At 33.6% G+C, this 139,014-nt stretch overlaps 19 protein-coding genes, 1 long non-coding RNA gene, 1 other non-coding gene and 1 pseudogene across 34 annotated transcripts in view; 8 read left to right on the forward strand and 14 right to left on the reverse strand.

Annotated features, from left to right (window-relative positions):
- Window positions 1-2,033: 2,033 nt before the first annotated feature.
- On the reverse strand, window positions 2,034-2,162 carry LOC122723393. The gene has a single exon (XR_006350342.1). It is a non-coding gene; the product is annotated as a small nucleolar RNA Z247 (small nucleolar RNA).
- A 3,935-nt stretch (window positions 2,163-6,097) lies between these two features.
- Window positions 6,098-10,322, forward strand: LOC110611292 (histone-lysine N-methyltransferase family member SUVH9). Of its 2 annotated transcripts, XM_021751517.2 has the most exons (3): window positions 6,098-8,388; window positions 8,517-8,639; window positions 9,819-10,322. In XM_021751517.2, exon 1 carries the CDS (start codon window positions 6,299-6,301, stop codon window positions 8,315-8,317), a length of 2,019 nt encoding a protein of 672 aa, XP_021607209.1. In that variant the 5' UTR covers window positions 6,098-6,298; the 3' UTR covers window positions 8,318-8,388; window positions 8,517-8,639; window positions 9,819-10,322. The 2 variants fall into 2 exon arrangements, with proteins under 2 accessions (XP_021607209.1, XP_021607208.1); XM_021751516.2 differs by lacking the exon at window positions 8,517-8,639.
- A 498-nt stretch (window positions 10,323-10,820) lies between these two features.
- Window positions 10,821-15,275, reverse strand: LOC110610403. Its single transcript, XM_021750313.2, has 4 exons — window positions 14,909-15,275; window positions 11,903-11,973; window positions 11,303-11,438; window positions 10,821-11,126 (listed from the first exon to the last, which is right to left on the reverse strand). Exons 1-4 carry the CDS (start codon window positions 15,066-15,068, stop codon window positions 11,044-11,046), a joined length of 450 nt encoding a protein of 149 aa, XP_021606005.1. The 5' UTR covers window positions 15,069-15,275; the 3' UTR covers window positions 10,821-11,043.
- A 794-nt stretch (window positions 15,276-16,069) lies between these two features.
- LOC110611166 (probable leucine-rich repeat receptor-like protein kinase At1g35710) lies at window positions 16,070-20,662 on the reverse strand. Its single transcript, XM_021751319.2, has 2 exons — window positions 16,870-20,662; window positions 16,070-16,695 (listed from the first exon to the last, which is right to left on the reverse strand). Exons 1-2 carry the CDS (start codon window positions 20,138-20,140, stop codon window positions 16,343-16,345), a joined length of 3,624 nt encoding a protein of 1,207 aa, XP_021607011.1. The 5' UTR covers window positions 20,141-20,662; the 3' UTR covers window positions 16,070-16,342.
- A 971-nt stretch (window positions 20,663-21,633) lies between these two features.
- Window positions 21,634-24,548, reverse strand: LOC110612289. The gene is made up of 3 exons (XR_002487453.2): window positions 24,356-24,548; window positions 22,244-22,321; window positions 21,634-21,821 (listed from the first exon to the last, which is right to left on the reverse strand). It is a non-coding gene; the product is annotated as an uncharacterized LOC110612289 (long non-coding RNA).
- A 4,886-nt stretch (window positions 24,549-29,434) lies between these two features.
- On the reverse strand, window positions 29,435-31,103 carry LOC110612298. Its single transcript, XM_021753045.2, has 2 exons — window positions 29,853-31,103; window positions 29,435-29,756 (listed from the first exon to the last, which is right to left on the reverse strand). Exons 1-2 carry the CDS (start codon window positions 30,272-30,274, stop codon window positions 29,597-29,599), a joined length of 582 nt encoding a protein of 193 aa, XP_021608737.1. The 5' UTR covers window positions 30,275-31,103; the 3' UTR covers window positions 29,435-29,596.
- A 139-nt stretch (window positions 31,104-31,242) lies between these two features.
- On the reverse strand, window positions 31,243-40,663 carry LOC110612006 (glutamyl-tRNA(Gln) amidotransferase subunit B, chloroplastic/mitochondrial). 2 transcript variants are annotated; one of them, XM_021752622.2, is made up of 10 exons: window positions 40,507-40,663; window positions 39,356-40,045; window positions 38,832-39,041; window positions 33,867-34,007; window positions 33,550-33,753; window positions 32,923-33,120; window positions 32,477-32,545; window positions 31,867-31,983; window positions 31,697-31,787; window positions 31,243-31,612 (listed from the first exon to the last, which is right to left on the reverse strand). In XM_021752622.2, exons 2-9 carry the CDS (start codon window positions 39,986-39,988, stop codon window positions 31,707-31,709), a joined length of 1,653 nt encoding a protein of 550 aa, XP_021608314.1. In that variant the 5' UTR covers window positions 39,989-40,045; window positions 40,507-40,663; the 3' UTR covers window positions 31,243-31,612; window positions 31,697-31,706. The 2 variants fall into 2 exon arrangements, with proteins under 2 accessions (XP_021608314.1, XP_021608315.1); XM_021752623.1 differs by having other exon boundaries at window positions 40,419-40,508.
- A 1,711-nt stretch (window positions 40,664-42,374) lies between these two features.
- On the reverse strand, window positions 42,375-60,729 carry LOC110611315 (DNA mismatch repair protein MSH1, mitochondrial). 2 transcript variants are annotated; one of them, XM_021751556.2, is made up of 22 exons: window positions 60,419-60,729; window positions 59,666-59,798; window positions 59,473-59,570; window positions 59,083-59,158; window positions 58,802-58,921; window positions 56,648-56,695; window positions 55,892-55,956; window positions 54,598-54,683; window positions 54,299-54,463; window positions 52,814-52,923; window positions 52,594-52,699; window positions 52,436-52,511; window positions 51,944-52,002; window positions 51,041-51,108; window positions 48,854-49,027; window positions 46,819-47,025; window positions 46,318-46,574; window positions 46,057-46,200; window positions 44,988-45,048; window positions 44,018-44,317; window positions 43,208-43,939; window positions 42,375-42,906 (listed from the first exon to the last, which is right to left on the reverse strand). In XM_021751556.2, the coding sequence occupies exons 1-22, from the start codon at window positions 60,535-60,537 to the stop codon at window positions 42,679-42,681; spliced, it is 3,432 nt and encodes a 1,143-aa protein (XP_021607248.1). In that variant the 5' UTR covers window positions 60,538-60,729; the 3' UTR covers window positions 42,375-42,678. The 2 variants fall into 2 exon arrangements, with proteins under 2 accessions (XP_021607248.1, XP_021607249.1); XM_021751557.2 differs by having other exon boundaries at window positions 44,991-45,048; window positions 60,419-60,728.
- A 1,116-nt stretch (window positions 60,730-61,845) lies between these two features.
- LOC110612077 lies at window positions 61,846-62,834 on the reverse strand. The gene is made up of 2 exons (XM_021752736.2): window positions 62,210-62,834; window positions 61,846-62,116 (listed from the first exon to the last, which is right to left on the reverse strand). Exons 1-2 carry the CDS (start codon window positions 62,786-62,788, stop codon window positions 62,024-62,026), a joined length of 672 nt encoding a protein of 223 aa, XP_021608428.1. The 5' UTR covers window positions 62,789-62,834; the 3' UTR covers window positions 61,846-62,023.
- A 4,773-nt stretch (window positions 62,835-67,607) lies between these two features.
- On the forward strand, window positions 67,608-73,595 carry LOC110611160 (3-isopropylmalate dehydratase large subunit, chloroplastic). Its single transcript, XM_021751311.2, has 15 exons — window positions 67,608-67,769; window positions 67,895-68,032; window positions 68,321-68,491; window positions 68,983-69,135; window positions 69,252-69,320; window positions 69,407-69,523; window positions 69,752-69,826; window positions 69,954-70,031; window positions 70,129-70,224; window positions 70,297-70,346; window positions 71,939-71,993; window positions 72,151-72,282; window positions 72,806-72,853; window positions 72,973-73,131; window positions 73,254-73,595. The coding sequence occupies exons 1-15, from the start codon at window positions 67,719-67,721 to the stop codon at window positions 73,392-73,394; spliced, it is 1,533 nt and encodes a 510-aa protein (XP_021607003.1). The 5' UTR covers window positions 67,608-67,718; the 3' UTR covers window positions 73,395-73,595.
- A 143-nt stretch (window positions 73,596-73,738) lies between these two features.
- LOC110611159 (3-isopropylmalate dehydratase large subunit, chloroplastic) lies at window positions 73,739-78,151 on the forward strand. Of its 5 annotated transcripts, none has more exons than XM_021751308.2 (15): window positions 73,739-74,530; window positions 74,616-74,753; window positions 74,841-75,011; window positions 75,275-75,427; window positions 75,520-75,588; window positions 75,675-75,791; window positions 76,185-76,259; window positions 76,377-76,454; window positions 76,577-76,672; window positions 76,787-76,836; window positions 77,001-77,082; window positions 77,235-77,366; window positions 77,460-77,507; window positions 77,634-77,792; window positions 77,889-78,151. In XM_021751308.2, exons 1-15 carry the CDS (start codon window positions 74,480-74,482, stop codon window positions 78,027-78,029), a joined length of 1,560 nt encoding a protein of 519 aa, XP_021607000.1. In that variant the 5' UTR covers window positions 73,739-74,479; the 3' UTR covers window positions 78,030-78,151. The 5 variants fall into 5 exon arrangements, with proteins under 5 accessions (XP_021607000.1, XP_021607001.1, XP_043810964.1 ...); XM_021751309.2 differs by having other exon boundaries at window positions 77,028-77,082; XM_043955029.1 differs by lacking the exon at window positions 77,889-78,151 and having other exon boundaries at window positions 77,465-77,507; window positions 77,634-77,776.
- Window positions 78,152-80,820: 2,669 nt separating this feature from the next.
- On the reverse strand, window positions 80,821-83,269 carry LOC110611161 (auxin-responsive protein IAA13). Its single transcript, XM_021751312.2, has 5 exons — window positions 82,480-83,269; window positions 81,822-82,141; window positions 81,590-81,710; window positions 81,310-81,371; window positions 80,821-81,210 (listed from the first exon to the last, which is right to left on the reverse strand). Exons 1-5 carry the CDS (start codon window positions 82,854-82,856, stop codon window positions 81,161-81,163), a joined length of 930 nt encoding a protein of 309 aa, XP_021607004.1. The 5' UTR covers window positions 82,857-83,269; the 3' UTR covers window positions 80,821-81,160.
- Window positions 83,270-91,182: 7,913 nt separating this feature from the next.
- On the reverse strand, window positions 91,183-92,976 carry LOC110611179. The gene has a single exon (XM_021751344.2). The coding sequence runs from the start codon at window positions 92,735-92,737 to the stop codon at window positions 91,364-91,366; it is 1,374 nt and encodes a 457-aa protein (XP_021607036.1). The 5' UTR covers window positions 92,738-92,976; the 3' UTR covers window positions 91,183-91,363.
- A 477-nt stretch (window positions 92,977-93,453) lies between these two features.
- LOC110611903 lies at window positions 93,454-95,693 on the forward strand. Its single transcript, XM_021752462.2, has 6 exons — window positions 93,454-94,271; window positions 94,353-94,525; window positions 94,657-94,741; window positions 94,822-95,013; window positions 95,097-95,269; window positions 95,353-95,693. Exons 1-6 carry the CDS (start codon window positions 93,606-93,608, stop codon window positions 95,465-95,467), a joined length of 1,404 nt encoding a protein of 467 aa, XP_021608154.1. The 5' UTR covers window positions 93,454-93,605; the 3' UTR covers window positions 95,468-95,693.
- Window positions 95,694-95,976: 283 nt separating this feature from the next.
- Window positions 95,977-100,828, reverse strand: LOC110611902 (annotated as a pseudogene).
- A 1,185-nt stretch (window positions 100,829-102,013) lies between these two features.
- Window positions 102,014-104,606, forward strand: LOC110610775 (pentatricopeptide repeat-containing protein At4g02750). Its single transcript, XM_021750847.2, has one exon. It carries the CDS (start codon window positions 102,185-102,187, stop codon window positions 104,261-104,263), a length of 2,079 nt encoding a protein of 692 aa, XP_021606539.1. The 5' UTR covers window positions 102,014-102,184; the 3' UTR covers window positions 104,264-104,606.
- A 759-nt stretch (window positions 104,607-105,365) lies between these two features.
- Window positions 105,366-107,081, reverse strand: LOC110610777. 2 transcript variants are annotated; one of them, XM_021750849.2, is made up of 5 exons: window positions 106,945-107,081; window positions 106,717-106,845; window positions 106,161-106,262; window positions 105,978-106,070; window positions 105,366-105,822 (listed from the first exon to the last, which is right to left on the reverse strand). In XM_021750849.2, coding segments are annotated over exons 1-5 (606 nt in total). In that variant the 5' UTR covers window positions 106,946-107,081; the 3' UTR covers window positions 105,366-105,541. The 2 variants fall into 2 exon arrangements, with proteins under 2 accessions (XP_021606541.1, XP_021606540.1); XM_021750848.2 differs by having other exon boundaries at window positions 106,717-107,017.
- Window positions 107,082-109,569: 2,488 nt separating this feature from the next.
- LOC110610810 lies at window positions 109,570-113,771 on the forward strand. The gene is made up of 4 exons (XM_021750889.2): window positions 109,570-109,990; window positions 110,528-110,756; window positions 112,054-112,206; window positions 112,980-113,771. Exons 1-4 carry the CDS (start codon window positions 109,796-109,798, stop codon window positions 113,681-113,683), a joined length of 1,281 nt encoding a protein of 426 aa, XP_021606581.1. The 5' UTR covers window positions 109,570-109,795; the 3' UTR covers window positions 113,684-113,771.
- A 1,308-nt stretch (window positions 113,772-115,079) lies between these two features.
- On the forward strand, window positions 115,080-115,568 carry LOC110611417 (mitochondrial import receptor subunit TOM9-2). The gene has a single exon (XM_021751739.2). The coding sequence runs from the start codon at window positions 115,131-115,133 to the stop codon at window positions 115,431-115,433; it is 303 nt and encodes a 100-aa protein (XP_021607431.1). The 5' UTR covers window positions 115,080-115,130; the 3' UTR covers window positions 115,434-115,568.
- Window positions 115,569-116,648: 1,080 nt separating this feature from the next.
- Window positions 116,649-122,095, reverse strand: LOC110611416 (plasmodesmata-located protein 2). 3 transcript variants are annotated; one of them, XM_043955035.1, is made up of 3 exons: window positions 121,054-121,365; window positions 120,685-120,792; window positions 116,649-120,567 (listed from the first exon to the last, which is right to left on the reverse strand). In XM_043955035.1, the coding sequence occupies exon 3, from the start codon at window positions 118,798-118,800 to the stop codon at window positions 117,100-117,102; it is 1,701 nt and encodes a 566-aa protein (XP_043810970.1). In that variant the 5' UTR covers window positions 118,801-120,567; window positions 120,685-120,792; window positions 121,054-121,365; the 3' UTR covers window positions 116,649-117,099. The 3 variants fall into 3 exon arrangements, with proteins under 3 accessions (XP_043810970.1, XP_021607430.1, XP_021607429.1); XM_021751738.2 differs by having other exon boundaries at window positions 120,137-120,567; window positions 121,054-122,095; XM_021751737.2 differs by having other exon boundaries at window positions 120,137-120,567; window positions 120,685-120,798; window positions 121,054-122,086.
- Window positions 122,096-128,055: 5,960 nt separating this feature from the next.
- LOC110611213 (oxidation resistance protein 1) lies at window positions 128,056-131,778 on the forward strand. 4 transcript variants are annotated; one of them, XM_021751391.2, is made up of 8 exons: window positions 128,056-128,393; window positions 128,976-129,463; window positions 129,546-129,618; window positions 129,721-129,801; window positions 129,942-130,005; window positions 130,399-130,486; window positions 130,600-130,684; window positions 131,278-131,778. In XM_021751391.2, exons 1-8 carry the CDS (start codon window positions 128,265-128,267, stop codon window positions 131,314-131,316), a joined length of 1,047 nt encoding a protein of 348 aa, XP_021607083.1. In that variant the 5' UTR covers window positions 128,056-128,264; the 3' UTR covers window positions 131,317-131,778. The 4 variants fall into 4 exon arrangements, with proteins under 4 accessions (XP_021607083.1, XP_021607084.1, XP_021607085.1 ...); XM_021751392.2 differs by having other exon boundaries at window positions 128,976-129,368; window positions 129,541-129,618; XM_021751393.2 differs by having other exon boundaries at window positions 128,976-129,275; window positions 129,541-129,618.
- A 1,132-nt stretch (window positions 131,779-132,910) lies between these two features.
- LOC110611212 (pre-mRNA-processing factor 19 homolog 1) overlaps window positions 132,911-139,014 on the reverse strand; it is a 10,127-nt gene continuing 4,023 nt past the window's right edge. The window contains exons 9-18 of the mRNA XM_021751390.1: window positions 138,247-138,342; window positions 138,103-138,162; window positions 137,537-137,611; window positions 136,777-136,881; window positions 135,552-135,683; window positions 135,299-135,376; window positions 135,131-135,227; window positions 133,775-133,826; window positions 133,527-133,597; window positions 132,911-133,445 (exon numbers count right to left, since the gene is read on the reverse strand). Of these exons, the coding sequence (XP_021607082.1) occupies window positions 133,333-133,445; window positions 133,527-133,597; window positions 133,775-133,826; window positions 135,131-135,227; window positions 135,299-135,376; window positions 135,552-135,683; window positions 136,777-136,881; window positions 137,537-137,611; window positions 138,103-138,162; window positions 138,247-138,342 (879 nt within the window). The 3' untranslated portion in view covers window positions 132,911-133,332. The remainder of the gene's footprint in view (window positions 133,446-133,526; window positions 133,598-133,774; window positions 133,827-135,130; window positions 135,228-135,298; window positions 135,377-135,551; window positions 135,684-136,776; window positions 136,882-137,536; window positions 137,612-138,102; window positions 138,163-138,246; window positions 138,343-139,014) is intronic.

Consider the following 139,014-nt stretch of genomic DNA (forward strand, 5'->3'; position numbering starts at 1 on the left):
ATAGGATACTTAGTTGTGACATGAATAAAAGCATCATTATAATACCTGGGATTAGGTTTTCTTTGGCGTTGAGGCCGCTGTCCAGCAAGAGTAGAAGACACATGTGACGCATGGGAAGTTGTAGTAGGGGCCACTGCCAACTGCGTCGCAGCATTGTGTAATGCAGAAGATGAGGCAGCTGCCAGAGAAGGTGGCTGCTCAAGAACTGAATTTGCTGGAACTTCAGGTATTTGTAAAGCATTTTCAGTATGCTGGTGCTGCTCAGACCCAGAAACCGAACATGGCCGATCATTCAAAGGTAACAAAATCATTGAATCTTGAGACTGTGGAGGACCTGCGCATGGAGCATCTGAAAATAATGTAGAAAATTGAGTGACACTTGTGCAAACTATGGAAGGATACACATTGTCAACAAACTTCACATGACGGGAAAGGTATAATTTTTTAGTAGCTGGGTCATAACATTTATAAGCTGATTGTGTAGATGAATAACCTAAAAAGATGCACGGGTGTGATCGAGATTGCAATTTGGAAGTAATGTACGGACGTAACCAAGGGAAACAGAGGCAACCAAATGGTTTTAAACGATCAGAATTATGAGAACGACCAAAAAGCTTATAAAATGGCGTTTGAAACGCAATAACAGAGGATGGCAGCCGATTAATTAAATAAACTGCAGTGAGAAAAGCATAAGTCCAAAACTCAATTGGTAAGGAAGCAAAATGTAAGAGCGAAAGACCTGTTTCAACAATAAATCTATGTCGCCTTTCAGCAGTTCCATTGTGTTCGGGAGTGTGAGGTGGAGAAGTATAATGCGAAATACCACAAGATAAGAAGTGAGTTTTTAGTTTCTGATATTCTCCCCCATTATCAGTGAACACTGAGATTATTTTTGTGTGGAAATAATTCTCTACTAGCTTTTGAAAAGAAACAAAAATGTCATGTGTATCAGATTTCGTTTTCATTGGGTATAGCCAAGTATATTTAGTGAAGTGATCAATAAACGTAATATAATAAACATAACCATCAATAGACTGTTTTGTTGGTCCCCAAACATCAGAATACACAAGCTGTAAAGGTTTAGAACTGGTGAGAGAATTATCAAAAAATGGCAGTTTATGACTTTTGCTAACTGAACAAGAAACACAATGAAATTTGGACACAGACTTAGCTAACGACTCATGACCCATGCTAGTAAGAGCTAAACGAAAAAATTTATTGGAAGGATGGTCAAGTTTATGATGAAAGGCCGAAAGTGAAGACACACTAGCAGTAGCATTCAACTGTGGTTGGACACGACTTGTGGAAAAGTGGACACAGTAAATGTCATCAATATTCTCGCCCCGTAGAAGCAACGCCCCCGTGCGCAGATCCTTCACAACAAAATAAAGTGGAAAAAATTCCACAGAAACATGATTAGTCCGGCATAGCTTAGCAATAGAAATTAAATTCTTGCGTAAATTTGGCACACATAAAACATTCGGAAGAGATAAAGATGTAGATTTAGCTGGTAAACGAGTATTGCCAGTATGAGTAACAGCTAAATTTGTACCATCACCAAGTTGAACCTCTTCTGGCCCTCCATAATCAGTATAGCTCTGCAAAGAAGATGGATTAGACACGATATGGTGAGAGGCACCACTGTCAAACAGCCACTGTTGTGATGATGGATTAGCCGTAGTAGCATTCACAGAAGGTGTAGCTGACGTAGTAACTGACGTAGATGTAGAATCGGTTCGAACCACCATGTTATTTTCTCGAAGAAAACATGCAAGTTTTCGACACTCAGCAGCTACATGCCCAACATTATCACATAATTGACAAACAACAGCAGATTGATAATTGCCACGATTATGATTTGGTTGAGAAGAACGAGATTGTCCTCCACGATTCCTGCGAAAAGATTGATTTGAACGCCCATAGCCACCAGTTTGCTGGGCTTGCCGATTGCCTGGTCTATTCGTGTAATTAACAGTAGCAATAGGAGGCGAAGAATCAACCGGTTCCTTGTCTTTCAACGATCTCTCAAAATCAGTGAGTTTCTCAAATAAATCAGAAAAAGAAATTGCAGTTTCCCTAACTTTGATAGCAGCAACAATTGGACCATAATCATTACCAAGTTGAGTAATAATATGAACAATTAAATCATCATCACTCACAGGATTTTGTGTAAGCGCTAATTCATCAGCAATGGCGCGCATCTCATTCAGAAACGTAGCAACAGGTTTCGTGCCTTTTGGATTCTGAGCAAGTTTCGTTTTGAGCGAAAGAACCCGCGATCGCGAAACATTGGCGAAGCTTTGATGCAGTCGATCCCAGACTTCTTTAGCCGTCTCTGCTGAGGAAATCAGAGGTTGAATTGTGTCGGAGCAACTCCCAAGAAGAGCACTGACCAGAATATGGTCTTGTCGATACTAGAGGAAATATGCTGGGTTTACAGATCGGTCTTCGTCAGGAAGAAATTTGGATGGAGATTGTTGAGTTCCATCAATAAAGGAAAGCAAATCAAGCCCGATTAGCGTGGACTGGACTTGCTTCCGCCAAACAGGGAAATTTTCTTGAGTGAGCTTAATGGGAAAGTGGGTAGGTGCATTTAGTTGAACAACAGTGGTAATAGATGTAGAAGCCATAAGAAGACAAAATAGAGATCAACCAAAAACTCGTTAGAGTATTTTATGGCTCTGATACCATATGAAGATTATGTTTTTTGTATATCTGAACTGAAGTTTACAACTCTTTAAATACAAGTAATCCTTTAACTAACTAACATAAGATCAGGAACTAGAATCGGAAATATGAAATACAAATTACAAATGTGGTTACAGCTGTACATTATCCTTATCCTTAATAATGCGCACCATTATTAAGAGAACTATAAACATGTAAAACATTGGAGATGACTGCCTTAGTCTCCATCTGCACAAGGACTGAACATGATACCAAATTTATGAAAATTCACTGATTGGCTTGAAGCTCTTCATATTCTTATAAAATATTCTTCATTACAGTAACGGCAACCACATTAGCTTCAAAAAATAAAAAAGAATCATCCGTAAATAACAAATGAGATACTCACGGACAACCCATCTTCACATATTAGAAAAAGATAGAGCGATATAAGGTTCCCTTGTCTCAAACCCCTACTTGAAATCACAAGTCCCACCAAAGAACTGTTCAAATTTATCATGTAACTAACATTCGAAAAGCACATAAACATCCATTGAACCTAAACAACAGGGAAATCCAACGCCAACAACATAGCATTTAAATAATTTCAATCCATCCTATTATATGCTTTGCTGATATGGATTTTTAATACACAGTAACCCAAATCAGTCGATCTTCTATTTTTCAAATCATGGATAGTCTCAAATGTCACGCAAACATTATTAGTAATAAGCCAATTAGACACAAAAGCATATTGAATGATGACAATCAAATGTAAAAACTTTTTAAGTTTATTAGCTAAGACTTTAGACACAGTTTTGTAAATGACACTGCATAGGACAATCGGTTTAAAAAGCATTAAAGAAAACATTTAATTCTTGATTTTAAATAGACTTATTAAATATGAAAGTCAAAATTTACTATTTAATCAATATTATATTTAAAATTTTTAATTTTATAATAATAAATTTCTAACTTTTTAATTTTATTTTAAAATAATTTATTCAATTAAATATAAAATTTTAAAAATTTTCAATTTAATTATGATTATATATAAAATTTTTAATATTAATCTAAATTCTTTAAATTTTTTATAATTATAATTCACTCTTAAAATAACTTTAATTAATTTTAAATTATCTAATGTGTCATATTATGTGATATTCATTTATTTTTTAAAAAAGTAGTTAAATCTATGTTACTAATCATTTAAAGTTGACTATAATTATACCATTTCAAAAAAAAAAGTTGACTATAATTATAAAAAAAATATAATTAGAAAAAAGTTAAAAATTTTATATATAGTGTTAATTGAATGTAAAATTTTAATTTATATATTAATTAAGTTTTATATTAAGAATTAATTATAAACATAAATTTAAAAATTAAATTTAATTATTTTAAATTAATATTCATAAATTTAATTTGATGGTGAGTGAATTTAAATAAATTTAAAAGTATTAGATTTTATTTTTTTTAATTTTTAATTTTTATTTAAAAAAATTATTTTAAATTAAAAATTATAATATAAAAATTATTTTTCACGTCAAATAAACTTCTTGACATTTCCCTTTTACAAGTAACGATCAGGTGCGGACCCACAATACATCAGGGCACAATCCCCCACATATTCCTTTGGTCCTTTTAATTTTCTTTTTGGATAAAAATAAATATCTTATTGTAACTATAAAAATTGAGTCTAAATAATAACTATATTAATTTTATGGAATTAAAATTATTGTGCCAAAAATATTTTATAAATCAACGAAATAATAAGATTTTTCAAATAACAAACCAAATAATAATTAATGTGCATTATTTAAAGAAATATAAAAATATAAAAAATAAAATTTATATGCTTTCAATTTTTTGTAATTACTATACTTAATTTTGTCATATGTCGCTTACATTAACAAGAATATATTTGAGAAAATTATAAATTAGAATAAGAATTTATTTGATATATTTTAAAAATTTAACACTCTTATAATATTTAATTTGTTATTAATGATGTTTGATACTAATAATGGAATTGATTAACTTTTTAATTTTTAACTTTCTTAATATTTATTGCTGCTTAAATGCCAAATGCTAATTTAACAAAGCTTAATATAATTTTTTGTTGACATTATTTATTTATATCTTTAAATATTTAAATAATGTATCCTATTAAATTATATTTCATATATCTATGAATACAAAATTTTGAATTGTTTAAAAAAATATAATTAATAATAAATTTGTGTTGATTCGCATATATAACCGTTCTAAATTTATTATGCGTTATGATTAAAATAATAAAAATTAAAATATACTTTTTTAAATTTGATTTTCAATTTCGACGGATTGAAATGAGACATTATTATTATAAAATAAATAAAGTGATTATTGAATTGGTCAATTTTGCTATTTAGAATATTTTAAATAATTCAAATTTTTATTATTGAATTTGTTAATTGAGATATTCGAAGAGTTGAATTTACTTGGATGAATCGAGTTTAATTTTGGACAAATTTTTATTTTTTTTATATTAAACTCTTTTATATAAAAAATAAAATTGTGTTAATTATATTTTTAAAAATTAATTAATTTATAAATAAAAAGCAAATTTTTTATTTTTTTATATAAAATATAATAATATAAATCTATATAAATTTATTTATATTTTTTAATTAACCTTATATAAAATATCATAAATTGTTATGTTTTTAATTATTATTATTGTCATAATTACTTCATTAAAACATATAAAAGTAATATTTGAACTCTGATTTTCATTTGTATCAAATGCACTCTAAGAGTAAAAATATATCCTTTGCTAATTTGGATTTTTTAAAAAACTAAAATTGGATTGCTCAATGTAAATTACACAAGGATGTGGTCAAAGAAAAATCTAAAATTTGTTGATTCTTTGGCCTCGCCCGTGCCTGTCAATTTGCAACCGAACTCGGACATCTCACTTTTTTATTTTATACGTAAGCGAACCAATTTTTATTGTAACTTCATTTTTTCAAAGTGAATAAAATTTTATTAAAATAAAAATAAATTTTTAATATTTAATACTTATAAAATATAATAATTTAATTTTATATGCATGTGAATGTTAGGAATTTTTTAAGTGTTAAATAATTATATTTTATAAAATTTAAAAATTTATATTGATATGAAAATTAAATATTAAAAATAATTAAAACATTAAAATTTTAACCAACTTTTTAAATAAAAGTCAAAGATGAAAATATATATGTGACGAATTTTAAAATAAAGTTGCATCCACCCTTATTATTATGTTGGAAATATAGACCTCACCACATACAATAAATTTTTAATTAAAAATAATTAAAAAATTATTTAATTAAATAATTAATAATTATATTTAAATAAATATTTATAAAACTCTTTTTCATATAAAGCCATGATAATCGTGTGACAGCTCTCTTGCATTTTAAAGATTTCACGGTACAAATTGTATTTCCGGTTGTTTTTAAAAAATCCGCCATGAAAATACCTTCAGGCCGCCTCCTCTCTCCTCCTCAGCCTGTGCAAAAACCATGACAAAAACCCAATTTCATGTTAGCTCATCCTCTCTCTTTGGACCTCAAATTCAATCTGTAGACCGAAATTAGGGAAAATGGGATCTTTTGTCCCATTTCAGGACCTCAACCTCTCTCCATCTCCATCTCAATCTCCGGTGTCCGCCAACGACGCCTTCCTTACCCCGCCCCCTCTTTTAATCCCTAAGATTGAACCTAAACTTGAGCCGCTTGACAGTCTAGCTGAAACGCCTCAGCCTCAAGATTCTCAGGATACTTTGTTTCCCGATTTTACCCCTAACATATTCTCTAATTCCGAACATACCCCTCATTCCCAGTCCTCCGCTCTCTCCTCCTCCTCCGAAGATAATGTCTACTCTGAATTCCACAGAGTATCCGAGCTTTTTCGCACTGCGTTCGCCAAACGCTTACAGGAGCAGTACGGCGACGTTTCGGTGTTGGACCCAGATTCTCGCGCGATCGTCCCTGTTAATGAAGAGAATAGCCTTTCCTCCGTTGTCGTCACCCGGCCTCCTCGCCGATACCCTAAGCGCTCTTCGGAGCTCGTCCGCGTGACTGCCCTGGGGATCGAGGACCAGCGGTATTTCCGGGACGTATTTCGTCGGACCCGAATGCTATATGATGCCCTCCGCATCTTCTCCGTCTTGGATGAAGAGAAACGCCGTGGTGAGAGCCTCGGCCGAAGGGCCCGCGGCGATCTCCTCGCCGCTTCCGTGATGCGTGACCGTGGGCTTTGGCTCAACCGCGATAAGCGGATCGTCGGGTCCATCCCTGGAGTTGAAGTTGGGGATCTCTTTTTTTTCCGGATGGAATTATGTGTCGTTGGACTTCATGGCCAAGTACAAGCAGGAATTGATTATCTTCCGGCAAGCCAGAGCTCTAATGGCCAGCCCATTGCAACAAGCATTATCGTTTCGGGGGGCTATGAGGACGATGAGGACTCTGGAGATATGATAGTCTACACGGGGCATGGTGGGCAGGATAAGTTTTCGAGGCAATGTATGCACCAGAAGCTCGAAGGAGGGAATTTAGCGTTAGAGAGGAGTATGCATTATGGGATTGAGGTAAGAGTAATTAGAGGGTTTAAATATGCGGGGAGTTTTACTAATAAGATTTACGTTTATGATGGTTTGTATAAAATCCATGATTGTTGGTTTGATGTGGGGAAATCTGGGTTTGGTGTTTATAAGTACAAGCTATTGAGGATTGATGGGCAACCGGAAATGGGCAGCTCCATTTTGAGGTTTGCACAGAGTTTGAGAGTTAGTCCATTGAGTGTGAGGCCTAGGGGGTATCTAAGTCTTGATATTTCCAACAAGAAGGAAAATATGCCAGTTATGTTGTTTAATGATATTGATAAGGATCATGATCCTCTTTGCTATGAGTATCTGGTGAGGACAGTGTTTCCACCCTTTGCATTTAATCACGGAAGTAGTGGGACCGGATGTGATTGTGTTTCAGGTTGTACTGATGGTTGTTTTTGCTCAATGAAGAATGGGGGAGAGTTTGCTTATGATCAGAATGGTTTCTTGTTGAGAGGGAAGCCGGCAGTATTTGAATGTGGAGCTTTTTGTAAGTGCCCTCCAAGTTGCCGGAATCGGGTAACTCAAAGGGGGTTGAGAAATAGATTGGAAGTGTTTAGGTCAAGAGAGACAGGCTGGGGAGTTAGGTCATTGGATTTGATACATGCTGGTGCATTTATATGTGAATATGCAGGGATTGTCCTCACGAGAGAGCAAGCTGAGGTTTTCACAATGAATGGTGATAGTTTGATTTATCCAAGTAGATTTTCTCAGAAATGGGCTGAATGGGGAGATTTATCTCAGATTTATCCTGATTATGTGCGTCCATCTTATCCATCACTTCCACCTTTAGATTTTGCAATGGATGTCTCAAGGATGAGGAATGTTGCTTGTTATATGAGCCACAGTTTAACTCCAAATGTGCTGGTGCAATTTGTGTTGCATGATCACAATAATTTGATGTTCCCGCACCTTATGCTTTTTGCAATGGAGAATATTCCTCCTTTGACAGAACTTAGCCTTGATTATGGTGTGGCTGATGAGTGGACTGGGAAGCTTTCCATTTGCATCTGACTAGGCTGGAAGATTTGTTGGAACTTTTGTATGTTGTGTAGCACAACATCCTGGAGACATGACGTTTTAAGGTGAGTGTAACTACATTTTTACATTTCTATATCTAGTTGAACATGATTAGATTACATTACTTTAGTTCTTGACTTTGTCCTCATTAAAGCTGATTCTAGATTGATGTCTGCCTTGTAATTCTTTGCAGTTAGATCTGTTGATGATCCTATTTATTCATAGGACAGTTAGAAGTAGCATTCCTTACGCAACTTCGTAGCATAGTCTGACAAGTGGTAATGTATAGTTTAGGTTTGGCTACGATTTAATTTAGGTGAGACAAAGGAGTTAAAAATGTCTTATTTATGTCAAATTGCGTGCATTCCAAATATGTGTAAATTGTTGATATATATGTTTCTAAATCACTAGTTTAATTTTTTTGTTGTTTTTTATCCTGTAATATGCAAGTACTATTTAACACGCACATGCCCAGTTTACCTGTGCATAATTGTTTGGCAGAAATCCTTTAAGGCCTTTATGTCTCTCTAGGTAGAATGATTTTGCAAACTGTTTACTAATGGCCTATATGATGACTCATTGATGCTTCCAGCTTCTTCAGCGTCTTCATAGTTGGGGCATGAAGGTCATACCATGTAGCAATTGTTTATGTGCCTAGTGCATGTGCGGGTCCTTTATGTTGCATCTGCAATGGCATCCTGTGTTGAGTTTGTGCATATGCAGTGCAAGTGGTGCTCCTAATTGATTAAGAAACCCCATTTATTTCCTAGGGAAACTGGCACTAATCAATTTGGCAATGCAGTTTCCATGGTAGTTTTGGCTTCGTCCTGAATGCTGGATGCCATGTGATAGCCAGGCTGCTACTTAATGTTTACTTTCGATTTTTGTTTGGGTAATTTACACACGGTACACCAATTTAGGAGTTGTAACAGTAAACTACACTAAGCGGTATATATTTTATATCACATGTATAATATTTAATTAATTTTTTAATATTTTAAAGAAAAAATAAAGAACTTATTTGATTATTTTTTAAAAAATTAATTAAATATTATAAATGAGAGAAAAATATCTATATTTTTAACTTAACAAGTGCCACGACAACAAAATTAATATTATAAATGAGAGACAAATATCTATATTTTTAATTTAACAAGTGCCATGAAAACAAAAGTAATTTAGAAACCTTGCTATAAGTGAAGAGGTTTTATGTTACAGAATGAAGTATGCAATTTACTGTTACAACTCTTAAGTTGGTGTATCGTCTCTGTAAATTACACATTTTTGTTTTTGAGATTTGTTTGATGCTTGATTAGTTTGATAATGTTGAGTGGTTTTATCTGAAGCTACTAATGGATTTAGTTTGAGAACGTTATAGTTGTTATTCCTTCCTTGTCCAAACATAATAGAAACGTGCTTGGAGATATGAATATGGCAAAAATACTTGTCCTTCGCAGACATGTAAATTTGTTCTTATGTTGATTGCATTTTGCAGGTGGGAGCTGTTCAGTGGTTTTGCCAAAGTTTTCTGACACACTATTCTGAAATGTCTGGTCTTCGTCATTTTACCTTGAGAATTGATGCTGAAAATATCAATATGGTATCGGCATATAGATATCTTTCTATTTTCTAACTTTATCTCAAAGTGCTCCAAGGTTTGCAGGGTGGTTCAGAAATTGGTTTTCCTAGTTGTTTGGGGGTCAGTCTGGGTTCAAAGACCTGGAAATGAAAAATTTGAGGCTAATGTATGGATGCTGCTGTTGTGATATCACTAACACCAAAGAAAATGTAATCCTTTTCACAGTTTCACCGAATCTCTAGGAAGCCTTGCACTAACTATAGTTTGCCATAAGGCTTTTTGTAAGCTTGTATGACTACGCATGACTGTATCAACCTTTTGTACTTAAATGGCTTGTATATACGAAATTCAAAATTTATGATCTTGTACAGGAAATCTGTCAGTACATGCACACATATCAATGCCTGTGGTTACTTTCAATGATTTTGTTGGTGAGTTATTGAACGATTCTTTTGGATCTTATCTGTCATACTTCTTCAGGGTTTGCTTGGTCTACAAGAGATGATTTTCATTTTCAATTTTTAAATCTTGCGACGTAATGAATGAAATACGAATCCATTGATCATATGCTTCAATTTTCTTACGCCCTATAATTTGATACACGATAATTATACTCTCTCCGCCTCACTCAATCTGAAACATTTTTGCTTATCACACTCAAAACTATTGTTGACATATATCTAACATTAAAAAACATAAAATTGCAGGAGAAAAACTAATTGATTCTGAAAAAAATTCTAAAAAGTTTCAGGTTAAGAAGTATTTTCTTTTAATTTTGAATTTAAAATAGTTTAATGGCAGTTTATAATCTAACCATTTCATCGAAGCTGAACTTATTATCAGTTATTCGGGAAAAAAAAAAAATTCTATTATCTATTTATGAAATGATGAAATATCAACACTATAATTAAAGACATATGAAGAAGACTTCCAATTAAAAGGAAATTGGAAGTTGAGAATTAATTAGTTGTCCAATTCAAAATAACAGCTTTTAATTATTCAGTTTTCTTTATCTTGGATATAAACCGGTAGATTTCATATGAAATCAGGGTTACAGTATGTACATGTATACATTTTGTCATAACTTTCAATATAGAATCTGGTTTAAGTTGCACATAATCTATCTCATCAGAACATCCATTTATGAAGAGGTGCCTGTTCCATTCTTCTCCAGCTGTCGTAGTCTGGCTCGTTCCATCTTTCTTTTCCGCCATTCCTCCAGGGCTGAGGAATTGGTAAATGTTAGAAGTATCACCATGGTTAGATGACTAACAAAATGCATCTAAACATGAGATATCTGAGCGTTTTAAGGATAAAATATAAAATATCATAGCTTAGCTACCACAGAAACTAAGAAATCCAGAGATGTTAATGAGAGATGGAATGGTATGGCAAGTCACCTTTCAAGCTGGCAGCATCATTAATAGAACGGAAATCTTTTAATCTTTTGGAAAGATCAACAGCAGCAGTTTGCTTCGTATCTTTCTGTTGCACCGTTTCAGGTTCTGTATACGCTTCTTGTTCAATTTCCTTCACCTGCAAATGCACAAACACAGAATTCCCATGTAGAATCAATCCCGAACCATGAGGGTACAGAATATTCACCAATTTTTTGCGCTCATTTCAAGCAAAATGTATTGAGAGATAATCCAACCTTGATGAAACTATCCAATTCAAACTTCTTTTTCTCTGAATAAATAACATTTTTTAAAAAAAAAACTAGAAGCAAAAGAACATCTACAAAAAATTCTTTCATGTGGCAGCAATGTTGGGAGAGGTTAAGGAAAGCACGTGCCCATATGAGCACTAGCTTTCCAGCCATTGATTATGTATGGGGATGAGTAAAAATATAATTTCTTTATTAAAAATACCCATCTCTATGCTTAATCAATTGCTAGAAAGTTAGCGCTCATATGAACATGTGCTTCCCTTAGTCTCACCTATGAAAATTTCGTAACTAGTAAGCAAACATATTATAGTTTTAAAGCCACTAGCATTACTCTTTTTATCAATGCCCAAGGTTGCATGGCAAGGCGTATCTCCTCAGACTCCTTGATGTAGCTTAGCTGAGCTGCATTTCAATTTGACATTGGAACATGGTTATCTACATGTCAGTAGCTGAGTGACCTAGAAACATAACAAAGAAATAAAATGTACTGAAGACCAAGAAATATGATCAATAAGCTCAGTTATCAAGTAAAATTTCTAGAGTCAAGTCCAGCATTAACGATAAATAATGACACAACCACCTATGTTCAAGAACTATAAATTGACAGATGCATTTCAAAGTTGGCAAGTAAAATTTATGCCAACCAGAAAGTCCAAAATGCAGTGCACTATTAGCATGCACCAAATCATGAAATTCTACCATCTGTTCAAGAACTATAACTTGAACTGCTATATTTTCAAAGTTGTCAATTTATGCCGACCAGAAAATCTAAAATATAGCTAGCTATTAGCATGCACCAGATCACAGAACTTAAAGTGCATTATCAATTATTAAATTTTGCCATCCTTTGACTAAGGATTGTTGATAAATCCAATACCTAGTTTGGAGTTTGCAGGATGGATATGAGTGGGGTTGCAATATGGTAGATTACGTTGATTCTGATCATTAGTTTAATACATGCACGTGTGCACGGGTGTGGGTATGTGAATGTACGAGCAGTTGAGAAACAGGCTGCAAAGCATTTGTCATTAAAAATTTAAGCAGCAGAGTACAACTTAAATATGGAAAAAAGAAAACCCTATTCTAAGTAAATCTAGATAAAGATGTAGAGGCCTAGGGTAACTGAATACCATAAACCGATAGCTAATTTCCCATTTAAATAGAACTAGCGTATGAAAAGAGATAAAATTCGGATCAATAAGTTTCACGTTTTGGTACGCAAAAGTATCACGTTCTGGACTGTGCAGTTTGGAATGACATTTAGAGGGGCGCTAACATATTAGGTAACATTGTGTCATATCCAATAATACTTACAAGTAAATTGGGAAATAAAACGGCTTTGTCAGCCCATAATTTCTTGAGCATTACAATAAATAATATACCCTTTTTCATTAAATAAAGATTTAGAAAGTGCTAGTTTCCCTTTTATGACAATTTCTGAAACTGATTAACAAATGAGACCCAGCCTATATGGAAAGCAAAATAACTGGATGAGGCAATTTACTTGAAGGAAAATGGGGATTGATTGAATCAATTTCCAGATTAATCATCTGAAAGACTTCAATGGAATATATGTAGGTCAAGTAAAATCCATTGCTAATGCTATAGCTCATAACCATAAATATACAAGACAATATCAATTTGAAGGCGTTCTATGAACTGAATATGATCTAAAGCTTCAATTGGAGAACTAATGGAGCTACACAAGTTTCATTGTCAAGTAGAAAAAACCAATCCACCAATTTCCACATCTGAATTCTGAAACCGCAAAATCAAACCTTAACATAAGTGGTGATCCAATTCATCAATAAATAGATATACAGGCACCAAAATAGGCAAATTAATAAAACATCTTTATTTTCAAAATATATAATCTGAGTACACAGAAATCAGAAAACACAAAGAGTACCATTGTCAAGTACAAAAAACAAGCCACCAATTTCCACACCCAAATTCTGAAACCACAAAACAAAACCTTCACAAAAGTGGTTATGCAATTCATCAAAACCTTCACAAAAGTGGTTATGAAATTCATCAATAAATTGAAACACTAGAAAAAAAACATCTTTATTTCAAAATATTTCATTAATGTACCAAGAAATCAGAAAACAGATAGAAGTTGAAAAGGATAATGATCAGGTCCCTTATTGCAGCTACAATAGAATTACACACAAACAAACAAATAAAGTTCCCGTTTAAGCAAATACTCATTAACTAAATAGTCATAAAGCAAATGAAAGGATAACACTTTAGAAATCAATTTCACAAAAAAAGTAGTACCTTGAAAGAATACATCACATACTGATTGCAATATATTCTGATTTTACTTTAGCTTTATAAGTACTAGGATACAAAAATTATTTGGTGATACAGAAAAACCATGGAGAAAAATATAAACATCAGTTTTAAACTAGCAGACGTGATCCTAATATAAGACAAGAATAAATGGCCTCTGTCACAATTTAGGCCTAAGTAAACAATCAAAGAGAGAAAACTCAATTCTCCCCGATGCTCAATCTATATTGAAAATGTTCTGAGAATTCTGCACATGTACCAAACTGTCAGAACTCCCAAGCATCCTATATCAGGATTTCCATTTTGGCTGATGAGAAGTTTACAATGAATATGCATATAAGAGACAATAAATACATCTACATAGAAGCCCAGCCATAACATCTTGTAATGGAGTGTCAATGGTCATTCTTACCTGATATTTCAGTGATAAAAGTCATAGTACCTAGTTCATAGTTTGCGGGATGGGTATGAGTAGGGTTGCAATACGTTAGATTACATTGATTCTGATCATTAGATGTGCGCATGTGTGTGTTTGTAAGAGCAGAAATTAGTTGCCCACCAAGCTGCAAAGCATTTATCTTTAAAAATTTAAGCAGCAGAGTACAAATTAAATAGGAAACTTTCAATAAAAAGAAACCTATTCTAAGTAAATCTAGATAAAGATGTAGAGTTCTAGGGTAACTAAATACCCTAAACCACAAGCTAATTTCCTATTTAAATAGATTTAGTGCATAAAAAGAGATAAATCTGGATCAATAATTACATAAGTGGTTATCTAATTCATCAATGAAAAGAAACACAAGCATACACACACACACACACAAAAAAAAAAAAATCTTTATTCATAATTTGCAATCAAAGTACCCAGAAACCAGCATAACAGATGGAAGTTAAAAAGGATAATGATCGGGTCCATTAGGTTCTATTAGACACAAAAGACAAATAAAATTCGCGTTCAAGCAAAATTCCAGAAAATCCATTTCCGCCACTGTATTTGCTTACAGTAAAATTTGATGTCAAAGAAAGGGAGTGAGAGAATTACCTGAATTGAATTGATTAGATGAGAGCCTGTTGTTGCGGGATGAGGAAGAAGAGAGAAAGCCTTGGAGCAAGAAAAGGACAGCGATCACATTCAATACTGTAATTATTATAGTAGCGTTCTTGAAAGACAATCTCATCCGCCATGATTGGTGCACCTCCATTTCCTTCTCCTTCGCCTTTGAAAGTACCAAGAGGTTTTCACAATTCACACACCCTGCGATCGGGTTAAAAGGGTTTCTTCGTCTCCTGGTCCCGCAGAGAAAGAGAAGCAAGACACCCAAGTCAACTGATTGATGTCCCTATTTTTCTCCTGTAGGTTGACTCCTGTTTGTTCTGTTATCTGTCCGACGAAACAAGCTTTGTTTGCGGGATGGCCGCCGGTTGAATATTTTTTATACGGGCAAATTATTATATTTTATTAAAATTAATTATTCATCTTTATTTATTAAAATTAATTAAATATAAAATTATTTTTTTTCCAAAGAAAATGTTAGTTACCTTATTAGATTACACAAAATAGCGTGAATAGTTAAAGTTAGATGGATTAAATAATATTAATAATTAAAATTATAGAAATTAAATAATATAAATATTTTAAAAAAATGTTTCCTAATATTTTCTTTGAGGTGAGGATTAAAAGTTTAATTTTATAAAATATTAATATTTTAATTAACTTATAAAATAAATACCAAATAGTTAATTTTAATAAATACATAAATTTGATTGTAATTTACTGTTTTATATTGATGCAAATTCAGATATTCTATAATTACATTTAGCCTGAACTTAAATTTAATAAATAATATTTGAATTAGATTTAAATTCAGTTGGAATTTTATGTGTTTAATATATTATTTGAACACATTTTTGTAATTGATTAAACATAAAACATATTTTATTGAATTATTAAATTTAAAAATATAAATTATTAATAAAATAATAATTTATATTGATTATTAATTAAATTATTAAATATTATTTAAGTAATAGTTATATTTGGAATGAAATCTAGTAATTTAAGTATAAAGATTAAACAGATACAAATACTGAAAATTATTTATTAAAACTGGTTTTAAATGGAAATTAGCAATAACTAAGAACAAAATTCATAATGAACTGAAATTATTCTTTCTTCACTCTGACATTATCCTTTTCTTTATTATTTCAGAATATAATAATAAAAAGAAGCCTTAATATTCTTTGCTAGCTGATCCTGGGAAAATGTACATGGGAAGGTCTCTGAATCTAATGTTGTTTAGAGTTGTAAAATAAATCAAATGAGAAGAGCTTCACTCAAATAGGAGAACAAAGTTTACTAATCCATGTAGCTCTGGTCATTGTTTCAAAGCAAGATCAATCAAAACAAGAATTGAAAAGGGAAGATGAAGAGGAAAGCAAAAAACATCAATTATTCAGCAAATGGAAAATCGTAAAATCACAAAAGCTCTCCTAAACTGAACATTCGCAATGGCTTCCACAGAGCTCGCACTTGCACCGAGAGTTTTTGCGATATTTGTTGCATGGTTGGCCGAGACGCTGGATTGGCATGAAGGCAAGCAAATGCTAATTGCACAATAGAAAGTATTTCTGCGGCTTCTTTATTTGTGGGTTGTGGGAGGCGTTGGTCCAATATATCTTTCAGGAGAATTTGGCAGGTAGCTGATAGTGTTGATGTTGATAGAGACAGGATTATATCCCCTGGATGCCTTCCCATGATCACTTCCAGTGATACCACTCCAAAGCTGTACACATCGGACTTCTCATTTACTTCCATGCTGTAGGCAAGCTCTGCAGAGAACAATACATGTCTTAATTGTACGAAAACGATACAACAGCAGCAATAACAACAACAACAATAACTAAGCCTGAACCTGAAACTAGTTGGGGATTCGCATGAAAAAATAATTCTTTGAAGAAAATGAGAATATATCCGAATTTAAACAAATAGCAAGAGTAAATAACCTGGAGCCAAATACCCGAAGGTACCAGCAAAAGATGTCGTATGTGTTGAGTCTAAAGTCAAAATCCTTGCTGTACCAAAGTCGGAGATGTGAGCCTCTTGTTCCATATCCATCAATATATTGTTGCTTGATATGTCACGATGAACAATAGGAGGTGAGCAGTCATGGTGCATATAGGATAAGGCACTGGCCACCCCTTTCACAGCATTTATCCTCGTGATCCATTTCAACTCCTCAGCTTTTACCTTCTCCTGAAGTATCTTTCCCAAGCTTCCTCCTCCAAGGTATTCATAAACCAAATATGAGTGCTGTGAATGTAAACAGAAACCAAGGAGCTTCACAATATTTCTATGTTGAATTTTGGTTAATGCACAAATTTCACTTGTAAAAGCCTTTAAGCTGGATATTTCACTCCCCTCAAACCGGTGAAGCTTCTTCACAGCAACAACTTGATTAGTTGAAATCTTTGCTTCGTAAACAGTCCCACATCCTCCCACTCCAATACAATATTTGGAGTTGAATCGCTCTGTTGCTGCAATTATGTTTTCATGTACCATTTTCCCATCATAGCTGCATGCTGCAAATATGTTTTCATTTCCTGCTTCTTTGGCTTCATCTACGATCCTGGCTCTTTTGCCAACAATAGCAAGAACACCAGAAATGACAAATACAAGGGTTAAGGTGGTTGAAAGAGGAACTGCAATCAAGACAATTGCCTTCCTGCCATCTTTTCTGCACATTCTGCTGATCTTTGTACAAGGGCAAGCTGTAAAACCAGAACTGTTGCCACATAAACCTTTATTATTAGTCAATGCTGCCATTGGCGCCCAGCTAAAAGCTTTATTGTTGGGAAGTGGACCCTCTAATTGATTGAAGGAGATATCAACAACAGTTAAGCTCAACATTTCATCAAAAGTGGAGGGGATGGAGCCCGATAGTTCATTATGGGAGAGGTTTAACGTCTGCAAGTTACGCAAATATCCAAGCTCCAGTGGTATCTCTCCTTCAAGCAAATTGTGACTTAGATCGAGCATTTGAAGAGAGATGAACTTGACAATTTGAAATGGAATACTTTTACTGAGCCTGTTTTTGCTTAAGTTCAAGAACTGCAGTTTTGACAAGTCTTTCAGTTCTGGAATCAGTCCTCTGAGATCATTCGCTGCAAGGCTAAGATCAGTAAGCTTGGATAACGTTCCAATTTCTGGGGGAATATTTCCTGAAAGTTTGTTATTGTTCAATTTAAGATTGAACAACAACTTCAATTCCCCTAGTTCATTGGGAATCTTCCCTACCAGAAAATTTTCGGAAAGGTCAAGTACCTGCAATTGATTTGCTTTCCCAACCTCAGGTGGTATCCCACCAGAAATTCTGTTGTTGGAAAATTTCAAGAGGGTTAGATTATGACAATGACCCCAGTTTTTTGAAAGCTCACCATGCAACTTATTGTAGCTCAGATCAATGAACTTCAAGTTTGGGTATATGCCAAAATCTTCTGATATGTGTCCATCCAGTTGATTTCTTTCAAGCCCAACTCTGATTAAGCTTGTGCAATTCTTCAGGCTTTTTGGTATGGAACCCACGAAACTATTATTACCTAAGACAAAAATTTCAAGCGCTCCGCCAAGGCAAAGATTTTGGGGTATATGTCCGGACAACAAATTGTCAGCCAGTTGCAGTGATTTTAAAGATGTAAAATTATTCATTTCTTGAGGGATTGGGCCACTAAGATCGTTCATGAACAGCCTAAGGTCAGTAAGGTACTTGAGTTTTCCTAATTCTGGAGGAATTTGGCCAGAAAGATGATTGATCGATAGTTCCAACTCTGTGAGCTTGCTTAAGTTCCCTATGCTGGAAGGAATTGATCCAGAAATCATGTTCACATGAAGGTACAGAAGTGTTAAGTTGCTCAAATTTCCTATAGAAGCAGGGACAGGACCACTAAGATTGTTTGATGACAGGTCAAGCTCAACAAGAGATTGCAGCTTTCCCAATTCTCGAGGGATATTTCCAGAAAGATGATTATTATAAAGGTATAGAAATCTTATACTGCCTAAATTTGCAATAGAAGCAGGAATTAAACCTGTTAACCCATTGTCATTCAGTCCAATCCAGTTTAGTGATTTAAGAAATAGAACTTCTGGAGGGATGGATCCTGAAAGGCTGTTGAAACCAAGATCTAGAAAGTCCAAGTTGCTCAAGTTTCCTATAGAAGCAGGGATTAGACCTTGAAGACTATTAGAGTACAAAGAAAGCTCAACAAGAAAGGTTAGTGATCCTAATTCCTTGGGAATGAATCCAGTCAGCTTGTTGTTTGCAATGTAAAGCCCAGTTAATCTTTTCAGGTTAGCAATAGTTGCTGGAATAGGACCTGTGAGACTGTTGTTTGTCAAAACAAGCAAATTAAGCGATCTTAACATTCCTATTTCCCCAGGAATTGAACCAGACAGTCCGTTGTCATGAAGGTGTAGGATGGTAAGGTTGCCCATGCTTCCTATGGAAGCAGGAAGTTGACCAGTGAGCTTGTTGTGAGACAGAAGAGAAACATCGAGTGACCCCAACTTCCCAATTTCCCAAGGGATTGAACCAGAAAGTTTGTTGCAACGAAGGTTTAGAAAACTTAGTTCGGTCAAGTTTCCTATAGAAACAGGAATAGGACCTGTCAGACTATTGTGAGAAAAAACAAGCACAACGAGAGATTTCAACATCCCTATAGTCCAGGGTACAGATCCTGTAATCTGATTATAGTAGACAAGGAAGTAGCGAAGACTTGCCATCAAACCTATCTCAGATGGCATGCTACCAGAAAAATTATTGACAGCCAAGTTTAAGTAAGTGAGCTTGGAAAGGTTACCAATGTAGGAGGGAATGCTTCCATGGAGAAAGTTGTGCGACAGGTCAAGGCTGATAAGTTTAGGGAACAATGCGAAGTTGAAGGATTGTAAAGTACCTCTCAGACCACTAAAAGAGACATTTATATGTGTGACATTTCCAGACTCATCACAAGTGATCCCAACCCACTGGCAAGGGGAACTACTGATGTCAGTTTTGGTGTGAGTAGTGGAATTGTGAGGGACAAAACTCCAAGAGCAAAGGAGGCAATCAGTGGGCTCGTCAAGGTTGTCTTTCCATTTGAGAAGAGCTTCTGCTTCTTGTCCTTTTATCTGGGCAGCTGATTTATGAGAAGCGGAAGCTAAGACAACACTGGAAGAAAATAATAATACAATGAAGCTGGTAAGGATGAAAGGCAATTGTTTAATTAGTGAGAACGCCATGCCTCAGCTGTTGGGTAGGAGGAGGATAGAGTGCGTGCATTCTGTGGGTTACTAAATTATATAGAGGTGATGAATTAATCAAGTGTTTTTTATCTTTAAAAAACTTAATAAAACTTTTAGTTGGATTTATTTGGTTTTAATTGAAATTCAAACTTGAAAGTTAACAACCACAAAACAACTTTATATCACTAATATCACTAAGTCATAGTTTTTTTAAGTCAATAGATAAAGAGATGGAGATTAGGATTTGAACCTGACAGTTACATATGCCTTAACGGCCTAATCAGGCAAAGCCTAGACATCACTAAGTTATAGTTTACTAGTCAGTAATTAATTTTATTATTAATTTCAGTAATCATGAAACCTTGATTTAAATAAGAAAAGCACTTCATTTTGATTTTCCACTATAAGATAGATAGTGATATTTCAATTAGATTCTGAATAAAATAAACTCAACTTGACCAAACCCGATTAAAACTTAATTTTCAATTGGAGAACTACATTTTTAAAATGATCGACAACAATTAAATCTTTGTGCATGTCAAAATTAATTATTTAATTCTTAGTTTTAAATAATATTAATTAAAACGTTCTATATATTTGCTAAAATTAAACTGTTTAGCACTTTTGTCAAAGAAAACATTATCCAACTTATTTTAGACTAAAAAACATTTATATTTTTTAGTGTTTTTATTTCAGCTACATATATTATTCAATTTTTGTTAATTTTAAATATACATCCTAATTTTTCTGATAAGATTAAAATAAATTTAAGGAGTTTAATTTTATAAAGTACACAGATATTAGTAAAATAATTTAGAAAAATAAACTAAATAATTAATTTTAACAAAATACATTGACGATCAGTAATATACCTCAAGAATAACTAATACTTTGGCTTGTTCAGTCTATTTGATTCTTCTCTTAATTCATTCAATAACGGTTTGTATTTTGATTTGTTTGGTTCAGCTCTATGTAACAGCCCGGAAACCGGTACCCCTCTGTAACGGCCCAAACTGCTCGGCGCTAGAATCCAGATCGGCTTAAGGCCGTCGGGACCCGTAGCAAGCCTAAACTGAACTCTGTATATCAGATAAATCCCATACATGATCCAACTAGACCACTAGCTTTTGAAAAGTTTTTTCTGTAAAACCACCAGGCTTAACCTTAAAAACACTCAGACATATCAGCCTGAAACAGCCCCCAGGGCCTACACCAGCGATCCACTACCAAGCTCAACCTCCATGCCCTATGTCTGGAAACATAGAACCCACTCTCTTAAGGTCAGCATATCACAGGTTAGCCTTGGTTTCCGCTGCGGGTTAAGGGATTGAAACCCTTTCTTCCCTCACGGTTTACTCTTGGGTCAAGGGATTGGAACCCTTTCTTCCCTAATCACTGGAGTTTTATAAACACATCATATGTTAAGCATAGTTAGACACATTTCTCATCAAGAAACGTAAAACAGGATACATGCATACACCAGGGATTAAGCATACACCAGGCAAAGCACATTCTAAACCATAAACACACTAACTTACCATCTATTACATCATTTTACATATATCTTTTTAATTGACATCATGTCCACGATTCTATTACACAATCACAACCTGTGCTATGACTTCATTCTTTACTCTTGCTGTCTCTGACATCCCACAGCTAACTCTGACCTGCAAAACTGGGGTTAAGGGAAAGGGATGAGCTACTAAAGCCCAGTGAGTAGAAATAATGAAAACAGTTCATTCATTACATGCTTTCATGAAATGCGTCACTGCACAAATATTTCACATCTCGGATTTAGACATGACCCCAAAACTCCCTCTGTCGGTGCACGACCCCCTACGGAGCTCGTCACTACATGTACTAGCGCCCGGCCCCTACTACGGAGCTCACACAGGTCTTACCTAGACATAACAGATCTATGGGCTATTGAAGTCGCCTGGGTCCAATCCACATCATCCATAAAACAATGCAATGCATCATAGTCGTGATTCTAATGCAATCAACCTATTACATACTCATGAAACTCATGATGCATGAAATATGCTACAAATATATATCATTTCTCATGTTAAAAACATTAAGTTTAGTTCTACTCACCTCTGCTCCTCTAGCAGATACTGAACTGACTCTGCAACTGCTAATACTGACGACCTCCTCGATCTCTCAGGTCCAATCCTACACAAATGGACTCGAATGAGGTGTCAAACACAACCTAAACAACTCTTAAACAACTCTCCAAAGACCCCCTAAAAGATCCTAGAACAATCATATAAAGCATGTAAAAGAAAGCTGGACAGAACACTTTCGGCGGCAGGTTCGGCGGCCGAATGTCCTCTCCAGAGCCGAAACTCATGCACCTTCGGCGGCCGAATCTCTACTTTCGGCTGCCGAACCCTTTCGGGGGCAAGGTTCGGGGGCTGAAACACACTCCAGAGACGAAAGTCTTTAACCTTCGGCGGCACCTTCGGCGGCCGAATCCCGAAACTCAAAACTTTCGGGGGTGAGCTTTGGCTGCCGAAGCCACCTCCTCAAGGGGTTCGGCGGCCGAATGTACCTTCGGCTGCCGAACCTGAGTTCATCCAGAACTCAGCTTCGCCTTCAACCAAGCTCCTCAATCCTTTCCAACCCTCAAAACATGCATACCTCAACTCCTCAACTTACATATACTCTAGTATATACTCAAAGGGGGTAAAAACTACCTAAAACCCCAACACAACAACATAGCATAACACATCAACATACCTTTATCACCAAAACATCAAAAACTCACTCTTTACCCTATTCATGCAACTCTACCCATAAACTCCCATAAAACCTTCAGAAAATAGGGAAACAAGTTCAAGATCTTCACTTACCTCCTGTAAACAAGAAGATGAACGATCTGAACTTAGAGATATGGAGGAACTCTTCTTCAAACTCTCCAAACCTCACAACTTCTCTTTTTAGCTTAAAACCTTCAAAATAATATTAAAACCAATCAAACCTTTGCAAGATTTGATAAAAACATGAAGAGCATCCATGGAGGACATGATCTCACCTCTGAAAGTAAAAAGACAAGCTATACTTATCCATTTCACCGACTGGAGGCGTTTTATAGGGGACTGACCGCCTCTCCTTCGGCAGTCGAAACTGCATGCAAAACCATGCAACGTTCGGCGGCCGAACTTGGAGTTTCGGAAGCCAAACCTCAAGCACTTTCGGCGGCTGAACATTACCTTCGACGGCCGAACCTGCATTTTGCCTCCTTGGTCTCTTCTCTTCAAAACTCAATCCTAACCCACTTTAAACCTTTAAAATACTTAAAAACATCTTTGAAAACCTTTCTCTTACCCTTCTAGAAACCTCTGACATCCTCGAATCCCACCGGACGGTAAGAATTCCGATGCCTGATCTAGCCGGGTATTACACTCTAAATGTTCTCCCCTTAATTCATTCAATAACGATTTGCATTTCGATTTGTGTGGTTCAGCTCCGAATGCTCTCCCCTTATAACTATAAAATTTTTAACTCCCTCCACCCTAACTAGTAAGATCGAAACTTCAGATTTCAAAAACTACAAGCTACAGTATCCGTTTGACACCAATTTCCCCTTAATTTCTTCTAACATAAAATAGCCATTCTGGTATCCAATACTTAATAAAATATATATCTAGAAAATTAGCTTGAAGTTTTTCTACTTTTTAATTGTCATTGCCAGTGCTTTTATATTCACATCCACTTTATCTAACACACAAGAAAGATAAGCATTAATACAAAAAGCAAGTCTTGATGTTCAGTTTTGGACAGGCTGACGCGGCGTATTGTGACCTAGTGATGGGATTCACACGATAATCCCGACATTTTTAATTAAATCCTAGAAAAGACAGTTGATTATTCAAAGTTCAATTCTTAATCTTTCCCCAAAACTCTAATCCTACAAAACAAAGTTGTTGGTAGTTAGATTATTTCAGGAAAACCGTTTCAATCTAACCAATGAAAGAAGCATCATAAAGGACTACAGCATGCCTAATACCCACCATGAATTTGTTTCAGGTAAAACAACAAGCACCTTGCGAGCAAACAAAAAAACAAAGAATAAAAAGCAATCAAACCAAGTCCTACCAATCAGAGTGCAGTCTAGGTGATGAGATTTTTGTATTGGACTGCATTAATTAATTCAAAAGATTGCAGTCAGAAAAACTTTAGGACTGAAAATGGAAATACACTCACACGATAGCGAACCAGAGGTAAACAGGTAAAATGCTTGCTGATGGTTTGGCCCATATCAGAGCAGTCTTTGTTTCTACAGGCAGCGTTCGTTGATCGATTCTCGTCAAAAGTCATTGCTTGGGAAGACCCCGTAATGCACGTAGTTTTCGTTAGGATAAATAACCACAACTAGCATCAACTAAGTTGTATTAAAAGTAAGGGTACCGGCTAAACACAATTTTACACTTAATTATGTTTATAATTAAAAATTTTTAATTTTTAAATTTATTAGAATTATAATTAAATATTAAAATAATTTATTAAATTTGACTAAAAAATTTAAAACTTTACATTTATCACAATTATAATTATAACGTTGAATATTGATCTAAATTTTTTAAACTTTTTTTATAATTATAATCGATTCTCAAAATAATTTTAGTCATGTAAATTTCATATTATGTATTATTTATTTATTTATTTAAATATTTATTAAATACATATAGCAAATTTTTTAACTTTAATTAATCATATAATCTAAAAGTAACTCTTATTATTCAATTTTGTAATTTAAAATATAAAATATTCATTTTGAATGAATTTCTAAGTTTAATTAGTTTTAAATTAGGAATTTTAAAGTTTAAATTAGAAATTAATATTACAAAATTTAAATATTTTTAAAGGTATATAGTTAGTTAGATTATAAGAATTTTCTATTTTAAATAAATCTATAAATTTAACTAGTTTTAATTAAGAATTTTAAATTTTAAATTATAGATTAATACCATAAAAGTTAAATATATTTAAAGGTATATAGTTAATTAAATGATAAAATTTCTTATTTTAAATGAATCTTTAAATCTAACTTAGTTTTAAATTAAAATTTTTAAAAATTTAAATTAGGGATTAGAATAAGTTAAATATTTTTTAAGATATATAGTTAATTAGATTATAAATACTTTTTTATTTAGATATGTGGTTAATTACAATTCAAGAATTAGTTATATATATTTAACTAAATATTTATTAAAATTATTTTTAAAATCGACTATGATTAAAAAAATAAAAAAATTTAAATTTAATATTGAAAATTGTGGATATAATTATAATTAAATACAAAGTTTTAAACTTTTTAATTCAATTTGATAAATTATTTTCGTAATTAATTATAATTATAAAAAATTAAAAATTAAGATTTTTTAATTCAAAATTAAAAATTTTAACTATAATTATAATTAAATACAAAGTTAGCTATTTTTTCTAACTAATAGCCGTAAAAGTAATTATAAAAATGTATAAGTATGGGAATGAGTGGACGCTTTCTTCTTTAAACGAGAATAAAGGTTGTTTGGATTGGTGGAAAGAGGAGGGGAAGGAAAATATTTGGAGGAAAATAAAGTGGGAATCACACTTTTCCTTCCTTTCCAAGCAAGGGAAAATAAACGGAGGGGGAAAATAACATGTATACATCGGGTTATTTCCTCCCCGTTTTGGAGTGAAAGTCTGAGGAGGGAGGGGTAAAGTCCACCATTGGCTATGAAATTAGCTGTGCCCCAATTATCTATTTTAAATTATTTTTTGTTATTAGTTAATATAAGTGGTTTATTTTAATGTTGTACTTTTATAATATAATTTTTATTTATTCAATTCTGTTATAATATTAAAAAATTTAAAAAATATATGAATGACTGGATTCTACTGTATAGAATATTAAATACAATTCATAAATTTTTATAAAATAAATTAATTTAGAAATCTAAGTAGGCAACTTCAGAATATAATATTTTGAGATATCAGAGAATTTTGAAAAAATATATTTCAATTTGGACTAAACAGAATTCTTGCAGGAAAATGTCGCAATCAGAATGGCGGTTTATAGAAATAAGATGTCTCAAATATTCAACAATAAGATTAGGACACGTGCCTTCAACCCTAATGTCCTTAAAAGAACAGATGTAGCGTGTGGCAACGTCGGGTCTAGTAAGTTGGATGAGAATTGAAAATGATTGTTCAGAGTCTTAAAGATTATTCGTCCAGAGTCATATAAGCTAATCAAGTTAAATGGTCAAGTCATTCTCCATTCTTGGAACATCTGTAATCTGATAAAGTTTTATCAATAACAAATGAACAAAGTATTTCCACATATGGTATTCTTCAGTAACAAGGAACGAGGGGATTGCCTCACTCGAAGAGAGACTAAACCATGCCATAAGATAGTTTTCACCAGGTCATTCAGGCATTGGTCCCACTAAGTAAGGCCATAAGGCAATTTTCGTCAGACCATCCGGGCGTTGGTCCTACTCAGTAAGATCATAAGACAGTTTCCATTAGGTTAGGCCATAAGGCAATTTCGCCAGGTCATCCAGGCATTGGTCCTACTAAGTAAAGCCATGCAATTTTTATCAAGCTATTCGGACGTTAGTCCCACTAAGAATGGTCATAAGGCAGTTTCCGCCAAGTTAGACCATATGGTAGTTTTTGCTAAATCATTCGGGTGTTGGTCCTAATAAGTAAGGCCATAAGTAATTTCCACCAGGCCAGGCCATAAGGCATTTTTCACCAGGTCATTCAGGCATTGGTTCCACTAAGTAAGGCCATGAGGCAATTTTCGTTAGGCCATTCTGGCGATTAGTCTCACTAAGTAAGACTGTAAGACAATTTTCGCCAGATCAGGCCATAAGACAATTTTAGCCAGGACATTCGGGTATTGGTTCTACTAGGCAAGGCTACAAGGCAATTTTCACCAGGTCAAGCCATGAAGCGACTCTTGTCGGGTCACGAATTTGGGTGTTGGCCTCATTAATCGAGTCGTTTGTGCCAGACAGCTGAAAAGGCGAATATACCAACCCCCGAAAAGATAAAGAATGAAGGCGTCAAACAAAGAACTGGATCGGGTGAAAGATCCTTATTAACAAATCCTTCCAAGGTGTTTTACGATGAAAGGACGACAGTTTAATCCTTCACATTTAGCCTAGGTATTAATCCTAGTTCTTAACTATTTTGTGACTAAACGGGCATTAAAGAGGATACGTTTTAGCCCCCTTCGGTTGGTAAAAAATGGTGGCAACAAAAGCACACGAAACATTTATTTTCATTAAAGATTACAAGGAGTCAAGAAAGGGACTTGAATAAAGTCCCTGTTACATCAAAAGTATCTATTATATCAGAACCCTCAAAATCTATCCCATCATCTTATGGGAGGGAGCCGTCTGAAGGACTATGAGAAGAGCTATCTCTCCAAGTATCTTCCTGACCTTGCTCTCGGAATCAATCTCGCACAATCCAACCCCTTCTAGGGGTCGCGACACTGAAAAGCTATTATAATAGGGTTGGTTGCAGTCCTTAGCCAGTACATAGAGTTAAGCAGTGTGTTTGTACCTTCAGGAAGACCTGACTTCAGTTGCTCTTTGAAGACCACGATGATATCTTCCACATAGATTTGATTACCTTCAAAAACAGAAGAAGAAGAAGGCTTTCCACTCCTCTCTCCCATGAGAAACTGTCGTAAACCCAAAAGAAAAAAAAAAGATTCTTATACAATGAAATAGCCGACAAAGCTTTGAATGCGGTACAAAAAAAAAGGCAACCACTAGCAAGCGAAACGACACTTATGATCGAGATCACACCATGTGTCCTAAACCGGAAAGGCAAACGGTCACCTTCGGACCTAAAGAGTCGAAGACCAGCGGGGACCTCTGATATTACATAACATCCGCTCAAAATAAGTTATGAGTTATCACCACAAAACAAGGGCCACATAGCAAGGATCTGACATGTGGGAGATGTTATCCCGCTACGGGAAAGGGAGACCCGGACACTTTAAACACTTGAAATATTGTCAAGGCTCGCTCTCTCCTAATAGGCCAAATCTTGGCACAAGGTTACTGTTACCAAGCACATTCTCATTTTGTCTATGATTGCGGGATCATCAACCCATTAGTTTGCGATATCTATTATTAAGCAGCCGGCCACATCATAGCCGAATTTTCAGAAAATGTTATATTTATCTCTACCTTCTATAGTATAAAAAGAAAACAATTACAAAGACAAAAGTATTCTATCTCCAATACTACATAAGTTCTAAATAGTACATTACATTTTCTCTTTCCTTTGAGATATTGACTTACGTCAGAGTGGCTACCGTGACTACCTATTATCGTCTCACGCTTTTTTTTTCGCAGGTTCTAGCCAATCATAGTAAAAGTCCATTCCGACCATGTTATCAAACTAATCTCAGCAACATCAATAATAATAATAATAATAATAATAATAATAATAAATAAAAAAAATATCAATTTTTCACTTTAAATTCTATAATTCAGTTATATCAAAATAACACTTTAAAGTGCAGTTAATAAAGAACGATAATTTTTAGATTTTATTAGAAAATATTAATGTAAAATTTACACAAATTGAATTATAATTTTTAAAATAAAAATAAATTTTAATTAATAATTATATTTTATTTAACAAATCAATATTTTTTAATAATTTCTAAACATTAACACCATTTATTAATGATCCGTTACTATAAAACAGTATTTTAATACAAATGAAACAATAAACTTTAAAGTAATAATGGGTAAAATGATATTTTTTTTATAATAATAAAGAAAGAAAGAAAGTCGCATAACTTCACCTTCAAAAATCTTTAAAAAAAATAAAATAAAATTCTGACACTTTGTTTAGAGAAAACTTTCTGTCTGTTTCAAAGGTGACGAGGAGAGATGTTACTTTATGAACATGACTAATTGATTGCAAAACCTTTATCACTTTGTAATAATGTTAATTTGAGCACTATACTTTTATTTTTATTTATATATCATATTCATATCAAGTGCTCTCCCTAATCCTTATCCATTCAAAAGCTGCATATTGGATTTATTATTATTCATCGAAACAATAATCACTAAAAAAAATTATCAAAAAATTTTCACATTCACGAATTTAATCTGATAGTAACTGCATTAAAATTGAATCTCCATCTCAAATTCAAATTCCCTGATAACTGGGACAAACCCAGATATAGTATCACTTGATAACTAAGAAGAGATGGAAAAAAACAAGAATGTAAGGAAAAGTTCATGTGAATGGAAGAAATAGCAAATTTAAAGCAGTAACATAGATTTTGGATTATGTCATCTCAATAAACAAACTGATGATTAATCATCATCTGCAACTGGCTACAAATTGGAGCTGATGATGATGAAACATTTAAAAAGCTAGTAGGTAGGGTGGGGAATGGGATGATTGGATCATTAATTAAGCAAGAAGCCAGAAATTTTTCTGGGTTTTTGTGTTGATGAGATAGCCTGCATTTTGGCCTTTTTTCTGAACTCCAACACAGTTGCAATTGCTGTTCTCAATCAAATACTCTGCCATGTCAAAGGCCTTCAGTCCTGCGCTCCCTGGCCTTTTGATGCTGTTGTATGCACAATTCACAAACAATATAGAATTAAATCTCCAAAAATTTTATAAGTTTTTACTCATAGAATGATTAAGGATTATGAAAACTCACCCAAGCAATGCACTGGAGAGACTTCGACGTTGTCCAATAATGACTGCATCAACTCCTAATGTGTTGCATCTAACGAGAATGGCATTAGCCTTGTCTTTGTCCTTTACCTTGGCTTCCATTTGCATCTTCTCTTTGCGGATTCGGATTCCGGGCTGAGCAACCTCACACACCTGCTTCATTGCCTCAAGAAAATCAATATCTCCTCCTTCCAAGTTTGGAACATAGTGGGAAGGAAGACTAGATCTTCTAAGGAATGACAATGTGTTCTTCCTCCAAGAATTGGGACTCTCCACATGGAGAAGTATGAGCTCATCATTCTCAAGAACTACATTAGAAAGAGCATATTGAAGTGCAACCGCCGATTCGCGGGTTGGATCAGCCAAAACTATTACCTTTCTCGCGGGTGCGGTTTCACTTCCCATGGTCTGTGGCTGTTGCTATGACCATGAATGATCACGGTCCTCGTCGCCACTCCCACCACCCACCACAGACCAAGCTAGGGGGTTTAAACTTGAGATTGAAAAATGGTCTGTTAAAAAATGTGATCTGCATATTATGATTTTGTTATTGACAAGATATGAGCATTCTTTATTTTTTGCTAAATTTGGGAGACAAGTTTGTGCTTTGTTGTCTCTTGCTAAATCTGGAGGTTCTTTGTGTTTCTGCAACCCTCAACCCTGTGACTTGGTCAATACCCATGAATGAACCTAACTTGGACAGCTATTGGACAGGCTTAATTATAGGGAAGGAAAAACAAAATCTAATTCTTTTTTAATTTTATTAAATTAGGATAAAGAAAATGGATTTTTTTTTCTTTTGGTGTACAAAACTTCAGCTATATACCATTTTTAGCAACTAGCAAAGTTCCCACTACTAATATAACAGATGATTTGATTAAGTTGTAAACTAGTTTTTATTGGATATAAAAGAAAAATGCATTATTATTGTGTTTATTTTAGTGATAATTTGTAATTATTTAAATTACAGATGTTGAAATGTGAATATTCAGAGCAGAAAAAGAAAAAGACCAGTTTGGATATTCTAGGCTTGAGCAAGAAACACTAGATGGGAAGGGAAAAAAAAATTTCATCTTTAAAGTCCCTCCTTCAAATAGAGGGTCATCTTCTCTGTATGCATTACCAATGCTCGGTCTTCATTAATCTCAGCAAAAGACTCAGAAAACTTACCCACTAAAACGGGGAAAATTTTTAGACGCACCAGAATATACAATTTGATTTGTATATTACAATTTCATATTAATATATAAATCTCACCATATTTTCGATAATATTTCTTTTAATTTTAAATTACGTATCAAAATTATTACGTATCAAAATTATATTGGACGGGTGTATATAAGGAATAATTTTCCATAAACAGAGCCTAGTGATTAACTAAAGTAAAACACCTCAAATAATTTAACATGGAAAGTATCTAAAAGGAAAGAGATTACAAAATTGATATGGCATCAATTCATTTGAGTGCATAACAAGAAACTGCAGCTCAATGTTGACTTTTAACAGCAAAATAAAATTACAGGCAAATCCCAACTGCCTCTGTCTCTGTATTAAGTGATGTTCCTTACCACTTATTAAACAATAACAAGATGCTGTCAACGTCTGCTTGTGTTTTGAAATTTACTTCTCCTGTTAAGATAATGGCTCACAAGCTAAAAATTTTTACATTGCTTGCAATCAACAAAATCAAGCCATGGATCAGCAGTGGCTTCCCACTAGCAGGTCAAGATTAATGTTCTCCAGCTACACCAATGAAACACCCAGTTTTTATGATCTAACATGATACATGTACGTTTTGAGAAACAAATCTCTTAAGAAGATACCCACATGCGAAGTTTCAACTTTTGGCATTTAATTTTTCTACAAGGATCTTGTTGAGAAGCGCTGGATTTGCCTTACCTTTTGATACTTTCATCACCTAGAAATAAGTTCACTGGTCAAGATAGTCTATAAATAAACAAGGGGAAAATTAACATGAATGAAGTGAAATTTCAAACCTGGCCTGCAAAATAACCTTGCAGCTTAGTTTTGCCTGCACGGTATTGTTCCAACTGCTTTGGATTCTCGGACAGTACTACATCCACCAATTTCTCAATTTCTGCAGGATCCACAATCTGCTATGTTTGAAAAACATAAGAGACCTGTAATTAGGCTCACAATTTTCATCTCATCATGTTCTATGCAATTTTCTCAACAATTTGAATTTTTTTTTTTTTTTGCATTGATCATCTCCACTGTACCTCAGCACTAAATGGAAACAAAGAATAACTATCTCAAACTTACAGACATGTTGGGTTCATTAAAACAAGCTGCTCACTAAAGCTTGTTTTGAAATAATGAACCTGAATACAAGCCTTTCAGCAGACATGATAACTTACACTCAAAGAATATAGAAGAAAAGCTTCAATATGATCAGTTTGTTCCACAACAAGGTCTGAAAATAAATCGAAATGCCAAGCATCTGAGTTTCCAGTTTATATTATTAGTCACCAATTTATATACAACTTAGAAGCAAATATTGATAAACTAATAGAAACTATTAGGTTACTACAGAAAAAACTCAAATATGCATTTGAAAATAGGTTACCGGAGAAAAAAATAACTTGCCTGAACAAGGTCCTTTTCTTTTATCAGTCCCTTGACAGTTCCGCCTTTGGCTATGAGCTCAAACAATATCTTCAATTAACAAAAGAGAATTTTTATGAATCATAGAGAGAATGACATAGAGAATACAAGGTCCACTTCCACATTTAGCCTTTTTTAACTGCACTTCTAGAATGTTTTAAATTATGTCTCTTATACTTCACAAGACCCACTGAAAAGAAAAGAAAAACTAAAATTTGGCATTTGCAAGGTAATTTGCTGCATATCTTTTATTACTATCATGTAGAGAAATGGCGAGATGCAAAAATAATTCATGTGACTAACCAGGATGCTTCAACCTGAAGAAAATGAAAAATAAAGCTAAAGCAAAAGAAGTATATTGCAGCAATGAAATGGGATAATAGGATGTTATGTTGAATACATTGATTGACACTGAAGCAAGCTTTTACCTCTTTTCCTATCTTTCCACTAATAGTGCCACCTTTAATTGATGCAATCAGCTCAGCTAGCTCTTGAGGGGTAAGTTTGATCTCATTTATAGACACTTTTTCATTTTTCATGTAGGCAGCAATATCACCCATTATCCAGTTGGTAGCCAGCTTCACATCAGCACCCTTTGCAATGGTTGCATCAAAAAAATCTGCAACCTAAAGCATTCATTCAGAGATTGAAAATCCCAATCAGATCATTCTAGCATGATACCTTTTCAGGAAACATCACATTTCAATAACCATGAGAATTCAGAAGGCAATAAACATTTATTGAAGGTTGCTTCAGAGTAAGATATCAAAGATGCCAGAAAATTGTGTGCCACTTGCCAAGCATGCAGAAGGCCTGAGACTAACAGTTCCCATCTTAACTCCACGATTGCTATATGTTAATCAATACTGAGGTTTCTATAACAAAGTTCACGCGAAAATGTCATCATAATGAAATTCTAGAGAGTTAAGGGAACAGACTAAATTATTTCTTAGTGTCCCTAAGCTAGCATAACTTTTTTTCATAACTTCTAACAGTTATCCATAAATAGATGAAAACAAATTATGGATGCAAATAATATTATGATGAGGACTTACACTTATGTCATTTGCAAGGAAAAGAACATCCTGCATGCTCAGGCCCATGCTCTCATACCTCCGTCGCTTCATTTCTGGGAGTTCTGGCAAAGAATTCTGGATACTATCAACATAATCTTTTGTGATAATAACTTCTGGGAGGTCCGGTTCCGGAAAATATCGATAATCAGAAAGCCCCTCCTTTTTCCTCATTGAAACTGTTTTCTAGACAGAGAAAGGGTAAGGAGTTACAATTGATGGGCTAGAATATGCATATATGTGTGTGTGTATATATATATAACTGGTTGAACTAGAAAGAAAATGGTAATCGTATTAACCTGAGAACCTTCTTCCCAAAGTCTAGTTTCTTGTACAATTGAATCACCTTGGCCTTGACTGTGGAGGTGTACTTGCCTTGATATCTCAAAATCAATGGCCCTATTAATTGATGAAAATGAGTTTAAATTTTTTATCTCAACCTGCCAAAGCAACATAAAATCAAATATCAGCATCTACATATTATACACCAGGTATAACATCATTGATTCAGCTTCACAAAAAGTGCACAAAAGGAAAGCCACAGTCAGAAGAAGTAAATACTCTTAAGAGGAAAGTCCAATAGTCCTCTAAATTAGGCAAGCACAATGGTAAAAGTAGCACTTATGTCAAATAGGGCAGCTCTGGATACCCTTCAATCTATTAAATAACAGAGAGAGAGTTTTCAAGTATGTATGGATTTGTGAGTGTGCATGTAAGATAAAAAATATATGAAAAACAACTAACTATGTCTGGTAATTACTTACATTTTCTTAATTGGTGTTGAGATTATTTCTGTAAATAGCCTAGATTTGTAGTGGTAATTAGGGATATGATTGTGTGATATGATTGGGATATGATTAGGCTATAATTAGGGAATTAATTTATTTTCTTACCTAGTGTGTACCCCTGTAAGTAGTATATATACCCCAATTGGCTTGAGGGGAATAATCAAGTATTTTCTCTCAAATCTTCTGCTCTCTTTTTCTTCCTTTCATCAAAGTTTCATGGTATCAGAGTCAAGAAATTTGGTTCACCTTTGAGTTGCAGATCTGACATTTTGCTTTGGTGACTTTCTGGAAATCAGTTAGTCTCACCACCCAGCCCATTCTCCACGCCGGCCTCTGATCTACTTTCCGGCGAAGCACCACCTCCAGATGCGCCTCCACGCGCCACCTCGCACAGAACTGTTTCCGGCCACGCGCCGGCGCGTGCACCACTTTCCGGCGACCGTTTCACACCGGCGATTCTTCTCCCAGCTTTGCCCGGCGCCAGCGACCAAAGCCCAGTAGGTTCGGTCATCAGATCAGCTCGCCTTCACACGTCTTTCACCCACGTGCGGACGCATGCCCCACTTTCTGGCGACCGTTTCATGCCAGCGATTCTTCTCCCAGCTCTACCCGGCGCCGGCGATCAAAGCCCAGTAGGTGTGGTCGTCAGATTTACTGTTCACAGGCGTTCTTTTTGGAAGATTCGGCTCCTTTTTGCAGATTCGGGTCCCTACTCGGTCTCTTGTTGTTTCAGAATCTCTCTCGACATATCTGAGAATCAAAACACCCTCAATACAGATTCAGATTCAGTCTCCATGGCCCAATCAAATATTGTCCATTCTGGTAATTATTTTACTTATCTAACCAAGTCTTTACCCATTGGTTTATGGATCCTCGACTCTGATGCTTCTGATCATATCTCTGGTAATCCCTCTCTTTTCTCTACTCTTGTTTTACCTTCCACACCATCTAAAGTCACATTAACTAATGGTTCACAAACTCAAGTTAAAGGGATCGGTAACGTATATCTCATTCCTTCTATTATCTTGACTAATGTTTTATTTACTCCAGACTGTCCATACAGCCTAATCTCTATTAGCAAATTGACTAAAGATCTTCACTGTTCAGTCATTTTTACTACTGAATTTGTGGTTGTGCAGGACCGGAGTACTGGAAAGATGATTGGAGCAGGATATGAGTCACAAGGATTGTACTATTTTTCCACTTCTAACTCTCCAATTGCTTTTGTGTCTTCCACCTCCGCTGAACTCATTCATAGTCATTGGGGACATCCAAGTCTGAACAAGTTACAAAAATTGGTTCTTGGCCTCTCTTCCTTGCCTTCTTTAGGATGTGAGTCTTGTCAACTCGGGAAGCAAACTCGAGCTTCTTTTCCCAAGCGAATCAATAATAGGGCTAGTTCTATGTTTGACATTGTTCATTCAGATATTTGGGGTCCAAGTCGGGTTAGTACAACTCTGGGATTTCAATATTTTGTTACCTTTATTGATAACTATTCTCGTTGCACTTGGCTTTTTCTGATGAAGAATCGCTCTGATTTGTTCCCTATATGCTGAAATCCATAATCAATTTGGTGTTAGCATTAAGATACTGCGAAGTGATAATGCAAGAGAATATTTATCTTCTTCATTTACTAATTTCTTGTCTACTCAGGGTATTGCTCACCAAACTTCTTGCTCTTATACTCCACAACAAAATGGAGTTGCCGAACGGAAAAATCGGCATTTAATTGAAACAGCCCGCACTTTACTCCTACATCACAATGTGCCGTTGCGTTTTTGGGGGGAAGCTGTCCTTACCGCCTGTTACTTGATTAACCGAATGCCTTCCTCTATTTTGCAGCATCAAAGTCCTCATTTTGGCCTATTTCCTAACCAGAATACCACCCAGTTGTCTCTGCGTGTTTTCGAATGTATATGCTTTGTTCATGATCATACTCCTGGCAAAGATAAACTCCAACCCAAATCAGTTAAATGTGTCTTTCTTGGCTATTCACGGCTTCAAAAAGGTTACAAATGTTATGATCCTACTACTAACAGATATTTTGTATCCGCAAATGTCACCTTTTTTGAAACCTCTCCTTACTTTTCTTCTAGTCCAACACACAAAACTTTTGTCTCTAGCGCTTTGCCTGTACCTCCGGCTCCTATTTCTTCTTTGCCGCAAGTGTGTCCATCTCTCACTCCTATGCCACCTCTTCAGGTCTATACACGTCGGTCTCACCCATCTGCTAATAACAATGACATTTCTCTCCCTAATGCAGGTACTTCTAATGACTCACCTCCCGTTCCGTCATCACCTACTTCGGTCATGCCTTCAACTACAGCAGCTACTCCTCCTCTTGCTCTTCGAAAAGGTATTCGCTCTTCCTGAAATCCTCATCCCATTTATAATTTTGTGAGTTACCATCGTTTGTCTCCTTCCTATTATACTTTTGTCTCTGTTGTGTCTGCTGTCTCCATACCCAAGACAGTTAGAGAAGCATTAGATCATCATGGTTGGTGTAATGCCATGGTTGAGAAAATGACTGTTCTGCATAACAATGGAACTTGGGAACTGGTATCCTTACCACCCGGTAAGTCTATTGTTGGTTGTCGATGGGTTTACACAGTTAAGGTGGGACCTGATGGCAAAATTGATCGCCTTAAAGCTCGCCTTGTAGCTAAAGGTTACACACAGATTTTTGGGCTTGATTACAGTGATACTTTCTCTCCCGTAGCCAAAATAGCTTCTGTTCGCCTCCTTATCTCATTGGCTGCAATTAATCACTGGACCCTGCATCAACTGGATATTAAAAATGTCTTTCTTCATGGAGAGCTCGCTGAAGAAGTTTATATGGAGTAACCTCCAGGGTTTGTTGCTCAGGGGGAATCAGGCTTAGTATGTCGTCTTCGGGGCGCTTTTTGTATGGGCTAAAACAGTCTCCAAGAGCATGATTTGGACGATTTAGCACTGCAGTTCAACAATTTGGAATGTCTCGAAGTAATTCTGATCATTCCGTATTTTTTCGTTATAATGGTGATAGATGCATCTACTTGGTGGTCTATGTTGATGATATTGTCATTACATTGTCATTACAGGAAATGATCATGATGGAATCTCTCAGCTTAAGCAACATTTGTTCAGTCATTTCCAAACTAAAGATTTGGGGAAACTGAAATATTTCTTGGGAATTGAAGTGGCACAGTCTAAAACAGGTATTGCAATTTCTCAACGGAAATATGCTTTGGATATATTGGAAGAAACAGGCATGTTAGACTGTAGACATGTGGACACTCCCATGGATCCAAATGTTAAGCTTGTTCCTGAACAGGGGGAGCCACTTGAAGATCCTACTAGATATAGAAGATTAGTCGGCAAGCTCAATTATCTCACTATCACACAACCAGATATTTCCTTTGCTGTAAGTGTGGTTAGTCAATTTTTTTAAACTCCATACAGTAGTCATTGGGATGCAGTCATTCGCATTCTTAGATATATCAAAGGAGCTCCAGGACAGGGTCTACTCTATGAGGACAAGGGTCACTCACAAATTGTTGGTTATTCTGATGCAGATTGGGCAGGTTCCCCTTCAGATAGACGATCTACTTCAGGATATTGCATTATGATTGGAGGGAATCTCATATCCTGGAAAAGTAAAAAACAGAGTGTGGTTGCAAGATCAAATGCAGAAGCAGAATATCGAGCTATGGCTTTAGCAACATGCGAACTCATCTGGTTGAAGTAGCTCCTTAAGGAATTGAAATATAGTGATATTGGCCAAATGAAGTTGATATGTGATAATCAAGCTGCCCTCCATATTGCATCAAATCTAGTTTTTCATGAGAGGACGAAGCATATAGAGGTGGATTGTCATTTTATTAGGCAAAAGATTGAGTCCGGATGCATTTCTACTAGCTTTGTCAACTCAAATGATCAGCTAGCTGATGTTTTCACAAAATCACTTCGAGGACCACGAATTGAGTATATTTGTAACAAGCTTGGAGCATATGATATGTACGCTCCAGCCTGAGGGGGAGTGTTGAGATTATTTCTGTAAATAGCCTAGATTTGTAGTGATAATTAGGGATATGATTGTGTGATATGATTGGGATATGATTAGACTATAATTAGGGAATTAATTTATTTTCTTACCTAATGTGTACTCTTGTAAGTAGTATATATACCCTAATTGGCTTGAGGGGAATAATCAAGTATTTTCTCTCAAATCTTCTGCTCTCTTTTTCTTCCTTTCATCAAAGTTTCAAAAGGGACTCGAAAAATTCACACTTTTAAAGCAGGCTGAAAATTTACATACTTTACAAATGTACTGAACCTACTTTAGCAGTATAAATTACAATTCATGCCAATTCATGATGAAAACATAAACTTCTTTAAGAGGAAATTATAATCACTTGGAGCATTCCACTTTTGATCTCTGAAACACTAAAAACCACCCAGCCATTTCCTTGAGTTGCTTAAATAGAAGTAACTCACCTTTGTTCCAAACTCTGGTTGCCCATTTGGTCGAATTGAGACATTCACATCACAGCGAAGAGAACCTTCCTGCATATTGCCATTGCTCACTCCCAAATACCTAACCACCCTCTGTAGTTCTGCTGCATATTCTGCAGCTTCAATACCATTTCTCATATCAGGTTCAGAAACAATCTCAAGCAATGGTACCCCAGCCCTATTCAGATCAACCTGCAAAAGATGATAAACATTGTCAAGAACCCATCACTATGTAGCTTAAATCTTTTACCACATCTTAGAAACAAAGATTCTTAAATAACACTGAAAATTCCCTCAATCAACTGATATGAAAACCCCACAAATAGTGTTGTTAATAAATCTTAACCAACAATCACAGAACCAGTACATGAAATATATTAGATCATAAAAAAAGCACTGCCAGGGAACCAGATAACAATTATACATTCAAGCAAAGTGAAACCAAATATCATCATACATAGCAAGAAGTTAAGAATGTTAATGCAAACTAGAGAACAAGTAATTTCCTGTGAGTAACTTCCATTTCCTGAATGCAGCAGCTTTCCTGCATCCTCTTCCATGTGAACCCTGGTAATGCCAAACTTTCTATGTCCACCCCCAAATTCCACAGGGAGATCTAAATCAATGTAACCACCGGTTGCAATTGGTACATCAAACTGAGATATCTGGTATCCCTTTGGAAGGTCAGGGTAAAAGTATTGTTTTCTATCAAACTTTGAGTTCAAAGACAGCTTGCAATTAAGTGCAAGGCCTAATCTCACAGCAAATTCAATTACTTTAGAATTCAACACCGGTAAAGCACCAGGCAAACCCATGCATATGGGACAGATACTGGAATTTGGCGGAGCCCCATAGTTATATGGGCAGCCGCAGAAGGCCTTGGTTAAAGTAGAGAGTTGGACATGGGTTTCTATACCAATGATTGCCTCGTAATCTTTTGTGAGTTTATCAAGGTTTTTGGACTGCTTTTGTGGTGAAACTTTAATTTGCGGACTCCGCTGGTTTTCTCGACTAGCTGTTTGACTTTGCGTGGTGTTTTTCACAGTGCAGTAGAAAGCAAAATTCTTTCTCCTAAAGAATGCAGAGGGATATAGCAATAGAGGTTGGGTTTGAATGTGTCTGAACAATGTGGAAGCCATATTATCGCTTATTTACGCCAATTTAGAGAGTAGAAACCAACAATTCAACAGCTGGCTCTGCAAAACATCAAAGGGGTAATAAGTAAACAGTCATTGCCAAGAAAATAATCATAAAAATGGAGAGAAGGACACTAACTTATACAAAGTTCAAAACTTTGAATTTACTTTGAACACAAGAGCTAAAATTATAAGATACCCAGATGACAAATCTGGCTCAAAACAACTTGACAATGAGCAAGTATAACCAAATAAACAATGGAAAAACAAGAAAATCAAAAACACTGAAAACAAGTAAAAGAGCCGAATTTACAATGAATATATCAGCTAAAATTATCGCAAACCAGAGACAATTCAAGCTCAAAACACTTGAAAATGAGCAAATACAATTCTATAAACAACGTAAACACTAAATAGGGGATTCTTATGGTACCCATAAAGCGTTCCTACGTAAAAATACTGAAAATTAGTAAAAGAATGCACAAAGGAAGAAAGAACTGAAACAGTGAAGAGAAAAGAACCTGTTTTGGGGGCAAAGTAACGCTAGGACGAAAAAGAGCCTACCGAAAATCATCCGCTTCGCTTTGGATTTTGAACGGCGAACTCGGACCAACTGAAGTAAGGCCGGTTCGAATTAGTCAGTTACCCCGGTTCAGTTTCGGGCTCGAGCTGAACCAAAGAAACAAGTTTATCCTGAATTCTTCAAGATTGGGATGAATGATTAAAGATAAATTTTTTAATGGGAATAAGTTGAATACAAGTCAAATTCAATTTTTTTGGTAAATAAATTCTTAAATTTTAAGGGTTAAATATTTTTTAATTTAAAATATTAAAATTTAATATTTTAATTACTATAAAATTAAAATATATATAGTAAATATTTTTTAAATATAAAAATAAAATTTAATTATTAAAAAATATTATTATTTTAAGTTAGAATTTATTTGACTTTAAAAATAAAGTTTAGAAGATTTATTTGGAAAAAAAAATTAAATTTGAGTATAAAGATAAATTTAATTATATATTGTAAAATTTATTTTTTTAATTAATTAATCTTTTAAATCTTGTATTACCCCTCCAAAACTTAATAAAAATTTCTTATAGCCATAATAAATTTTAAATTTTATTAATTAATCCCTTAAATTTTAATTATTTTCTAAATAATTTTGAATATATGTGTATATATACCATGATTAAAATTGAAGTATCAAAGTTGATCGGTTGTTATCAAATGAACGCAAAAAGTTATCTAAATATGATTTTAAAATTTTTATATTTACAAATTAAAATTTAATTGGTAATTTATTTTTAAAATTAAATGAAATTCAATATAATAACTATAAATTCTATTTTTTCAAAAAAAAAACTATATATCATATTATCTTAAATTATTTTTTTCCTATTCAAATTTTAAAAAATTATTTCATTTATGTGTATAATTATACAAAACAAATGATTTTATTTCTCTTACAATTTTTAAATTAATTTATTTAAATATATATTTATCTTTATCTAATATATTTACTTTATATTTTACTATATTTTAATTTTTATGTCTCCTTTCAGTTATTATTAATTTTTTAGAAAACTTATAAATTTTTTATAATATTTTTCAATCAAAATCTTATAATTTAATTTTTTTTCATGTTTTTATATATAGTTACTAACATGTGAATTAAGTTATTTTGATATGATTGCTTTTAGTTCTAATTTTTTAGTAATTTTTAGTTTTTTATTTTTTTTTATTATCAACTGATTAACTTTGATTTGATAATTAACTATAAATTTATCGATAATTATTATTTATATTTATTTTTATGAATTTATTGATAATATATTATTATTTTATATTTAATTAATAAAATATATTTTTAAATTTTATTATTTTTTCATAATCTTAATTTGATTTAGCAAGTATTTTAAAGCTGATTAAAATTTTTTTTTCAATTTATTAACTTAATTTTTCGATTTATTTTTTTGATAAAAATTCCAATTTATTTATTTTTCAATTACATCTCACAATTGAAAACTTTTTTAATTATTTTAATTTAAAAAATAAAATCGTATAGAAATAATTTATTTAAAATTTTCGCTTGTAAACATTTTTTAAATAGATTTTCAGAGGCCAAATTACATAAAAAGTTCAAAACTTTACCATGTGTACATCTTGAAACATTTATTAGTAAATTTTAGCCCTACTTTTAAAATTTTGGGGCAAAGACAATTGCATTTTCTCCTAAATTATCTTCGACAATCTTAACAAGTATCATAAAATTTACTAGCGTTAGTCCCATGGCTATATAACCACTTTCTCTTGTGCTTGCAGCTTACCTATGGAGTCCATGTTATAGGATACCAAGTTTACGGTCAAATTTCGTAGAACACAAAATTGCAGAACTGGGGGAAATATATCCACTAGTGAATTTTAAATCAAATATACAAGCACAAGTTGTTACCCCGTAAAAAGCATCAATCTGTTGAAAAATTTACCCTGTCCAGTGGGTAATCTACATAATCTTGTTGGTAAAAAAAATCTACGTAATCTGGAAGGGAAGCAACTGACATCCAAACAAAATTGCTGCAACCACTGCTACTTAATCCTACAACATTTTCTACATACGAAAAGGGTTAGGAACCCATTTCTCCTCATCAAAGTAGCTTTTACAAAATGGAAGATCATGGCTGGAGAAGCATTAATGAACAGGCATACTTTCCAGGGAGAGATTGGTTGTGCCGAAATTTCGATGTTTACCATCTGCCACATTAGTGAGTTTGAAGCCTTTATTAGGGAGCTGGTTGATGAGAAGGGTTTCCAGTTGGCAAGCTATGCTTTTTCCTTGGACTATAAAATAAAGGAAGGAGGCATTATGCATCCCCTCCTTTGATCGATGCGCACGGACTCGGCCTTCAAGATCATCTGTCTGTGGTAACGTTTAACAAATGGTGCAATAAATTAGTATTCAGTTTATATTCAATAAAATCAAAGAGATGAATTCCATTTCACAGAGATTAATCGCAAAAATAACATACAGAAAATTATGGTTGATTAAGCAATCCATTGAAATAGTAGATAGTAGGCTACCACATTACCACATTTTCTCAGCAGAGAATGAGATGAGGATTACTGCCATGATTTGGCAAGACGCAGTTCATATCAGTGAAGTGAATTAGTTTGGCTGATGTAAATGATAGAAAAAGTAAAGGACAAGTTAAAGATAATACCACTCCAACGTACAGTCTCTTGTCAGGTCTCAGCATCACATACACACATGAAGCACCTATTGTTGATGGAGGCGGCTGCTCCCTAGCACCAATAGTAACACATTGCACAGCTAGAAGTTCTGATGTGCTCTTCTGTTTGTAAAGTTCAATCAGCTTCCTCTGGCATATTATGGTAATAGCACTCTCTACATCCTTCCTCTCTATAACTTCCACCTTTCCTGAATTGGTATTGTGATCAAGAGCTCCTGCTGTAGTTCCCCTTGGTGGAATATGGGCTTCATGGGAGCTGTTAAGAATCCCACCAGAATAAGACACTTTTTTTCTCTCTTCAACCCTTTCTGGAGAAACTTCTTCTGCATAAGCAGAAAAATACAAGTCTTCAGCTCTTTGGATTATTGTTTCAGGGATCCCTTCCCTCTTTGCTGTTTCAAAAGCAAGGCTTTCCCTGCAGATCCCATCTATCAACCTCCAAGTAGGTTTTGTTTGTCCATCAACATATTCGGTTGCCATTGCTTTGTATTCAGCGTTCTTGGTATCAAGTGGCAAATCAAATATTCCATGCAGATGGGTAGATACAATACCAAGACAACCAATTTTATCAAGAGTTTCAACAATGCTTCCAGCAATACAAGTCCCTTTTGCTGTTTCTGTCCCTCGACATATTTCATCTACAAGTACAAGACTTCTCGATGAGGCTCCAGTTATAAGGGACCGGATTTCTGACATTTCCATCTAAGACATCGAAACTACATAAGATGGATAATATGTGTTACCAGGAACCCTTAAATGACGCCAAAAACAATTGAATACCTGGAATGAACTTTTCCCATCAGCAGGACTATCATAAGATTTCATGTGAAGCATAATGGAATCAAAGTGAGGAATCACGGCTGATTCTGCAGGCATCATAAATCCACATATTCCAAGCAGTGCAGAAGCACAAATTGATCGGAGCAAACTGGATTTACCACCTCCATTCGGTCCTGTCAAAAGAACTAGGGATTGCATATCAACTGTATTCTGCACAGCACTGCCTTCAGCTGCTTCAAGCCAGTATGGAGACAGGCCAATTAATTTCATCCTATTAGCTCCATCCAATGACTTTGCATCCTACACACAAAATCAGTTGAGATATCACCAACACATAATATTCTGTGATGCTAAAATTCTAATATACATTGAGCACGGCTAAAATTAATGATGCTTGATGCTAAAATTAGTCTAGTACATATAATGAGCATGGCTAATTTTAAAGCATTCCTATATAGAAATCTCTGGAGAACTGCTAAAGTGAAAGAAGTTCAGCAATTAAACAACATATACATAAAAGTCATTGGAATTGTTCAAGTGCTTTGATATATTATAGTATATCATTCAGTTTTGAGTTATACAATTGAGAAAAAGTCTCTTATCTCTGAACTTAAAAGGCTTAGCAATGTAAAAATGTCTAGGCCCTTCTCCATTTTCAATTTTGTGCAGATCAATTCTACCAGTAAAATATAAGTGCAACTTCTAATACTATTACAGATAAGACAGCACCTTTGGGGCCACCAGTGTAGTGTGATCTATATCTGATTCCAGGACACAACAAATCACAAGAAAATTGTGTCACTTTTCAGAAAGCTTCAATCATGTTTATACAAAGGGAGAGAGGAAACAAAATTTGCAGATAATTCAAAAATCATTTTTTTGCATCAAATGTCAGTGCATAAATTTTAAGCATGTGACTATCATCCATAGAAAAACTTGACCTTCAATCAGACACAGATGAGATACACACTACCTTTAACTTATTAAACCTGCAAAGAGTGGGGAAAACCCATTTCCTTCGTCTCCCTTCACTGTCAAAGATCAACGAAGCCAGAATTAAAATATGGTTGGAAAATATCTAGCAGTGAGTGCTCAATCATAACTAAAACCAGCATCATTAACATACCAGAATATGAAGTCCCAAAATATTGAAAGAAAACTGTTAAATTTGGGCCAGGCCTAACCCACCCCAAAAGCTAGCTCAAAGGGGAGGAATGCCTATGACCCATATAAGGGGCACATTACCCCTTTCCACAACCGATGTGAGATTCAACACACCCCTCACACCCAAAATTTTTTACTGGTGCGTGGCACATTTATGGGGCGCCCAACATCGGATGGGAGGCTCTGATACCATGTTAAATTTGGGTCAAGCCTAACTCACCTCAAAAGCTAGCTCAAGGGGGAGGAGTGCCTATGACCCATATAAGGGGCACATTACCCCTTTCCACTTTCCACAACCGACGTGGGATTCAACAAAAACAAATGGCTTTTCTTATTGTCAATTATCACTCAATACACCAGGAATGACTTGTGGTTAAGCCTGGGAATATCAGCCTCTCCCCAAGAACAGCATCCCTAATCCTAAGTTTGCGTTCAACTTCAACGCTATAAGATATGGGGTTCCCTTTTGATTTCAGTAAAATGATATCCATATAAGAACTGTGAATTCACACATACTTGAAAGAACAAACTTGGCAAACAACATGAACTTGGTCGCATTAATTACTATATTACATCAAACAGATATCACAACTTTGTAAGCCGGTAAGAAGACAGAATCTAGTTTTATGGATGAGCTAGATCCTTCTGCCATAGACAGTAATTAAACTGACGCAAGCCAAAGGTACTTCAATATAGAGCTTATCCAATATAACCAAAAGACATTAGCATTCATCATTCTCTTAACTAACTGACAATATTTCACTGGCTTTGTGAAATAAATAGTGTAGGCAAAAGGCTTGAGCTTTTACTGTAACAGTTTATAAATGGTTACTTGAAAAGGCTATCCAAGAAATAACATGCATAACAAATCCTACCTCACATGAGCAAATAACGCCTTCGCAATAACAAGCAGCATTGCTGCAAAGACAAGGATATTGATCTTTGACTGTAACTCAGCAGATAGTCCCCTCAACAATTCCAAGACCTTTGCTTTTGCCCTGTCGCTTGCATCATGATACCTAAAACAAAGGTAAAAGAACTGCATTAATAAAAAAGTTAGAAGGCAATGCTGATTAAAATTGAAAAGGCCAATCATATTAACAAATTGTAAATTTTTTTTTGAAAAAAAAGCACACCTCATTAAAGCATCTTCCACCTTGATGGTAGTAAACCATTCCTCACCAACTTTTCTACCTTTAGAATCTATAGCAGGTTTAAGCTGTTTAATTTGTTCTTCCCCAGGGGTCCCAGCCCAAATTGATGGCGCAAACCGTTTTCCCTTAAACCAAACAGCTTCATGCTCTCGAGCATATAATATCTCTCCTTTGGGGCCACCAAGTGGGGCCGTGGTAGCTTTTATTCTTGAAATGATAGGAAGGAAATCTTCGGTGACCTACAGAATCAGAGGCTTAATGTAACTAAAGGAATATACTGCATCATTACCAAATAAAAGTTGAACACAGGAAACTATATAAGATAATATAAAAGCACAGCACATTAAAAAGTTGCAAACTATGCATGAAATTGATCTAGATCATCTGCACAGTCCACATTAAATAAAGGCATCACTTTACTTTTTCAATTTCATAGAATTTTCAGACTAGGATTGATGGCAAACTAGATATATGAGTACTTACTGCTAAAGACAAGGCCTGTGCTGCCCTTCCCACTTCTGCAAATTCCTCTTCTATATGGACCCTCTTCACACGACCTTTCCACAAACATTCCATATCCTCAAAAAATTCACTAGGAATGACAGAACAAGAGCTTAACTTTCGGTCAATTTCATCATCTACAGAGATCATTTCATGAATTCTACCATAAGCCCATTCACATTCATTAACCTGAAGGAAAGAAAAATAGTAAAGAAGATTAAATCTGACAACCCATGAAAAGTTAGGAGGATAGCAAAAGCAGCAATACTAAACATGCCCAAGTATTACCAATAATAAAGTATCAGCACACTGCAGCGATGTGTGCTGCAAAGTGCAAGATCGAAATTATGGATCGCTATCAATTTGGAAAAACTAGTATTCCAAAATGCAATCAACCATTGGTCGAGAATCATTCTCAGTCATACAAATTTCAAAAAGATGTTGTTCCTTCTACTATTATGCCGGGAATTTTTGGATTTGGATACTTTTTATAGCATGAGGATAGTCTCAGTTTGATAATTAACAAAACCAACTGATTTATTAAAAGGGATTCAGCAATTTTGAATGTCCAGCATTCCAACTCCAACCCATAGCCAAATCACAATCCCTCTCTGGTCCTTTCTGTCTCACCTCTCCGCGACTGACAATCCACCTTCGGCATGTATCTAACAGTTTATTAATCTCTAGCATTTTAGTTGACAATAGTGGTTCAATTTTTGGGTATCTATTAAATCATTTTTGCCATCTAAGTGGTAAGACATTTGCGCATGAAGCAGCTTGTTTCGTAGCCTACCAGCATCGCTGCCTCCTTCATCCTGCCTTGCAGTCTCGTGGTTACTGCAATTTGCATGGGTAGTTCTTAGTTTTGTGTTTATAGTTTACTAAATTCTTAAATTGATTAGTTTCAATTAGTTTTGGCTGCTTCTCGATGGGCATTTGATGAAGTTGAGCTTGTTGTTGATTTGTTATTCAGTGATGAACATGTGAAACAAAATTACTTTTCTGTAACCAAGCATTCTATTCAAATCAATATTTCGAATCGAATCGAATCAGTTTGCTTCACTTTGATTTGATTCCTCTCCATTCAGTTCAGTTTCGGTTAGCTTTTTTCATGGAATGAATTTTTTGGTTTTGCAATTTTAGTTTGGTTCAGAACCTGAACAAAACAACATGAAATCAAGTAAAGCCATTACATAACTGGACTGCGGGGATCGTTACCCTTTTCGTTGTTATAAGCCCCCCATAACTGGCAAGTGTAATGACCGTCACTAATAATTGATCCCTTCAAAAACAGGGTTTCTTTTTTTCTTCACAATCTCTATTTTTCACTCAAATTTCTCTCTTTCTAAACTTTCTCCCTTTTAAGTTAAGAATCATCACAAAATATCTCTATTCCATAGCTCTTACTTCTAGAAGCGAGTTTATTTTCTGTTTTCTGCTTTTGGTGGTAATAAGGTGAGATATTTTCTATCTACATAATCATTTTAGCTATATACTAAAGAAAGCCTAATGATGTTTAAGAATGATAAATTTGTAGTCTTTATTTGATGTATTTATACCTATTATGTAGTTGTGTTTCTTAGTCTTATTTCTATCCATCAATATCTATTCATTTCATAAACTTCACAAACTTTTTCCAAAAGAATTTGCATAGCACTATGCGTTAACATTACTCTATGGCCAATTGGCCATGAAAGGTCTACTTCGGTTACCAGTGACCACAAATGCAGCCGCAGCTGCTATTTAAAACCATGTGACCCAATGCCTCTCCCTAAACTATTACCAGAAAGAGGCAGAAGAAAACCTGATAAATATTGAAGGAGAATAAAAAATATCAACAATCTCCATAAGAGGAAGCTTGATAATTTTATGGAGAAAGCTTGATAATGACATAATTCTTGGACATTTTAACAATAAATTATCACCAGTTTTGTCTCTTAAATTGATTATTAACTTTATCCACAAGTAAAACATCATGTCTATGTTTGTTCTTAACAAGGCAGGACACTTCACTTACTAATGTTTCAAAGTCAACTTTCAAACCAGTTGCCACCCATGTAGGATCCATCAATGATTTTAGGATTTCACAAAGCTCAGAGCTTCTGTACATGTGCAATATTTCATCAAGCACATTTTTTATTCTGCAAAACTCAATATGATTGGCCTCCCTCAGTTCGAGTAACTTTACCAACTGCAAGACATGAAGATAAAAAAAAAATTACAGGAATTACATACACAAACATAATTTGTAGGGAGAAAATATTTATCCTTGGTGAAATAACAAGGAGAAGAACAATAATGATAAGGGCATAATTAACTAAGTTTCAAGTAAATGCTAATAGGAAGGAGGAATGAGAGAGAAACAACATGAAGAGTTAAAAAAGTAATGTTTTTACTTCAAGAGTGAACAAAAAGGAACAACATTGCAGAGCTCTATAAAATGCAACCTAAACAGATCTCCTTCAGAAAGTTGACACTTCTAGTTCTATATCATGAAGTTAATTTCTCCTGAAATTGAGACATGACAGCAAGGATAATAATAGAGATTTATAACTTACAAACAAAAGCATTCTACATATTCTAATCTACCTTCAGTAATTTGATGCCTGCCCCTAAGGAAACAGCTCATGAATGGAAGTGTGCAGCATATTAAGTGTTAAAATAGCATATTTTTACTGAATTTACGCCAAAGAACAGAAAACCTTGGGCTTTCATGTGCTAGATTTGGCTCAAAATTGATTCACGTCAACAATAAAAATTCATATAATTCTGACATTCACATTTGAGCAAACTAGCATCAACATCAGAACTCTAATAGCACATTATCATCTTCCAACTGGAACAAATGTTATGATAACTATGTTGATCGAGTAAACTGCAATCATGCAAAACACAGGATGTCTACAAGACAACATTGCAATACAAATAACAAGCATATGTTCTAAATTTCTGAACAAAATGATAAGGAAATTGCATTATTAGTCGATCAATTTAGTACTTATCGGAGAAGTGAGAATCTCACATCGGAAGAATACAAAATAAACGAAGAATAAACAAAGAGTATATAAGTCAAGTGGAACCCAAACCAAACGGCCTAAGGACATTTTGGAGAAGACTACAACATCAACCTTAATTAAGCCCCATTCTAGAGCCCAACACTCTCATGCAGACTTAGACCGAACCCATCATTAAATTCCCATTCTAATAGTGGTATTAGAGCCTCCCACCGACCTTGGACCTTCCGTAAACGTGTCACTCCCAAGGACCTCCCGTAAACGTGTCACTCTCAGCATGCAAACTTGGACTGAACCCATCATCAAATTTCAATAGTGGTATCAGAGTCTCTCACCGATATTAGGCCCCATAAATGTGTCACGCTCCAGTGTAGTACTGGGCGTGAGGAAATGTGTTGAATCCCGTATCGATTTAAAATGGGTTTCCCTTAAACTAGCTTTTTGAGATGAGTTAGGTCTAACCCAAATTTAAAATGGTATTAAATGCTCCACTAATGTTGGGCTTCTCATAAATATGTCACGCTCCAATATAGTCCTGGACATGAAGGGGTCGCAAGGGGTGTGTTAAATCTCATATCGGTTTGAGACTAATATGCCCTTATAAGCGCCTTAGGCATAAACTAGCTTTTGGGTGAGTTAAGTCTAGTCCAAATTTAATATTGTATCAGAGTCTCCTAGAGACTCCCATAAATATGTTACGCTCCAATGCCCGGAAGTAGTCCCGAGTGTGAGCGGATGTATTGAATCCCATGTCGGTTTAGAAAATGAGTAATGCTCCACGGTGTTGGACACTTATAAGGGTGTGAAACGCTCCTTGAGCTAATTTTGGAGTAAGTTAGGTCTGACCCAAATTTAACAGTTCTGAAGTTCAAGCAATAATAAAATTTCAAGTTTTCTAATTTGGTCATCCAGCTTTGTTTCATCAATTGAAAATTTAGCACAAGTGACCATCTTGCAGATGAATAACAGTTGAGTGACCAAATTGAAATAAATCAAAATTTAGTGAGACTTGCAAGTATTAAGCAGCCACTTGAGCATAACGAAGTTAGCCGAAGCTGAATAAGGTGTATTCCATCTGATCGCAAATTTATTCACAAAAAGGCATTATTAAGATTCAATACCAAACAACAAATAAGGAGGATCATATCATTCTTTTATGTCAAATGCCTCTAAAAGTAAGTGAAAACAACCTTTGCAGACGAAACGCAAGTAAATTCTGGAATTGAGCATGTTACATTGCTCATAAGTTTGCATGTTGCTGCAAAAGAAAAACGGTTCAGTATAATTTTGAACAAAGTAAAGAATATTATGAAGTACTACTATACTTGAAGTGTGCGTGTGCGCATAAAATATTATATATACATATATATAGGGGGATATTCGTCTTTGTTGCAATATGCTCTTCGATGTAACATGTTTTCCCACTAAGGTTTGCTCACTTAACTTTTTAACTAAGATTAATAGAGACCAATTAAGATCCAGCTAATTTTTTTTTTAATCAAATACTTCCAAACAAGCGAATTGCATAATTCATATTCATTACACATTTTACCAACATCAACCCATTCTTCTCTTCAAACAATCGAAACAATTTCTATTGAATTTCTCAATTACAATTTTCAGCAAACTTTTGAAAAAAAAAATATCACAGAGGAAAACAGAAGGGCACAAAGTATCAGATAGAAAATGAAAGAGAGGCAAAGTTAAGAAACAAATCTAACCATGGGAGACAAAGCATATTTCACCTTTAAAATTTGCATTTCTATCTTCATATACACAACCTAAAATAAATCTTAGTATTTTACTGTGGATTCCCTCATGAATCAACTGAAACAAACAAACTTAGAAGAGCTGAACAGGACATTAAATAAATTTGAAAATCACAACTGTGAAAAAAAATCAATTGCTTTGAAAAAGAGAGGACTAAGTAAGCAACTTTGCCCTATAAAATCATTTAACGCATTGAACACCAAATCGATTATCAGAGTGACTCAGTTGCACACTGACCATGTAACACTTCATTAATTGCAAATTCAATAACCAAATAAACAACCTATGTAACTAAAATATGCATCATATGACCCCAAACTCACCTTGAATTGTGGATGCAATTTCATAAGCAGGAGGGTTCAGTAGAAGATCTCTTATGTATCTGAGAAATAATGAATAAACAGAACCAAGAAGGGAAATATCAGTTCTATTGTACCACAAACTAAGAACAAATTCAGTACAAGAAGGCAATTCCATCAGACAATGAAGATGAAACAGTAACATCGGAACCTTCAAGAAAATTCTGAGACTGGAAAATTCATACTCTTTGAAGACCATTTCAGTTTAGATTTTATACTTTCATGATGACACCCAAGTAAGTAACTGAAATCAAATAAATATAGAGAGACGGAGAGAGAGACAGAGAGAAAGAGAGACAGAGAGACAGAGACAGAGAGAGGTCATTCTATGGAGAGAAAAAAGGGAAATAAACTCACTATGTTCATCTAAACCTACCAGCAAACAAAGTCAGAAATTTATGCAAATCACCAATACATTGGCTTTCAGAAAGAAGAAGATGAAAAATTCTCACTTACAATACAGGTAGACCCGCGCAACTTGATGGAAGTAACACCTTCAATAAACAAGGTATTCCTTCAGTTGGTATGACACCTGAAAGTACGGACCACTTGCTGTGAAATTGGCTAGCACTAAATAATTGAACATCAAACTGTCCAAATGAAGTTAAACAGACCAATTTGTGTTGCTGTTCCAAGGTGCAATGGACAGGGCCTATTTTCTGAAAGCACAGTGACATTTCTGAACACAACTCCATCATCAAGACCATAAAGCTCCCTGACCTAAGTGCAATAAAAGATTGCAACATGTAACATTGTCAAATATATTATGATGAGCAAGAAATAAACATTGCAACATCACACAAGTGCAAGAGCAATAAAATAATTTGATTGAACCTTAATCAGAAGCTCAGTGACAGGATCGCCTTCAAACCATTCAAAATGTCTGGCGTTGCATTCTCCCCATAAAAGACCACCTTCGCCATATTCTCCCCAACGACAAGTTCCTGCACAGAGGAATTGATGCAGTCTTATAATAGATGGTACAGTAAATTGTTAGATAAAACCTAATCTTGAGAGTTACTTCAGCCAAGGAAAGAGAAAAAAGAAATAGAGAGTACAGATTAAAGATTAGAAGAATAGAGAGAGCAGAGAATCTCAGAAAGAAAGGAGTATTTTGATTAATGATTCTGGAATACTCTTTTATTCCCAAACATCCCTCGGAGCAATTGCCATAACCATTTTTCCCTCCAATTTCCACTAACAACATCAACTACTATTCCCTCCAAAACCTGTAACTAACTCCACCACTTCCCTTCAGTTCTCAAAAGCTACTTCCACTACACATTTCCCTTCTTACTCCTATACCTCTTCCTCTTATATGTGATAAATTCAAGAACCACACCAAGGCATGGGGTAGAGAAGAGAGAGGACAGTTAGTCCAAGACATAAAATGAAAATTAAGATGCAAATATTCATGGCTAGTGAAGAATTGATGGTCAAATAATCAATTACTGCCACAGGTTTCATTCATATTTCTCTAGTAAAGTGGGATATTCATTACATAAGCATGCCTTGGAACAAAAATGCAATATGTTCCCCACAAATGAAAATATAGTAAGATTCAAAAGAAAAAGGTTAGTATATTTCTTTTCTTTTATGTCATGGTCATATTAAAAAGTTGTCAAGTTCACGATGAGAAACAATGAATAAAACCTCAACACACCATTCACAAATGTCAGCAGTTGAAACTTAATAAACATCAGCAGGATCCTGGTTCATCAACATAATACAAAGATTAATCAGATGGGATTTGGAGCAATTGGTAATAATTGATATACCAATTCATAGTTTTTAATCAGATGGGATTTGGGGCAATTGGTAATAATTGATATACCAATTCATAGTTATTTCTAGGCTATCTTCTGTTATTGTTAGCTGTGTGCTTCACTGAAAGTTGATGCATCAGAAATTAGTCCAACTAATAAAACATGTGTGTTCCTTGTATCAGGAAAATAAAAATGAATTGCTGTTTTGGGTCTATCTATATAAAGCTCAGTTGAACTAATAAAGCAATAAAAATGGAACCAAATAGTTTTCACGTGGTCAAGGACAAAAATGGACACAATTTGATTTTAAGGCAGATATCAGGAGAGAATCACCAGATACCAAAAGAAGTAACGACAGAAACTACAGAGTGGGAATAAGAACTTTGGCAATACCAAAGAGAAATTAGTCCTATTTACCATGAAACATCGTGAATTTCTAGTTTTCATCTCGAGATGCAGGAAATGCGAAGTTGACACAATTTATATGAAACTCATTTTTCCATTTCTAGAAAAATAACAGCCTTAAATAAAAGAAAAGAAAAGGGATACAAACCTGAGGAATTGTGTCTTAAAGATGTATTAAGAAATAGATGATGGTAGCGACAAGTGCGAAGCTTGGCAACCAAAGCCTCCTCAGTAAGACCATCCTCTGATGAATATGTTTTCATAGTCTCTAACACCGAAACTATCAAATAACCCCTTGCAGAATGAGATATCCCTATAAATGCCAGAGATATATTACAACTACAAGCACAATTATCTCTCCCCTTAGGTAGAGGGTGTTGGGACTTGGGAGGCATTAAAAATACATTAATAAAAGTCAATGTATTTAACATAGGTTTGTTCCCCTACCAACTACAGGCATTGGCTCCGGAAAGTCAAGATCATGATCTACCCCAACAAGTCCAAAAACGTATGGATTGCCTGGATGTGCATGCCTGAATACTTATGTAAACAAGTCAGAACCATAAATGAATGTCAAGTGTAGTAACAACAACAAAACAATAACAAGAATGACAAAAATAGTCGAACAAACAAGTTCTTTGAAAAAAAATCAGCACATTCAATTTTCAATTTCTGTGCTCCTGATATTGAAAAACTACTTCTTGCCAAAATATGCTATCATCAGTACAATATACTTTAGATATCCAACTAAAACATAATGTTCAGCACATGTTAAAATTCATATAGTTCTAAAATTAAAAGACTAGTGACCTCATTTCAACAGATGCTACTGTATTTAAAGCAATGAACCACAAAATTTATAATTTGGTTCCTTTTTTTGCATAAAATGCATGGAAACTCTTTTTCTTTGTGCAAAAATAACGAAACAAAAAATACATGGTTACTGGTTGCTAGTACAGTTCCCATTGGGAACAGGTCCTGATTCACATGGAAATTTTCACTGCAATAGATGTATTCTCCCAGTCCAGATTTCTTAGCGCTAATTCCTCCAGCCATTGCACCACATAATTTAATATAATGTGCTCAATCATGAGAGCTCCTCTATTTAGATGATGACTTCTCAAAATTATCTTTCTTGTTAAGAAATGCGCTACAAAATGATAATTCTAACAATGAATTCTGCTTCTCTTGGAATTATATTGTCCTTAAGCAGATGATCATGCTGCACAGTACTCCATTTTAATGGAATATAAACTAATAGTGAATCTCTTCAATTGGGTAAGCAGAACTGAATAATGAAATACAACCAAACTTAAGCATGTAATATCATTTTTAAGGATTTAAACTATTGATTTCCAAACATTAATTAAATTGTGATAGAAATAACTTTCAATCACTAGAATTAAATAATTCAAATACAAATGAACACAAAGCATTAGCAACATACATGGCAAGTCACATGATCTACACACCCAAATAAGACAGTTTTGGATAATTTCTAAATATTTATCTCAAAAAGAAGGGATAATTCCAAAACTTATCATTGTGAAACATGGTTCAGATTACAGTCCATGTGAAAATTGCTTCAGATAACCAGCAAAATATACTCTCTTCTGATTGTAACAAGAGATTTTTCTTTCAATTATCACAAAACCATATTCAACATTACCATCAACAACATGTACAAACCAATAATATAAACACAAAACGGAATTATACTGCAAGATTCAAATGTAATTACCCAGATATAAACCGGCCTTTGCGAGAACGAGCTTGGGTTGGACCCTGAACTTCCTCCACTATGGACTATGCAAACCAAAATACAAACATCATAGAACAAACTCATCAAACAGTGGAAATTAGATCCAAATCAATGTGAGCCTTAAGGCAAGCAAAAATGACTATCAAATTCATGAGACGAAATAACAGTTGTTTCCTAGACACTAAGTGCCTTTCCAGTAATCACAACTGCATCTAGGGCGCAACAAGAATATTTCCTTATCATACATCTTTTTCTAAGTTTCTCTATTTTCACTCATCAAGCAATCAAGAGTTCAAATGCGTTTTCCTTTATCAAAAAAAATAAATTTCTGATTTCCTCTTCTTACACATCCCTCCCCCTTCTCAGCATACATCACAATTCACATCCTATCAATTAGCACTCAAGATGTGCACAGCACACTACTACTTGCAAACTCATGCATTATTATTAAAGTAGGATATCATGCACCCTTATTCTGATAAACTTTTATCACTTCTAATTTTTCATTAAAAAATCTTCAACAGGCCACAAATGATGCATGAACTAACCAGTTGACAGTTCATAATATGATAGAGGACCAGACAAAGTTCATAATATGACAGAGGCCTATCATTCAATCTCCTATGCTATGTGAATAATTTTCGCTCCAAATGAAAAGGCTCACATTTTCTAAATTCATCTAAGTGCAAGTTCATTACAGAATGAGGAGTGCAAGCAGATAATTGCAATACGTACCACAGAATACCCATTTCGTGTCAAGTCATCTAAAGTTTGCCGAAGATTCTGCAGGAGCAGCAATTGAAAATGATAGAAAATATGACAATGAATAAAATAAATAGGACGCATCTCTTATTTTACCACAAGTCATCAGGCAGATTGAGGGGAAAAAATGCCCAAGATTTATTCCAAAAAATGCACATGGCTACATGGAGATGGATTATAAGATTATGCAATAAAGACATTCCTTCTCCAGAAGAAAGATTTGAAGCAAAAGGATATAAAAATAAAATAGACAGAAAAAAGTTGCTCGAATGCAGAGTTCCAACATTATCTTTAGGTAGGCCACAAATACAGCAATAAAGAATGAGGAAACAGACCTAAAAAAGAACTTCTGATGGAATAGGGAAAGTTAAAAAAAACTATCATGTAGTTTAGCACCTTTTCGAAATAAGGTCCTATGTTTTAATTTATGCCCGAAAGGCCCTTGTAGTTTCATGCCATTAACAAAATGGAACTTCTCCTCTAACAGCGTGAAATATTGTTTGTTACAATTTAATCCTCGATGTTTAATAAAACCTGCAGTTTAGTCATTATTTTACTTTTTTGTCATTGAACTTTTGTTTTATTAACAAAACAGCCTTGATTTAAACTTCATAATATCTAGTTACCATTCATCCCTATATGTTTACAAATTGATCACTAAATATTATACTTAGCTACAAATAAACCCTTATATCTTTACAAATTAATCTCCCATATTAATTAAATTTAATATCTTATATTTAAAAAATAATAAAATAAAAGTTAAACCAATATCTGATAATTCTTGTTTGCCCTAATTAAATCAAAAATTTAAATTAGCCAGAATGGAAAAGTTAGCCAGAAAAAAGGGTAAAGCTAGACACAAAAGGGGGTTCTTTGAGCTTGAATCTAGACGCATATTGTGTCTAAATTCTTTGATCTAATTTTTATTTTATTTTTTCAAATATAAGATCTGAAATTTAATAAACATGAAATATTAGTTTATAAAAATATAAGAGCTATCAATAGGTAAAATATAGGGATGAATTGTAATTAAAGGACTACTTTATTAATGAAACAAAATTTTAGAAACTAAATTTAAAAATATAATAACCAATTGTAGATTTCATTAAAATTCAAGGACTAAATTATAACTTACCAGCTCTAATGCTCCTACTCTTCATTTTGCATGCCATAACCGTGTAAACATGACACTTCACGGGATACGACATAGAATATGTGTCCGACACATATTCGAGCATTTGAACACTTGAATGATATATATTCTTTTCTTTTAAGATAAAGACCATGTATTAGATAAAATAGATATTTGGTTATAATTTGAATGATGTATTTGGTTATATTTTACCATCTATTTAAAATATAATTATTACCATATAACTTCATCTTTTTATTCTAGTTTATTTTATATAACATAACGAGTCGAAGCATCCAAGTCTAAACTTAGATGCATATTCCCATATTTTCTATTTAAAAAGTTGACAAGTCAGACATAGGGATATGCATCCATTTGTAACACCCATGTTCGAGCCCAAGTAACAGAGCTTACCAGTAATACTTAACAGCATTAAAAGGAAATGTCTCAATTTTCCAATTGCGTGAAACCATAGGAGCCTTTTTGTCATAAGTTAAATTATACAATTGTACTTGCAAAAAGCACTAAACCACAAGGTATTTTTTTCATTTTCCCAATGGAATAAATCTAGACTAACATATTATACATATACACCATATAAATATGTATGCTCAATAACAAATACTATGTGCTCATACACAAACAGGTACATGCGTGTGTACAAGGACCATTGTTCTTTGAAAGAAGAAAACAACCAAACAAGCCTGAGATCCACACATGCACATGCAAGTGCAAGGCAGTAATGGCTCATCCCATAAACTCAACCACATGAGAACTGATAATCTCAGTTAATCATGCAAGTAAGCTTAATTGGGATCTAAGGGTTTTAATTATCTATTACACATCAATCACTCTGCAGATTCTGCACACTCCCTTCTTCCAAAAACTAGGAAGAGCACAATTGTTCTTATATTCATGGAAAAATAAAATCATAAAACAGAACTTTATTTAAAACAATTGATTATAACATGTGAAAGGAAAAATTCAAATACCATGACTGGGCAGCCAGCTCTTGGAATGCTATCTGTTCGCAGTCCACCAAAAGGATTTAAACCAGCGTATTCAACAAGAATACAGGCATCTATTCCAATTGCTTCATAAAAATCCCCAACCTGGGAAAAAAATATTGTGTCTATCAATGCTGGATTATAGATGAATCTACAATGAAAGTTTAAAATATGCATTTTTCAAATGGACATGATTCATAATCATTTTGAATGTCTTACAGAAGAGAATAAATGGTGTAGCACTAATAAGGAAATAAGTCACATACTCTGCAAAGCAAAACCTCACGTGGGAACTTTGATTTGAACTGCAACATCTCCCAATTGAGGTTTCCTTCTTTCAGACTGCATAGCAAGATACAATAATTCTTCTAGAAAGAAACAAATAAATAAAGCTTTGACCAATAACCTTTCTCATTTAAATTCAGTATATATAAGCAATAAACTTCAAGCACAACTTAGCAGAAATGTGGGTTTCTTTTCCCTCATTGCAATCCTGTAATCTATAACTGCACTTCTTCAAAATGATCATGCATGTTGTTTTCAGATGATTACTGCCATCTCTATTAACATCCATCCAGGTTGTGCTTGCCAGACACAAAGAGACATGAGCATGCCACAAAACGTTAGAAGAAATCATCAAAATGAAAAGAATTTACCTCCCATTTTTTAAGTTTACATCCAAGCCAAGCAAATTGGAATAAATAAGCCTTTTAATCAGCTGGATGGTAGAAGGCTTCCTGCACTGCTGCAGCCTCTGCAACAAGATCCGCAACATTCAAGGATAGTACTCCATTAGAAATAAAACGTGCAGCTTATTATAAACTTCATAAAACACGTCAATCAGCACACCTCCTTCCACCAGATTATGTGAGAAAGATCCTTATCATTCAAAACAACACTTGATGCTTTTAGTTTCTTGATACCTCTTGCAGACACTTTACGTTCTTTGAAGCAATGAATTCTTTCAACATGTCTGCTCCTTCTGTTAATAAATATAATTTTACAATAGAATCTATGCCAAAAAAAAAAACGCAATAATAATATATAAACTGCAATTAACACTAACCCTTCACAACATGCTTTCCATTTATTACAAAAAATTTAAAGTACAAAAAAAAATCTAGTCTCTAAGCCAATTGTGACACAACAACCTCCTCATAGAAAACCCAGGACTTCTAAGGTATAAAAGCCCCTGACGTGAGTAAAAGTAAAAGAGAGCGCCAGTAAAAGGGGGCAACAAAAAATGAAATGAACGATTTCCTGATCACCCAAATGAGTACTATAATTCAGTGAATTTCTGAAATCACCCTGGCAAATAGCAAGGTGACCAATTGTTACAACATCAGTATATCTTAATCCAAGGAAACCCCTCACGTTATAATACATTTGTAGTTCAGTCAATATTAATTTTCGGCATCTACATTTCCTCTACCTCGTATCAATGAGAAATTATTAGCTTACTCAAATACACTACATCCTCCAATTCAAATAGCTCAAGGAAACACTAAAATTTATTTTTTAACAAAAAAGTTTTGTCGACACACAATGAACATCTGATACATGGACACGACTAATGAAAATGCAAATAAGTGGAGAAGTTACAGCAACAACGGCGACCGAGAAAAAGAAATGTATCTGGAAGCAGGGGAATGAAGAAGGAGAGAGAGGGACCGCCACTTAGGGATTAAAACGATGACGCTTCTCGTCGTTACCCAATACATTTTGGAAATTCCTTCAATATAAAGTTCCCTTCACAATCTGGCTCCTCTGGTTGAAGAACCTTGTGAAACAAAAAAAAAGGGGAGAACAGGTGAATTTTGCTATTTCTAGGGTTTTTGGGGAATTGAGCTTGCCCAGCCGATGTTGCTTTCTCCTGCTGCAGCTCTTCCCGCCACAGACGAAGAGAAATGGATTATTTTTGTTTTATTATCATGGGTGGATAATTATTACATGGGCATTTGAACGGTCACCAATAATTTTTTTACACTTACTTTAAAACAAAATAATTTTCATATTAAATTTAAATTTATGTGTCACCCTAATTTATTTATTTAAATAATTAATCAAATATAAAAACATTCGTTTAAAAGTCTTTTTTAGATGATAATTTATTCATGTTTCGTAATATTTCTTCATTTAAATTAAAAAAATAAAACTTATTTATTTTAACAATAATTTGATAATAAATTAAAGCGAGGAAAGAGAATATTAAAAATGTAATACAAAATTTATTGTTGTGTGTTTTTAATCCATATTAAAATAAGTATAGACTTATTTATGGAATGATATTAATAATTTATATTATATTTTAAATAAATTTATTGTAGTTATATTATCTATAAAAATAAATTTATATGTAAATTAGTGAGATTATTTTGGAAATTATTTTATTTTTTATGATTTTTTTTCAAGATATTTGTGTATTTTTAATTTATTTATGTTTATATTTTTTTATTTTCATTGTTTATTTTTTCATTTGGTATTATTCATTGATGAATATGAAGTTAGATTTGCCCAATAATTGTTTGAGCACAGTCTCAATTCTTCCACTCCTGAATTATGAATTGGACCAAATTATTATTAATATATGTGGCTTGTCCAACTTTAAATGTCGATAATACTTCAAAGCATCCTTATATATATATATATATAATTGAAATTAACTAATAACTAAAAAGCAATATAGATTTTTTTATTTTTTTCCTTTTGTTATTAAAAAAAAAAAAGAAGTTTGGTCTTAAATTTCCTAAAACTTATCACTTGTCATTAGTGTTTGTCCTTAGATTGATTTTGAACTAATCAAAATCGAGTCAAAACAAGATAGACTTGAAACCATTTTGAGATTGATAAGAGGTAGTTTAATCCCAACCTGGTTTTCTACTCTCAATGATAACTTTAATTTTAAATTTTTATCAAGCTGAAACTTGCATAATGCAATAAGAAGGATTTAAATAAATAAAATATACAGTATTTTTATATAAATTATTACAACATAAATTATAAAAATATCAAAAAAAATCAAACCCTAATCTTGTTTAAGGAGAACCACTAGTTCCAACACTTATTGATAAATATATATATATATTTTATATACATATTTATATATATTCTGCCAAATAATAATTTTAAATAGGCAACCTATCATAATTATAAAAATTTCCTAAAAAGTACAAAATAGAAGCAGCCAACACGCCAACACTTGCTGGGTTACATTTGGCTGCACAAATTGACAAGATTAGATGTAGTCTCAATACTAGCACCTGCAACTCCAATCATCTCTGCAGCTTCTCCTTTTTTGCCCTGAAAAACAAAGAAAATATAACAGAGATTCAATATCCACCAACTGTAAACAAGATTCAATCTCTAATTAATGTCTTTAATTATTTCAATTACCTGACCCTTATTTCTCTGATTCCTCCTGGCTTGCAGCAAGGTGTAATTATCAAGAAACAGAGCATCCTTGTGATGATTCACATTTTTATCTCGATAACAATTACAGCAAAGATCATAGGTGTTACCAGGACCATCGAAGCATTGAACGCAAGTGAAGTAAACTCCAGCAAGATACACTCTGCACTCATCACAGAAGAAAACCCTTTCGCTTGTGCATATGTAGTGGACAGTGATGAATTCATCGAAATCCAAACTGCCATTTCCGTCCTTGTCTAGCTTCTTGAAGAAATCAGAGGAAGCCATTGTTTTAAAGCCCTTCTGCTTGATGTTTTGCATGTATTCGTCGAAATTGATTTTTCCATCTCCGTCGGTATCTAAATCTTTGAAAAGTTTGGTTGCTAATCGCTTCTGCTTCTCTGACAAATTTGCATAATAAGCTTTTGCCGTCTCTGATATCTCCTCCATCTCGATGACTCTCTGGCGTAAGTGTGGCGGCTGGAATTGGTTTAAAGGTAAAACTTTTGCCCTCTTCCTCCACCATTTATTGACGTTTCCAATTGAAGCTTGTTGTGTATTCATCGACTAAAGAATTAATTATCTGAAAACAATTTGGCAATTGGAAGATTCCTTGTATCTTCTTCTCGACATACAATTGACTTGGTGAGATTGAATTTCATTTAAAACAAAAAATGTCATGTTCAAAGAGAGTTAACCGTAGCATCCACGGTATTGAATTTGTCTCTTCCACTTTTGCACTCTAGGTTTGAAGAAAGAAAACGGAAAACGTAACAAATCGGAACCAGAATCGAAATTGTAATCAACCGGAACTGGATTGCCGGCATTAAGATTCAGATCAATTTAATATGATCGGAAGCCTACCATACATACATTCTATAACAAAAACAAAATCATAATACGAACAAATCATTGACCTATACATGCATCATATTTGAAAACATAAAATTCATATTAGAACTCTTATCAAATGATTCAGGATGATCAACATAATATGTTTCAAGTTCTTTTCAAACATAACATATACTTAAAACTTTTACATATAAGGATCATAAAATAGTGATTACAATGAAATATTAGGGCAAAACACAATTCTAATCCACAATTTAATACATGTCGATAGTTATACTATTACAACATACTATTACAATAGACTATACCAGTAATTTAGTTAACTTTCCGAACTAACTCTAATCCTGCAAACTTGGGGTTAGAGGAAATAAATAAGTTATAAGAGTCTATTGAGCAGAACATAAAAAAACAGTTTAATAAAACATATGATCGTATAAATGCATCACAATACAAACAATTCACATCAAGATGGACTTGTCACCGGTGACTCTCTATATATTCCAATAGTGTTGGGGCCACAACAGGTGCTTCTCAATACTTTATCTTAAACATAACATGTCATAGTGTATAAAATGGGCAGCCCTGATCTTTCCATATCTGTCATAATATATCATAACATACTTGAGGGCTAGTGGATCATTCAACATCTATCCACAACAACAATAAATTATGTAATGCATTATATACATGAATTCTAATGCAAACAACCTAATTACATATACATGACATTCATGATACATGAGCATACTTAAAAAGTTTGATTTCTTTAAAATAACAGATCAATTCAGTTATACTCACATCTGGCTGACGCTCACCTAATACTGAAACAGTTATCTTACTGCAAGCCTCTTCGATCTCCCAAATCCGATCCTACATAAATGGACTTAAATGAGGGAGAGAGATCAAATATAATTTTTACAACGCTTAAAATAACCCCCAAGAAACCCCTATAAACATACAAGAATACATGTAGGAAAGTAGCTGAAAAAAGCTGGGCAAGAGGCTTTCGGCAGCCGAAGGCCTCTTACAAATCCGAATGTCAAAACCTTCGAGATCATATTAGCCCTAAAACATGCAGCCACCAAAACGCTTCCAAACACACATGCAAGGTTACCAAACTTACTCAAATATAACTAGAGTCACTAATCATCAAAGAACCAATGAAAGAATCTACATGCATTCATACAACGAGATGATCACCCATTCTCAAAATAAAAATTCTAACTCTAGAATTTAGAAGAAGGACGATCATGCACAACAACCCATTAAACACTTAATACACTTGTTGAAATCTTCAGAAAACAGAAGAAGAGGCAATGATTGAACTTACCTCTTTAGAGACACAAGGATACAGCAACCAAGATTTGGAGAAGAGAATAACCAATCTCTGAAGGGTCTCCAAAAATTAAAACTTCAAATTCAAACTCAAATTTTTAAAATCAAGGTAAAAACTCATGAATTCTTTAAGAGTTTTGAAGAAATTCCATAAAAATATAAAGGATAGTGCATGAACTCACCTATGCCTAAAAATGGAGAAAGAGTTCTCACATTTTCGGGCTGAAGGTCTTTTATAGATGACTGGAGGAGCCACTTTCGACGACTGAATTTTAAAACCTTTACAAAATCTTTTTTTTAATATTTAAAAATATTTCAAATTTATTTTATAAAAATCATATTTTACCCCTCTAAAAATTATAGTTTCAAGATTTTGAATTTTGATAAAAATTCCATGGAAAGTGAAATTTTAATGTCGAAGTTTAGCGGATATTACAGAAATAATGAAGAGAATATATATATATATTGTTTTTACATAACAACTTAAGGAGGAAAATACTACTAAGTAAAGTTTTTCTTTTTAAATGATTAATATTATAGCCTGTCTCTAAATTTTAAAAACCACTCTAAAACATATAAATCTTTATTTATAATTTTATAAAAAACTCTCACATTTTTTCTCTTATTTTATGAGATTATAGACTCTTTTTTCTTAATGAAAAATAACTTTCTCCTTTAGTTTATTTTTTATTTATTTTAATTCAATTTAAATACGAATTTAACTTTTATTAAATAGGAGTTATTTAGTATATCAATAATGGATGAAATATTTTTTAGTATTTTGTTCTATTGAAATTATTGAAATAAGTTTGAATATTAAATCATTTATAATTTATTGAGTTATGTTTCAATTTTTTGTTTATTTTTTTTATTATTTACTTGATTTTTTTTTCATTGAAATGGAGATTGGAGATTGAGGAAATAGAATATGAAATCTCTCAAATTTACTTAGATGCATTTATTGTTATTCATTATTAGACTAAATCTATGAATACGCATTTAGTTGTTTATTGATAACAATAAAGAGTGATTGATCCAACCAAACTATGAATACGCATTTAGTTGTTTATTGATAACAATAAAGAGTGATTGATCCGACCAAATACTTTGATTCGTGAATGGTTTTTGGATAAATTAACCCCATAGCAGTGGGTGATGTCTAATTCTAGTCAAAGTTAAAAAATTGTATAATTTGTTAGAACTTTTTTAATTTAAATATTTTTACATTTTTTCAAAATTTTAATAATAAAATGTTAATTTTATTTTAAAATAATGTTAATTGTGATTTTAATGATAAATTATTTCAAAAAAAATATTATTTAATCTTTATATTATAAAAAATTAATTAATTAATTTTTATTTTAAAAAATATATTAAAATATTTTTTAAATTTAAAAAATTTATTAATTAATATTTCTGTTAAATTTTAAAAAATATTTTTAATAGGAAAAATTAATAAGAATATTTTTTATAAAATTAAAAAATCTATTAATCAATTTTTTGAATCACAAAATTAAATAGTAAAATATTATCGGTTAAAACTAATGAAAGAATTAATTAATAAAATTATTTAAATATTAAATTATTTTAATATATTTTTTAAAATTAAATTATTAATTAATAAAATTTCTTTAAAATAGTAAATAGTAAATTTTTCTTATTTCAATAATAATCGTTAATTTTTCTCACTTTAATTATAATAGTAAATATTTTTTAAAATTAAAAATATAAAATTAACACTTTCTCATATCCTCATTTGGCATATATATATATATATATATATACATTACACTAGTTTGATAAAAAGAAAAAAAAAACCTTGTATTTCCCTCTTTAGGCATGTGAAGAGGCTTCTATTGAAGATTAGCTGTTATGTTTAGTTCAGACGCTTGTAAGCATGCAAAACCTTGTAATTTTCGATAAATTTATTGTTTATATTAAAAAATTAAATTTATTAATATCGAAAATTATTTATTATTGCACAATATGAGTTAAATATATTTAAAAAAATTATTATTTTTCTATTTCTTAAATATAGTGTAATTAACAGATTCATACTTCTATTTTTAGAATCTAATATTTTCATTTTTTAGGTTTAATTTTATCAAAATTAAAAATTTCTATATAAAAATACCGTTAGTGATAGAAAAAATTACCGAATTATTATTTTTAAAATTTAATATTTTAATTTCTAAAATTTAATTTCTATAAATTTATAGATCTCTCCCAAAAAAATTGAAGAAAAAAATATATTTTCATTCTTAAAATATTACATAATTAATAAATTTATCTCTTTATTTTTCGAATTTAGCATTTTAATTTATGAAATTTAATTTCGTCAAAATTCAAAAAAGAAATCTCTAACTCAATTTCCATAAATAAATAAAAATTACAATAAATTTAAGATTTAAATTTAACAAGAATAATAAAAATTTAAATATATAAAATTTAAATTATTAAAAATAAAAAATTAAAATTCAATAAAAATTATTTTTGTGATACCGCTCGTGATCAATTATTTTATTAAAAAGTTTACATTTTAAAAAATTTATTAATTAGTATTTTCATTAATTTTAATCGTTAAGTATTATAAAAAATTTAAAATACTTCTAATATGAAGAGATTAATTAATAAATTTTTTAATAATTTGAGAGATCAATTAATATTTTTTTTTAAATTATAGTAATTAAATAATAAAATATTTAATAATAAAATTGATTGAGAAATTAACTATAGATTTTTATATTTTTTAAAATTAAAAGAGTAAATAATTTTTTTTTATATTATAAAAATTAAATATAATTCTTTTATTTTATTATTAATAAAAATATTTTTAACATATTTATTTTTTTTAAATAGTAAAAATTATTGACATAACAAAATTTTTAAAAATTTTAAATTTTAATAAAATTAAAATTTAAGAATGAAAGTATTAAATTTTAAGAATGAAAAGATAAATATGTTAGTTATGCTATATTTTAGAAATTAAAAAATAATTTTTATAAAAGTAATAAATAAAATTATGAATTTATATAAAAATAAATATTTTTATTACAGTAATATTTATAATATAAATTTAAAATTTAATAATTATAAAAATGAATTTACTGCCATTGTCAAAATTATTACAAAGAAAATGCTTGACAAAGTATTTAAAGGTGGGCCCCAAAAAAGCAGGCACGTTAAGGCCACAAGTCGAAGGAGGAGCTGTCCTTTTACAGCCGCCTCAAAAACTTTCCGTGCATCCAAACACGGGTTTTGGAATTCTGGAGATCTCCCAACCTTAACCCAGCCACCCATCGTTGTCATGGCTTCCTCCACCATTCTCCCTGCCTCCTATTCCTTCTTCGCCAACAAGGTTAATACTGCTACATGTTCAAACATTTATCAGCATGTTTGTTTTATTTTTCTTTTTTACCTGGTATTTCAAAATGTGCACGTTTGACCCAATTGCTCTCATCTAATTTTCTTCCCTTGTTACAGAAGGATCTGAGACTCTCTGATTTCTCTTCAACTTCATCGCCATTGTCTATTCCCAAATGCAGGAAATCAATTTCCAAGAAAATTGTATCTGTCATGGCTCCCCAGCAATCAGAGCGCAAGCCTGCCTCTACTGGCTCAGTGAGATTCTTCTCATTTTAGTTGATTTTTTGTTTGCCTTATTTGAGGGTTTTTATTAATTTGCAGATTGAATTCTGTTTTCCCCCGTTTATTTCGTGTTGTTTGGATTAGAGGGTCTTAACCTTTTTTTTTTTTAAATTTTGATTAAATATTTCTTTTGAATCTCGAGGTTTATTCCTGCTTTTCCCGTTGATGTTAATTGTTATCGGCTTGTTTGATAGTTCTTTCATTTAAGCCATTGTCTTATTTCCTGGTCCGATAAATTTTTTTTTTCGGGTGGATTTGCAGGTGAAGACCGCAATGACAATGACGGAGAAAATATTGGCGAGGTCCTCAGAGAAGCCTCAGTTGAGCCCAGGTGACAATGTCTGGGTCAATGTTGATACCTTGATGACACACGACGTTTGTGGCCCAGGTTCCATTGGAATCTTCAAGAGAGAGTTTGGAGAGAATGCTAAGGTACTACCCCCTTTTTACTTATTTTGGTTGTCGATTAAGCTTAACTGGTTGGGTGGTAAGCAGTTAGTGATTTAACGAGCTCTTGATGTTTACTACTTGGGTAAGTCATCACATTCAGAAAAGTGGATTTTTTTTTATCACTTTTGTTTTGCAAAGCATTTGAATATGTAGTTTAAATAGAAACAAACTGCAAGCAGGAGAACTATGTACTTTCTCTCTCGTTGGTTAAAAATGCTGTTTTCCTAGGCCTGCATGAAGTGCAAGGTTATCTTGATTCCACGTGATGTCTGGAAAGCTGTTCATTTCATTAAGGCTAATGGTTTCTATGATTATGCCTTTTCTTTAAATTTTTTTTATTCTTGTTAATAAAATCTTCAATATTAAACATTGAGATTTGTATGTAGCAATTTCTTCTTTTATTTTGGTTTATTTACAGTTAGTACTTATGCCTTGCTTGGAGTACCTGTCTGACTTACTACTCAATATTGAAGGTATGGGATCGTGAGAAAATCATCATTATACCAGATCATTATATATTCACTAGTGATGAACGTGCAAACCGAAATGTTGATATATTGAGGGATTTCTGCCTGGAGCAAAATATAAAGTACTTCTATGATATCAAGGATCTTAGTAACTTTAAGGTGTGGTTTCGTGTCTTGACTGAAACTTTTTAGCTATTGTAATCAGAAATTTACTTTGCTCTCCCACTGGCCCTTCATGGACACTGAGACGGTCTTTTTGCTCCCTGAATTTGCAGGTTAATCCTGATTATAAAGGTGTATGCCATGTTGCACTTGCCCAAGAAGGTCATTGTAGGCCGGGCGAGGTGCTATTCCTTTACTATCATTCGTTGTGAAATTTTACCCTCATATATTGCAGACTCTCTCATTAATCATTCATTATTGCCCTCAGGTCCTGTTAGGTACAGACTCTCATACCTGCACTTCTGGAGCATTTGGCCAATTTGCTACTGGAATTGGCAACACCGATGCTGGTTTTGTATTAGGCACTGGGAAGCTCCTGCTCAAGGTCTGTAAAACTTTTCCTTCTTTAATGCCTCAGTTGTTTTAGCCTTTTCATTTCTTATATGTACATGGGTTTCATGCATTTCCTGAAATTTATGGATATAATAGCTTCACTTAGGTGTTAATCAGATGAAATTTGACACTGTTCTGTTAGGTTTAAATTTCTAAATGGTTTTTAATTTTTGATCTTTTGTTTCTCACTTATCAATCTATTCGTTCTTTAAAATTGCAGGTCCCTCCAACCCTGAGATTTGTATTGGATGGTGAAATGCCTGATTATTTGCTTGCAAAGGATTTGATTTTGCAGGTGAGTTCATTAAGATCTGAGACATTTGTTTGCTTTAGTTGGCACCAATTTATGCTTAAATTAAATCATACAGCTTTTCCCCCTGTTTCTGTAATGTGATATCTGAGAAAATTATTGTCCTTTGCAGATTATTGGTGAAATATCTGTGTCTGGTGCAACATATAAATCAATGGAGTTTGTGGGCACCACTGTTGAGAGTTTAAATGTAAGTATTTCTTTTAATACAATGTGTTGTCACTCAATTAATGTTTTCATTTTGCACTTATTTATATCTGATCGATTCTGCTTTCTGTGATGGTTAGATGGAAGAACGGATGACATTATGTAACATGGTTGTTGAAGCTGGGGGCAAGAATGGGGTTGTCCCTGCTGATAGCACTACATTCAAGTACCTTGAGGTATTTCAGGTGGATTCTAAGCCATTGCTCAGTTTGTTTTTTGCTTACAGTGTTATCTTTTGTTGTCCACAGGATAAGACATCTGTGCCCTATGAACCAGTTTATAGTGATGAGCAAGCAAGGTAGATATAATTTCTTATTCTTTACAATTCTGAGGGTTCATATAACTGACACTAATTGGAATGAGATTAAAGTTCAGTTTGCTCAAATGTTTTTAAGATCCGATTATAGGATTCCAAATGTCTTTGGACTTACAATAGTCATTCTTTTCTCTCAACCCATGTAGGAAGTTGATAGGCTTGCTTGCATCTTTATAGGTTGTCAACTGAAACAACATTAAACAACATGAGCATTCAAAATTTTGTTATCTTCCTGTCTTAAATTAACCACATTAAAACCTAGCATGTCAATTAGTTTCTGTATCCATTGGCATTTAGAGCACTTGATTTAGTATAATATGGAATTTTTTAAAACAAAATGAATCATTATGTATCATTTCGAAATACAACTATTCTGTTTAACTGTCACCTGAGGTAATTATAAATGTTTAGATGTATAATTGGAAATTTTAGGCGTTCTTCAGTTTTGACATTGAGCTATATCGCTGATTGGAAGTTTGTTTTGCCTAAAGTTGTCTTTGGAATTCACTTAAAAGTTCGGTTATTTGTTCATGGTTATATCATTTTGCTGAAACTTAAACAATTACTTCCTAAATCGGGGTGTTTGGTTTCTCGCGCCTTGAAAGTAACTATAACATTATCAGGTTGTTGTACTAGAATATTGGGTTATTTGTTTATAGTTATATCATTTGCTGAAAGTTAAACAAGTACTTCCTAAATAGGGGTGTTTGGTTTCTAGCACCTTGAAAGTAACTATAACTTTATCAGGTAGTAGTACTAGAATATAGGGCTGTTTGGTTATGCTTTCGGTATAGTTCTACTTATGACCCAGAATTGGAATCAAATCTATAACTATTTGGTTTTTAAGAAATAGACTTGGAACCAAACTTTGGTTCTGGTTTTGGTTTTAGTTTGGATTTCAAGTTTGGTTGCGATTGTAGTTCAACTCGTGATTTTTATACATGAAATTACAATATTCTTGTATTCATTTTAAAAGCGTAAAAACTATTTTAAATTTTTAACATCAAAACAATAATAAAAAAAAATAATAATACTGACATCATCATATCATCATAATGATAGTAAAATTATTATTATTATTATTATTATTATAAAAAAATATATCATGAGGATTCTTAATGAGAACTAATATTATATTATCTTCTACATATTTATTAATCAATATAGTTTTTAATTAAAAATTATATATATAATTAACAAGTAAAAATTATATTACAGGAATAACTTAGATTTAGTCATATAATTAAATAAGTACAAAGTAATTTAATGTATTTGGAGTATATATATATATAAAATAAATTTAAAAAAACATATATAAAATCGATTCTTCGGTTTAGTATGGTTGTGGTTCATATGGTTTATCTTTGCTTCTTGATGAACCAAAATGAAATCTAAACAGTAACTATAAGTTCAGTTTTTCTTATAGTAATACTTCTTTATTGGTTCCTATACAGCATTATTTTTTATTAGGACCCCAGGAAATGCAGAGTCTTAGTAGGATATTTTATTATTTTCTTTTATCATGGTTCTTTTGGTTTTGCATTTGTAGTGATATATTTCCCTTTCGCTCCTAGATTTCTCTCTGAGTACAGATTTGATATCTCAAACTTGGAACCATTGGTTGCTAAGGTATGTGATTTAATTTAGTTTCCCCTGTGTGTTTGTACGGTTCATTGTAAAGGGTGCTAAAATCGTGTGGACATCAATCGTTATCTGATCTTCGTTTTTGGCTTGATGATTTGTTTTTCTTTCATGAGGAGTGACATAGTCCATGCATTTTTTGCAGCCTCATTCTCCTGATAATCGCGCTTTAGCAAGAGAATGCAAAGATGTCAAAATAGATAGAGTATACATTGGATCCTGTACTGGGGGGAAAACAGAGGATTTTATGGCTGCTGCCAAAGTTTTTCTAGCTTCAGTAAGGATTGTGTATCTTATAAGTTATTGTTCTGGCTACTGGACTGTCAGTTGTGAATGAAGACTTTTATTTATGTTCTGCATAGATGAGGCTCGGCTTTTTGGTTTACATTAATTCCCTTTCTTTTATTGTAATTTAGTAAGTTTAATAAAGTCTAGTATCTTCTACATAAGAGCCTTAGTTGTGCACCTGCAGTAACTAATTCCCAATGTTACCATTTGTCATTTTATTCTAAGTAGACAAGAAATGTGAGGCATGCTTGTGGGAGATGCACACCAGAGTTTTTGAATTACTTATCAAGGGAAAATGTTTTGAGCATGTGCTCTAGCATATGGTTTGGGTTTTGTTGTATTTTGAAAAATAAAATAAAAAACCAAGAAAAGGGGGGTAGGGAAGGGAAGACAAATGCAATGGAGATATCTGGATTATTTTATTTCAGAACTGCAGTCTCTGATCATTTTCTTTAATTTTTTGCTTTTGGCTCCCCTATCAAGCTTATTGTGTCTATTTGATTCATGTTCAGGGTAAAAAGGTCAAGGTTCCCACGTTTCTTGTCCCTGCAACCCAAAAGGTTTGTAATTCTGGATAATGCTGCCTGTACTTTTGGGTTCCTAATTTGTGAATGACGATTTATAATGATGAGAAGAATGTGTTACAAGTTTAATTGTAACATTTTATTTTAAAACTCAGGTGTGGATGGATGTGTATAGTCTCCCAGTACCAGGATCTGGTGGCAAAACTTGCTCACAGATTTTTGAAGAAGCTGGTTGTGATACGCCTGCAAGTCCTAGTTGTGGTGCTTGTTTGGGAGGCCCTAAAGACACTTATGCAAGAATGAATGAACCAATGGTGAGCTGCATAATTTTGTTTCTCCCTTCAATCGACATTTGTAGTCATGGCTACTCCTGCCTTGTTTTGTATGCATCAACATGGGTACTCCAGTTAACTTTTACGAGGCTATGTGATTGCAGGTCTGTGTGTCAACCACAAACAGAAACTTCCCAGGGCGGATGGGACACAAAGAAGGCCAGATATATCTTGCTTCCCCATATACAGCTGCAGCATCTGCTTTGACTGGTTATGTCACTGATCCGAGGGAGTTCTTGGAGTAGGTTATTTACGTTGTATACTCTTACCATTGTTAGAATACTTCAAATGGTGGATTAGAAACAAGATAATACGAGTCTGTTGTACGAGGTCTTACAAATATCTGTGTGCGATAATTCTTAGGGGTTGGTGGTTTTACCACGCAAGTGCAGAGTTAATGTAAACCATTTATTTTGAGGCTAATTATATGCAGTAACATGGTAAAATGCTTGCACAATAAATGGTGGGACACGTTGTCCTGGATTTTATGTTGGTTACCATGAAAATGGAATTCTTCATCCGTTGTCTGCAAATTTGCACCTTTTTACCTTTTGGATGAGTTCACTTAAACGGCGATAGTTAAGAGAACCAATAGCAGCATCTTTGTAATCTGAATCCCTCCTGCTAACTAGCCAATGGAGACAACCATTTAAGAGCAAACCAGGTATATCAAAATAATGATTATAAGGGAAATCTTGAATTTTAATCTTCGGTGAGTAAACACAGACAATATTATCTACATGGTCGAACCTTAGTCATATGGCTACTGGAATCATAACCAAGTCCATACTCATTCCATTAATAATCTGAACAGAAATGGGGAGATGAGAAGTCGATTTGCATTGCTATTTTGGGACTTGTCTAATATATTTGATGGTTGACGGTACACAGTTACAGCAGTGAGAGAGAAACTAATAGCTAGGGCCGATCCATCTCGTTGATCGCAGTCACAATCTCGAAAGCCAACGGTTGCAAATCTGTTTCATGCAGTTATTCTTTGTAGTGTCGATGATGAAACCTCTGTGGACTATAATGGGATATGACTTGCTTCAGAATTATCACAACACTGCAGATATGTAATATAGAGCATCCCAAGAGACGACAAAAAAGGTTATCGTCGGGTGAGTTCAAATCACGTTGACAATATGGCTCGAGGTGATCCAGTAAAAACAGGGCATATGGACACAAGATCATACTCTATTTACTGTAGTAACAGAGCCGTATTCTGCCTGCTTAGCCGGCTCCTGCATTTCCAAGAAAGTGGCGACCAAAAGTTGCATCTCGCTTTTATTTCTGCATAATTTAACATTTGCTACCACTGTCAGTCAACATGGCTTCCTACACCACTGTCCCTGGCTCCTCGTCTTTCATCACCAACATGGTTAATACTGCTACATAGTGTTAGCTAAACTTCACTTCACGTACTGCTCACTGTTCACTAAGCTATGGTTATTGTTTCTGTACAGAACGATCTGGGACTCTCTGCTTTCTCTTCACGATCATCGGTATTTTCTATTCCAAAATGCAGGAAATCAGTTTTCAAGAAAATTGTATCAGTCATGGCTCCCAAGCAATCACAGCGCGAGCCTGCCACCACTGGCTCAGTTAGTTTCTATTTCTTAATTTCTTTTTTCATTGATTTCGAGGGTCTTAACCATTTCTTTAATTTCGAATATAACTGTTGAACTCAGGTGAAAACCGCTATGACGATGACAGAGAAAATCATGGCGAGGGCTTCTGAGAGGCCCCAGTTGAACCCAGGTGAGAATGTTTGGGTCAACGTTGATACTCTGATGACCCATGATGTTTCCGGTTCAGGTTGTTTTGCGATCTTCAAGAGGGAGTTTGGAGAGAATGCCAAGGTATCCAAACTTTTCCAATTTTCTTGGCTTGTTTGTTTAACAGGAAAATATTTTGCAGGAAATAGCAGGAAAATTGGTAAAAGGAAAACATTTTACAGCAAAAGGAAAAAATTAAGTTCTTTTTTAAAAAAAATGAATTCCTCCTCTCAAAAGAGCAAGTTATTCGTGCACTTATCATATTAAGAACTCTATATATAAACAAGCCTTAAGAGTTTGTCTTTTTGCCATGCTTGATTTAACCTACCTCACTTTATACCTTCAAGGTTTGGGACCGTGAGAAAATTGTGGTCATACCAGATCATTATATATTCACTGCTGATGAGCTTGCAAACCGTAATGTGGACATTTTGAGGGATTTCTGTCTGGAACAAAATATAAAGCACTTCTATGATATCAAAGATCGTAGTGACTTCAAGGTTTTGTTTTATGATTAAATGGTTGAATTATTAAATATTTTTGCCTATCGTTTTAGAAACTTTTATTTACTGGCCTTTTACTTGCATGGCAGGCTAACCCTGATTATAAAGGTGTATGCCATATTGCACTTGCACAAGAAGGTCATTGTAGGCCAGGACAGGTGGGCTTCTTTCATAAAGTCAAATTTTTTATCCTCTTACATATTGGAATAGGAACTAATCTTTTATTAATTTCTGTCCTCATCAGGTTCTGTTGGGTACAGATTCTCACACCTGCACTGCTGGAGCATTTGGTCAATTTGCTACTGGAATTGGCATCACTGATGCAGGTTTTGTATTAGGAACTGGGAAGCTCCTGCTCAAGGTTTGTAAAATTGGTTTTTCTTTCTCTAATGCTGCTTTTTATGCAACTGTAGCCTGTTGCATTTATTAGTTTTACATTCTATAGGAGGCTTCATGCACATCACTGAAATTCGATAGATATATTAGCCTCTTTTTTTCTTGTCTATTTGATTTCAACTAGGCTTAAACTTGAGACTTTACAGGCCAAGAGATGACTCTAGTACCATTAAACTAAATATCATTGGTTATTAGCTTCTTTATGGTGTTTTGTTTATGAATTTTGACATTCTGCTTTGGTTCATTTTCATTTTTAACTTGACAAGCTAAAGTTGCAAAAGATTGTTCTACTTTTGTTACCTGCTGTTTTCCAGTGAACATTTCTATACTTTTTTTCATGATGTAATCCAAATTGCAGGTACCCCCAACTCTGAGATTTGTAATGGACGGTGAAATGGCTGATTATCTGCTTGCAAAGGATTTGATTTTGCAAGTGAGTTTATTAATCTGAGTTGTGTGTTTGCTTTAGCAGCCATCAACTTAAACCCTTAAATGAAAAGCATTGCTCATTTTTCTGTTTCTTTAATGTGATATCTATATTGCTTCACAGATTATTGGGGAAATATCTGTATCTGGGGCAACATACCAAACAATGGAGTTTGTTGGCACAACAGTTGAGAGTTTAAGTGTGAGTGAAATTGAGTCTCTCTTGCTTATTACAACCCGTATTAAATCAATTTCCATCTGCAGTAGTTAATATACACATCAACAGATGATCTTCTTTGTGTTTCTGGTTTCTGTGATGGTTAGATGGAAGAGCGGATGACATTATGTAACATGGTTATTGAAGCTGGAGGGAAGAATGGGGTTATCCCTGCTGATGCTACTACATTCAAGTACCTTGAGGTATTATCAGAAGGCTTATATGTCACTGCTTAGATTTTTTTTTCCATTTGTTAAGGTATATATAATTGAAAATACTTGGCCTAGCAAGGGCTTACTCAGCTATGTTGTATACAGGACAAGACATCTGTGCCTTATGAACCGGTTTATAGTGATGAGCGAGCAAGGTAAATGTTGAATTTTATTACTAAATAGTAGTTTCTTATTTTCATAGGACCTCTGGTAAATAATTTAAATGGCTGATTCTCACCAGATAAGGATTAATATTGAATCAAGTTCAACGAATCCAACCCGTAAACCAACCAATGTGCATTTGGCTTTTCATTTGTAGTGACGCGCTCTTTCTTTTTGGCTCCAGATTTCTTTCTGAGTACAGGTTTGATATCTCCAAATTAGAACCATTGGTTGCAAAGGTCTGTGATTTTATTTAGTTTAAGATTATATATGTAGTTTTCATATTCATAGAAAGTATAGAAACTCCTGTAGACTTCCAATTATTTATCTGGTGTTACTTTTCTGTTTTACTGTTTTCGGCTGACTGCTCATAGTGCATATATTTTTGCAGCCACATTCTCCTGATAATCGTGCTTTAGCAAGAGAATGCAAAGATGTCAAAATAGACAGAGTATACATTGGATCCTGTACTGGTGGAAAAACCGAGGACTTTATGGCTGCTGCTAAAGTTTTTCTAAATTCTGTGAGAATTATTTATTTCTTGAGGATTTATGTGTCCTTTACATTTTATATGATTTTGGTTTCCCTTACCTTATGAAGCTCACTCTATGCACAGGGCAGAAAGGTCAAGGTTCCCACATTTCTTGTCCCTGCAACCCAGAAGGTCTGTAATGCCGGATCATAATGTGTTTCAAGTCTGCGAATTCACCAGTTACAAAAGGATACTGATCTAAAGACAGAAAGAAACTGATTTACAAATTTAACGATAATATATTGTAAAAATTTTCAGGTTTGGATGGACTTGTATAGTCTCCCAGTACCAGGATCTGGTGGCAAAACTTGCTCCCAGATTTTTGAAGAAGCTGGTTGTGACACACCTGCAAATCCTAGCTGCAGTGCTTGTATGGGAGGCCCTAAAGACACCTATGCACGCATGAACAAGCCCATGGCAAGTTAAATTTTGTTTCTTCCCTTCAAATTGCCACAACTGGTCCTGCATTATAGTTCTTGACGCGTACTACTGTTGTTAACTATGTGGGTGCAGGTGTGCGTGTCAACAACAAACAGAAACTTCCCAGGGCGTATGGGACACAAAGAAGGTCAGATTTATCTTGCTTCACCCTATACAGCAGCAGCATCTGCTTTGACAGGTTATGTTACGGATCCAAGAGAGTTCTTGCAGTAGCCTATTATTGTTCTGTTTTGCTGTACACCCATCTGTTGTATGGACGAGTAATTGATTTCAGTGTATGATTATGTTTGTGTACGTGGGATGTGCTGAGTTAATGTAAGGAAATTCTTGCCTAATCTCATTCTATTATAGACCTAAAATATATAGCCTTTAAAACTAGAAGTATATTAATTATATAATATTTAATTTAACTAGAATATATATATATATAAATGTATAAAATTAAAGATTAGGGAAGTGTATATAAGAAGATATATTACAGGTGAGAAAATTTAGCCTCTGACAGTGAAAAACATGCCTGGACTTGGGGATTAGAAATCTGTGTCTAAGTGGGAAGATGTTTTTGTTGGTGGTTTGGTTGTGTGCTTCATCTGCATGGGATAGTTTGAAGCCCATCCAAAAACATTGGGTAAAAAAGGACAAGAAGTGATTTATTTTGTCTCTCTGTCTGGCATGCTCATCAACCCAAGTCTCCTTCTAATTCCAGGAAAAAATTTCAGAAATTATGCAAGTTAATTACCAAAGTTTTAGAAGCAATCATGGGCACCTCACCATGCTGAACCACCACCATTGATTTTGAGGGCACATCTTTGATCTGGAATTGCCCCCCACATTTATTATTATTATTATTATTATTATTTTATAATAACCCATCATTAGTACCAAATCCCATCATTAGTGTTTTGGTTTGGTAAAAAAAAAATTGCTAAGTAAAGTTTATATTCATAAAACTAAACAAAAATCAATAAATTTAAAATAATAAAATATTTTCACTTATTCCATATATATAATTAATAATTAAAAAATTAATATTTATATAAGTACATACTGTTTTTTGGCTTTAAAAAATGGGTGAGTGATTAAATTCATGGCTTAATAGAGAAAAGATTAAAAAAGGACAAAGATAAAAGGAGCCATCATTCTTCATAACTACTATGAAGTCTTTTCACTTTCCTATGCAAAATATATGGAAACCAGCAAGAAAATTTTTCATAACGGATCCAACAAAGTTTTTAAAGAAAAGGAAAATACAGTTGTTCTCCAATCAATTACTAGAAAAAGAAAGTTTTTAAAAAAAAAAATCCAAAATGGGTCACACTATTAATCAACAGGGAGAATTCTGCAGTCAAAATTTAAATGATTGCATAATCTTTGGACAATAAGTTTGTCTCTTTTTTCAGGGCAGTATCTTTCTAACCAGATCACACTTGCTGCTTTAGCCCTTGGAAACCTGGTTTTTTACATTTCCCCCCCTAAAAAAGAAAGACACATGCATAAAATCAAAATAAAAAAAAACAAAAAAAACTATGGATGAGAATCCATAAAATGTTTTTATATGGTCAACATATAAAAAAATTTATTCATATGTAATTAAACTCAATGAAGTTTAATACCCAGAAAATATCAATGATTATATTATTATTTCTACTATTAAATGCATCTCTCTATATTTAAATAAAGGTTATAATCAATTAATTTCTTATCATAAAAAAAAACATTTTTCACAAAAACAAGGGTTAAATACTAATATGGTCATGTATGAAGGGTGTAAACGAATTAAACTATTCGTAAACTATTTAAGATTCAACTCGTTAAAAACTCGATCGGTTTCGACTCGTTTTCTAAACGAGTCAAGCTCGAACTTGCTTTTTAAGCTCGTTGAATAAACGAGCTGAATTTGAACTCAGCGTATTCGGTTCGTTTAGACTTGCGAGTTCGACTCGTTTTCAAATTTATGAACAAACTCGCGAGCTGACTCGTGAACAGACTAGCAAACAAGCTAGTGAGCAGACTCGCGAACAAACTCGTGAGCATACTCGTTCGTCAACACCAATTACATATCGATACGGAGGATTGTGACTTGTTTATAAAAGGACTAACCATTTTATATTTTTTTTCATTAGTTTTGAATTTGAGAGCTTTCAATTAAATAAAAAAGTTTAATTTAAAAATCTCTTTATGACTTTATAATTTAAATTTTATTTTTAATTTAAATTTATTTATAATTTAAATGAATTTGAATTATATTAAGTTTGTTTATAATATAATCGAGCTCAAATTCGAACCTAAATGAGTTCAAATTCGAGTTTTTTGAATGAAGTTTGAGTTTACTCGTTAATGTGATAAACGAGTTTTTGAGATCGAGTTTAATATTTATTTTATGAAGTTTGAGTCGAGTTTATAAATGAAGATCGAGTCGAGTTCGAGCTCAAATTCAAAATTTTAAATTTATTTTCTAATCGAGTCTAAACTTATCAAAACTCGGCTGAATTTGGTTCGATTACAGTCCTATGGTCATACCATCATTAACGGTTAATTAGACAAAAAACATCGTTACAAAATGGTTTTTGAACTCCTCTCTTAAATATGTTGCAAAATAGGACCAATTATGTAATTTTTCTTTTTCATTGAACTCCTCACAATTTCGAACGTTGGTTATTTCAGTACCACTAAATTAAAACCCGTCGATGCATGGAAAAACAAGACAACTTGAAATTAAGGCATCATAATGACAATAGATATATTATCAAGTACTATGTCTTATTGATGATGATCATTGATTGTTAGAACCGGCTGTGGTTGAAACAAATAGCAATCCCACTGCATAAAGCCAGAAACTGACTTGAGAAGAGCATTTTTTACTGAAATGGAAGGTTAGAATAGCTAGGAAAGGCTTGTTCAGGGTTAGAAGGTACAAAAAATCCAATGGTGACAAGCCACTCACTTCAACATATATAAAGAACAACAGAATGAGAAATTTCAGACATCAAAACCACACCAAACATTAAAACTGAGACCACTAGATTGCAGCAAACTCCACTCTAAATATCAAGAACTCCCATATTTACAGTATGAGAAAGCAGCAGTCAAGTGTGCAAAAGCCTGTGTGGCTGCACTGTATAAGAGAAGAAACTAAAAATGAATTATAACCTATCAAAATAAACAAAACTCTCCAGAACCAGATAATGGCCGAGCGAAAAGAGGAAAAAAAAACATTAAAAAAGTAGTGAAAATGCAATCTCAGTGGCATGTTCTGATTCATCAACTTTCTCTACTCTGTCTTTGTTTTTCAAACTATGAGTTTCATCTTTCTGGAGTTTGTAAGATTTTGGGCAGAGGTGATCCTAAATCGGCTTGCTTCTTTGTCTTTCATTCCTTTCTTGGAATCTTGGAGCTGCAATTCAATGATACATTAGTCTTAAAGTCTGAAGAAGCAACAAACTATTGGAGGACTAGCAATCAATGGCTTGGATGTTGATTGGCATTTACATACCAAGCCCATTAGCTTCAGAAGTTCTCATGATTCGGAGCCTTTTAACAGAGCCAAGGAACATCCTGAAAATGATGAAAAGCAAACAATGAGCCATGATGCATGAATTGTACTCATCAGTGTGCAACCTTAGCAGATACAATTGAAGGGTTAAATTGACTTTCACATCACAATTTCAATTGAAAAATGCATATTGCCTCAGGGGCTCCAAGCCCTTTTCCTTCTTTCGATTCTACAATCTAGCAAAAAACTTGACGTTAAAGGGGGAAAAAGGTCATCATACCGCCAAGGAACATCTCCGACGAGCATCCAATCTCCCTCTTTATCTTCATAAGTGAGTACAAACTCAGATGTGCCATCCAAAAGCTTAGAGGGATTCATTGCTTGCTGCTTCTCTCCGCCGCCTGATTCCATAAACACAAGTAGATATCAGAGTGGTGAAAAATTCAAACCCCCACCAAAACTGGCAATTGATAACAGATTTGGTTGTTCTAGTATTACAAATTTACACTTACCCATTGAACTGATGGCTGGAGTGGACCTGAAAAACATTTCTTCCAGGGTTTGTGCAAGTGTCTCATATGAAGCATGAGCATTCAAATCTACCTTTCTTCCAATTGGAACCCCATCCATATTCACTTTGACAAATCCAAGGTTCCCTTTCTCATTACCAGTAGCATTGGTCTTATTACTATTGCAAATTTTCTTCTTGAAAGAATCATTAGATTTATCTTTTTCATTGACTGACTTGTCTTCTTCAGATCTTGAAGCTTTTGCTTGGTTCACCAAGCTGTTAATCCTATAAGCCCTTATAGGAGGCCACCCCACAACCTGACTGCTCCCACAAAGCAATTTACTATAAGAAATTATTGGAATCGGTAGGATATAAACTATGAAATGACAGAGACAAATTACAATTATTTAACAAAAAAAAAATCCAGATAAATAGAATAAAAAATGGCAAATAGATTGAATTGAAAACAGGATAAAAAACAATAAAACAGGATATATAGCATATTGCATAGATTTTGTATAACCAGTTGGCTTACTATATCAAAACACATAAGAATACATAAAAAGATCAAATTTTAAATTTTCTCCTGACTTTTCTTATCAACCAAACAGAGCGATGAATAGAAACAAAAGAAAGAAGAATTTTTCAGTTTCACTAACCTGACAGAAGTAGGGGATCCACCCTCTTGGGAAACAGGCTCAGCAGCTCTTTTAGTCCCAGAAACAGCAACACGAGCAGATACTGTAGCATTATTATTATTATTATGACCTCTATGAGGCTGAGTGACCAGAGAAGGGAAATCCTTGGCTGTCAGGATTCTCCCACACTCACCCCATGCACTTGCCTTGCCCTTCCCTCCACCGCCACCGCCAATACTTAAACCCAGACCCAACTCTAGCTCAGCCTCTACTGGGTAAGAACTAGCCTCAGCATCTACCACCTCCACCTTTGACACAGTAGACTCGTTTGTTGAGGACCCAGAAGAACCACCACCAGCACCACCACTTACACCAAGTAAACCAAGACCACCTTCCATCTCCAAACAAGAAAGAGCCGCAGTTGGTATGTTCAATGTTCAAGAAAGGTTTAAAGAAAACGTTTGCAGAGAGAAATTTTTTGGGTGTTGAAGGCAGAGAAAGTGTAAGCTTAGGAGAGGAGAAAAAGGAGAGGGAGAGTAGGTTGAGAGAAGAATGTGGCGGAGGAAGTGATGATGATGGGACCCATGTGTCTGGTAGTGCGCCAAGCACTCTCACCACCACAGGTCCACAACACACTGTCAAATTTTCTGAACGTGATCATCATGTCTATTTAGAATCTGATTTTCTCTGTTGCTACAGAACATATGAATAATGCAAAACAAGTGAAGAAAAAAAAAATTGTTGACATTCGGTTTCAAGGAGCATGTTTTCTAAGTATTTTTCTTTCCCACCTCAAGAAAGGCTGCTCTGAATCCACATTCTCATCATGTGCAATTTCAACTCCTCATTTAACTCTTGTGGAATCCATAGTATTTGACTTAAAAAAAACCTGAAAGATCTTTTTAACACTCGTAGATTATCTTATGCACGACATTATTATTGTCTAAAGAGAACTTAATCCTCCAAAAAGTCAGAGGCTTAGTGGGTAAGGAATTAACAGGGAGAACATTACCCTTAATCTCCACTTTCTTGCTCAGTTAACAACAAAAAGAAAAAGGATAAAAAAACAGAGATGATAAGTATGAGGTGAGTGAGTTAATTAAAGAATATAAAAAGCAATTAGTTGAGGCTAAGGTGTGTGGTAACTTTGGCAAATAAAGCATAGGTTAAAGTGTAAAGGTGGAGTCTTTTTACAAGCAAAAGCATAATATTAACATAGGAAGTTGCTTTGTTGGTATGTGGTGTCTTCTATTTTATGGACAAACAGAACAAAACCTTGTTTTAGAAAGTTCAGACCTAAAGAGATGCATTCTCAGTGGAGAGTGGGCCTCCCCCATCAAAATATTACCATTTATTCACTTTCTTTTACATTTTTTTTATTATTATCATCATTACATTCCATCCCACCCACTGCAATCAACCTTAATTTTTATTCATCTTTTTATTTTTTTAGTTCATTTTTTACTACTAAGATTATTAATATGAGAATTATAATAAAATAATTTGATTTTGGGCTATATATGAGTAAGGGAGAATATAAAGCATGTAGTGGGAAAGTGTATGGAGTTGGAACAGAAAGGGACTCTATTCCGTTGCTATCCATAGAAGAGTAGGGCAACTGCTTTTATTTTTAGAGGGAGCTAAAATAATATTAAATGTGTTTTTATTTTTATAAAATTTTTATTTATAAATAAATTATGGGATAAATAAACACATGCTAATGTCCATTATATGTAAGTATATAAAAATTAAATTCTTAATCACAATATATTATTTTGTAAGTCCATACTCATTAAAAGATGTACAAATAATAATTATAAAAATATATATTCATATTTAAATTAAATTTTGTTATTTTGTAAATTACAATACACAAATATTGTTATTGTTTTATAATTTTTATTTTTTTAAAATTATTATTCACTTTTTTATATTATAATAATATATAAATTGATTATTATAATCATATTTATTTTATTTCATTTCTAAAAAAAAATTTAAAATATCTTTTTAATATTTAATAAAATTTTTAATGTATTTAAAGCTATAAATTAGAATTATTGTTTTAAATATATTTTTATAATAATGATATATCGAAAAGTTAATAAATAAAATTATATTTTTAAATATATATAAAAAAATAAAATGAATAAAAATTATAAATAAAAAAAATAAAAAATTTAGTCTTCTTACAAGTGCATTAAAATAAAATTAAAAAATTTTAAGTTCAATTCTCCTTAAACTCTTTTCATTCTATAATTTTGTCCGGTTTTCATACATATTAAAAAATATTATTTTTTTATTAATTTTTAATTGTATTATTTTAAAAATATTAAAAAAATATTTTGAAAATTTTTTTAAAAATAAAATAATTAAATAAATTTGTAATAATTAATTTATATATTTTATAATTTAAAAAGAGAAAATAGATAATAGTTTTAAATTAATTAAAATAAATAAATAAAAATTATAAAACAGAAGGAGAATAATTCTAATAGATAATAGTATTATATCAATGGGAGCAGACGAGGGATTATGAGCGTTGTTGGGGTTAATTAAGATGTAAGATGGAATATAATGAAGATTAGGATACAAATCCAAAGATTAGGATTAGGGATTAGGCAAGGTAAAATGGTTGTCCTATAGCAACGACAGCCGGACAAGCCGACAAGGTGGGGTGCTCAAATCACGTGACTCCTTTCTGCCATTTATCGCCACGTCATCCGACAAGCCGCGCGGCTCACCGGGGGACCAATTTACGTTTTCTTAATTTCGTTCCTAGTCCGAGACAGCTTGACGCTTTATGTTGTCAGAAAATTTAGGATCTACCTGCCTTCTCCACGCGCTACATTAGTACGTTATCACAAAAGGAACTTCACGTTCATATGCAAAAAATAATAATAATAAAAATAATAATAATTAATCTCTACTAATTAATATATTCATTAATTTTAATTTTTAAATGTAATAAAAAAATTAAAAATGAATTTTATTATAATTTTATATTTTAAATTCTCAAAAAAGTTTTAATTTTTTTTTAAAATTTATTATTTAATCTAAAAATTTATAATTAGTCTCCCAATTATATGAAAAAAATTCAAAAAACTACAATTCACTCGTCATACTTTATTGAATATTAAATAATTTATGTTATTAAATAATTATTAAAATTAATTAGTTTACTTCTTTAATAAAATTAAATAAAAAACACATTAAAAAAGCTAACAAATAAATAACTAATTTAAAACTGAAAATTTTTTTTAAAATAAAAATTAAAAATTGAAAGATTAAAATCTGAAATCTTTTAAATTTACTTAGATATATTTATTATTAAATTAAATTTGTGAGAGATGAAAAAATATATTTATAAATAAGAGAGCATTTATTTTCAAAAGAGATATATTTTAACTTCACATTTAGAATTATAAATTTATATTAAATATAAATTTGAAAATGACTTCCGAAATGATACTATTTTGAAATTCATTATATAAAGTTTTAAATTAATAATTAAAAATAAATGATTTAACCTTTGTAAATTATTAATAATATGTATTAAACCTATAATTTCTATAGTAAAATTGTAAAATAAATCAATCTCGTTTTATTCACATTAAAAAAAATTAATTAACCTAATCTGGTTCACTACATTCTTATATTCCCAATGGCAACAGCGCGTGAAATAGAGTAAATGGTGGTTTTATTACATATTTGATTGGTCGGTGCCTTCACGCCCCCTCATTTCCGGCCTTTTCCGCCCTTTTCTTTCCTTTATTTTATTTCTTTTTTCTTTATTACAGTCTCTCCTTCATCTCCAAATCAGGGGTTTATTATTTAAATATTGTGAATTAAATTAAATTTAAATTTAAATATTTTTTAAAAATATCAAATTTATAAATAAAAAGTATTTATTTATATAAATTATTAATTAAAATAAATGAAATTTAATAAATTTAAATTTTATTTGAATAATAATAATTAGATTTGAATAAATTCGATTAGTTTAAATTAATTTTAAATTAAATTTAAGTTGAATTTAAATATTAATAATATAAATCAATTTAAAATTTTTAAGATAGATGTGGATATTAAAGAAAATATGAAAAATAATATTATTTAAATTAAATTTACTAATATTTTTGTATCATACTAACATTAAAATAATAATATGTATATGATTTATTTTTATTTTTATTTCTTTATACATATCAAAATTTAGTACAAAGTTTAGTAAATTATATATATATGATTTATTTTTATTTTTTATACATATCAAAATTTAGTAAAGGAAATATTCAACGATTAAGAGACCAATTAAATAGAAAAACAGCCATATAAAAAAACAAAATTTCCATTGAATGATGTAATTTATTTGCATTAAAACATGAAAATAGAGACAAATTCATAGTTGCCTCTTTCTTATTTTGACACTTATTGAAGCTGAACTTCAACATTTGCAATGGCAGTGATTGTTCTTGCAAATACCTCCGTTAGTGCAATCAGCAACGCAGAATACCCAACACTTACCATCATTTTCGGGATTATCATCAACGCCGGCCTTGCAACTTCCAAGCTCATAATGCTCTGCACAACATTTTGATTTTCCAATTACTCCATTCAGATTTCCACATAACATCAATACTACACTCATCATGCACAATATAGTTTTCTCTCTACACATTTTCTTTTTCTCTACTCTCTTCAATCTAAATAAATAAATTTCTAAGCATACAAACATGTCTTTATATAAGCACTATGTTGATATCTAATTAAGAAGCAACTAATAATAACGATTATTTTCTCATTAATATTTTATATCATAATTCAAATAAATAATTATAATTCCTTTATTACTTTTTATTAATGTGGAATAATATCTCTTCTTATATATTATTAAACAACATGCCAATCTTTACGTATATTTCACAATAAATATTAAATCTCAATATTAAAATTTAAATAAATTTAAAGCAAAAAATATTACATCCGCTCCGATCGACTAATTCACAACAATCAAGATATAAATTGACTATTTTGAATTTTAAAAATAATAAACAGGTCCAACTATTATATTTAAAAGTAACAAAATATTATATTTGACATAATATCTAAATTCTCATATTTAATTTTTTTTAAATTAATCAAAATTATATTTAAATACAAACAATAAATTAATTTATTTAATATTTAAATATTTAAATTTTGTAAGAATGTCTTTATATAGGCAGCACATTCAACACTAGGTTAGGAATTACATAAATAAAAAATAGTATATATATATATATTCAAGTGAAAAATAAAAAATTAGTGATATTTCCTTTCCTGCATTACATTTCAAAAATATTTCATTTGGTTTCCATATTTAGAAATATTGCCTAATCAGTTATTATTTAAGGAAGTTTTTTTTTTTTTAATTACATATCCATATTCCTGATTTCAACATGAACATTTAAAGTTCAACTTCATAGTAATTTTGATTTAAAATTATAAGTAGGATATTTTTTTTAAAAAAATAAAGTTACTTAATATATGATTTATAAAATATTTAATATATTAAATAAAGTATGATTTATTTGCTTTAAACAAAAAATTCAAATTTACTCCACAATGTTTGTACTTTATTATACCTTATTTCTAAAATTCAATAATTTTATTAATTACTATTAATTTACTACTTTTTACTATATTTACTCATAAAATATTTTATTTTTATTTTGAAATATTATTAAATTTATTAATATAATCATTATATTAAAAATAAAATATTATTTTGCATTAAAAATTTAAGATAAAATATTAAAATTCATAAAACTAAAATTATTTTTATAAGTAAATAATTTTACAATGTTTATAAAATAATGATGCAAGGTATCAATTATTTTCTTAAAGAAAGAAAGCCCTTTTTCTATTGTGTTATATTAAGGATATCATAATAAACATTAAAAAACAATAAACTTGATAATTTAATATTTCTATTTTGTAAGTGCGAGTCAGTTTAATTAGTCCCTTTGGTTTACCCTTATTTTTTCTGTATCCTCCCTTTTGTTTTAGAGTGACGTGTCATGTATGATCGTTCCTTTTCTGTATTGTTAGACGATTATTTAATTTCATTCAGCGCCTGTATGGACTTGGTCTTGGATGCATAGGTATTTATAATCCTAATGGCCCATCAAATCGAGTAAGTTGGATTTTGATTTATTAGACTCTAATCGTATTAGATTGAATTTTGATTTCTTGGCTTTGACCATGACTAAATTTGTTAACTTGAGACTTAGATTGCGCCTAGAAAAATAAATTGGTATGTTAAATTATCATGAAATTCTGACCTAATTTTTTTTTATAGGTTTAATAGGAATTGAGTGTTGAAGATTCGACCGTTTTGTGATTGATAAATATTTATTATTAATAAAAATAATTGATGTTGAAATTAATGAAATTTTAAATTAATAAAAACATAATTAAATAAAAATATTGAAAAATATTGCCTAATAAATTATATTTCTTTTTTTTAAATTACATATCCAAGATTAAAGTTCATTTTCATACTAATTTTTTATTAATAATTATTAGATTTTTTTAATTACTTTTACAAACAAATTTACATAAAGAAAGTCTCATAAATATTTGAATCATGGCAGTGCATGCTTGTATGCTCTCTCACTATTTTTTTTTCCCTTTTTACCCTTTATATTAGGGCTTAGTAGCAATAATAAGAAGTATTAACAAGCAAAATTGAAAATGAAATATATATTTAATCCATTGAACTATTTGAAAATTTAATATTATTAAAATGATATATCTGAACAAATAAGTGCTAATTCAAAATTTTTTTATTATATTAAATAAAATAAGTATAAACAAATTAATTAAGAAACACTTTTAAATTACGAATGATTAAATTTAATTTATTATTAAAAATTAATATATTTTAAATTAAAATTCAAGAGATCATTTGTTTAGATATTTACAAGGTGACTCATGATTTAGTTTCTTATAATTTTTAAACTAAAAGTCATTCAAATTATAAATGAATCATAATTTGTTAAGTTTATAATAATAATTTGAATAAATTACACTGATTTTCAAATTTTAAAATTAAATACTAATAAATTCGTGTAAATTAAAATTTTTTCATTATTTTTACCGTTAAAAAACGTATAAAATTGTGCTTATTATCTTTTTTTAAATAAATAAATTATACTTAAATTTTTGAATTTTAATATAATTAATAAATTAATAATATAATTAATAAATTAATCTTTATATTTATAAAAATTTACGCTTGAATTTCTTTATAATTAGTCAATTTTCATTTATTATTATTGAAATATTTTAATTTTTATCTTTTATTTAAAAAAATAATTAAATCCTTATTAAATTTTATTTATAATATTTTATTTAATTAATTCTAATAATTTTATTCTTTAATTTCAATTTCTAAAATACTTCAATTTATATAATTTTAAAATTAAATAATATTAAATAAATATAAACTTTTATTAAAAATATTTTTAAAAAATTATATTTTTATAAATTTAATATAATTTTAAAACAACCTACAAAACTAGTATTATTTTAAAAAAAATCACTAAAAAAATATTTTTTAAACACTTTTAAAAATATCATTAAAAAAAATATTTTAAAATTTAATTTAGAGTGACAGATTGCTTCTAAAAATATTATTTTATTATTTTTAAAAATATTTTTAAAAGTATTATATCACATCAAATCAAATCAATTTTGAAAATCCTATTTTTAGTAGCGGTTTTTAAAATTTTTAAATGATGAAAAAATTATTTTTTTAAGTGATATTTTATTAAGATAATATTAATTTTATAAATTATTTTAAAATCACAATAAGTTTTGTAAAATATTTTTTAATTTACATTATTTTAATAATAAACCCCAAATCAGCTAGCCTCCTTGTCCAATTTTATTTGTTATTTATAATAAATTGTTTTATTTAAAAATTGTCTGTTATTTGAAAACATTAATTAATTAATTTTTTTTATTATACATCATAATTAATTTTATTTTTTTAAAAAGAAGCTATCTTATTAATTATCATTTCCTTTTTCTCTTATTTTATCATAATTTAGGTGATTTAATTGGTTTTTTAATCTATATACAAGAACTTTAAACTGAGATGGATAATTTAAAAAAAGAAATTAAATATTTCTAAAAACAAATGGAGATAAATAATAATAAACAATAATAAAATTGGAAAAGTAATTAAAATACTTAATTCCAAAGGAGTGCTAAAGATGTAATTTCACTTTTATAGACTTAATTTCATATAAAAAAATCATATTAATTAATTAATTCCTCATATTCTTGTTATATGATAATTATTCTCCAAAGAAAACTGGTGTAAATATGATATAAACAACAATTGAATATAACATTATATATAATTAGTGTGTTTTCAATCACTTTTTCAAACCAAAAACCTATTATTTATTCATAAATAATAATTTAAATATCTAAAAGTTTGATTTTAATAAAATTTAAATCCAACAAATAAATAAAATACACATTTAAATTATAAATTTTTTAATATAATTCGTATAAAAAAATGAAAATGATGAAAATATTTTAAAAAATTTGTCTTTTAAATTACAAAAATTCTCGTAAATAGAGAAGACAATAAATCGTTTTTGTTTTTTTTTTTATATTGTTGCTATAAATTAAATGACAAAAATTTTGTATAAAATAAAAAAAAAAAAAGAAAAGAAAAGAGAAAAATTCTTCAACCCACATCAGTTCCCCGTCATCCTCCCCTGGTGTTCACATTTTTAACATGTGCCCATTTCCCCCAAACCTTCCCTTACATGGAAGACCACAAACACGTCCAGCGCATTTTAGCAAAACGCAGGTAGTTACAAGACCTCAAATTGGGACCGAGTTAAAGAAAACTAAGGCTACTCAATGAGGAGCTTCGTTTCACTCGGCCGGATTTTTTCCTCGTGGAGGGTCCGCCACAAACAATGGAGCATTCGAAACTGCCTAAGGTAATGAAGCATGAAAATACCCCGTCGATGTCGCTTTCGCTGCTTCTTATCCTACGCCTAATTTCGTGTCCGCTGCACAAACTGCTGGATAAATCACTATGATCGTATGCAGGTGGGAGCTCCGTTCTCCATCTTTCCAATTTCGATTGGAGGCCTTCCATACCGCTTTCCAAGCTCCAAGAACTTATTATCTCGCTCTCCATTTCTTCAATCCCGGAGTGATTTCGTTTCCTTGCCACTTTCGCCGCCACCTCCGATGCTGATGGACCCAGTTCTGATTCGGATATAAGCGGCACGCCACCATTTAAATTCATCCTATTTTGATTTTCAAAATTCAATTTCCCAATGTCCAACTCCAACTGGTTGAATTTCAAGGAAGAAATATCGTCAAATGAACCATGGTGGTTTTTCTTTATAGTGTTCTTGCCGCCGGATATGCGAGACTTGTATTTAGCCATTGTCAATGCGCCATATCCCAATCCATTAGAAGTTGAATCAGGCTTGCTCTTGTTACCTTTCGTGTTAATCTCGGAACCAGTGATCATCGAGCTAGCATTTGAATTCTGTTTCTCATAAGCTGAGCCATTGACCATCGAACCAGCCTTCCTTTTATTTGTCGTTCTCTTAGGAACCATGACTGAGCCGATCATGGAGCTGGTGTCGCTCTTTATACGTCTCAACTCAGGCTTGGGAGTCCATGGAAGCAATAATTGGTTCTGCTCATCACTATTTTTCTCATCTTCTTTATGCATACGAGGATCCTTCTCGCCCATCAAATGACGGTAACCAATAGCAGAGGCATTCTGGGTGTACAATGGCATGCTTCGCTTAGAGGGGTCAAGAATCGCAACCCCAATGTTGAGAATCCCTTGAGGACATCCAGAGCGACGACGTACCTGAAGGGCAACAAAGCGCATGCCAAGCCGAATGTGGTGCTGACGGTGAAGTTGTGGAGGGGGAATGAGGTTTCCGACAGTTACGCGAACGGTTCCGACTTGAACGTCGCGGAACCAATTGACGGCATAGATCTCGATCATAATGGCGGATGTCTCACCGTAAAGAAACTCATCGTCGACGCGAAAGACAAACTTGTCATTCCAGGTGGGGTTGTTGTCGCTTTGATTATCGACGGTGGTACAAAGTTTGCGCTCAGGGTGAACCCAGGCAACCGCGTACGTCTTCATCTTACGAGATACCTTTGCAAGATTTTGGGCGGATATCATATTTAGCTCCAACAATTGAAACGGCGGAGTAAATCCACGGGACATCTTATTAAATTCTTTCTTCTCGATTTGAATTGTACAATAGAGTTTGTGTGGTGGAAGAGAAGGAGGAGATCATGGGTTCCACCCGCCGTCCAACGAGAGGACGACGAGGGAAGAAAATTCCATTAGGTGGAGATTGTGAGAAGCAAAGGAGGAAGTTTAGTTTGTAATGTTTATAATTTTATATGGTGTGTGTGTTTCAGAAATATTTGAGGACGAAAGTAAAGGGAAATAATAATTAAGAGTTTCATATGAAATATAGTAAAAGGAAATATTTTTTTTGGATGCTAAATTCCAAAATCGGTAATCACTCACCTTTGGGAAGAAATTTTACATTATAGCCAGTTCTCTCAATTGGGATAATCTCTCCACAAAGTCACATGCGTCCCTGCTAACGTGCATGGGGTGCAGTCACGTCCCATCTTTCTTCCATTTTAGATTGTCTAATATTTAAATTCATAAACTTTATTTTTTTTTCTGAAAATATTTACTTTAATGTTTTTATTAAATACTCATTCATGGAGATATTATTTTTAAAAAAAATTCATGTTTGCGCAAAATATCCTAATAAAGGTATAATTTTCATTTAAAAAATTGGATTTTCTTCGATTTAAGTGCTGAAATTAATAAAATAAAGAAAACTCGTCATGGGTTATAAAGATTTTAGACTTGAGGTAATTTCTTGGAACGTGGGTTGGATCCGAGACGTGTGGCTCAGACCAAATAAGAGAAAAGGAATCACATTCACATGGCTCTTGCCATCTTGTTAAGCTTTAACTTGCAAACTTACAAACCTTTTGCCCTTTCTCTTGCATTGTCTGATTTCAAGGACCTCAAGGGAGCTCAACATTTCTGTTAAAGATCCAAGATCATGCTTCTGAGGAGTTCATCACACCCTGCAATCGGGACTCTACTCTCACCAGTCTCAGACAGCCCTACTGAACTCAATCAAGACACAAGTAGTTTTCGGCAGCTCAGAGGATTTCGAAGAGCTTGGTCGGATAGTAACTTGGAAAGGTCACTGCATTCATCTTGTCATAAAGAAGAGCTTCATTGTTCAACCACACCCCATAAGTTCCCAGAAAGTCATAGCAGGACCATGTTGCGCAGTGCTCCTTCTTTGTCGATATTTAATGTGAATGATGTGGTAGAAGATCAAGATAATAATGGAGGAGAAAAGGAGTCTCTGATCAGAACAATTACTATTGGAGAGATGATAGAAGCTAAAGGTAGTGGAGAGTTCAATTTTGGAAATGAGCACATGGGGCTGATAGAGGAAGAAGGAGATCTAAATGGGATTGAAAATTTGAATCTTGAAGAAACAATGGAACCAGTTAGTCCTCCCTTGTATCTTGCTTCAGGTCTTGGGATTGATGGCATTGATTTTGGCGGCGGAAATGGCGGTGGCGTTGGCGGTTTTGATTTGACTTCGCCGAACTTTGATGAAAGTGGCGATCTTGAAGAGTACTATAAGAGGATGGTTGATGAGTTTCCCTGCCACCCTCTGTTTCTAGCAAATTACGCTCAGCTTTTGGAGGTGAGACTTAATTTTCGCTCTTTTTTTTTTCTAGCTTGTTGAAGCTAATTTTATGCAGAGGTTGTTTTGTTGGGTTGACAGTCTAAGGGAGACCTTGACGGAGCTGAGGACTACTATCATCGGGCCACACTCGCAGATCCTGAAGATGGTGAAGTCTTACTGAAGTATGCTAAACTGGAGTGGCAGCTTCACCATGATCAATGTAGTGCTTTGAGTAACTATCAACGTGCTGTTCTGGCTGCTCCTAAAGATAGGTGAGCTTGAGCTTGTGCCCATCAGGTCTTGCAAATTGAATTTCAATGGAATTATTGATGCTTCTTCATCAACACCATTGTCTTCTGCTCTGGATTGTCTGAAAACTAATCCATTAACTTTCCATTTTCAGCAATGTTCTTGCGGCATATGCGAGTTTTCTTTGGGAAATAGATGCTGATGGTGAAGAAGAGGCATTTCAGGCAAAGCATATTCAGGTGCTAGTGCAATGGATTATATGGCTTCTGTGAATGCTTCACCATGACATATGGGTTCTAATGGCTCCAAAATTTGTCAGGTTGAACAACATCCAACTTTGCCCGGCAACTCAAACACCAATCAAGAACCTAGGCTTAGCATCGATGCGGCTCATCACTCAGCCTCTGAAGCTGACAAGGGCAACAATCCTGAAGAGTACTACAGGAGGATGGTTGAGGAAAATCCTTCCAACTCTTTGGTTTTACGAAATTATGCTCAGTTTCTGTACCAGGTGAGATATAGATTTAGTGCTTCTATTAGATGGGCTCTGTACCTTTGTTATTCCTGAATTTAACCATTGTTTTTGAGTGGCAGTCAAAGGGGGACCTTCCAAGCGCCGAGGAATATTACTCGCGTGCTGTACTAGCTGATCCTGGGGATGGTGAAATCATGTCAGAGTACGCAAAGTTGGTGTGGGAAGTTCATCGAGACCATGGTAAAGCCTCAAGTTACTTTGAGCGAGCAGTTCAAGCTACTCCCGAGGATAGGTGAATATTATCATAAGTGGCTTCATACTGCAAGTGTTAAGGCTAATCATTACTGATTCTTGTCTTGCTGTTTCTGTTTCCAGCCATGTTGTTGCAGCATATGCTAGTTTCCTCTGGGAAACAGAAGAAAATGAAGAGGAAAGCACAAATTCTGATCAATTTCACTATGAAGGTTCGGTGACAACCGCTCAACTCTAACATGGATTAAATAAACAGCAGCAGGAACCTAATGCTTTACTCAAGGGTACAAATTCAGGCTGAGATAATCCACAACTGTACCAATCAGAAGAGTGAAGGTCTTCTGTAGATCTTTTAGCTGCTCTAATTAGTTTCCTGTGATCTGCACAAGTGACTTCTGACATGTTTGAATTACAATAAACATACCTACTCAGAATAAAACAGGATTCCCCCCATTTTAATTGCACAACATGGTAGCTGTCTCTCATAATAATTCTAAAAGAGATTGCCTGACTTGAGTGTTTGCACAAAAATCTAATCGCATAAAGACTGCAATTTCCAGTATAAACGGCTTACTATTTTGGCAGGTTTTTAACTCACCATGTCGTCTCAATTAAAAGAGACTCTTCAGTTAACTATAAATCGTTTCAACCAGATTCTGAACCTTGAAAGGATGGGAAACAACTTCAGGGAGCTTAATTTGTTGGTTCATCCATTGCCACAAATGGAAAACCTTAAAATGTTAAAAATGAACGAATAAATGAAAAAATATATTCAACTTAACTTCAGATGTAACAAAAATCAAACTAATCTAAAATTCAAACGTGCCTATAAGACTTGGATGTTCATTAGACATCAAAATGTTGAGAAACTGTGAAACAACCGTTGTATGCCTGCCACATCTAATCAGACTTATTGAAAAATATAAATTATATCATTTCTTTAAACTAATGAGGGTGAATGAGCTGAGCTGCAATTGATGGACCCAAAACTTCGTTTCTTCTTTGTTTAAGAAAGCTAAACTGTCTACTCTGATTGGTTTTGTCCATTTCTTAATAATTGGTTACCTATGAACCCTCTACCTTGGCGGGGACTTGGCCTATAATAACCATTTCCTCTTGATCTGTTATAGTCTCGATCACCTCCATCATAGCTACCACCTCTGCCAAAACTTTGACCACCAAAACGCCCCCCTGGAGCATCTGTTGGGTAGCTGCCCCTGCCTCTACCCCTTCCTCCTGTTTACAATATGCCAATCACAACAATATTACCAAATTGATATTTATCTAAATTAGTTCATCTACGTGCCAGTTGTTTCTCTTTCTGCAGGATTACGCAGGGATTGGACATTTAACACCATCTATATGCTACTGTCTGGCAGGGTGGGAGAAGTTACCAAAAAGATCTAGTAAAACTCATACTAGCATATTTTGTTATGAAACAGAGAGCAAAACATGATAACAGGAAATTGTAGCAAAAAATTCTGCTTTGCCAACTAGAATTCATAGTATCTTATATTGAAATTCTATGCTTCCCTTAAAACTCTAATGTTTGTCCTGAATTACAGCTAATCTAGAGAAATTTTCAATAAACTATGAGAGAAGGTGGGTAATTTCATTATAGCTATTGCATCCCATACTAAATAAATTCCTCTAAAATTAGAATTTCTTAGACAAGTCAGAAAGTTTACCAACAACACCCTCGAGATAATAGTAACAAGCACACTGCACAAAAGCTTATCCATTCTCAATAACCTAGCATTGACCCAATGCCACAGAAGTAGCCACCAATATAGTGATGTTCAAAATTTATCACTGGTACGGTAGTTATGTTTCCACTAACTCAGAAATAAGTGAATGAGGAGCATAATCTAAATATTAATAATGACAAGATAGGGAAAAAAATGCATACTTCCTGCACGTGATGGGATGTTGCTATTCGGCCTGCGCTCTTCAATGTATACTTGCCTCCCAGCAACATGTGCAGTACCAGCCTGAAGACATAATGTCATAGTTTTATATGCAAACTAGTAAATAGAAAGTACTACTACAGATTGCTAACATATAGGAACAGTAATAACTTGTCAGCAACAAGAAATTGAAATGATGTGATTATAGGATTCAGGAACTATGTTGGAAGAACATTTTTACAAGACGGCTTGGGATGCCTCTGTTCTATGCTCAAAGACTATTTCCAAAGAATTAGACTTCATCACTCATTAAACAACTTCTGAAAATTCAGAAACGACTCTCACAGCAAAGCAATTAACCATGAAACCAGTTAGATCCAGGGAAAATAAATTAAAAAAAAAAAATGGCCTTTCATTTACATCAGTTTACCTTTCACTAAAGGAGCGTGTCAGTTGAAAGAAGACCTCCAACATCAATTTAGAATATAGAACACAAGAAAAACTTGGAATTGGAACTTCAAGAGAGGATGTGAGAAATTTTAACTCAGTTTTGAATAATTAAAATGTAAAGTAAGACTTACTAACTTTCTCCATTCAAAAAGAAAAAAGTAACTGCGAACATTGCAGATCAATATCCAAAATTCTAAAGTTTGATAAACTAATTCTTTGGAAAAAAAAAGGCAAATCAGAGATGCTATTTTAAAGGTTATTAACATATAATCAGACCTTGACTGCAGTATGAACACCAGTCATATCTTCAAATTCAACAAATGCATAACACACACCAACATCCTGCATATAATTTTAAAAAAAAAAATTAGCACAACATATTTAAGCAGGAAACATTACTGTTAAAATGCAAACCAGGAATGAACCTTGCGACTTCGAATCACAACACCATCAGGTGAAATTTTGCCAAACTTCTCAAATTCCTCTTCAATTTCAGCTTCAGATACGGTAGTTGGCAAGTTTCTCACATACACAGACCTTATTTCATCTAAAATTTTCACATAGAAAAACAAATAAATGGTGAGTGCTGAAAGTTCATTTAAAAAAAATACATTTGCTTAGTTCTCTAAGCAAAAGACCACCACCCAAATGTCATTGGCAAAGCATAACATGCAAAGGATGACAAAAACTGACCTTCATCTTCCACAGCTGAAATTTCCAGAACTGTTTCTGATCCAGACCTTTCAAATGAATCTGATGCCACAGTTGCTTGCTCAGCAATGGGCTGTGGAGCATGGTCCCATTCTGGAGCCGGTGTCACATTCTTGCTAAAAGATGTCTGGGAAGCAACTGATGGTACAGATTGTCCCTTAGCTACCTGTAACTGGCAATGACAAATTAAAAAGAAAAGAGAGGTCAAGTTAAAAGGTTATTAGCAAAAATAAGATGAATCTCTAATTTATGGGCATGTTATGCTATGCATGAAATCAATGTAACTACCATGTAAAGGTGTAAAGGAACATACAATAGAAGCATAGGTGTGTTTCTGGGACTCTCCAGTAGTTTCCTCAACAGCCAGTTGGTGCTGTGCAGTATTCACTGTGTTTTGAAGTGAACCATTTGTATCTGCAGAACTTTCCTCCCGTACATTTTCAGTGTCAGGAACTTGCTGTAATTGTTGCTCTGAAAAACCATAGCTGTCAACTGGACCATTTTCCTTGGCTTCAGCAGAAGTAACAAGCTCCCTAGCCTGGATTTCTCCACCCAACAAATAATTTGGAACTGCAAAAATCATTCAAGTGGAAGAAGATAGGTTTTTTTTTTTAAATGCTTTTCAGCAGTTAACAAGTAACAATTAGGACTTTTCATCTAACTAAAGGACACTAGTTTACAAGTCTAAGATACCGGATGAACACATTTCAGTTTCTGCAAGTTATTCATTAGGATAACAAACCTCAACTACAGTCAAAACTTTAATCATAACCGCTGACTAGAAATATTTTCTTTTTATCTAGACATTAGTCATTGTCATTCCAACTCAGTAACATAAGCAATGCAGGAGCACAGGTTTCCCATCAAGGAACAATGATACCATTAGCTAATTGCTTCCTATATTTGTTTGACAAAACATGCAATATGAAAAAGAACTAGCTTTTGAATTTAGCAAATCAGGATGAATACCTAGCTCTGGAATAGCATTAGGAGCATTAAGTTTGGATTCAAGATTGTTCCGGGCTAGTAAGACAGCTAGATGATGGTGAATTTGTTCCTCATCAATGAAGTGAAAAACATCACTGAGAACAAAATAGCCCTTTTCCTGAGGTGCAAGAAAAAATGTTTCCACAAATTTCCTCCTCCTAGTGAAATCCTTCATTTGCACTGAGCCAGAACCATCACAAGAACACCTCCATTCCATGATTCCAAGGAGTGTGCAGTCCTTATCTCAATTCCAGCATAATTGAGTGACATAATAAGCGCATGGATTTGCTGGCAGAACAGAGAAGGGAATGGCAACATATTAGCCAAGTGCTCCACTCGACACATACAAAATAAACAAAAGTGCATGGAGTACATATAAACAAGAAAACAATATCCAAAACACTTGCTTTTATTTATTTGTTTATTTATTTTGTGATTAGGTAAGGGCAGCAAATAACCATTATTGTCGCGTTGAATACCATATCCAAAAAACTTGTTGGATTCTTAATATACAAAAAAGGAAGTCTAACCTCTTTTCAATTGGACACGTTATAAAATGACATCATTGTTATCTAAGGTCACCATGTGAACCCTATGGCACATCATTGCAAATGCAAAGCAATACAATGGTTAATCTACAGCAACCTGCATTCCCTACAATGTAGCAATCGTAAAGGAAACTAGTTTCCCTAAATATGGTCATGTTTTCACCAAATGCATTAAAATGAGATTCAAACTAAAAAAAAGCCCATTCATCCACGAAATCATAACTTATGTTAGTATATTTTGACAGCTAGAAAAATAAAAATGAATTTGGAAGAATACAAGATACAAAAATATATTAAAAACATAGAATTTCACATACAAGAAGCCAGTGACGCCAATTCTCACACTCTAATCTTCCACAAGTCTAAATAAAAAAAGAAATAAAAATCAAACTACTACCCGTTGAGATTTTGACAGTATATGAACTTTGGAGCAAACAAATACGCGTAGATAAATAAGAGAGAGAGAGAGAGAGAGAGAGAGACGAGCATTGTAGTGGCGTTTTCCCTGCTAGAGCCATCGATACGAAGCATAGTGCTGGCATCACTGTAGAACTGGTAAGCATATTCCGGCTGTTGTTGTAGTAACTGGTAGTACTGCCCCACAAAATACGTCCCAACCTACAAGTAAATTATATTTTCAAAAAATAATAAGGGAGAACTGAGAACAAAAACAGAGAGAACAGTGTAAGAACCTGAGCAGCAGTGACAGGAATGGGATAAGGAGTCGACATTTGAAAATGAAAAATAAGAAAACCCTAATCCGAAAAGCACAAACAGATCGAGAGATGACTCTCCTCTCAAGATCTGTAAAAGCACCACCACCAGCAGCAATAGCAGCATGAAAATCCCTGGATAAGGCACCTAGACATCTACTCTATATATATACATACAGAGATAATATATATATATATATATAGAAAGAGAGGAAGATCTAAGGTATAAATAGTATATGTAGAGTGAGAAAAAACAGAAGAAGAAGAAGAAGGAGAAGATGGAAGATACCTGGAGAGTAGAGGGATAGGCTTTCTCCCCTGCTTTGCCTATTGGCTTTTGTTTTGTTTCTTTCCTGTTATGTGTTTGGGCAACACTCCGCCTTTTGCCCTTTCTTTCTTTCTTTATTATTATTATTTTTTTTTTTAGCCGTCAATTCTTTTAATTAATATTTCATAAGTTAGATAAATATATATATATTTTAACTATCGGCAAAAACGGTACAGTATTGTGACTTGGGGGTGCACTAGTATAGCATTGTAATTTGTAACAGTGTAGCAATGGAAGGCAACGGGCATCTCTCATTAGTATTAAAAAAAAAAAAAAAAAAACTTTAGTTATTATTTATTAAATCCTGAAGGGGTTATCCTCTTCCCCATTTGCAAATTTTCAATAAAAAAATATTTTTTATGTTTTTCTTATGTAAAAATAAACATCCAACCATTTAATTATTTATTTAATTAATTTTTAATTTGCTTTTCATATCGTTTTGAATGTGTATTGCAATAAAATAATAAGATTGTAGGTTATTATTTTATCGAGGGTGAATAACACATTATTGTTATTATTTAATTAAAAATAAAAATTAATTTTAGCATATTAATTTTTGAGTAATTTAATTATGATGCATCGTAATAAAAATTTTTAAAATTATCATAATTCACGTCACACCATTTAATTAATTCATTTATAGTGTTATAGACTTTTAAATTTAATCTTTTCGTTCTATATTAAAAATTTTATAAAAATTTAATTCAATTAATTTTTTTAAATAATTAATAATTTTTTTTATATAAAAAAAATTATTCACATATCTTTTAATTTTTTAATTTAAGATTGTATATCTTTTAATTTTTTAATTTAAGATTGTAAATTATTTTTATCCGGTTATGAAAAAATAAAATGTGATTTTATTCTCTGCGAATGATGTCGCTTATATTGTATGAGTCTGAGTAAAAAATTTAAGTTCGTCCCTGCTCCTGGTATAATTTTTTATCGCTTTAAGTTAATGATATTTCTCTCATTTTTTAAAAAAATAATTATTATTTTATATATTATTTTAATTTTTTTACGTATCACTATTATTTAATATTTTTATCTTTTTTAATTTAATAATTACATTATTTACTTACTTGTAATAAGATTATTAGTTAGTACTAGTAGAATTACATGGTAATAAGATTCATAATTAGTAGAATTACATGGTAGAAAGAAAAAATTTAGGAAGTTCCCGAAATGCTAATTCATCTTCTGTATTCTGAGGCTCACGCCCTCACGGCCTAACCTGTCACCGTCTACATCAAATCCGGTTTCAATTTTCCCGCTTCTCCTTCTGCTCTTCCTTTCAGTAAATGGAGGAGTATGTTCTCTGTTTTTCCCTGCCGTGGCCTACTCAAACTCAACCGAGTTCTCTTCCTAAATTTCGTCAAATCACTCTCTATCTTAAGCCCAACAAACTCCCCAGAAATCCCCGTTTCCAAAGCACTCCCTTACCTAAAACCTCTCAATTCCAAGATCTCGAATTACATGAAAAATGGCCGCATCAACGAAGCCCAGGACCTGTTCGATGAAATGCCTCAACGAAATACCGTCACTTGGAATGCCATGATCCGTGGTTACTTTCAGAATGGACTATCCCACAAGGCGCTCAGTTTGTTTAGTGTAATGCCTGAGCGCGATATTTATTCATATAATATAGTCATTTCCGGATTGATACAGTGTTGTGATTTGGACAGTGCTAGGGAGATTTTCGATGGCATGCCATTTCGAGACGTTGTCACATGGAATTCGATTATTGCGGGTTATGTTCATGAAGGGTTGATTGACGAAGCAGTGAGAATATTTAATGGGATACCATTGGAAATGAGAAATGTGATTTCTTGGAACCTGGTGATAGGCGGGCTAATGAACGGTCAACAGGTTGATTTGGCTAAGGAGTATTTTAGACAAATGGATATTAGAGATGCTGTTTCATGGAAAATTATGGTTTCTGGATTTGCAAGAGTGGGACGTATTAAGGAAGCTCATGATTTTTTTGAAGAGATGCCTGTCAAAGATGTCCGAGCTTGGAACGCCTTGCTTGATGGCTATATGGAAAACCGGCGGATTGAAATGGCAGAAGTTTTATTTCAAAGAATGCCAGAGCGGGATCTGGACTCGTGGAAGTGTTTCATAAATGGGTTGGTAAGTTGTCAAAGAGTCAATGATGCTCTTAAGTTTTTCATGGAAATGCCCCAGAAATGCCAAAAGACATGGAACGGGGTTCTGTGTGGATTAATAAGAAATGGGCATGTTAAAGCAGTTCATGGATTCCTTGAGAAACTCCCATATGCTGACATAGTGTCATGGACAAATGTACTCGTTGGATATTTTGAAATGGGTGAAGTTAGCGGTGCTATCAGACTTTTTGAATTGATACAAATTCCTGATACAACTGTATGGAATGTCATGATCTGTGGGTTAGGAGAAAATGGCCATGGTGAGGAAGGTCTTAAACTTTTTGTTAGAATGAAAGAGTTAGGTTCATCACCGGACAAAGCTACTCTTACTAGTGTTTTAACAATCTGTTCAGACTTGCCAGCCTCACATCTTGGTGAACAAATGCATGCTGAGGCAATTAAAGCAGGTTTTGATCGTGTTACTGAAGTTTCTAATGCAATGATTACCATGTATGCGAGGAGTGGACACATGCACTGTGCATTGCTGGAATTCTCTTCTATGCCTAGTCATAATATCATTTCTTGGAATTCTATAATATGTGGATTTTCTCACCATGGATATGGTGAACAAGCTATAAAGATTTTTGAACAAATGAGGTTATCTGATGTTCAGCCCAATCACGTTACTTTCGTTGGTGTTTTATCCGCATGTAGCCATTCTGGATTGGTGGACCAAGGAAGATACTATTTTGGTTATATGAAAAACAAGTGCGGTCTGCAGCCAACCAATGAGCATTATACGTGCCTCATCGACCTTTTGGGAAGATTTGGACTTGTTGACGAGGCAATGACTTTTGTAAATCAAATGAGAAAAGATGGAATTGAAGTCCCTGCAAGTGTCTGGGGAGCTTTGCTTGGAGCATGTAGAATTCACAAGAACATTGGAATTGGTGAGATTGCAGGCAAGAGCTTGTTGGAGATAGAGCCCAATAGGTCTGGCATATATTTGATTCTTGCAGAAATGTACATGAGTGTTGGAAGAAGGGAAGACGCAGAGTACATTTTGAACCAAATGAAAGAGAAGGGAGTCAAGAAACAACCAGGTTGTAGTTGGATTGAGGTAAACAACAATGGGCATGTGTTTCTTTCAGGAGATAGCACGCATCAAGAATTCAGTAGGATTTGTTGTCTCTTAGACTTGCTCCATAAAGACATTGAGATTATGATTTCAAAATCCAATACTACTCTTGAACAATTTCAAGTTGCCCAAGATGGACCTTAGGGTGAATATTCTGCCCGAGTACCTAAGCTCTGTTTCATACTGAGTGACTCAAAGAGAAGGAATGATTAGTGTACAATAATAGACATCGATTGGAAGCTGAGATCAGATTTGGGTCTGGACACGAATTCTGCCTCCACCAGTCAAAGAATCCATTAATATATAATTAGACGGGGTTCACCAAAAGAAGTGACTGAGAACTTGCTTAAATGTGACCATACAAGTTTTGATCAACTCATCTTGAAACCGTGACGGAATAGATTCTCAACTCTTTTCTCTTTGAAAACTGTAAAACAGATGTGTATATTTGTTTACCAGCTATGGCAAATGCAAGGAAATTGGTGAATGCCTACCGCTAAGCTCAGTATGGAGAGCCAGGAGGGGAACATGATAGAATGTAATTTTTTTTTCCCCCGAAAGTCAATATATCGAAAAGGGGCGTGAAGCCCAAAAGGAGAACACCCAAAGTATAAAGGTTTTCAAGCCTAAACAGCTATATAAACAAGCCCAAAAAAATTAGATAAAGCCCACGCCCATAAAGATTCAAGCCCAGCGCAAACAATCTATGCCCTAGCTTGCCGAAGGCAGAAAGATTCTGATCAGTCCTCGCTTGGAACCAGCCGTAAGTGGGAGACCGAGCAAATCGTCGAAGTAGATGAGAAAAAACTAATAGAGTGCCTGATTGCACTCCAAAGTCATGCCAAAGCGCCGTAGAAACCACAGAAGCTACAACCATTAAAGATCAAAACGTCGTCTGAGCTGTGGAAGAGCGGACCGGCGCCGCAGAGAAGAAGGCAGCAAAACCTAGAGAGATTGTCTCTCTAGTTCAAACTAGAGAGAGAGGAGAACCCATTTGATTCTATATGATAGAATGTAATTCAGCACAAGATGATAGTAAAAGGAAATTTTTGTTTTGAAACATGAAATCTCTCTCTCACCAACCCTCCACTTACTTTTTGAACACACAAAAGCATCATTTTAATTAACGCCTACTTTCTTTCATAACCTTTCCACTGAACATGGAAATGGAACTATGGAAGCACCGATGATTAGCTGGCTGCTTTTGGAGCATTGGCGAAAAAAGATCAATTCTCAACTCCTAAAGGGAAAGAGAAAACTTAAATATTCAAGTAATATTCAGAAAGTGGAAGTAGGATAATCCTGCACTCACATTATCTCTACATGTATATTCATTTGTATAGAAGAAGTGTAATTTTTAACCAAGTCTGTGATATTCCCGAGGAAACAAAAGAACTCTGTATTGGTGACTTGACTAGAGGCCTAGTGCGTATGACAAAACTCTGGGATTCTTGCAGAACTCGGTTTATTATTTGTAATATTTCTTCTCTGGCTTGATATTTCAGTAGCTGACAATTTCTTTCCTTTAAGATTATTATCCACAGTGTCTTTGGGCTTCCATGTGTTCAGAGGACTTCCATCAACGGCTTGACTTGGGGCAACCTTACATTGTGCATGTCTACTTTGTACAGAATGATGATTCATCAAAGCTGAAGGCCGCACTGCTTTCACTCTGTTTTTATTTCCAATCACTGCGTCATTGTCTAAGCACCAAATCAGGAAATGCCATGCGTTAGAGGACGTTGTACCATGCATGTTGACTTGTGGATGAATATATATGACATGTATGCATAATGCAGGCGCCTAAAGAAACCATGAATTTTCAGTAAAATGGGTTACAGAAAAAAATGAAAATTACCGGGGCTAGATACGACAGCACGTGGACGGGGAACTGCGCTGGCTCTAATATTTGGTCTATCCTCCTCATCAGAATTGCTTTTCTTGTCTAGTTCTGTGAATTAAAGAGACTCACTTGTAAGAACCTAAAATGGAAAACGAAAACAGCTCCATCATGGGAATGTTGGGATAGAGTAAATTAAACCTTCTGAGGCAGACTCTATTAGGGTTGGCGGAAGTACTTTTGGTACATAAGTCTCGGGAATTCTGGCAGTGAGTGGCGCAAAAACATCTCGGTACTCCTTCACTGCACATGGCAAATTTCATTATGGAATATATGATCAAACTCCAAACAAACAGACAGACGCACCAAATTTATGAGATGTTGGGAAATTCTTAAACGCATTTAGGTGCATATACATTTGTAATTAAATATAAAAATTAGTTTGGGTAGTTAAAAGGTTTATGTTCTGGCAATTCATCCATGATCCATCACACTCATCCCTGGCTGTGACATATATGTCATCAGCAAGGCAAAGATGTGAGTTCTAAATTCAAACGCAAGGTGAGGTCTTGAGTTCCAACCCCTAAAGGCAAAACATCAAGTACCATTTTCATAATAATCTACTAGTCTAACATTCAAATTTAGGGATAATATGTTTTGAACCATAAAGACTTAGATAATAGATAAACAAAGATGGAAAACCATTTTAGCCAGGAAAAAGAAAGACTGATGTAGGATGGACAAGAGAAAGGACTACCTGGAAAACAAGAATCCTGTAATAAGAGAAACTGGATATCCTTGAAAGAAAGCAAAGAATTCCAATTATGATGATGCTCAGCACGTTGATCACCTTGGCCTTGTGTTCTAACCTTAACCTTTGGATACACTGAAAGAAAATTTGCAGAAGAAAACAAAATACCCATATCAGAAAACAACCAGAATTTTGTTATAATCTCTGTAAAAGAAAACAAGATCAAAACCCCACTTTTGTGGTTGCGTATCGAAGAGAGAGTTTATTCTGGTGGGTGTGAAGCTACAAATGGTGGGAGTGTTGCGATGGGAAGAAGAGAAGGAATCATATTTTGGTGAAACACTCAATTAATACACATGTTTAATGTTTCAAATGGGAAGAGCAGTGGCCAGTGGCTTGGCCCTACAATACAACCCACTTTCTAATGGAACAGATTCATCCCTGTCTGTTGGTGGGCCTCTAACCCTTTTCCATTCATTTTTTTAAAAAAAAAAAAAAATCCCACTGTTAAAGAGTATTCGTGACAGTGTTTAATGACGGTATTTAGTTGAGATTATATCAAAATATTAATTTTTATTATTGATGATAATTATTTTTTTATAATGATGTTTGATGATTGAGTTAGTAGATATTAAAAAGTTACTCTATCTAAAGTATAGTGTTTTGATAATCTCTAATTGTACTTTTTCTTATTTTTTTATAAATTTATAAATTTAAATTTTAATATGTAAGCTTTTATTATTATTATTATTATTTTATATTATATTATCCATGTGTTATATTCAGAATAATATTATTAATTAGTTGTGGCGAATTAAAAAATATAAATTATTTATTTATTTAAAAATAATTTATATTTTTTATTATTAAATTATTTGAAAGATATTAATTTATGTTAGGGATGAAATAATACTTATTAATATTTTTTATTATCATTTTATATTCAACCATTAATTTAATATTTATTTTAAGGTAAATTATATTTTAATTTTTAAATTTTAATATAAATAATAAATCGGTTCTCATATTTTTAAAACTAAACATTTAAATTTTTCTATAATTGATTTATCTAAATTAGTGGATTTTTTATTACTTTTACCATTAAAAGTGTAGTAATATTTTTATTAATAAAAAAACTACTCTTAAATCCTTGAATTTCAATATAATTAATTAATCGGTATCTATATTTTTAAAATTATACATTTAAATCTCTATATAATCCGTCAGTCATCATCTATTATAATTTAAACATTTTAATTCTTTATTTTTTATTTAAAAAAATACTTAAATCTCCATTAATTTTTATCTATAATATTTTATTTAACTAATTTTCAATATTTTTTTCTTCAATTTTCATTTATTAAAATATTTCAATATTTAAAAGAATATTTATAATTTTAGCTATTTTTAAGTGATATTAAGGTGGTAAACTTTTATAAAAGATATTTTAGAAATAAATTATTTTTTATTTAAATAGGTCGTAAATTTTTATAAAAAATATTTTAAAAATAAATTATTTTTCAAAAAAAATTTGACCATCTATTAATTTTAAACGAATGTCCATAATAGGTGAAAAAATTATAATATTAGACGAATTAAATATAAAAAGATTTAAAAGATTTAATTTTTAAAATATAAAGATTGATCCATAAATTATACTAAAATTGAAGAACTAAAATATAGTTTACATAATATAAAATTCTTTACCGATATTAAAAGAAGTTAAGTGTTTATAAAAATACTTTAAACATTTAAAATATTTAATTAATTGACGAAATTATAAATATAAGTATCTCGAATCAATTATATAAAAATTTAAATATTTAATTTTAAAAATATAAAAATTAATTTATTAATTATATTAAAATTTAAATAGTAAAATATTTTATATTAAATATTTATATTTTAAATCATTGTATAAATAATTAATTATTGATAACTAATATATAACAAAGCTAATATACTAAACAGAGTTTAAGTATTGCGTTGCGTAAGTTTAACATTTTATTTTAAATTAAGAGTTCATGAATACAGAATATTCATTTCATACCTTAGCGAATTGAAATGTTGAAAAAAAAAAGTCCAATAAACAATATATATAAAACAAAAGATATGAGATGGATTGTATGTGTCTCATTTTCCATGAGAAATCCATCAGCTCATCACGATGGTTATTTGGCTAGATATGTTTTGGTTGAATTAATAGATTTTAATTGGAATAGTGATAGAGTCTTAATTTTAAATTTAATCTCAAATCAATAAAAATTATATAATATTTTATTGTATAATTAAATCTATAAAATTTATTTTCTATTTTTTTTTGAAGTTTATGAATGTAAAATTTCAATGTTTTTGCTACTGATGACAACTACATGCTTAATTTGATTTGATAAATGATTAGATTCAAAATAATTATATAAAAGATAAAATCACATAATAAAAATTTAATTATATGATATTTAAATTTATTAATAAAAAAAATTAAATACTCTCAAATATAAATCTTCATTAAATAAGATGATATTCATTACGTGCTAAAAAATATAATCTAATAAATTTTTATTATACAGAAATATTTTATTCATCAATGTATACTTAATTAAATTTTTAAAGGATGTAATAATTAATTTTATTCGTATAAAAATTAATAATTATAAATATATAACTTTTAGAGATCAAAACATTCACTTTTTTTTTAATTTATTGCGTTAGAATGACTTGTAAATATCAATAGTCTCAAAATTAACGAATAGCAACACATCTATGTTCCACGTGAATACCATTAATTTCCGATTAAAAAAAATAACATTATAATTTACCCAAAATAAAATAGTATATTGTCTTACATCAGTCTTTTGCGTTCAAGCACAACGTCAAGTCGTTTCAGCAGATGGTTATTTGCCGGAGCAGAATTTTCCTTCCCCCCAAAAGTTGTAAAACCCTCTCTGCGTGTGAGGTTTAGGGTTTATGAACCGTTGCAATATTCGAAAATAGACCCCTCACAGAAATCAGAAATCAGAAAAACGAAAAAGCAAAAGCATAGTTTGATTTCGGCCTTTAGGGCTTTTATTTTTGGTCTTTGATTATGTGGCCTAGAGCTGGGCTGAACTGTAGATGGAATATCCGGCGGTTTTGTACGCGTCGTATTCAGGACGAGGGTCACTGGCTTTACTCGTCGGAATGGTGGGGTACGAACTCCGATGGCCATACCGTTCTCCGTTCTACTTCTGAGAAAGGAAACGGCGTCGTTTCTGTCCTCGCTTATTCTTCTTCTAGACCTGTCAGTCTCTTTCTGCCGTTCACTCTGTATGATTATTCTTTACCAGTCTATAGACTATAGTTAGTAATTCTATAACAGCTTTAGGGTCTCCTTAAGATTTGAGGCGGACCTGTGCAAGAAATCTAAAATCACATTTTTTTTTTTTTGTTCCTAACAGTTCTCTCCGTCAAATCGTGTTTTTTAAAAGCATTAGGTGGTTTAAATGCACCAACATTTTCCCGTATTCAACTGTTCAAGCACCGCATTGTGCTTGAAAAACTTTCCGATTGTCTGGTGCAAGCCTGATTGATAATCGGTTCCCGGGATTAGGTCTCTCCTTTTTCTTAAAAAAAAAATTGCAATCTTTAGTGGAACTGGTCAAGTTTGGGCCAACAATGGAGACAATGCACTTAGAGTCGTGGCCTTTTTTTTCCTTAAAATATGTTATGTTTGTGTTCTCCCTATGATGTTGCTTGTATCCAAAATCTCTTACACCTTTTAAATTATCATTTTTATGTGGACAAGGGTTTACTGAATGGTTTGCATTAACTTTTGCAGAATGAGGCTTATTGGCCGGAAACTGAAAGATGGCTGCAGAAAAGGTATGCCGAGCTACACCCTGGTAAAGAGCACAATGTACGTTTTAGGATTCTTGGATATCAGTGGCGCACACTTCGCTTTAATGATGATACACGGCAAAGCACTGCTAAAGTGATGGCAGCTTACCAACAATCAGAACCTAATTCTATATTCCTGATGCAGCAGGCTCATTGTTTAGCTGTTCCATGTAATTTCTTCAACTTCTATTGTAGTCTTACTAAAACTGCTGTTTATTGATTCAAGGTTTGTAGTGCTTCTTACTGTCTCCTGCTAATGTGTCAGATAGATTTTTCTTTTTCCCCTTATCACTCTTATTTTTATGGAAGTTGATTTGGTTCTTAGACAAGCTTAAGCAATGATGAAGTTGGGATCGAATTTACCCTAAAGATTTTTCAGTGTTGGTGAGGCTAGCTGGTAGATCCTCTTCAAACAGGTCTGGGAATTACATAATCTGTAGCTCAGTAAAGCTCAATAAGTCACTCATCAAAATAAATAGATTGGTTCCAACAAGCACTCAAGCAGTTACACCACCCCAGAGAAATACCCTTTTTGGGGGTTCCATATTTTGTTAACTCGTGGAGCTTTACTCTTTGAAATTGTGGTAGTCATATGTCCCCTTGGTTGTCCCCAGAGGATGGGGGTCTCCCTTTCTTTGTGTTATTGGTTGAATTATACTTTTCAACTCCTATGCCTGATTAACAGGAAAATTTTGTATTTATTGATTTCAAGAGTTTTAATATGTAGGGATCCTTTATGTGAGTCCTGTATATATATTCCAGAGGTCATCTATTGCAGTTTAATTCACACGACTAAATGAAGATCTTTAGGAGCCATTATTGCATTCATTTGCTTAAGAAGTAAGAAGGGCAATTTATGGTTCTGGGCAAGATCTGTTATATGATCTCCTTTCACTGTTATGTTGTTCCTCATTTGTTAACCTTGGTAATTACTTTCTATCTAGTGTAGTTTTGATTGGTACTGCTGTTGTTCACTGTGTCTGAAAATTGATGGGTGATTTGGTTAGTGCTCCTTATGTTGGAAGCTCACTAACATAAAGTAGCATATAACAAAGAGGTACATCTTAGGAATTCCTCAAGTTGGGCACCTCTTGTGAATACACTTTCTTATGCAGCTTCTATGCAGAGCATCTTTCTATCTCATTTTCCTTTTTATTTACTCTCTTTCTGCAAGTTGCCAAAAACTAGCATCAGTTTCCTTCTCAAAGTAATCTGATTGGTTGGTTGTTATGATTTATTTGATTTGTGTTATACATATATGTGTCAGGTGTATGTATGTCTAGACATACACATGCAGATGATTTTATATTCTGTTTGTTTAATGATACAGTATGGTTATCTTGGTATGTGGTGTCCATCGCTGAAGCATGCATGTAAACAAAACTAATCTGCTCATACATCTCTTTGTTTATTCTTTTCAATTTTCATACAAATTTTCTGTTTACTATTTGATTCCTTTTTATGTAGATGTGAAGAGTATGGTATCTGTTGGGTTGACTACTTTAGCATCCTGCAACTATGACCTTATGGATGCTGTACGTGGGAAGAAAACAATGCGTATTTTGTGCATTGGTCATGGTGGGGGAAGTTTGCCATTGTTTCTGGCTAGCAAAATTCAAGGTGGATATTATCATTTCCATTAGTGTGTTTTTCTGTTTTGGTTATAATGACACGTTCACTTGTTGCTAATCTGGGTGGGAGTTGAAGTAGTGATGTAGAATATGTTATTGCTTTGATTTTCATTTTTATTTGAATACTTGCAGTCTTTTGTTCTTTCAATGGCTCAAGTTTTAGACTAAAGCAAGTCCACTCATTTGTTTCTAATTATAGGTTAAACGCTGGGAGCAATGCATTAGATACCTAGTTCTCAGTTGCTTTGGATTAAAAAGATGCAGTCATATTGTTGCATGCTGGAATTGAAAGGTGACCGCATACATGGTGCACCCATAATTGTTTCCTTAATTGATATGCATTGCATGAAAATAAGTACTTATCTATTCATACATGTTAGGAAGACAAATGGGGAAGGAACATGAAAAAAAGATCAGGCAAATGTATAAATTACAGGAGAATCATTAGCTGCATATGTAATTCAAACTGCATTATAATGAAAAGAAACAAGGGGATGATTAGTAATGATTCTCAGGTCCATCAGTTATATTTATTGACCAGAACTATTGGGAGCTCTTGGGTCAGCCATCTGCATCATCTCATCTTATGAAGGTGAAATTAATACTACTGCCAATCATGCAATGCATTTTTCGCTATTGTAATAGATGTCGATATTTTTGTTGTTTTTTGAAAGATTGAAACGTGTTTCCAGAATTTCCTCAATAGCTTGATTGGCTGTGAATCCTTGCTAAAAACTACTAAAACTTCTGTGTTGTCTTCAGGTGCTGTAATTGACGTGGTTGAAATTGATCCCCTTGTTATATCTGCTTCTATCCAAGCAATGGGTTTTCCAGCTTTCAGTGTTGTGTCCTCACCAGGTCAGCGTGCCTTACGAAAACCTGATACAATTAATGAAGTAATGTGGAGAGGCATCCATGAAAGGCTTTACCTCTATGAATCAGATGCTGAATTTTTTGTCCTAAACAACAACAGCAATATATATGACATTATCTTTATTGACGCTTATGATGGTGATGACATCTTCCCACGCAAGCTATGGGATGCGGATTCCCCATTTCTCCAAGCGCTCAATAGCAGGCTGCATCCTGATTATGGCACTGTCGTGGTGAATCTTCATGCAGATGATGATGTCCTCAGTTCAAATCCATCAGTTTCATATTTTTATCAACAAGTCCTGCCAATGAGTATGCATGTTCCTAAAGTTTGCAGAGCATACAAGGATGTTCTGGTGGGAAATGGAAATTCTTCTGGTGGGAAAGAAGGTTCAGGATTTGTATTCACTGTTTCAGTTCCTTGGGTGTGTAATACATCTATGGTTGTATGCAGAGGTTTAGGGATGAGCAATTATAGTAGGGATTCCATTGCTAATGCTGTGATATCTAAATCTCTTGAAGTTGAAAATATACTGGACTTGCCATTCTCTTGCGTGGAGTATATAAAAAGAGATTTTACGCTCGTTGATTGACCTTCAAATGGCTGATAATCTTGCATTTCTCTGTGCCCAAATCGAGTAGAGCTATAAATATTATTTCTTTTGAACTTTCGTTTTCTCATTTAAAAGCTTGTCAATTGTCATTAGTTAACTTTCGCATTTTCGCTTAGCAATTTGTTTTGCATAAAAGACCAGACTTGACCTGATTAAGTTTGGAGTAAACCGTTTTGAGGCGAACAGAATTCTAAACCTTTATTTGGTCGGGTAATTCAACTAGAAGATTTCTAAAAAGTATTAAAATTATTGTTATTGGGTCTTTTTCCTCGATGGAAGAGAAATAAATATTCAATTAAATTATTTTCTGAAAAGTTCACTTTTAAAAAATAACCGATTTGAATCAAGCAACGTTTAAAATTATGTTATTTATAGAGAATTTTAAAATTATTAATGACAAAGAAAATCAAATATTTTTATATTTTATATTTTCAATTAAAATTTTTCATTTTAACAATTTCTTTAGACGGATTTAAAAAAAAAAAAAACAATTTCTTTAGACAAATAATAGGTTTAGCCAGGGGCAGAGGAAAAGTATGAAAGGGATACATACTGTACCGGCGATCGGAAAATGATTTGAAGGGAGATGAATACGGAAGGGGTACATGCCGTACCGGCGATCGGAAAATGATTTGAGGGGAGATGAAGGTGCCGCAGTGACGTAACCGGTGGTGCTGCAGCGACGCAGCCGGTACCTTATCAAAAGGAAACTCCTGGCTCCGCCACTGAATTTAGGAACACATCTATGTTGTTATCCATTCATTGATTAAATTGTCAGATATTATTGCAATTTTACTTTTTTATAAGTTGATTGATGAATATCTGACCATTAATCTTATTGTAAGTGAAATAATATTATTATGTTACTTATTACTACCATTTATGTGACCATAAATTTATTACGCATAAATTGTAATAAGTAAAATATATATAATAATAGAAATAATATTTTAAATCTACTGAAAAACTACTAACTTCTTTTTTTTTTTCAAAGGATAAATTTCTAATTGAACTTATAAGAGGAAGAAATCGAAGGAAGGTTTATTAAATAACCTTTAGCCTTTCATATAATGGCCAATTTTTTCAAAAGAACACTTAAAAATAAAATAATACACTTTAATATATTAATAATATTAAAATTGTTTTAAATACGACAAAAAATTTTAAAACTTTGAATTATTAATAATACACATTTCCTGTTTACTATAATTTATTTTATAAAAAATTATATAAAATTTTAATATTTTAAAATAATTTTTTAAATTAAATATATATGGAATTCACGTAACAAAAAATAAGGTATAGAATTTTCACATTCATACGGTACATACTGTCTTCTAAGGATTGGTAATCCTCATTATAAAAGGTATGTTCTGTTCCCAGGCAATAGGCTTCGAAGTTCGGAGACTGAACCAAAACCCTTGCAATGGCTTCTCTGGGGAAGAAACGAGCCGGTAGCAGCGGCGATGAAGGGATTGTTGCGAGAGTGACGCGCACCGTATCGGATTCAGCGATCATGAACACTGCGAAAAATGCGGCCAACGATGCAGCCTACGTGGCGAAGAGGCTGGCTAAGAGCACAGGAAAAGCGGCGTGGATCGCTGGGACTACTTTCCTCATCCTGGTGGTGCCACTCATCATCGAGATGGACCGCGAGCAGCAATTCAATGAGCTGGAGTTGCAACAACAAAGCCTCCTCGGCGCCCCTCCTGCTCCAATCAACAAGTGAGACACCCACCCCCCTTCTCCCCCCAATTGGGTCTGTTCAGGCCAGAATCATTAGTGATAGTGAATTTTTTAATTACTGGGATGATGAATACGGAATTTTTCAAGTGAAACTTGAGGATTAATTTAGATTTTAGTATTGTTTGTGTTGTTCTTATTATGCAATTTGTTGCAGGGAAATTAGTATAAGAAAAGAGCTCAATAAATTTGGTGCTGAATTAGAAGCATAAGCTACTTCATGGGAAATATTATGGTATATACCCAAATTGATTTATTTCTCGATAACTGCTTGTGGGGCTGAAACTTGGATTCTAAATTGAATTCCGAGTCATCTTCACAAAATAAACTTTGGCTTAGATAACTGCATTTTCTTTCAAGGACTGGAGTCCCATTTTACGTTCTTGCCTTTTACCTTGATGACTAATCCACTAGGTTCAGTGTGATGCTTTCAACTAGCTGGGCGCCTAATTGTTTGATACACCAGGGTTTTTTTTAGCATGTTAATGCATTTTAGGAAATGCTTCTGGTTTGGATCTCTTCATGTTTTGTTTTTTCTACTTATTTTCCATGTTGTGGTTGCGAAATGCATGTCTTTTTCAAAAATCATTAATATCAGTTACACTTTTTGTTTGTGAATGATGCTTGATCAAAGTTTCTGATCTTCATTTATGCCTTTGTTCTACTAGTTTCTTCCAATGTTTTTCTTTGTTTACTCGTTCACTGTACATTTGGAGAACAGCACTCTATTACATTTCAATATGGCAGTATGGCTTATAGGTCCTATAGCTTTGATGGTGGGGTATGATGTTCAATATGTATTTGGTTTGGTAACTTCCTACCTAGTGTGGTATGGAGTTACAATTGGTACTAGGTTTTGACAAATTCTGATTGGAGCCACTTTATAGATTAGCTAAGGCCTAAGGGCGTTGGAAGTCCCCTTTCTTTTCTGAAGTTTCTTTTCTTGGGGCGGGGGGGGAATCTATAGTTTCTACTTTTCAATTGCCAAGTCTTGGAATTTGCTTTGTCTGTTATTGAAACCATGAACATATTTCTTAATACATGCTTGAAAAGTGCATCTCCTGCCATTGTTCATGTAATCATATGGTTCACTTGTTCAAAAAAACCAGACCTTTGTATAAGTTGCCAAGATATATTTTTAGAATGGGGTAAAACAGTGGCCAAACTTAATCTGAACGGAAGACTAAGAGGTGAGAACATAAAAGCAAAACATGGAGAAATCAAGGGTTATCTCTTGAGGCCAACTATATGGACCTAGCACCACAAATACAACCAAGAATAAACTAACTACACTCATATAGTATATCATTTATTTAAAGTAAAAAAAAAGGGAAGGAGAAGGTTGTTTACATTTTATTCGGTTAATAGCATGCCCCTGCTGTCTTAATAAATCTTTCATTTTGTCGTTAAAAGGAGCACTAGTACAAATTATTTAGTAACTTTTAGCTCACCTGAACAGAAGTTTGGATTTTTAGCAAGTCAAACGTAAAACTTGCCAAGTGTGCACCGTCGCATCCCACTGCCAACAACAAAATCAGTTGAATCGGTCTTTGATGGCGTTGGATTGGATTAGAAAGGAATAGTAACTTATTGAAGAGGGAGTATGTTCTGTGTGACATCGAGCATTATGGAGGAGGACTCTTTTCAACTAGTTACCATATTCCTCCGCAAGTACAGCTACCATTCAAAAACCTATGGCATTTGTTGGTATCTCTAACAATAATCTCTCTCCCCATAACTCTGCTGAAATACTTAAAAGCCTCGTGGCTGTCCCTGCAAATCCTCAAGTTTTTCACAATCCTCAATGCCTTCCCTGGTGGGGCTGCTCCAGCAACCACACCAAATGCGAGGGCCAACTTCTCGCTATCATACCTATGGGCTTCCCTTTTATCTTCCCGCGGCAACATCTCATCCCGAACCGGCACATATCCTGATTTCTCTATCTTCTCCATCAACTCAGCTAACTTGGAATAAATTTCTTCTGTTTTTTCATGCCTCCTATCCTCTGCCAGAAACACATGAACCTTTCCTTTCACTTCAATCCAACTCCTCCCTTGTTTCTTCTTCACCCTTCTATATATCATTAGCTTCCTCATTTCAGCAACTTCATCCCACCTTCCTTTAGCCGATAACACATTTGCCACAATTTCGTAGGCTGAGTCATCACGGGGGTCTAATTCCAATAGCCTCTTAGCCATCTCACAGGTCTTGTCAACCGCACCATGATATGCACAAGATGATAATAATGTTCGCCAGACTGCAGCATCCGGCTCAAAAGGCATTGTCATTGCAATATGCTCTGCTTCCTCCAATCGTCCTGCCCCTGCCATTGCCCCCACCAAGCATTTATAATGCTCCAAACCAGGTTTGATCTTATACTCCATTCTCATCCTCTGAAACCATTGTTCACTCTCAAGAAACAAACCAGCATTACAAAAAGCCGTTAAGAGAGCCAAAAAAGTGAACCTATCAGGTACGAGCCCTTCAACCTGCATCGCATTATACATGCCAAGCACGGAGCTCTTGTCTCCATGTTGAGCATAGACAGACATCATAGCATTCCAGACCACCGTGTTCACCCCAGGCAACAACTCATCAAAAACCATCCTAGCATCTACTATATGCCCCACTCTCCCATATCCATCAATCAATGTACACCCTACAACCACATTACCGTCCAATCCCGCAACAATAGCATGCCCATGAATCACTCTACAGTGCTCCAACGCTACCATCTGCCCGGCTGCACTTAAAGCACCAGAAACAGTATAAATAGTTGACCTCACATTACAACCCTTCATCTCAGCAAACGCCGAGAACGCATCTAACGGTCTAGAATTCTGCGCCAATCCAACAATCAAAGCACCGTAACAAACCTCATCTCTATGAATAATTTCATCGAACGCCTTCCGCGCGTTCTGAGGCAAACGAAATTTTGCATAGAAATGAATCAACGCAGAACCAGAAAAGGGTTGAGTATTGAGTGAGAGCTTGAAAGCCATGGAGTGGAGAGCGAGACCAAAAGACAGAGCGGAAAGGTTGACGCAGGCCTTGAAGAGGGAAGCGAGGGAGCGTTGGGTGGGGAGAAGGGGGTATCGGAGCATGGAAAGAAAGTAATTGAGAGAAAGGAAGGAGTGAGTGTGGGCAGAAATGATGGATGTCCATGAAATGATGTTGGGAGATGACAGTTGAGAGAAGACACGATGGGAGTAGGAGACAATGAGGGGATTAGTGGAGTTGGAGTAGAAAGTGATTAAGCGGTTAAACAAGGAAAGCTGTGTACGAGGAGATTTGATGGCTTGGGCATGGAGGATGCGAGGATCAGTGTTTGATTCTATTATGCCTCCTGCCATGCGATCCCACCAATCATTGGTACCCTTTTATAGTTAACTTCTTTAATTGTCAGTCTCTCATACACAGCTGCGAAATATTAGCATAATTATTTTGTTTTGCACATATATATTCTTATGTTTTATAAAATTAAGGTCAAATAACTTAACTTTTATGAAGATTATATTAACTATAAAAATCCCAAAATATCAACTAGTCTTCTTGAACAAAGCAACTCTTAAATTGGTTAAAGGATAAACCTTTTAACAACGTTTTAGTGGAATCTGAATCTCCTTTTGTTGTTCAGACTATCTGGTTGTTATTGTTTTGGGATGCTAATGGAGCCGTTGAAGATGTTAAAGCTCTTATAAAGGAGCTTGGTGATGTTTTTATTAGTTTTGTTAAGCGATCTACTGTTTCTATAGCAGGTCTAACTGAGTGGGGCAATCTCCTTCATTCTTAACAGATGTTTCTGTTTAGTGAAAAGTTTAATATTTGATTTAAAAAAAGCATATTGGGTTCGAGACCATCATCAAAAGACCTCGTCAGCAAAAAAGGTCAAAATGCAGATACAAGCCATGCGAGTGAAGCCATTATTTGCATACCTTTGATCTAATTAAAGTCTCTTACTCAGGTTGTATTGCTAATAGAGGACAAATTAGATTGCCTGTTCACTCAACATTGATCTTGTTCACTCGATGTTTTATTTTTCTTCAAAATAACAAGCAGCTGCAACAGCTTCATATGTGTAATAAAAATAGCATTCCTTACAAGGGGAAATTACAATCTCATTTTCTCAATTGATATTTCAACAAAAATACCATCTGTTCATACTGGAATTTCATGATATCTACTGATAAAAAAGCACAGATTTGGTAGAGAAATATCAAAAGCGGATGTAAAAATGTTAAATTCATCATCCGATGATGTTGCTATCTTTGATTAATTTATAACATATTTGACCTCCTTAAAACAAAAAATAATCGATGAAAGAGTTGGGCCCCTTGGAGGGGTTGGGGTGTAAAACTCCAGCAGCTTCTCCTATATGCTCATTTTTGAAGTTGGGGAATGGGGATAAGATTTGTTTTGAGGTCTAAGAGCTATGGGTCTATGTCTACCGTTTCTTCCAAATGTGAATGTTTCAACCAAGCCAATATCCTCATTAAGAATCCTATAAATGATAAGGGTGAGACTAGAGAAAGCATGGTCATTGATTATGCATGAAAATTAGTAAAGGTTTTTTTTTTTTTTTTTTTAAAGGAAACTTAAGTGTACATTTATGCTTAAGTATCATAGAAAATCCAAGCAAGAAAATAAAATAGGTCCTACACTCTTACTAACTGTGCTTTTGCATGGAAATTGGAATGAAAGAGAGATGTCATTGCTTTTCAAAGAGAGAAGCTACAACTTTCTGAAAAGCATAAAATAGTGAAGAAATTGAGAAAATCATCAGTCTGGAGAACCCAAAAAAGAGACAAACATCCACATGGACATGGCCATAGAGAAGAAAAAGAAAAGGCCAAACTATTAATTACTTCATTTCAACCCTTCTCTCTAATCCATCCAATGGCAAACATTCATTCTAACATCCTTTTCACCTTTGTAACTTTATATATAATAACACAAAAAATTTTATGCAATATTTTGCTGGCCTTCCCCATAAACTATATTTCTCCACCAAAAATTTCAACCAAGATTTTTAGTTTGGAAAGACATGGAAATGTCAGAAGAATCCAACCTCAAAAAAAGGGATGTTTGCCTCTTTTAAGATCTCTCTTGCTCTCAAGAATCTGCAAAAAAAAAAAAAAAAAAAAACACTCATACAATTTCAGCCTTGTAAAACAAAAGAGATATTAAACAATGAAAAGGGGGAAGATGATATTCAATCTCATGTAGTAAATGCATACCATCATGTTTCTTCATCAACCCTCTTGCAAACAACAGGCATATTACCAAGAACCCTACTCCAGCTGCCCCTCCTAATATTATTGCCACAGTCTTTCCTGTACTTTGCCCTGTTCCTACATCCACAAAATACATTCCATGACATATAGATCCCTAATATTTTTTTCTATTATTAAATATAATCAAGCCAGTTAATCTCTATTGAGAGAAAGAGGCCCACAGATTTATTAGATTAGACCTACCTATTAGGAAAAGAATTCAACCACCCAACAAGCTTTATTATACAAAATTGTAAAGAAACGAATAAGAATCTGAGAACTTTTCTTTAAGCTCTACATTCTAGATTTCAATAAATAAATCTTTCACTTTACCTGATGAAGATGAAGATGATGATGATGATGATCTCCTGGGGACCCCATTTGGGTAATAACTGTAACTAATAAAGCATTTGTGCAGATAGATTTGTCCTGAAATAGCATTTCCACATTCAACCTGAGCTCTCTGTGCAGCACTTTTCACACACACTCCACAATCTGAATCTCCCACATCACCTTCACATTGGCCCAAAATATACACAGATTGATAGCTGGTAGTATAGAACCCATGGCCACTAACAACACCATTTTCCATTACTGAAAAGGCTGTATCTCTTCTCTCTTCAAACCCACTTCCTGCTATATTTGTAGCTCCACAAGTCTTGAACAACATTTCCATACCTGAAACTTGCGTAAACCCAGAAACCTCATACAAAATGTAGCATCCATAAAGCTGGACTCTTGCAGCTATGGCTTTGCCACAGAGTTTGTCAGTCAACACTGGCAGTCCACTGACACACTTGTAGCAGTCACCAATACTAAGGTCTCCTCTACATTGAAAGAGACCGGTGATTGTGGTTTGGCCAGTTCCAGTGGTGGTTTTGAAGAACTTGGTTTTAGTAGACTGGGAAACTAAAGAACCAAACAGAGCAGAGAGGGCTTGTGAGTATACACCAGTTGGATCTTGAAAAGACTGTTTTGAACAGCCCTTGTACACCAGAGTGCTGTAATCAGTGGCAGATTGAGCTGGATTGGCAAAGAGAAGGAGAGAGAGATAGAGAAGGAAATAAAAGGGTTTTGAGGGAAAAACCATTTGGGTAAAGTAAAGATGTTGATAGATCAAATCATGACAATTTTGAAAGTTTTTTTGAAGGATTTGAGAAGTGGGTTTTGGCTAAAACTGGGGAAAACTTGAGGGGTTGAGCTTGGAGTGCCTTGATTTGCTCAAAAAAAAAAGAGTTTGGTTTTGGATATTGGTTCTGGTTGTGGTGTTGTTTTGGGATTTTACTTTTTCTCTGGATGGCCTACCTCAATTGATGTGCAGAGTATGAGAGATGATGCATAGGCATCTTTTTGCTCTCTCCACAGCAAGACTACAAAAATCCAATTGGCAAACTGATAATTGAGAAGTAAAAAAGTAACTTTTATTGAAACAGTGAATTTAGCTTAAATTATTTTTTAAAATAATTGAAGAGAATGAAAACAAAAATTGATATAAACAAATAATTTTCAAAAGGGAAAAGAAAATATTCTGTGGGGGGTATGAATGTAAAGGAATCTGGGTATGTGTGGGAAGCAAGTGTTTGAAGTTTGACTAGAAGCACAGTACAATTGAGCTAGGGTTTGAACTTGAGCAGACAAAGGGGGGAAATTTTGGGTTTTTTTTTTTTAAAACAAACTTTCATGGTGCTTGAGTTCTATAGGTCCAAACAAGAAACAGGTGATGTGCTAAAGAACATGGAGCCTCGCAGCCATTCAAGAACCTATAACATGGAGGAAAGCCACGTGATTAAATCTTGAATCTTTTATTCCTTTTAAAGAAAAAAAATCAATCTTTAATTTTATGGAATTTATGGGTCTTTGCCTTCTTTTTCCCCTCTCTATATTCAATCCAGATCTGATTATGGGCTTGCTTTGAACACTTGTGTATAGCATAAACCCTCATTTTATGCAAATGGGTTAAATTCCTTTTATATCTTAATTTAAATTTTAAAGTTAATTATGTAAGAACTATGGTATAAAAAATTATTTTTTTATATTTATAGTCTGACCTTTTAATTTTATATAACAAAATTCAACTAAAATAAGGAAATATCACTATTTTTATAATTTATATGTAATATCCAATTTTAATTAAACTATATAACAAAATTTAGTTTGCTTTTTCTTATCAAATATTTAGTTTATCTGGAACACAAGTAGAAATTCTTCACATCACAAAGTTTAGTTTACACGTGTATGCATGGTCACGGTTCGATTGGGGTTGGAATTAGCAATTTTGAAGCCTTTGATGGTTGGCTTAGAATCTAATTGAAAAATAAGGAAGTAGTACAATATTAATATTTGAGATAATAAATTAATTATTTATTTACCAATGATTGAAAACTTTTGATAACAAACTTAAAAATATATAATAGAAAATTTTAAACAAATAAAAAAGTGCACAATGAATCTTATCTATTAATTAGTATAAGTTCAAATAAATTTTTATTTTTTAAGTCGGAACGGCCTCGTTTTGACCAAATTATAATAATTTAGATATCATTTATTTAGTTTTTAAAATAAAAAATAAAAAATAAAGGAATTCAATATATTTAAAGGCCCAAAAACCCAGTGATTTTGGAAATGATTCAGTTTCCGTCTGATTCGATCCTGATTCACAAATCGACAATTTAAAACTGATCTAAGTGAATCCCAATTTATATTTATTTAAAATATCAACTACTTTGTTATTATTGCTAGCTTTTTTTTTTTAAGTCAATATTTAACTCTCGTATTTTAAATTATTATATTACATATTATTTTAATTTCAAAACTTTTAAAAATTTAATGTTTAGAATAAATAACTACGCTTATATAGCATTGAAATTGTCACAAAATTTATGAAATTGTATTTTTAAATACTGATGATCTGAGATCTATAAAATATAGTTTACAAAGTGTTCTGTAAGCGCGTCTTGAGAGAGGAGTCTTCCTCTCTTTTTATCCTGTTCTTTCAGTAGCGTGTTCCCACCCTTTCTGGTACAGAACCACCTTTTCTTCCGTATGGGCTAATACATACGGATAATGCAGTGACCCTTTCTGTGTCAGGCGGCCATTTAATGCCCTCCGGCACGAGGGCGAACAGGGTTGCGAAGTGACCGAGTTTATTGTCCTTTCTTTCCATGACAGGGTTGGAGAGAAAGAGGCCGATTCTAGGAGAGGCCGGATCTCAGGTCCGAATAGGCTAGGCCGGTCTGACTATCGGGTTTAGCAGAAGTCTGGTCTCGAAGCAGAGTGGGATGGGCCGGGCTCGGTCGGGAAGCCTTGAGGCCTCAAAGTCTCGGACCATCCTTATGGGCCTAACTAGGGCCCGGAGTAAAGAAATCTGACGGTTATCAATTGCCCCTTTACCTCCTCAACAGTTATTGCATGAGTGATGAGGGGATAAATATCGAGGGTCATAATGATTGCGCCGCCCAAGGACAGTCTGCCTCAAAACATCTTTTCATTTCACTATTGTTTCAAATTTCCACATTCTCTCTGTCTTCTCTGAACTTTTGCTTTCCTCCGCTTTCTGTGCGCTCTTGTTAGCTTCGTTTTCTTCTGCTCATCCGCACCAACTGCTTATCAGGTACGCCTCCTCTTCCACCATGGATAGCTCTAGTCTCCCCAATGTCGTCAACTTAGAATCTTGCATCACTCCATCCAATATTAGGAACTTCATTCCCAGGGAGTACCTAGACACCCCCCTTTTCACATCCGGGCCCCTTACCGGAATGAGAGGATCGTTCTTCCTGATCCTTCTCCCCCTGGTCTGTTCGACCCTCAAAGGGACACGAGCTTAATTTTCTTCGTTAAGCAGAGGGAATATGATTTGTCCTTTCCTTTCTCTCCCTTCTTTATCGAGGTCTTCCGGTATTTCGAGATTACCCCGCAGATGCTAACCCCTAATTCCATTCTTTTTATGTCTTCTTTTGAATCTGTGTGTCTAAGCTGGGGGTTTACACCTACGGTGCGTCTGTTCGTTACCTTTTTCAGACTTGTCAAGGCGAGCCAAAAGTTTTACTATTTTGCCCCCCGCGAGGAGCTGTCAATTTTTACGGAGTATAAGGACTCTATCAAGGGCTGGATAGAGGGTTTTGTTGTGGTGGAATTGAAGAAGGAGACTGGCTTGGCTTGGGAGTTAGGACTCGACTGGGAGGATGTCTCGTTGGGTTGCAACGACCTGTCCCAGTTGAGCCTTACCGAGCAGGTTGGGTTTATTCGACTGACTTCTGTCGAAATGAAGTATGACATCGAGAAGTGCTTGTATGCATCCAACCTTCGGGATATTAAGGACGCGGGTAATAGAGTCTGGCCATGGTCCTTCGCTCCCAACTCAGCCAGGAGCTGTTCCCTCAGCTTCTGCAGTTTTTGATCTACATTTTCTTCTTCTTGTCTGGGCCTTTTTTCTAGACGATATTCCTCTTCCTGCACCTCACTTTCCATCCTCCTAGTTGTTCCGGCAAAATAACTGTCTGCCTCGTCATTTTCTATCAGCTCTCTCACTCTTCTCCCATGGACTCTAGCTTCAGGTTCATCTTCTCCTCCTGTTCTTCGCCCCCTTTCTCTGGCTTCTCGGCTGATGGTTTGGGGGTGATTGAAGGTGCGTTGGGGTTCATTGGTTCGGGGTTCTTCTACTACCGGCGTCACATTCATTGGGGTACTAAGGCCCCTCTGTTGCATCATCTGCCCCAGCCAGTGGGTGGTATTTTGTAGTTGAAGGGCCATGGCTTGGAGGTCCTGGTTAGATAAGGCAGCTCCGGGTGCATTCCCTGCCAAACTCGGCGAGGGGTTGAAGGGGATGGTTGTTTGGTTGTTTGGGGTTGTGGGGCTAGAGAAAGAGAACTGTTGTCCTTCTTGGACAGAGCTCAGGTCATTGGGAGTGTTTGCAATGTTGTTTTCATTATGATTAGCCATCGTGGATCTCAGTGGGTTTTGTAAGAGTGGAACTCCGGTGATGAAAAGATCTCCTTCGCTTACTACAGACGGCGTCAATTGATGATCTGAGATCCAGAAAATAGGATTTACAAAGCGTTTTATAAGCGTGTCTTGAGAGAGGAGTCTTCCTCTCTTTTTATCATGTTCTTTCAGTAGCGTGTCCCCACCCTTTCTGGTATAGAACCACCTTTTCTTCCGTATGGGCTAGTACGTACGAATAATGCAGTGACCCTTCTTGTGTTAGGCGGCCATTTAATGTCCTCCGGCGCGAGGGTGGACAGGGTTGCGAAGTGACCGGGCTTATTGTCCTTTCTTCTCATGACAGGGTTGGAGAGAAAGAGGCCGATTCTAGGAGAGGTCGGATCTCAGGTCCGAATGGGCTAGGCCGGTCTGACTATCGGGTTTAGCAGGAGTCTGATCTCGAAGCAGAGTGGGATGGGCCGGACTCGGTCGGGAAGCCTTGAAGCCTCCAAGTCGCGGACCGTCCTTATGAGCCTAACCAGGGCCCGGGATAAAAGAAATCTGACGGTTATCAAATACCAATTGAAATTTAATTAGTTAAATATTATGGTAAACTTTTTAGTTCCATTTGTTTTTTTAGTTTAGAGTTAACATGATATAATATTTGCTTAATATAACACTCGAAAATAAAATTAACGTTATAAAAATATAATCAGATAATACTCTATTTTTTTAAAGAAAAATAAGATTTAAACGCTTCTTAATTTTTCATAAATATTTGCCCATTCAACTTATAAGGTGAGACTTTATAAGAAATTACCATTACATAATGCAATCTAACATATTTTTATTACACCTATAATCGCAGGATTTCCTGTTCATTGATCGACATCGATTGAATTTTCAAAAAATGTCATGACTAACTCTATCTTCTGATAGTATAAAAATTGATGAACACAAAAATTAATGTATGCTCTTTTTATGCAATTCTTATACGATTACTATTAAATTTAAAACATTACATTATGCACACCTTTATTTTCAACTTATTGATTTGAGTGTCAAAATAGTCGCTGTAAGCGTTTGCCCACATCATATTCTGTTTTTTACGGATCGATTAATTACAGTACAGTTTTGTTTCAGCCACGTCAAAAGTACCGAAAAAATTCATGCAGAGAAAGTATTTTTTAATTAAAATAATTTTATCTTTTTCAAATATAAACTCATTCTATTTACTTTGATAATTTTTTTAATATATTTGTATATAAATTTATTAATATATATTATTTTTTTAATACCTTCTTTGATCCCAATCAATTTTTTTCATGTTTCACTATAATTGTAATAAACCTAATAGTTTCATGTTTCAATGTAATTGTAATAAGCCTAACCTACTGTGTGTTACAAGTTCATTATCTTAGTCTCATTTCAATATAATTATTGATTTTTTGATTTGGATATGGTTTGGTGAGCCATGCAATTTTCTTTTTTAAGAAAAAAAAATTATACTTTATTGCTCTATATAAGATGGTTAGTATTTATAATAGTTATTCCAACGCTTAAATAAGTAAGCTGAATAATAAATGTGAGTATAAGAGATTGTTCAGAATTTAATAATAGTTATATTAAAATCGTGTATTTTTATTTATGTAGTCACTAACTTTTATATAATAAAAAAGAAAAAATTAATTATAACATTTTCTGATAATTTAACAATAATATGATGGACTAATTCATCGAAAATTCTGTAATTATAGGCATAATAAGAGTTTGCTAGATTGTAAGTCTTGATAAATGTCAGATGCTACAATAGCATCTGAGTTTTTATTTCATAAGTAAGACTATATATTGACTGATTATACTCTTATCATGTGATTTTATTTTATAATAACTGCTTATAATTTATTTTGTGTGATTGTAATATAAATTATATTTAAAAAAAAACAACTTGATATGATTTTAATTTTGATTATTGATAAACATCATATCAGATAACAATATAAATTATTTTCTATTTATGTAAAAGTATATATCTAATTAAGAGTTAATATATTATTGTATATTTTCCCATCTTTCTATTTTCCTTTTCATTCAAATAAAAAATAATAAAAATGAAAAATTATTTTCTTTCTAATTTATTTTCCTTTTATTTTTTTCCAATTAAAATATTGTGTAAAAGGCAATAACGGTTACACTTATAAAGCTTTTTTTTTCCATATAGGAAAAATTACTTTATATAAAATATATGATGTGTGTATGTATATACATATAAAATGATGTATTGTACTTTGGCTTAGCTGTGACGACGGCGTATTGGAATAGGAGTTGAAACGCCGGAGAGACGTATAATAGTAGAATACCGTAGAAAATACAGACAATAACCAATCAAAATATTTGTCCAAAACCAAGTATAATTCCTTAACTTTCTGTCTGTCTCTCTCCTTCCTCACCACCGACGAACTCTCTCTCTCTCTCTCTCTGCCTTTGAGAATCCAAAAACAAAAGAGAAAACACAAGCTCGATCGTCTTACGAGATAATCCCAATCGTCTTCTAAATTTTTTCACACAACTTTTAACTATATGCTTAAATTTACAGAACAGGTCGCTATAAGATTTTAGAGAATATGCATACATTGAAAGAAAAAGTCTCAAACCAGCTCTCCCGTTTCTTTGGTGAATCTCAAAATTCTTCTTCTTCTTCTTCTTCTTCTCCTCCTCCTCTTGACCCTCCCTCTTCATCACCCGATTCCCAGGTAATTTCCTTCCTTTCTATTGATGGTTTCATTATCAATCTCCTGTTTTTCCCTCATATTTAAAGAATGTAGATCTGACACAATGTAGTTATGCAATTGTATTTGTGTGTGATCTTCTGGATTGTTATTTGGTTTTGTTGGCTCTTTTGATTGAATTATATACATCCGCAGCAAATAATAATTGGGTATTTTAACTTCTCCCATTTTTCGATCCTTGGGAGGAAAAGGAAATCACTGTCATGGCCTACTTGATACTGGATTGTTCTATTTGAGATTACTTTGATGTTGCTGAAGTATGGATGTGCTATCTATGTTTGTATTATATGTTTGGTAGCTCAGAAATATTGACAAGAGGAAATTGAAGACTTGTTTCGTAGCTGAATTAAGAAAAGTAGACAGAAAATGCATTTTTTTTAACCCAAGAAAACCCAAAAATTAACATTTTGTTGTATCTATTATTCACCATTTTCGAGGTATTGCATGCATTATAGATAATATAATTGATTTTACTTTTCTTTTCTATTTTCCTTGCCCTTGTGAATTATATAATTTTGTTGTGATACAAGATGTTTGGATGTGTAGGCCGGGTCGTTCTCTAATGGGGGGAAATCAGTTTCTTCATATTTTCCCTTCACGGTCCCTTCATTAAACTTTGGTAGGTCTCGATCAAACAAATACCAAGAAGAGTTAAAACCAATTAAATCACTGCTTGTTACATGGGGTCTTAAAGGCTTCAAACCGGAAGATGAGCACTCAGTTAGTTATCATGAATGCAACACCATATCTGAGGATGAAAACTTACAAAATTTTAGTGAAGACAGCAAAGAAAGCATTGAAGTTAGTGTCAACAAACAAACAGATAAAACCCTTGACAGCAATGAGGTGAGTGCCTCTGGAAGGAGCAGTAGTGATAGTGATATATTTGAGGAAGCACGAGAGCAGCAAACTCCATGTAGCCCAGTGCTCCATCTCATGGTCGAGTCAACTTTTATTTCCTCTGAATTATACGAATTCTTGCACGCTTCCCTTCCTAACATAGTGAAGGGATGCCAATGGGTTTTGTTATATAGGTAAAATTTTGTTAGTAAACCTATATATTCTATATTGTGTTTAGATATTGATTCAATATTGATGCTTTCAAATGAAGGGCAGTACGTTAAAGCATGGAATATCACTCCGGACACTTATTCGCAAGAGTGCAGATCTTCCTGGGCCCTGTGTGTTGGTATGCTAATATTCATGGTCTGAGAATTACCATTATACTTCCTGAAAGTTTCATTGTTTATTTGGTCCTTATCTATTTGGGATTGGGTTATGAAATTTTTAGATTGTTGGTGATAGACAAGGTGCTGTATTTGGTGGTCTGCTAGAATGTCCATTGAAACCTACACCCAAGAGAAAATATCAGGTAAATCTATATTTATATATGCATGTATTTATGTGTGTATACATTTTACTTTCTTGGTGTGTGTTATGTATTCCCTTTTTCCTTTTCCTTTTTAAAATGTTTATTTAATATCTTTACCTTTTTTCTGATTCCAATGATAGGGGACAAACCAGACATTTGTATTTACAACTATATATGGTGAACCAAGGCTGTTTAGAGCAACTGGTAAGCATATACTTTTACTCATTATCTTCTTGGACATTGTAACGAACAAATTCAAAATACATACATATGTGGAGACATCAGAATCAGACTGGCAATTTGGAACCACCCTATGTTAGACAATGTCTCTTGGATCTAAAAGTAAATGAAATACTTTGAGATACTTAAGTCAGTTTGATTCTTTACTTCTGATGAGATATAATGAGGTCTAAAAGCTTTTTTTCTATGCTAAAAATAATAAATCAACAAGGCTATGTTTGTGATCTTGATGGATGCATAAACACTTGATTAAGCCATAAGATTTCTTAATAGTTTTACCAATAACTACGCCTCCAATGTAGCATAAACCTTAAAAGGTCATTTTTTGCTTATATTTTCAACTTGTGACTGATACAGGCGCCAACCGATATTATTACATGTGTTTGAATGACTTACTAGCACTTGGTGGTGGCTGTAACTTTGCTTTGTGCTTGGATGGAGACCTGTAAGTTGCACGGTGGAGTATTCTTGGAATTTCCCGTAATTAATGAAAAGTGAAATATTCTAGATATTTTTCCTTCACATTATCATTTTAATTTATTTTCTTCCTTGAAATAGGTTAAATGGAACTAGTGGACCTTGTGAAACATTTGGGAACCTATGCCTGGCCCACCAACCAGAATTTGAATTAAAAAATGTGGAGGTAATCTAACTATTCTTAACTGTTCCTTACATATATATATATAGAGAGAGAGAGAGAAGCCTTAATTAATAGGTAATTAAGCCTTGATTAATAGGTAATTTCACTTAATATTGTCCTTTTGACCGTTACTCCATCATCATCAGCTTTGTCGTCATAATCTTATTTGAGTTGTTAATACATTATGATCTTTATGAATGAATTATTGAAGCATGGGCTACTCCAGTGTATCAAAGCCATCATCCTGTTTTGGTCATCTCAGTGGCAAGAAGGTTATCTCTTTCCCGTTTTGCCATTCAATATCTGACTTTAAGTCTCTCCTATCAGAAGTCAAAATTTTGTGTTTTTTATTGATCTGCATAAATTCTAGTGTTAGAAGTATTCTTGCGTCTAGCTGAGTTAAAACTTCAATTGCTACATCCTTTTCCCAAATAATCTGACCACGAAAGCAGATAAGCTGAAGTAGTGAGATATACAACTATACACTCTTCAAACTGAGCTTTTCTACATTTTGTGATTATATTGTATCCAAAGCTGCATATTTCAGTTTTAAAAATGCTGTCCTCTATGTTGTTGATGTATTCTTACTTGTGCAGCTTTGGGGGTTTACACATTCATCAAAATTCCTTTCCTGACGCAAGGAGATGGAAGCTTGTCATTTTATCTTCATTGATTATTCGTGATGTCATTCATTATTCTTTCAATTATGAAGTGCTAATTATTGGCAATAGCTACTGGTAAATGCTATGAATTTCTGCAGCGGAATTCATTACTTGCTATCAAGGAGTGCTGCAGTCTAAAGTTGATGGCCTTTAGAATGGATATCCCTCTTTCAAATACGTAGTGAACTGTAATTTGCCCAGCTGTATTGTTGTAAAATTAGGTAAGGGAGTGCAGCTATTGTAAGGCAGGGGAAAAAAAGAGGAGGAACCAGTGGGCACATAGATGTTTATCTTTAGTATGGTTTTAACATATTTGAGAGTTTTTCTGATTATTATATCAGTAGGTTCATTTGGGTGATTTCTTCTCCCTTGGGTTCATTTGATCAAATATATATTGATGGCAGATTTGTTCAAATTGAAAAAAATTATTGTATATACCCTTATGAAACTGATAGGTAATGTTGAATACAATATAAAGTAAGGAATGAAAATCAATTATCAGGAACACGGTCTTAATAGGTAGGAGGTAGTTATAGTTTAATTTTGAAAATGAAATCAGGCTGAATTCAGAATAAGAAAGGGAGAGAAAAAGTCAGGGCGAAGGGAAGGTCGCAATAGAGAAAGCTGCACCAGGCCATTGGTGCTTCGGATTTCGTTTGGTCTTCATCGCCGTGCTGCTTTGAGGTTTCTTTTGATGTTATTTTGTTTTTGATTTTGTGTTAGTCTTCCTCTGCCTTAAGGTATAAGAGGTTTCCGTCCTTTGCTTCTCCCACATTACGTGGTGTGATTTCGTTATTTTTCTTCTTTTTATTTTTATTTTGGTTTGTTTTCTAAATTTATAGTGTTTTTTGGGAGGGTTGGTTTATTTCGGATCTGATTTTGTTTTTTAATTTGACGACTCTACTTAAAAAATTATGGAGATTTTCTTTGATTTGATGTTTGCTGCTTGGAATCGCACCAATTCGCTCAGTGACTCGCACTCTCTTAGATCGACGATTTGGTTGGATTTGGCTGTCACTAAGTTTGTAGAGTTGCTTTCTTATTTGTTTTTTTTATCTTGTGTCGCCTTTGTGAATTTTTCTGCAGAGTATTTTTATTTTGTATGGCATGTATGATTGTTATCTTTTGCTTGCTGTCCTCTGGTTGATTGCTTGGTGGTTTGATGGACATCAGTCATCAGTGCTCAACTGCTCATCAGCTATAGCTGTGAGAGGTGTTTTGGTAGAATCTTGGCTGGGTTAGTTGCCTCTAGGCTGTGGACTATTGTGGATTGTGGGCCATAGATTATTGTGTACAATAATTGCGTTTTTCTGATGGTGGGCCTTTGAGTCTTTTTGGACTAGATTATGGGCCTTGGATTATTATGGGCAATAATTACATTCTTCTGATGATGTACCTCTGAATCTGTTTGGACTAGGTTTGTGAGTTGTTTGTATGGTGGACTTTCATTGTATTTTAACTTTTTGGTTGGACTTAAAAGGGTTATTACAGTGTTAAAAGAAAAAGAGAACACGGTCGTAATTTCCGATTTAAGTAGACTCAAGCGAATTAAAAGTAACAAACTGAATGGACCCAATAAACCTCAATTTATAATATGTTTGCAATCGAATTGAACCAAACTGCAAAATGTTGACGCCAATGAGCTAGTGTATCGACCAATAAAGATACATTAGATGCACATTACATTTCTAGAAGGATTTGAATTTCAGTAGCAAGAAAAATCTGTATATATTAAATGCAAGCACTATTTGCTGGAAATCTCAATGACAACTTAATACAAAAAGACCGACTAGCTACTCAATCTCAGGTGACCCTGCATCTAATCACATGGCAATGAGTAAAGAGTCAACTCTGCACAATTGATGAGAAATCGAAGCTCTACCATTTGCTTAATCAGCCAAAACAGTACACAGCCCAACAGACGCAGTACGCTTACTGCAAGTAACGTAAAGAGCCCACTTCCAAATCAAGCAACTTGCAGACATTTCATTACTCCGTTTGTCCATCATCCCCAGGCAGGCCAAATATGCGGAGGTTGCGGTCCATTGATCCTACTGCTATATATTTCGCATCAGGACCAAATTTTACACAAGTTGTTCTTCCTGGTAATTGGAGCAAGAACATTGGTGACTACTCCATTAAGTGATAGATTCAACAAATGGATAAAAGGAAAGAGGAAAAACCTGTGCCAGATAAATCAGGCAGAGTTTTGATACAATTCCATTCTGCTTTCACACTGGCAACTTGGAAAACTCTGCAACCACGAAGAAGTAATCACTTGGCATGACAGGATCGAAAAAGAGATGCACAACAGACAATATTATCTTTCTTATATAGATTAACGAAAAAAATCTCTTGACAAGCAATGGAAAACTTAATATTGCAAAAAGATGGAAAAACCAATGTTTGAAAAACCACAAGACACGCCCACCTTATATCTGAGCCTCCAACTCCAAGATAACATCCACTGTGGTCAAATTCCACTGCAACAACCACAAAGAGAACTCCCATTATACATTGCATTTTATGATTGCTTCATCACAAAAGAAAATAGTCATGATTGATTCATCACAAATGAAAATAGTCAAGAAAACAATTAAACAAAATGACTTCTGCTATCTTTCTGGTCATCAATAAGATATATAAGTACAGGTGACAATATTTGCTTATTCCAGAACTTCTCCGAGCTAAACAATACAAATAAATGCAAAGACAACCAAATTAACTCCCAATCAATCAAGCTTAAAGTTTTACATGGCACAAGATCTAAGCCAGGGCATTGCCAATAATGAGGGCATTTTTGCAGGGGATTGCAAGTAGAAACAGAATTATTATTGTAGAACCAGATCCAATGAGAGGTGATGCAGTATGAGAAAGGGATTAAACTCGGACATTCATTCTTTGAGATGACAATGGAAGTTGAAAATTTTCAAATTCCCTTGTTCCTACTAAATTGGAGAGACTTTCAATTGTTATGACTAATTTTATCAGTTTTTAAGTTGCTAAAGATGTGAAGAGAAGAATGGTTTTTGCCATCATCCAAGAAGATTGAGTTGCTTATTCTCAACATCCAATTCCTATTCCTTCCACACCATAAGACTCGAGGTCAACTTTTCTCCAACTTAGCAATTATATTCATTGTCCAGGAGAAGACAATGGAAATTGAATCTTTGTTCCTACTGAATTAAAGAGACTTCCAATTGTTGTTTTGACTGATTTTATCAGTGCTGGTGTAGCTAAAGATGTGAAGAAAAGAATGGAGTACTTTGTTCAACCATTTTGCCATCATCCAAGAAGATTTGAGTTACTTATTTTCTCCGAATCCAATTCCTATTCTTTCCATACCACAAGACTCAAGGTAAAGTTTTCTCCAACTACGGGGAAATGATGCATTATTGAAGAAAAAATAAACTTAGAACTATAGTCATTGTAGAATTATGATGTTAAGGGATTTTATTAGATTTAGAATATATTTTTTTATAATTTCATTAGATATACTATTACCCTCCTACTTTAATTTGTTTAGGGTTCTTAATACAGTGTGTCTAGCCTACCTAATTAGAAATGGAAATAGGGTTCTTAATCCTAATGTAATAAGGATATAAACAAGTCAAAACACTATAAATAAGGCCTGCGATCTCTACATATTTAAAGATTTTATTATGATTATTGAACATCAACTTTGAGCAAACCCAAATCCCCTAATACCTATTGGTTCTACATGAAGAGGTCATATATAATATACAGGCAATAAGGGCCAGATATGCAGTACTGCATAATTACATACCAGAGTTTGTTGGTGTATCTGGATCATAAAGATTGAGCGTCCGGAAGTTCTTCAATTTGCGCAGATCCCAGAGTTTAACACTATCATGTGCCGCAGTCTGTCCAGATTAACCATATAAATTGTAAGCAAACAGCAAACCCATTAACTGCATTTGCTAAAAATACATACCGCTAGGAAGTAACCATTTTCTGAGAAGGATATAGCAGTCACTGCTCCAACATGTCCATCAAATTTTGCAACATTTGCCTGTAAATCAATAAAGTAAACTGCAGAATGTGAAATTCAAAAATAGTAATGATAATGAAATAAAAAACAGATCCATAGATGAATTCCATTTTTTGCACGCATAGAAATGTACATACATCTTTTGACTCAAGAAAAACGCAATAGACACAATTAAGGCCTGATACTGGAACAATACCTGGCTTTTTACGTCCCAAATCTTAACAACAGCTTCTGAAGTTCCTGTTCCAAGAATGAGACCATCAGGATGAAAAGCTGCAGATGTATAGCCCTCTGGTTTAGAAGTGTCAGATTTTGAAGTGTCAGAGACCTGTGGAACATATCAATTGTCCTGATCAAATGGACCAAGGATACTTATTTATTGTCATGATATTGGAGTTTCCACTCCACATCAAAATGAAAAGAAAAGGCAAGCTCTAAGCATAAGCAACATAAACATTTGAAAGTACCACCACATATCGTATTAGGCACAACCCATACACAATAAAAGACATTAAATAAAATTTTTTTAAAAAAAAAATTCAAGTACTCTGATAATGGTTTTGTACATGATTGCGCACGCGTGTGTGTGTGTGTGTGTGTGTGAGAGAGAGAGAGATAGGGGTGTAAATGAACCAAACCGTTCGTGAGCTATTCGAGATTCGATTCGATAAAAACTCGACCGAGCTCGACTCGATTTCTAAACGAGCCAAGCTCGAGCTTAATTTTTAGGCTCGTTTGGTAAACGAGCCAAGCTTGAGCTCCATAGTATTCGGCTCGTTAAGGCTCGTGAGCTCGGCTCGTTTCTGAGTTCATGAGCAGGCTCGCGAATAGACTCGTGAACAGTCTCGTTAAGCAAACTGAAATTACTATCATAAGAGAAATAAATTCAAACCCTGTATATACTTTAATGAGCCAAATCTAAATTTTTTAAAATTCAACTCTATATAGTTTAGTTACACTCTTAAACTTGCATATATTTGGATCATTAAGATTTAAAAACTCATCTTTATAAGTTTACATGCTAATTTGTAAATACACTTATTTAACTAAAATTATTTTAGTTTTAAACTTATTAGTTTTAAGCTAAAACTCATTATACATGTAAATAAATTAAATTACTCGTGAACTATTCGAGACTCAGCTCAATAAAAGCTCGACTCGTCTAAGCTCGTTTGCTAAACGAGCCAAACTTGAGCTTCTTAATACTCGGCTCGAGTTCGATATGAGTAAAGCTCGAATTCGGCTCGAGCTCGAAAAAATTTTAACGAACCAAGCTTGAACTCTTCAAAGCTCGGCTCGGTTCGTTTACACCCCTAGAGAGAGAGAGAGAGAGAGAGAGAGAGAGAGAGAGAGAGAGAGAGAGAGAGAGAGAGAGAGAGAGAGAGAGAGAGAGAGAGAGAGAGAGAGAGAGAGAGTGGGACCTGTGTCAAGCATAAGCCAGAGGAGAGATCATAGAAGCACCATGTATTATCAAGAGAAGCTGTCACAAAATAGTTGTTGGTGGCATGGACAGTGACAGCATGCACCTGACAGGATTTCAAGCAAACACATAGCATGTAAAATTGTCAATCACAATCAGCTCAAGCAAAGAGTTAAACAACTGGGAATATGAAAATAGTTTAAGATTCTTTATCAATGAGCAGACTATGGTTAAGAAACTAGCACATCTTTTAAGCCTTTCAAATTCAATATAATAGGCTGTGATTGTGGAATATCATCCTGCATTGATTTACTACAAGAGGATATGATATGCTGCACTTCTCAAAACTAAACTTGGCTTAGAAGCATATATCTTAAGGAAAACTCCAGTGAGCTAACCTCAAGGTGTATGCATGTGAAGTAAATCACTCTCATCACACCAAGAGAGAGGATGGAGGCAACAGCCATGGTAAGCAATCAAGGGGTACATACATCAGTCCCACATTACTTGAGTAGAAGGTGCTTTACTTGAGGCTTAACAAAAAAAAAAACACATGGTGGCTTCAAAAGCATTAAACAATTGGCAAGGCATTACCTATCCACTCCCATTTTAAAATAAATAACCTAAGTCATGGATCTATTAATACAACCAAGACAGCCACAATTAGAGTATGCAATGAAAATCTTCTGGGATGAGTTTCTGCAAATCAGAATATCCCATCAGCCATTAACATAAAAACATGCAGATTGAACGGTATTTACCTCAGCAGTATGATCCTTCAAGATATGTCGGCAGTCATATTTTCCCTCTTCAGATCCTTGCCATATGCGAACAGTCTGCACCATTGAGAAGAAAATGTAAAAGATAAGAATAAAAGAATAATGCTAACAGTTAACGTGACCAGGACAACTTAACAGATGCTAGTTGGTTTTCCATGCGCCTAAAGTCAAAACAAAGGTCATAGGATCAAATATACTCATCATAAAGTCAATAATAAAATTTGGAACAGCATAAAAAAGAACTGTACTTTTTTGGCTTAAAATCATATTTCTTTTACGATCATAGTGGCTCTAATCAATGCTTTTGTTTTTTAGATATAATGTTAATTTGTGAAGGTGGAATATTAATAAACTAAAATTGAAAAGAGAACTAATAAGCTGGGCATCCTAGAACAACAACAGAAAATTCGCTATCTTAGGAAGTTAATCAAGGTAACTTCCATTAGATGCTTCAGAAAGCTGGTTTACTTTATAATAAAAAGAAGAAAATAATACACATAAAATTGTATACACTTGATGTTAGATGTATCAAGTTGAAGTTTACTCACCTTGTCTGCAGATCCAGTCAAAAATAAATCACCCTCTGCAACAAATTTCACACTAGTAACCTACCAAACAAATGATGTGATCAGTCAAGCAACTTCCCTTCAAACAAGAAGAGCTGTAGTGATGTATATAGTAAAAGAAAAAACCTTCTTTGAGTGACCACTTAGTGTAGATAGGATCTGTCCTGATGGGCGATCAAAAAGTACTGCCGTGGAATCAACCCCTCCAGTAGCAATGACATCCTAAGGGACAAAGAAAAGAGGTATAAAATAAAAGCAAGAATAACACAACCAGCATGAGTCAAATAAATTGGTTCAATTTTTTACAATGAAGCAACATTTATAAGGTGACAGTAAGTGAATCCCCACATTCCAACATCTACCTAGAAAACAAGAACATGCAATGCAAAGGCCTCTAGAAGTTTTAAGGAGCCCACTTGCATAAGTTAGGATTAGGACTTAATAAATTCTTTTTGTTTTCAATTATTCACTTCATGTTTTCATTTGTCTCTATGCTGCTGTTTAGAATAAATTTGGCTCATCAAACTTGAGTCATAAGTGACAACAAAATGCAAATTCATTAATTGTATTAGAAGAAACCACTGTTACTCAAATCTTAAGAATCCAATAAATTTTTACCTTGTCGATTCAGATCTATAGAGTGAATCTTAAAAGTATATGAATCTTGTGCTTCTTGATAAAATTCCACATCCCAATGATTTGAATCTAAGGGATAAATAACAAAGGTATCTAGATTGTGACCAAGTCAAAAGAATCCATAGTGAACAGGTGAACTAATATGAATCGACTCAGTTGAATCAATAATTTCTTAAGGACTGTTACTTGTTAGACCTTATACTTTCAAAATTTCATATTTCATTCAATTTTTGCTATGAAAAGTGCACACAAAATCCT

The sequence above is a fragment of the Manihot esculenta genome, chromosome 3 (genome assembly GCF_001659605.2).
Source record: "Manihot esculenta cultivar AM560-2 chromosome 3, M.esculenta_v8, whole genome shotgun sequence".
Taxonomy (NCBI): domain Eukaryota; kingdom Viridiplantae; phylum Streptophyta; class Magnoliopsida; order Malpighiales; family Euphorbiaceae; genus Manihot; species Manihot esculenta.

What these genes read in the sequence shown, in the direction of transcription:
- LOC110611292 (XM_021751517.2), top strand. Translation starts at nt 6,299, where the DNA reads ATGGGATCTTTTGTCCCATTTCAGGACCTCAACCTCTCTCCATCTCCA.
- LOC110610403 (XM_021750313.2), bottom strand. Translation starts at nt 15,068, where the DNA reads ATGGAGGTGCACCAATCATGGCGGATGAGATTGTCTTTCAAGAACGCT. An exon ending in ATCTAATCAATTCAATTCAG is followed by an intron (nt 11,974 to 14,908) that starts GTAATTCTCTCA and finishes ATTGAAATGCAG; the next exon opens with CTCAGCTAAGCTACATCAAG. An exon ending in CTTGGGCATTGATAAAAAGA is followed by an intron (nt 11,439 to 11,902) that starts GTAATGCTAGTG and finishes GTGCATTTGCAG; the next exon opens with GTGAAGGAAATTGAACAAGA.
- LOC110611166 (XM_021751319.2), bottom strand. Translation starts at nt 20,140, where the DNA reads ATGGCGTTCTCACTAATTAAACAATTGCCTTTCATCCTTACCAGCTTC. An exon ending in CTTCGGGTATTTGGCTCCAG is followed by an intron (nt 16,696 to 16,869) that starts GTTATTTACTCT and finishes TGTTCTCTGCAG; the next exon opens with AGCTTGCCTACAGCATGGAA.
- LOC110612298 (XM_021753045.2), bottom strand. Translation starts at nt 30,274, where the DNA reads ATGGGAAGTGAAACCGCACCCGCGAGAAAGGTAATAGTTTTGGCTGAT. An exon ending in CTCTCCAGTGCATTGCTTGG is followed by an intron (nt 29,757 to 29,852) that starts GTGAGTTTTCAT and finishes TGCATACAACAG; the next exon opens with CATCAAAAGGCCAGGGAGCG.
- LOC110612006 (XM_021752622.2), bottom strand. Translation starts at nt 39,988, where the DNA reads ATGGCTTCCACATTGTTCAGACACATTCAAACCCAACCTCTATTGCTA. An exon ending in GTGGAAAGATAGGAAAAGAG is followed by an intron (nt 32,546 to 32,922) that starts GTAAAAGCTTGC and finishes TGTTAATTGAAG; the next exon opens with ATATTGTTTGAGCTCATAGC. An exon ending in AAGGTTATTTTGCAGGCCAG is followed by an intron (nt 31,788 to 31,866) that starts GTTTGAAATTTC and finishes ACTTATTTCTAG; the next exon opens with GTGATGAAAGTATCAAAAGG.
- LOC110611315 (XM_021751556.2), bottom strand. Translation starts at nt 60,537, where the DNA reads ATGTATTGGGTAACGACGAGAAGCGTCATCGTTTTAATCCCTAAGTGG. An exon ending in CACGAAATGGGTATTCTGTG is followed by an intron (nt 55,957 to 56,647) that starts GTACGTATTGCA and finishes TGGTTTGCATAG; the next exon opens with TCCATAGTGGAGGAAGTTCA. An exon ending in AGAGACTGTACGTTGGAGTG is followed by an intron (nt 42,907 to 43,207) that starts GTATTATCTTTA and finishes ACGTTACCACAG; the next exon opens with ACAGATGATCTTGAAGGCCG.
- LOC110612077 (XM_021752736.2), bottom strand. Translation starts at nt 62,788, where the DNA reads ATGAATACACAACAAGCTTCAATTGGAAACGTCAATAAATGGTGGAGG. An exon ending in ATCAGAGAAATAAGGGTCAG is followed by an intron (nt 62,117 to 62,209) that starts GTAATTGAAATA and finishes TTTGTTTTTCAG; the next exon opens with GGCAAAAAAGGAGAAGCTGC.
- LOC110611160 (XM_021751311.2), top strand. Translation starts at nt 67,719, where the DNA reads ATGGCTTCCTCCACCATTCTCCCTGCCTCCTATTCCTTCTTCGCCAAC. An exon ending in AGGATCTTAGTAACTTTAAG is followed by an intron (nt 69,136 to 69,251) that starts GTGTGGTTTCGT and finishes CTGAATTTGCAG; the next exon opens with GTTAATCCTGATTATAAAGG. An exon ending in CCACTGTTGAGAGTTTAAAT is followed by an intron (nt 70,032 to 70,128) that starts GTAAGTATTTCT and finishes TGTGATGGTTAG; the next exon opens with ATGGAAGAACGGATGACATT.
- LOC110611159 (XM_021751308.2), top strand. Translation starts at nt 74,480, where the DNA reads ATGGCTTCCTACACCACTGTCCCTGGCTCCTCGTCTTTCATCACCAAC. An exon ending in AGCCTGCCACCACTGGCTCA is followed by an intron (nt 74,754 to 74,840) that starts GTTAGTTTCTAT and finishes TGTTGAACTCAG; the next exon opens with GTGAAAACCGCTATGACGAT. An exon ending in AAGATCGTAGTGACTTCAAG is followed by an intron (nt 75,428 to 75,519) that starts GTTTTGTTTTAT and finishes CTTGCATGGCAG; the next exon opens with GCTAACCCTGATTATAAAGG.
- LOC110611161 (XM_021751312.2), bottom strand. Translation starts at nt 82,856, where the DNA reads ATGGAAGGTGGTCTTGGTTTACTTGGTGTAAGTGGTGGTGCTGGTGGT. An exon ending in TCCAGCCATCAGTTCAATGG is followed by an intron (nt 81,711 to 81,821) that starts GTAAGTGTAAAT and finishes TTATGGAATCAG; the next exon opens with GCGGCGGAGAGAAGCAGCAA. An exon ending in TTCTGAAGCTAATGGGCTTG is followed by an intron (nt 81,211 to 81,309) that starts GTATGTAAATGC and finishes ATTGAATTGCAG; the next exon opens with CTCCAAGATTCCAAGAAAGG.
- LOC110611179 (XM_021751344.2), bottom strand. Translation starts at nt 92,737, where the DNA reads ATGTCCCGTGGATTTACTCCGCCGTTTCAATTGTTGGAGCTAAATATG.
- LOC110611903 (XM_021752462.2), top strand. Translation starts at nt 93,606, where the DNA reads ATGCTTCTGAGGAGTTCATCACACCCTGCAATCGGGACTCTACTCTCA. An exon ending in ATTACGCTCAGCTTTTGGAG is followed by an intron (nt 94,272 to 94,352) that starts GTGAGACTTAAT and finishes TTGGGTTGACAG; the next exon opens with TCTAAGGGAGACCTTGACGG. An exon ending in CTGGCTGCTCCTAAAGATAG is followed by an intron (nt 94,526 to 94,656) that starts GTGAGCTTGAGC and finishes TTCCATTTTCAG; the next exon opens with CAATGTTCTTGCGGCATATG.
- LOC110610775 (XM_021750847.2), top strand. Translation starts at nt 102,185, where the DNA reads ATGTTCTCTGTTTTTCCCTGCCGTGGCCTACTCAAACTCAACCGAGTT.
- LOC110610777 (XM_021750848.2), bottom strand. Translation starts at nt 106,882, where the DNA reads ATGGGTATTTTGTTTTCTTCTGCAAATTTTCTTTCAGTGTATCCAAAG. An exon ending in ACAGGATTCTTGTTTTCCAG is followed by an intron (nt 106,263 to 106,716) that starts GTAGTCCTTTCT and finishes TGCCATGTGCAG; the next exon opens with TGAAGGAGTACCGAGATGTT. An exon ending in TGCTGTCGTATCTAGCCCCG is followed by an intron (nt 105,823 to 105,977) that starts GTAATTTTCATT and finishes TTTGGTGCTTAG; the next exon opens with ACAATGACGCAGTGATTGGA.
- LOC110610810 (XM_021750889.2), top strand. Translation starts at nt 109,796, where the DNA reads ATGTGGCCTAGAGCTGGGCTGAACTGTAGATGGAATATCCGGCGGTTT. An exon ending in CTTATTCTTCTTCTAGACCT is followed by an intron (nt 109,991 to 110,527) that starts GTCAGTCTCTTT and finishes TAACTTTTGCAG; the next exon opens with AATGAGGCTTATTGGCCGGA. An exon ending in TCTGGCTAGCAAAATTCAAG is followed by an intron (nt 112,207 to 112,979) that starts GTGGATATTATC and finishes TGTTGTCTTCAG; the next exon opens with GTGCTGTAATTGACGTGGTT.
- LOC110611417 (XM_021751739.2), top strand. Translation starts at nt 115,131, where the DNA reads ATGGCTTCTCTGGGGAAGAAACGAGCCGGTAGCAGCGGCGATGAAGGG.
- LOC110611416 (XM_043955035.1), bottom strand. Translation starts at nt 118,800, where the DNA reads ATGGCAGGAGGCATAATAGAATCAAACACTGATCCTCGCATCCTCCAT.
- LOC110611213 (XM_021751391.2), top strand. Translation starts at nt 128,265, where the DNA reads ATGCATACATTGAAAGAAAAAGTCTCAAACCAGCTCTCCCGTTTCTTT. An exon ending in TTCCTGGGCCCTGTGTGTTG is followed by an intron (nt 129,619 to 129,720) that starts GTATGCTAATAT and finishes TGAAATTTTTAG; the next exon opens with ATTGTTGGTGATAGACAAGG. An exon ending in AAGGCTGTTTAGAGCAACTG is followed by an intron (nt 130,006 to 130,398) that starts GTAAGCATATAC and finishes TGACTGATACAG; the next exon opens with GCGCCAACCGATATTATTAC.